At 44.1% G+C, this 144,179-nt stretch overlaps 3 protein-coding genes across 6 annotated transcripts; 2 read left to right on the forward strand and 1 right to left on the reverse strand.

The window, feature by feature from the left end:
* The first annotated feature begins 249 nt into the window (after positions 1-249).
* Positions 250-15,235, forward strand: ASB15 (ankyrin repeat and SOCS box containing 15). 4 transcript variants are annotated; one of them, XM_054988635.1, is made up of 10 exons: positions 250-395; positions 5,479-5,628; positions 5,958-6,010; positions 6,096-6,227; positions 7,997-8,155; positions 9,457-9,702; positions 10,314-10,485; positions 11,359-11,929; positions 13,194-13,347; positions 14,655-15,235. In XM_054988635.1, the coding sequence occupies exons 2-10, from the start codon at positions 5,507-5,509 to the stop codon at positions 14,828-14,830; spliced, it is 1,785 nt and encodes a 594-aa protein (XP_054844610.1). In that variant the 5' UTR covers positions 250-395; positions 5,479-5,506; the 3' UTR covers positions 14,831-15,235. The 4 variants fall into 4 exon arrangements, with proteins under 4 accessions (XP_054844610.1, XP_054844613.1, XP_054844609.1 ...); XM_054988638.1 differs by lacking the exons at positions 250-395; positions 14,655-15,235 and adding exons at positions 411-743; positions 12,047-12,096 and having other exon boundaries at positions 13,194-13,228; XM_054988634.1 differs by lacking the exon at positions 250-395 and adding an exon at positions 414-743.
* Positions 15,236-26,811: 11,576 nt separating this feature from the next.
* LMOD2 (leiomodin 2) lies at positions 26,812-36,599 on the forward strand. The gene is made up of 3 exons (XM_054988793.1): positions 26,812-27,234; positions 32,725-34,089; positions 36,191-36,599. The coding sequence occupies exons 1-3, from the start codon at positions 26,962-26,964 to the stop codon at positions 36,215-36,217; spliced, it is 1,665 nt and encodes a 554-aa protein (XP_054844768.1). The 5' UTR covers positions 26,812-26,961; the 3' UTR covers positions 36,218-36,599.
* Positions 36,600-50,796: 14,197 nt separating this feature from the next.
* WASL (WASP like actin nucleation promoting factor) lies at positions 50,797-94,413 on the reverse strand. The gene is made up of 11 exons (XM_054988035.1): positions 93,679-94,413; positions 75,906-76,040; positions 75,093-75,179; positions 74,046-74,142; positions 70,225-70,248; positions 65,962-66,130; positions 63,214-63,256; positions 62,154-62,307; positions 58,480-59,000; positions 57,364-57,472; positions 50,797-53,789 (listed from the first exon to the last, which is right to left on the reverse strand). The coding sequence occupies exons 1-11, from the start codon at positions 93,799-93,801 to the stop codon at positions 53,728-53,730; spliced, it is 1,524 nt and encodes a 507-aa protein (XP_054844010.1). The 5' UTR covers positions 93,802-94,413; the 3' UTR covers positions 50,797-53,727.
* Between the last annotated feature and the right edge of the window lie 49,766 nt (positions 94,414-144,179).

The following is a 144,179-nucleotide window of genomic DNA, read 5'->3' on the forward strand; positions in this document are numbered from 1 at the left end:
CAGACCCCTGGACTTTGCAAACTGTCTTTGGAATTTGGCTATCTAGGTGCAAGCCTGTCTCTAATACAGTCGGTTGCCTGGCAATCAGCAAGAGACTGGGGGTGGGTTGTATGGGGGGGGTCGCTTCCAGGAAAACTGGAAGTGATGTCACATACTTCTAGGAATCCCATAGAGTTTTCTGCAAGTCCTAGACATGACTGACATCACTTCCAGGGGAAACCTGAAAGTGATGTCAGTCCTCTCTAGGAATCACTGAAACCTCAATGTTTTTACCATTGAATATCGGCCAATTCCCAGAGACGTGTCACTTTCGGGTTTTCCTGGAAGTGATGTCATGTCATCAGCTCACTGCCATTTATCTTTCTACTGCTGCCTGGAGCTGTTGGCTGTCAACTGTAAGTATAGCTAATGGGAATTTTAGTATAGACCTGTTTGGAACTGCAAAATAAAATGACAGCTAATTAATTATCTTAAAGTGGGCTGGCTGAGCCAATCAAGGTGTAGATAATCTTATACCAGTCAGACCTTAGATTACTTTGGATCAGGCTTTTAGAGCAATCATGTGTCATATTTTCCTGTAGGCTGGAGTCTGCTTGTGTTACAGTTGTATAAGGTCAGACCTTAATTTAACTACCAACTGCACACTTAATTTTAGAAATACCACATGACCTAGCGTTTCACAGGCCTGTGTTTGCATGTTTGAAATTCAGGATCCAATGAAACAATGACAAGATTTTGAAAAGGTGAGACTCTTCCCTTATTGTGCAGATTGCCAATTAATCTAATGGTGCGATTGTTTAAAAAAAGAATAATATATTAGGAATGAATAGACTACTGTTATGATAGTGATGTTATTATGAATAATCCTATGAATAATCTTAGTTTGAGTGTTTTTGGACCATTTTGGTTATCAAAAAACTAAGTGTGTTTAGTTTGCTTATAAAGCCTCAAATTACATTAACCCATTTCGTCCATATAATATTACAAATCTATCTACTTCGTTTACAATTCATAATATTAATAGAATTCTAGGGGATGAAAGCAGAAATCCTATGCATACCTACATGGGAATAAATCCCACTGATTAACTATGCACAGGATTGCGCTTTATGGCTGCTATCCTAAGGACATTTTTCTGGGAGTAAGTTCCTTTGAATAACATGGGACTTACTTCTGAGTAAATCTGTTTAGGCTTGATCCCTATGTGTCCTTTTCTATTACTATTTAAAATGTTTGCAGCAGATCTGTACTTCTTTTTTTTAAAGATTTTTATTATTAACAACGAGTCATAACAATATCAACTGCAGGAGAACATAACAGATAACAATACACAAAACAATTTCCATAGTACAACCGGGACATAATTTCCGGTATATATATTCTTTCTAACATACATTACACTGTCTGCGAAAGTAGATCTGTACTTCTGAAGATTTTTGTTTTAAGCTTGTGTGTTGTCTTTTTGAAAAAGCAACAGGCAGTGATCTAGTCGGGTATACAAGCTTTTAAATTGTCTTGGTTATAAGAGGAGATATTTAAGCATGTGTTTATCCACTCACTTTGTGATCTATAGACTTTAATGCAACAATCCTGAAATATAATTCTCTTCTTGTCCAATGTTCTTCTTTTTTGCAATGGCAGTAAAGCAAAGAATTGGAAGGGAGGGTACCATATCCTTTTGCTCTAATGCACCAAGATCCCACCTCCTGCCTAGAGGGAAGGAGCAAAGGTGGGGAAAGAGTGCCTTGTGCTTTAGCCTAAAGGCCTATTTGAAAGGCCATCTGAAAGTCAGACTGCTGACTTGAAAACAAAAATATTAATATTTGGGTGAGTCCTGGGTAGAGATGGGCACGAACCACATTACGAACTTCAAAAACCCACAAAATTGGCGATTGCGTGATTGCGATCCGGTGGTTCGTGATTGTCCACGGCCAACGAACCAGCGTTTGGGAGAGGCCTGGTTCGGTGCGTTCGGCCGCAGTTCAGGAAGCCAGACAGTCAGGCGCCAGCACCCAGGGGAGGGAGGGGGAAGGAGGTGTTCTGTAGCCATGGGCACTCCAATCTCATCCCTGCAAACGCTGATAGGCAGCTCTGACGGCCAAACACAGACCTCCTGCATTACTCAATGGGACCTGTGCTTATAAATAGCCGTGTGCTCCCAGGCTGGGTTTCACTTTCAGCGAGCAGTGGAGTGGGACAGAGCTCTTGCTTGCCACTTGCTAGCCTTTGGGGAGAGAGACTGAGAGTATAATTGAGCTTGGATTTTTGTGGGAGTTTCCTGGGGGCCTTGGATTGGAGAGGGTATGATTCCAAGATCCCTTTTGCAATCTTGTCCAAACTTGGGTGATGGCTGTAGGAGAGCTTGCAAAACACTCCCCGGGAATATGGGCTCTCTAAGTTCCACGGGGGCCATTCCACACCCTGCGAACCGGTTCGGCAACAGAAAACGTTTGTTGTGATTTGCGACCTCGGGATCGTTGTCGGCACCGAACCATGAACCACTGGTTCGTTAAATTTGTTTGGTTCATGCCCATGTCTAGTCCTGGGTCAAAGACTCCAAGTGAATCTTCTTGTAAAAAGTCAGTTTTCAGTAGCCAGGGGGAGGAGATCATCAGGTTTTGGTAGTAGGTTTGCCAGGTCCAAGTTGAGAAATTCCTGGAGATTTGGGGGGTGGAGCTTGGAGAGGGTGGGGTTTGAGGAGGGGAGGGGCTTCAGAATGGTATAATGCCATAAAGTCCACCCTCCAAAGCGGTCATTTTCTCCGGGGGAATTGATCTCTGTCATCTGGAGATCAATTGTAATTCCAGGAGATCTCCAGCCACCACCTAGAGGCTAGCAACTCGTATTTGGTAGTTCTAGGGGCAGAACCCACTGCAAAAAGCAGTCTATTCACCTTAAAAATATACATCTGGAAACAAAAATGGCTGCAAGCAAGGGGAAATAATCTTGATGTCCTCTTACTTGCCTGGCAAAAGCAAAATGTATTTTGCTATCCAGAGGGATGTTTAGCCTTATATTTCGGAACTCATGTGGAAGAACTGGAAAATTCCATTTTCTTGAATAATGTACATACTGTGGACAACAACAACTCTATTGCACTAGATTTCAAACGTTTAGAGTCGCCAGCTCTGGATTGGGAAATTCTTGGACATTTGAGGGCAGCGCTGGGGAAGAGCAGAGTCTGGAGAAGGGAGGGAGCTTAGCCAGATTGCAATGCCATTTTTTCCAGGGAAACTGATCTCTAGTTTGGAGAGCTGTTGTAATTCTGGAGGACTCAGGCCCCACCTGGAGGATGGCCACCTTAATAGTCATCTTGTCTGCCAATTAACTCCTGTATGTTTGTCAGGAAACCCTGCACTTTTAGAGTATTTGCGAAGTTGAGAACATATTATACTAAAAATATAAGAATAGCGGTGTAGCCACTCACTGCTCCCAGGACATTTGTCAGACCTATCAGGCCTCACTGACAAGAACACTCTAGAATGGTTTTGTGCCAGAGGAAGCTTGGCCGTGATTCCTTATTTTGTCATTGTAGGAACCCTTCATAAGCTTCTGAGATATCCCAGCATTGCTTGGAGCACAGTTTGAAGAACACTTCTCTTGCTTTAGCCTTGTTTCTGAGGCAAGGCTTTGCTATCACCATGTCTGCTGCTTCAGCAGAAAGGATTAGGTCGTTACTTAGAAGTAAATGTCATGGAGGTCTGTGGAAGTTATGTTCAAGCACCACATATACAACCTAGCACACAATAAATGCTGAGGTGAAATTTAAGACAGCACGGACCGAATTTATTAGAATTCTACCCTAGAACAGCATGAAATAAAGTCAGGGCAATGCATTTAAGTTGGAGTTATTACCTTTGCCCATAAATTTTATATTGCCAATTCAAGAATGTATAAAGTTCAAGATGGAGTGCTGGATACCAACCAAAGATGAAACAGAAGTGAACCAGGAAAGCCTGTAAATAATTGAGGATCCATACTTTAAATGTTCATTTGTCTTGGCCTGCCAGCTCCAAGTTGAGAAATTCCTGGAGATCTGGGGTGTGGGTGTGTGAAACCTGGAGAAAGTGGGGTTTGGGGAGGGAAAGGACCTTGGCATGGCATAATTCCATAGAGTCCACCCCCTAAAGTAGCCATTTTCTCCAGGTGAACTGATCTCTGTGGCCTGGAGACCAGTTGTAATTCTGGGAGATCTCCAGCCACTACACGCGGAGTCTGGCAACGCTAGAAAACATCCACATCTCAATGGAACATTTGTTATTCTAAAATACCTAAAATACAAATATTGCAATTGGCAGATGAGTCAAAAACAACCTTTGCCAAAACCATGGGCTTTTCTTCATCTTTTTTGGGTTTTTTTGCACAGGGCTTTAGATTTCTGCTGCTGAACAAAAAAGTTATTATCCCCTTCTTAGTTAAGCTTATGACTTGAAAGGTATGATGTACACAGGTTCCGATATTCTTCTGACCATTTCAGTAAATAATAAACCGGTGTGTGAAATCTTTTTTAAACCAGTTATGTTAAAACTTCCCTCTCCTGCAGAAAGGAGGCAGGATAAAGAAGCTGGCTCCCATGTATTATGATTGACACAGAGCCTTATTCTGCAGTGCCAAAAATAAAAAGATTTATGAGTGTTCAAGAGCTATATTTATTTATAAAGGTATTGTGACCAGGAGCTGGTGGTCAAAGCAGAGTCATGTGTCTGTTTCCCTATAAAGGAATGGGATGCAGTGGTGGTGTTGAGAAAAAGTTCCTCACATGTGTGAAGTTCCCATCATTCAGTAATGAGAAAGCTATGGACTCATATTTCAATTGTGACAGATAATTATGTATAAAGCTGGAGTCCGAATGCTAAATAGAGAACTTTTATACCTTAATAGTGAGCAAGTATCGGCCTGTGTTGGTTGCCTAAAGACATTCACACTAGTAGCCTAGGATTCTCTTCCTTCACGTAGTGGTCAGAGGGAAAATCTAATTTACAGGAGAGGGGAAAGGCGAGACCCCTGGAAACAGTTCAGCATATGACCCATCTATCCTTCGGTATAACTCTGTTGTTGTTCTCAGGGATGACATGGTGTTTTCTGATAACCTCCTCTTTGAAAATTAATACCCCTGATTTCTAAACAGCCTCTGACACATTAGAACAGCAGTTGAGCACCAATATGACTGTTAATCAAGGCTTTTTTTCTAGGAAAAGAGGTGGTGGAACTCAGGACCACACGTTGGGTCAGCTGGAACAAGAAGGGAGTTTTTTAAAGTTCAAATTGCCCTCGGCGAAAATGGTCACATGGCTGGTGGCCCCGCCCCTGATCTCCAGACAGAGGGGAGTTTAGATTGCAATCTAAACTCCCCTCTGCCTGGAGATCAGGGGGCGGGGCCACCAGCCATGTGACCATTTTCAAAAGGTGCCATAACTCTGTTCCACTATGTTCCAGCTGAAAAAAAGCCCTGCTGTTAATCCATTTTTGTGTCTTCAGAGCAGCTCATCAGTTCTTATGAAGTAAAATGGAAGGGAACGAGGACTCTGATGAAGACCACCTGACCAGTTATGCAGTTCAGTTTAGCCTTCAGGAATCTCTGGAAAATGAAAGGAGTCAGCAATCTTCTTCCACCAGTAATGATACAAGGTATTTGTGGCGGTCTTCAAGCTCAGTTTTGAATGCTCAGTGCCACAGACATTAATATTGGTTACTGTCCCTGAGTAACTAACCCCATATCTTCCTTAGTTGTTCAGAAAGGTAAGTGACAGAGTCCTCTGAAGCTGTTCTTTATTTAAATGCATAGCCGCCTTCATTTCAATTGACTGAGGATTGCACAGAAGCTCACTTCTACCACTGATGAAACGCTTCAGGCTCAGGTTGTGAAAACAAAATGTATTGTTACGAGATAATAGTAATTGGTCCTGAAGTTTGAGATGTTATTTATACCTCACCTCTCCTGTTTGTCTGTTCGATAGGTTTGTAAAGGTCAGCGAGCAAAACAGGCACCTTGTAACCGCCATAAGAGAAGGTACAAATACTGAAAGAAAACAGTTGCTTCTTCTGGGTGAGCATTGGTCATCGATTTCATTTCACCCTGATTTTTTTTTCTTTAGGTCAAGTATTTAACCTTCAAAACTTAGTGAAATGCAAATACGCCTTGGATGAGGCTGATGAGAGAGGATGGTTTCCTTTACATGAAGCTGCAGCTCAGCCAATCCAGCAAATACTTGAAGTTGTATTGGATGGTAAGCTGACACACAGAATAACAAGTAGTAGTAATAACAACAACAACATCATCATCATCAACAACAACATTTGATTTATATACCACCCTTCAGGACAACTTAATGCCCACTCAGAGCGGTTTACAAAGTGTGTTATTATTATCCCCATAACAATCACCCTGTGGGGCTGAGAGAACTCTGAAAAAGCTGTCACTGACCCAAGGTCACCCAGCTGGCTTCAAGCGGAGGAGTGGGAGAATCAAACCTGGCTCTCCAGATTAGAGTCCTGCTGCTCTTAACCATTACACCAAATTTACTCTTAAGATGGAAAACATGGGGAAATAAAGCATGATGGAGTTAATGCTTGCATTGTTTCTTAGAGGTATTAGCTGTATTACTGATCTGAATTCTTAACTGCTGTGTGTACGTAAGTATGGCTGATGACAGGATTACCAAACAGGCCTTCAGATATCCAGCTGGCTGGTAATTCATCTTTCTAATCAAGCCCTGGGAAAGCAGACCTCAGGAGGGAGAGGGCACCATTTGCTCAAACTTTGGATGTTTGTTTTAGCTGATATCCTCCTAGGACGGATAAATGTATGTTGTTCTAGCCTTTGGGGTGCCACCATAAAACAAGCTCTGTGGCGGACATGCGCCTATGTGCATAAGGGCAGCATAGCCAAACATACATGTGAGTCTGTTCACTTGCCATTCAAGTGTAATTCGTCACTTCTAGCTTGGCCTATAGAGGACTGGTTTTAACTCCTTAAGATGGAGGGAAATTCTCACATACACTCTTAGGAGATGAGAGGGTTTCAAAGGGCTGCTGCCTTTTGTATGTGTGATTCATCAGTGGAGAAGGGAGGGAGCTAGAGGGGGGACTTGCCTCTATCCCCTACCTCTCCAAGAGATGTTCACCCAACCTGGAGGGGTGTCCAGGTAGATTTTGTCATTCAAGGGAGAGTTAGCGATTGTAGACTTTTCCCTTTTCTTCCTTTTATTAGCTGCTATGGCTAGTGCACTGCACTTATACCTTATTATGCTCTCTGTATTGATCTTTCTTTGGTTAAGTCAAGCTGTGTTGATGGTGACCTCACTCTGGGGCCTCCTGCTCAGCCGTTTGGTAGAACTTTGTACATGCACATAGGCTCCCAAACAGCTGGAGAGGGGTTAAGCCTTTTGTTGGGAGGTGGAGGCCTACCGAAGGAGCTAATGAATAGGAGGGAGAGAGAAGCTTCCCCCCTCCAGTCATAATAATGGCTTCATAGTATTCAGTACATTATGGTAATTTTTGCTAAGTGAGTGTAGAAGATATTACAAAGATACGACCCAAGGATTATATGACTCAATCTGTGAAGCAAGAAACTTGGTCTGAATCTAGTCCAAAGCCAGAAGGTCGATGATGGGCTGAAAGGAGATGTCCAAGGGGAAGGGGGAGCAAACCTATGGCTGGAAGATGTGGAACGGCACATAGACAAAGCAGAAAAGGCCAATAATTTTGGAACTTTAAGGACACAGTGGCGAGGTGGTGCTCAAGTGGAAAGGGAACAAACACAGGATCGCCTCTATCCCGGCCTATTCGAAATTAACAGCAGAGGGCAACAAGCAGCAGACTTTAATACATCAAGGTGTCAAAACAGGAAGTATTAATTTTAACTGTCAATAGGTCATCTGTGTCTCTGGAATCAGACAGACAGACATCATGGTATGAATCAGTCTATTGAACGTAATCGATACCCTCACTTTTGACAAAGCTCATCGGTCACATTTTTACTTTTTAAAAAATCTAGCTTCTTATAAAGCGATGTGGGAATATAAAACAGGTGATGGAGAAACTCCGTTAACTTTGGCAGCCAAGTGTGGTCTTGTGGAAAATGTCAGAACACTACTGGAAAAGGGGGTCTGGCCCAACACAACCAACAGGAAAGGAGAAACACCTCTTCTCATAGGTAATTGCTTCCTCACGTGACTTTTGGCGTTTTCACTTGCTACCAGTTCGTACCAAGTTGTGCCAGGAGACTGAAAATTAGTTCACTCATCTTGTTAATTACATGGCAACTGACTAATTGAATCACCCTAAGCAGAGTTACATCCTTCTAAGTTTTGGCTTCAGTGGACTTAGATTTGCCTGTAAATGTTATTTGTGCCATTATAGAAATCGATGAACAATCTCGTAGAAATGCTTACTTAATACAGAGCACTTTGGATTTGCATTCATGGCCTCTGTGCTTTGTTGCATACCCCATTGTTTTATTTTTTAAAATAATGTGAAGAAATTATTATTCTTAGTCTTGAAAGTATATTACAATAATTTATTGCTAACATTTCTTCTTTAAAATTGTTTCCTTTTTTCCATTCTTGTCTCGAACAAACATTGAGCAGAACCACAAGTGACAAAAGGCACAGGTTGGACATTTGTCAGCTTCCCTCAAGTTTTGATGGGAAATGTAGGCATCCTGGTCTTGCAGCTTCGCTCTCCGACTGCTGTCCAATGGACTTTTCAACTGTCACTTGTCCAAAATTCCGCCAAGCTGCCTACATTTCCCATCAAAACTTGAGGGAAGCAGACAAGTGTCCAATCTGTGCCTTTCGTCACTTGTGGTTCTGCTCACAGTTATTTTGGCCGTTAGTGCTAAGATCATCTTCAATATCTATTCTCAAAAGTCAAGAATCCTCTTCTGCTATTCGTAACTTTTCTTTAAGAACTGCACTATTCTAATAAGTTAAAGAAAATGTTCTTGGGTCTATCCCCTCCCTCCCAACTGTATTTTTATTACCAACACGAACCTGAAATTTTTCCAGAAATCTGATTTTTACCAAAAGTATGTATGAAGTTCAGCTTCTTACAGTTTAGTCCTAAGTAGAGTTATACTCTTCTATACTCTTCATTGAATTTATGGACTTAGAAGGGTGTAATTCTGTTTAGGATTGCACTGTAAATATGTCCTTACCCAATTAAAACAAGAGTGTGAGATTTTACTATAAACACAGGCTGTTTTCATACGTCTAACTGGCTGCGCAAAATCGAGCAAAACTCCCAGAACGACAGCATCTTCCTGGCGTGATTTCCCGTCATGACTCCAGTTTGTGGTGTGAATTGCGCCACAAACGAGTCATGATGGGAAATCATGCCAGGAAGACACCACTGTTCCAGACGTTTTGCACGGTTGGTAAGACTTATGAAAACGGCCACTATTTGTTATTTTAAAGAAAGCATCTAAAATGGTTTCCCCCCCATTTCATTTTCCAGCAATAAGACAAGGCTCCTACAAAATAGCCTCCACTCTGATCGAATACAACTGCACCGTCAATCAGCCATGCGTCAAACGCTGGTCTGCAATGCATGAAGCTGCAAAACAGGGTCGCAACGATATTATTGCTCTTCTTTTGAAGAACGGCGGAAACGTCCACCTGAGAGATGGATATGGAGTAACTCCATTAGGTGTGGCTGCTGAATACGGCCACTGTGATGTGCTGGAACATCTGATTCATAAAGGTGTGTTAACAGGATTTGCACTTCAGACTTGCTTGACCACGTCCCCTTCCCAAATCTATTAAGAGAAATCAAATTGGGCACCCTATCGTGATGTGTATGCTGACTGCCTTATCAAGATGCTAAATATTGGTGAGGAAAAGAGAGGGCCCGGTTATTTTCACATCCCCCTGAAACACAGAACGAGGACCTCTCCCTTACGAACAGCCAACTGCGTGCTACATCTTCTGCATCCCTCTGGCGTTCCCTTACATACCTGTGATTTTTGTACAAGCCAGAAGAAAACTGATGAAAATATTTGTATCCAAGTAGGACAGAACAAAAGCTCCCAAGTTTTTAGCCTAACACTGGCAGAAGTTCTGTCATTCCATTCTAGGAGTGTCTTAGAAGCAAATATAAATAAGTCAGCTGTGGAAACGAGTAGGGGGACAAATTCTACAAAAATTTGTTTGCACTCAACCTGGATAAGGAACTATCGCTTCAAGTGCAAGAACTTTAAAATTCATGTCATTTTTATTCTATTCATAGGATCATAATTTAAAAAAAACAGACTGATTTTGTTTTTCTGTGGCCGTACTTCTCTTGTTCTGCTAATGGAGCCCTTCTTCCACTAGGTGGTGATGTTTATGCTACAGCTGATGACGGCTCCTCAATACTCTTTGAAGCGGCAGGCGGTGGAAATCCAGACTGCATTGCTTTGTTGCTGGAGTACGGCGGAAGTGGGAACCTGCCCAGTAAGGCGGGGCACCTCCCTATACACCGAGCAGCATACGAAGGGCACTATCTGTGAGTGCACTTCTATTGTCTTTCTGTATTTGTGTGACTAACCCACGGTTGACTTAAGGATTAAGCTGATACATTTCATTCCTGTACAGCACCATCAACAGACATAGCACAGTACAGAATAATAGTATTAAAAATGGCCTGAAAAGCTTACGGTTGACCTTTCAGTTCATAAGATGTCATTCCATCAACTCCCCATCAGTGCTTGCAACACAATAGCATTTCTATAAAAAAAAAAGCATTTCTATTTGTGGAGGAGGGAAGGGTGATTTTTTGTTGATTATTCCCTTATGTTGTAGACTCTTGCTTTGCCCCCCATGCTATTCTTGGGGGAGCTCACAAACCTTCAAGAGCACAATTTTGGAGGACACAGAAGTCTACAGTGGAATGACGAGATGGCCAAGTTGCCATTCTCAAGCAAGTCTGTAAATGTTGAAAGAATGGGACTCTCAGTGGGCCCAATATACATATTTTCTTTAATGCTAAAAAGCATCTCAGAAGGAAATGGGGGATTCCTTGGGGCTGTGGCACCTAAGGAACTGGGATTTAACCCTTTCCCCATTAGAAATCGTGTCCTTCTCATCTGAAATTCAATTAGGTGTATGGCTGGGGGGAAGGGGAGACAAGTATAATATAGTTAGTTGTTTGGTTCTGATTTTCTGGGCCCAGTACTGCAACAAGCTATTGCAGAATTGAAGTCCAGTGGCAGTGACACCTTAAAGACCAACAAGATTTTCAGGGTATAAACTTTTAAGAATCAAAACTCTCTTCACTAAAGCTATTGCAATGATAGCTATTGTGATGCCAGACAAAGTGTGGCAGTCTATTGTGTCTCCTCAACCATCTACATTCATTTTTTTTCTTTCTTTCTTTTAGGGCCTTGAAATTCCTAATTCCAGTTACGTCCACAACTGCAATCCAGAAAAGTGGGCAAAGTCCCATTCACTCAGCAGCAGAAGGCCAGAATCCACAATGCCTCGAACTCCTAATCGAAAATGATTTTGACGTCAACGCTGTCTTGGCTAAAAACATTTCAGAAAGTTATGACGATGAAAGGAAAACGGCTCTTTATTTTGCCGTTTCCAACAATGACATTCTGTCAGCTGAAGTACTACTCCGAGCTGGGGCAGACCCAAACAAAGATCCCCTGAACTGCCTTCTTGTAGCAGTGCGAGCTGGCAACCACGAAATAGTAAGGTTACTGCTTTCCTATGGAGCCAATGTCAACTGCTATTTTAACCTGGTAAACGACACCCACTTCCCCAGCGCCGTTCAGTATGCCTTGAACGATGAGGTCATGCTCAGGCTGCTGCTGAATCATGGATACGATGTGGGTATGTGTTTTGACTGTATGCACGGGGACATCTTCGGAAACACTTTTGTGTGGGCAGCTGCAGACGAGGAAGTATTACCAGGATGGACATCTTGCATAATTAAAGATACTCCAGTAAGCACCTTCCCCATTTCTTTACTATTCTTAATCAATATAGTCAAGTATACACGTCAGATATAAGATTACAAACAACCAAGGACCATATGAGTATTCGTTCTTCCCTCTTATTAGCCATGATGCAAAGACCAAGTGCAGAACAAGGTTGAAAGTGCTAGCTAAAGGTAAGAAGAAGAAAAATGACACAAAGTTCATATTCTTGCCTCAGCTGAATAAATACTGAGAAGATATAACTAACATTGGCTAAATAGTCCAAAGGTTTACAAGTGTGTTACTCCGTACCATGCATATTCAAGGCTAGTCACTTTAGTACCATTCCGTTCGGAAGAACTGATGTCCCTGATTTAGTACCGTTCACTTCAGAGTAACTAATAGCTAGGTCTTGCGAGTCTTACAAGCAGAGAATACTCCACCAGCACAACAGATGCATTGTCCCAGTGGCTAAAGCATTGGGCAGAACCATTGCTGAAACGGCAGCAACAGTATTCTAAGTGCTATATAGGCAAGAAGCTATCCCTGAAACAGTGCAAAAAGCACTGAAGAATGATTATGCCCCACCACTGGGAGTAGAATGGGATCATCAAGACCGTCCCGCTATATCACATCCCCTTTTGCCACTTGGTAGCTAGAGAGAGTGAAGTATTGTCATTACCTCTGAGCACAGATTCATAGACTCAGAAATAATTTCCTTAGCAGGGGCTAGGCCAATTCAGTTCTGCCCTCCTTGCCAAGCAAACCACTTTAGCTGCACCAGCCTGCTTGGCACTGCGGTAACCTAATATAGTTTATAGGCTCATTCTGTTATTCGGCCTAAAAGGCAGCATAGAGTGCTGCATTTTAAATCAAATAAACGAAGATCCTATAAACTGTATTTGCCTACAGCAATGCTGAGCAGGCTGGTGCAGTTAAAGCAGAATGCTTTGTGGATTGTGTTGCCCCTAGGGCAAGACCAAATTTATACTAGATACTAAATTATGGGTTTATAGAGCTTTGCTATAGATCTTTCCCACTTGTCCCTATCTCCTGCAAACCCCCACCCCCTTTTCTGAGAAATTGTTTTTCTTCTGTTCAGCACAAAGTTTAGCAGCCTAATTTCTGTACAGAACTCAAGGCATTAGTTTTAAATTATCTTAAATTATGTTAAAGCAAAGTCATTATTGCAGTTATTCGGAACGGCTGGCAGTATGTCAATTCTGCAAAAACTTATTTGGAGGTTATTTCTCGGAGGATTTAAACTAACATTGGATGTTTTTCCTTTCAGTTCTGCGACTTTATTACTGTTCCTTGGATGAAACATTTAGTAGGACCGATTGTTCGTATTTTGATAGATTACATGGATTATGTTCCTTTGTGCACAAAACTTAAATTTGTCCTGGAGACACAAAAAGAATGGAGAGCAATCCAGCAAATATTAGGTAAATATAAATCATATTTATATTAGGTCCATAATTTGTATGTCTCAAACAAAGCTGGATTTATGCACAAACTACTGTGCATAACTGTAAAGCAACTGTTAGGGCCTCAGATTATGACCATCTTCTAAATACAATTTTTAAAAACTAATCTTTTTAAATATAATGCTATGGAGCCACTTAAATTTGACATAGTTTAGGGTATCAGCATTTCTTAATCTAGACCTAGACTCAGTTAATCATATTATATTGAATATTATTCTCTGCCAATAACTCTATTTATTTCTGATGGAATACCTACACAGTCATCTTAAGCAATGGCAGTCCATCCCATTGAAATAATGTCTAGGATCAAGAGAACAAGGTATACCAAATATGACTCTAATCAGCAAATGAAAAATGGATCCTAAGTAGAGGGATATAATCAGGGGTCATTTTGTAGAAAAAGAGCTGGAGGAACTCATTAGCATCTTATTAGCATAACTCATTAGTATAACTCATTAGCATATGCCACACCTCTTGCCATCACTGCAAGTGTGTCATTAGTAAAACTTATTTGCATTTGCCACACACCTATTTTGGCTGTTTTGGACCCAATCGTGGCCATTCAGGGCTGAAAAGGGGCCCAAAATGGTCAGGATCAGGCCACTGATGAGTGGGAGAGTGATCCACCACCTGTCACAGGCCCAATCCGAGCTGTTTCGGCCCCAATCCAGGCCGAAACGGGCCCAAAATGGCCGAGAGTAAGGTGGGCGGGGCCACCTGACATGTGACCTCTTTGGGGAACTGCTGGAACTGCATTCCTGCGTGTTCCCCCTCAAAATGAGCCCTGGATATAATGACCAAGTGGAGCTCAAGATGTTGGATGGCTGAGGTCTTTATGGGCCAAGATGAAAATACTGTACCATAGAAACCAAAGCACAGCAAGTGAAGGGAAATGGTTACTACTGGTTATGGTTATTTCAATGGTTATTTCAATCTTCACCAGGTCTTTGTATTTATATAACACTGTAAGTGAACATGTGAGATATTAAAACAGTTGTACTAAGTCAAATACCATACAGCTGCACAGGAAATGAGGTACTCTTGAAAAGAAGAGGTCATGGCAAAGGGTATATCCTCTTCACAAGTCTGGTCTGGGGATTTTGTATTAGCAGTGTCTAGGGCATAGTGGTTGCCTGTTACATTACCATGTTGTAATCTTGTTGGCAGTGCTGTTGGGTCACATAGTGGGGTGAATTTTACCATGAACACAAGTCATTAAATTAATAGAAATGCATGCCGCTTTTTTTTCTTGATTTTTCTTTTAGAGCACCCCCGCCCACTAAAGCACCTGTGCCGCCTGAAAATACGTAAATGTATGGGATTAGAGAGGCTACAGAAGCCACTATCGATGAAGAAACTTCCTCTCCCACCAGTCCTTAAAGGGTACATCCTATACAACGAGTATGATCTTTATGGAAGGGGACTTCATAACTTGCCATGATTTCCAAACCATTGATTTTGCAACTCATCCTTAACACAAATTACTCGTAAATTAACCCCCACTCCTGCTTACAAATATCCATGCTTAGGATCAGGGTGCGAAAATTATACACTGAGGATGGATGCAATGTCTGCTTGTGAAAGGCCTGTTTGTTTTACACATTTCTCTAAAGTCAGTTTCATGAGAGGAAAAATGAAACAAAATCTGAAGTTTTTCTTCACTTTTGATGCATCTTTTATTAGTATTTTATGTATATCTGTAACAATTGAAACTAGCAGTTTATTGACCATAAGATAGATAGAAACTGCCTCTCTCGATATTTATTATAATTAAGATATTTTAACCTTAAAAGTATATCCTACAACGATGCATATATTATTTATTAATTAAAACATTTGTTTCCAGCTTTTGGTCTCATGTACGAAACTTTAGAGTAATTGGAAGGGACCACATATTCTTTCTTTCTTACTTTACTCCTCTGGCCTATAGGTCTTAAGTCGTATTTAATCAAACGTGACTGGGAATATGAGGGGAAAAGGAGGGACCACATGTTATTTCTTTGGATATGTTTACACACACACACCCTTTCTCCCAAGTGGAAACCCTAAAGAGTTTATAGTTTCATTCTCTCTTCCTCCATTTTATCCTCACAATGACCACGCTGTGAGGTACGTGAGACTAAGAGCGTCTCTACATGAGACGAATTACACGAGGATGATCAAGGGAAGGGAGATGCAACGTTAGCTGGGAAGCTGAGTTTTTAAAGACAGATTGGAAAGCTCAGTCAGTTTCACCTTTCTAGAACCAGATTGCTCCTCAGAGGGTTTGTTTATTTCCTCTTCACCTCCCTGTTCAGTTTTTGATAAGCCGTAATGAAGTCCACTTCCTTTTTCAGGCGTGTCAAGTCAGACTCGAAGGATAATCATTGTGCTTAATATAAGAATACATTGATTAGATTAAGTGTATTTAGCTGAATGACTCTTGCTTTACAAATGCAGGAGAAAGAAGAGTTAATGACGTGGTAGGTCCTGAGGTGGTTGATTGGACAGCTGATGGCTGGATTCCAGCTTTGAATAGTCCTTTGCATAAAAAAAGAAAACTCCTCCATGTAAAATAGAAAAATACTCCCTACTCTTTGCTTGCTGGGCTAATTTTCTATTTGCAGGGAGTTTTGAATGTACAACAGCTTTCCAGAATATAATCTTCCAGTATCATCTCCCCTGCTGCCTGAGGACATGCACCACTTCAGCATTCTCCATCCTTATTTCTCTGACTGCGTGAGCCCGGCCTAATACATCTGTCTAAGTAAAACACTTTCTTATCCTTGTAAAAACAGCGAAAACCTCAATTGATGCAATATTGTAGCTGGAGCAGTGCAAAAACACACAAGTGATACACATGGTTCTGGGGTAGTCACACCAAAAACACTCAAACCTGCCAAAGAAGCTACTTTAAGATAACAGCCCACAACTAGTAAACCAGAAAGAAGAAAAGAATAGAAGTTAAAAGAAGAATTAAGATTAAAATTGAGATAAATCACAAAACGATGCCATCGCCCAGCTCAAAGCAGAAATGGAAACCCAGGGTAGTCATATCTTTAACATGGTAGTAAAGCTGAAGTACACATGTGCCTTCATGTAAGCTCTAAAATGCTTCTGAAATCTGAGTGGATACGGAGATAACTGACGAGATTTCTGTAGGAGGTGCGGCTGTGTGTACTTTGTGGGTTGGCATGTACATGAAATTCCCAACAGTTTTCCCTATACCTCTCCTGCATGATGACTGGTTTTGTGAGAGTTTGTGGTGTTTCCCTCTCTTTTGGCTGCAGACAGACAACAGTTGGTGTAAGAGCTGAACTTTCATTTCTGTCAATCTGCTGCCATTTCCTTTTAAACCAATCCTGTCAGTTTTCGAAACACAGCAGACCCTTGAAAAGCGAGCAGAAGATTAGATACATACCCCACATACCCTGACACCCCTATCATACCAGCCTCATCTCTTTGAAAAGGTGACCCACCATCTCTCGCCTTTAACAGGAACCATTTCATATTTCCAGGTCATTTTTCATTAGCTGCGGAAGATGGTTTTAAATGGAATACCAGAAACAATACATTTGTGAATGCATAGCTTTTATTTTTTTCAATATTTAGATTTGATACTGTGCTTTTGAAGTGCTCCAAGTGCTCGATGTAATCAGTAATCCTTATAACAACTCAGGAGGTTGTCCCCACAGAGCAGCTGGGATATATGTGTTGAAGGCTAATTTGCCCTCATGACTTCCTGGATTTCCTGGCTCAGAACCCAAACTCTTTGACACACTGTGAACTGTACAACATCTTGGGTGACTTTTGTTTAGAAAGCCAAGTTGCGATGTAATGATCAGACTTTTGTTTCTGCATCAGAGACAACTGAATTTATATCTCTGTCGGGGTTGTCAAGTTCACTGGGCCTCTCACATGCTGTCAGCCTAACCTCCCTCACAACGTTGTTGTGAGGGGGAAATGGGATAAATTCATCCCTGTATGCAACCCTGAAGTCCTTAGAGAAGGGGTGGCGTAGAAATATGAGGAATTAATCCAATGCATTGTACAAATGAATACTTCAGCACACTCGCTGTTTTATCTGAAGAATATGGCTGGAGAGGAAGAATGTTTAGCTGGCTCGTGGCTCCCTGAGACACTGTGTCAAACTCTGAGAAGCACGAGGTTTCACAGAATGCAGTCTCGAGAGGTGGCTGGACTGAGCAAAATGTTCCACCAGAAAACAGAAAAACATGATACATGTGCCATTATGAGAACAACTCCAGAACTCCTTATGTTATGAAGCTAACTGCAGCAGCAAGTTGAGGCAGTCCTTTGCCACTTTGGGACACATTTTCCTATGATAACTGACAGTTTTTCCAAATGTATTATGTTGGCAAGCTGCTCAGTATGACATCAGGGCAGTAATCAATAAAGCAAAGTACATTTGGCAGCCTTGAGTGTGGAGTCTCTAGTAATGAGCACCATTTTTTCCCTGGGCTCTTTAAGAGAATCTCAGCATGTTCCTACCAGCCTATTACCTTCCCGGAAACAGCAAAGCAGAAAGTGCAGTTACAACTGAAGAGCACCTGCTCCCCAGATATTGCTTTCCTTTGTTAGTGCAGTGGTCAACATTCTTAGCAAATGGATTCAGCCCAACAGAGCTGTGGACGGCATGGAGATTATGCTCCATGATCCCAGTCTTTCTTTGATTTTGACCTGGATATCAAAGCCTAGGAGAATAGGATGAGCAGTCTAAACCCCCAGAAAATACTTGACAAGTGGCCTAAAGCAGCTTCTTAAAAGCACTCAACGGGAAGATAGGGTATGGATTTTTTAAAAGTGAAAATGCAGAGACCCTGGAGGGAGTGCAAGCAGGAACCCTAATGGCAACCAAGCACACCTTCTAGAGGCAGGTATTCTCAATGGCCTCACAAGCATGCTCTACAACATATTCTATAGATAACACAACCCAAGAGATGCCTCTGACAGATGTTTCAGCTCCAGGTATCCAGTTTAGGAAGAAATAAACCATCATTCCTGAGATCTTACTGAATATCTGGAGGTCCACAAGATGGAAAGCATTAACAGCTGGATGTCAGCAGGACAGAAGAATATCATGGAAGCTGAATCAACACTGACTGTCAAAAGGTTCTGCAGTATCAAGTTATACTGTTAAATTATTTTAATGGGCTCAGTTGAGCCATTTCCTCATCTTCAGAAAGGAGGATATACTATTAATAATAATAACAACAACAACATCCGATTTATATACTGCCCTTCAGGACAACTTAATGCCCAATCAGAGCGGTTTACAAAGTATGTCATTATTATCCCCACAACAAAACACCCTGTGAGGTGGGTGGGGCTGAGAGAGCTCCAGAGAACTCTGACTAGCCCAAGGTCTCCCAGCTGGCTTCAAGCGGAGGAGTGGGGAATCAAACCCGGCTCTCCAGATTAGAGTCCCGCGCTCTTAACCACTACACCAAACTGGCTGTAACTGAATAACCCACTAGTGTCCCTAGGGGGCAGTGTGCAAGGAGACTTGTAGACTTGGGGCCAAGCTACACATGACGAATGACACTTGAATGGCAAGTGTATTTCCCCCTGTTCACTTGCCCTCCACTCAATCCACTTGCCGTTCAAGTGTCATTCATCATGTGTAGCTTGGCCCTCAGAAGGAAAACAAGTTTTTAATCATTTATACAGTGCTGCCAATGGCCATTCCCACAAAGAGGGATTTATTTCTCTTTGGGGTCTCAACTGGAGCACTTTTGGGGGGTGGGGTGGGGAGTATCCATACATGCTGCAGTTGTGCTCCAATTATTCCTACTCATCCCTCAGAATGTTCTTTCGCAACCTGCTTTTCTGAGATCTTTTGAGGAACAGCACAGTCTAGGCATGTTACCATACCATCTGGATGCATTTTCAAAGGTCTCGCCTACATTGGCGCCATTTTCCTTCTGTCTGCCCCTTGTGGCCACCATTTCCCTTGCTGAGCCGCTAGAGGCTCAGTAATTGCTATCGCGCTATAATACTATTGTGCTAGGCAATTAAAGTCCTCCAAAGTCCACTGGTGGTGTGATAGAGAAAACTGGCTGATGAAGTGAACGTCAGAAAACCTGTGTGGACACTCCATTGTCAATGCATTTGCAGTGGTGATGAATGCAAATTGGAGAATCCTTGTTGTGCAAATGCAGCTTGTGTTTATTTATTTAAAATGTTTATATCTCACCTCCTGACCAATTCAGAACCCACTGTTATGGCATTTTAGCAAATGGTACCTCAATGTGATGTCCAGGCACTTTGTTAATCTCACAAAGACAGCAGAAAAGGGTCAACAAAGCAAATCTGATGAAGGAAACCTATTACAGGATATTGATCAGGTATTATAGTGGTTCACTGTTTTTTATGACTAATTAACTTTTCCAGTGGGTAGCCATGGTGGACTGCAGTAGAGCAAGATTCAAGCCCAGTAGCACCTTAAAGACCAACAAAATTTCCAGGGCATAAGATTTCGAGAGTCAAAACTCCCTTTGCCAGTTGCTTTAACTTGCAACTGGGCATGAATCTTGCTTAACTTTTCATTATTGAAAAGTGTAAAGGGAATCATTTGCTTTTGACAGCACACTTGTATTGAACTGGGTGTTCCTTGGTGGAAAGATGCCTTGTGTTTCATTTTAACCCCTACATAACAGCCTATGTAGCTCAAGCTACCAGTTTCATCCAGGCTCAGATGCTAAGCTGTGGTTAATACTTGGATGAGAGACCCCTAAGGAAGACTAGAGTTGCTCCACGGAGGAAGGCAATTGCATACCATCTGGGTTCCCCTCACCCCTTTTAAACCCCATGATGAAGTCACCATAAATTGGTAGCGACTTGATGACATGTTCCACCCACTCCCGCATTTATGTATGTTTAAGTTATCCCACTTGGCATCACCTAAAGCAACCCTGCTGGGTGATGCACAGATGAGGTACGTGGTAGTTGCTGATTTGTGCCAACTTTGGGAGATGTCACGGAGAGAACGGCTGTTGAAATGGACTACAGTGCAGGCCTCCAAGGTGGTCAGTGGCAGGCAGATCATGATATTTTTCTGAAGGCTGGTGATTCCGTGGAAAGACGGATGGACAAGCACTTGGCTTTTGAGTCATGGAACAAATGCTGCATCAGTTTGATTAGATTGCATGCAAAGTATCTTTGATAACGGTACAATTCTCATGTTGCTTTTAGCCATTTTTTCTTAGCCTGAATCACTGAAAGGCAGAGTGCCCCCATATACTGCTGGGTTCAGCCTTTGAGTAGGTACCTACTTTTTATGTGACGGTACATGACTGTGTGAGATAATAACAGTGTTATGATACCACTTAGTGCCTAGGTTTAAGGAAGTAATTTAATTACAGGCTCCTGCTGTTCAAAAGCAAAAGAGAAAATGAGAGCAAGGAGTCTTTAATCCTTGCTTAGAATCATGCCTCTCTTTATTTATCCAGTGTGCAAAATAAATACTGCACAGATGCAAATGAAAGACTGTTGTCTCAAGTGGAAAATATTATTTGGGGACCTCTCTTCTTTGCTTTGAATCAAATCCCATTTGAAAAAGATACCATGCCAAGACAATTTTCAGCATTTTACTGGTGCTTGCATAATCTGTGGGCTCAGTGACACAAAATGCACTCAGCATATGCTGGGTATTATTTACCCAGCACAGTGCAACCTCTGTTGTTACATAAGATCCTCTGAAAAGAGTTGAGATTGCCTTGCAGTAGATTCTAATGCGGAACTCCCACTGCCACCTGATTGGGATGCGGGAATTGAAGCATAATCTGAATTCATTCATCAGGGTGGATAGCATCCCCACTGGTTTGTACCCATAACAATTGTTTGGCATCCAGAACCTACAGGTAACGATTTTGCTTCTGGCCTTTCCAGCCATTCCTATGTAGCCCTGTCCACAAGGATACATATTTTTAAAAATGAGAAAAACATATACACCATATTGATAAGCATTGGTGTACACATTAATATCACTGTAAGATTTTTCAAAGCAATCATGAAAGGACCCTATTCTATTTATGTCCGTTTGTTGGATAGGGAACAATATTTTTTTGAAAGAGTTTATAGTTCTTTATAATGAGAGCAAACAGAAAACTGCACATGTTCTTTAACTGGCAGCTCCGGCGGCTGCTCCAGCCAGCACCTCTCCTCTTTGTGCCAGGGCCAGCGGCTAAGTCCCAGGAGGGATCGGCATGGCTATGCTGGCTGCTCAAGTGGCTGCTCTGGCCCGCGCCTCTCCTCTTTTCACTAGGGCCAGAGGCTGAGACCCAGGAGGGACCAGCATGGTTCTGCTGGCGAGGGACTGGCACAACTCCACTGACGACTTCTCCCTGCACCCCGGCTGAGTCCTGGGGCACAGACTCCATCTCTGGGCTCTGACGGCTGGGTAAATCCTTTGCCAACAACTTATTTTTTATCCCCGCAAGTGCGCTTGTACAGGGATAAAAGCAAGACATCGGCAACACAGTTTGCCTTTTGTATCTTAGCCTTTTAGTATTCAGTGTCCAAGAAAAAAGTTTAATTATTTCCTTGAAGAAATAACTACAATAACATTTAAATAATCAGGTTTTCTGTAGAAATTGTTGCAGATGGGTTTGTGTTTCAGTTGTATGCAGAGTTATGATGATATTAGTATCATCATGATATACATAGCAGTGAAATTAGAATTAAGACTTCAAACTGTTTTCTCTTCTGTACTACATTTTTTGAGTTTAGAGACCATGGCTGATACCGCACATGTTGGCTAATGCACTTTCAATGCACTTTAGCAATCGTTTGGATTTTTTGTTTCACACACAAAAAATTCAGTTCCAAATTATCTCTAAATAGGACTGGAAGTGCATTATCCAACGTGTACGGATTCAGCCCATGAGGCTAACAGTATATTTTGTTCAAAGCATGCTTGTGGTATCATTGTGAAGTAGTCAGACCTGCGGACTATTGGAACTATGCACATGGGCCTGATGATGTAATTTGTGTGATGGCTAAATTGTGTTACATGCAGGATTGCAGCTACTGTTGAGACACACAAAAGAAAGTCAAAAACTCTTATTTAGAAAGGGTCTATCTTGACAATAGTTTTTCACTTGTAGGTTTCAAGCAAAGGTACTCAGAATAACGCATTGGAGGAAAATTATTTTACTAGAAGAGTGAAAGTCTGTTCTGGGAATGATAATGAGTAGCTATAGCAAATTCTTCCAGTCCTAGAACAGCCATTCCAAGAACACCATCTGTACAAGAACAAAACAAATGGCATCGTGTTCTTAACATTTTGGACTAGACATGTTCTGTTGCAGTTCTCCAACATAAGCATCAGTCTCCTGAGTGATGTCACAATTGCTCAAAAAAGAAAGATGTGCACAAAATGGACAGCCAGTTTTCAGGCACAATTCAAATTGCTGTGCTAGCCATTAAGGCTCGAAAATCTTGGTAGCTAAAGGAAACCTCCTCCCATACTTTCCAACCCATCAATCACCTTCTGCAGAGGTGAAGTGGATGGCGACCAGAGAAAAGGAAGCTGACGACTTACCGGCAAGCTGGGTTGGCACCGGGTGCAAGACGAAGTGGAGGTGGGACTAGTTGTAGGAGGAGGAGCGTCCATCCTGTGCTGGCCCAGCCACATGGTCAGTGCCATTATACCCAAGCATCCGCAGGAGCAGTTTGTCACCCTCCCACCCTCCGCTGATTAAGGACTATTGGGGGGCACTGTCACAACTTTATGGGTTGGCGGTTTTTGAGGCATTGGGCCGGATCCCAATAGGGTGAGTGGGCCTTCGGGACTTCTCACCTCGACGGATCTGGAAGCAAGGGTCGCCACAGGCAGGGCCGGCGATGGAACAATTTGTACCGAGGTGCCAGCAGGAGGCTGGTGGGTGATGCATTGGTCAGCAACCAGGATCCCCGATGCCAATGGGGATCTGTGCCCAGATGCCAGGTCAATGCTCCATCCAGCTGTAATCAATAAAGTTGTGGCCATTTCTAACCCAAGCAAGTGTCTGGTGTGATTCTTAGCCTCTATGCAGTCTGACATAGCACACAGGTGACAAAAGGCTTTTTTCAGTGGCTCCCCTTGCCTATGGCATGCGCTTCTCCTTGAGGCTTGCCTGTCACGTATGATACTCTCATTTAAGTAGCAGCCTAAAGTGTTTCATTTTAATCATGGGCTGAGATTTAATGCTCTTTTTATAGTCTGCTTTTTAGTCCTGAAAACTGTGTAAAATTAATGTTAAAACTGCTTAAATTCTTGATTTTATGTTTCAGCTGGTTTTTACTGCTAGCTTTTAACAAACTAATGGTATGTTTTTATTATGCTTTATTTTGTAAGCCATCTCAGGCAGGTTCCCTAGAGAGGCAGTCATAGACATGTACATTAAATAGCTAATAAACACTTATTGTCTGTGATCGTTTTATACCTTGTCTTAGATTAATTCAGTCTGTAATGAAGTCTCCACTTCTGTAACTCATCGAACTATAGCTATTTTCCCCAGTTAAATCTAATCAATTAAAGTACATTAAAACCGTGTTTGACCATCTAACAGCTCAAACATGTTACTGTAAATTTCCTTCCAACTAGCCATTATTTTGTTGGCCCTTGTATTTTATGGACTGGTAATTGTTTTCCTTGGAATTTCGCTCCGCTGCTGCAGGTTTCTAAGTAATCAACAAAATGACATACTTGAAAGACTGCCTCTCCCCACCTGCTCCCAAGTATTGGTTTTGTTCTTCCTAGCAAGATCTATCGTCAGAACCTCCTAGTCACATTCTATGACAGTACAACCTTGGGCTCTTCAGTGGCTGCTCCATGTCTCAAACTGCCTTCTGGAAGAGTTCAGGGCTCCTAGTTTTGGGGGCAGTCATATTCTGCTAGTAAGAGCATAAGATTTTTTAAAATTGGTTTTAAAATTATTTTTATGTTACCCTTTTGCATTAAAAGGGCCAGGTTAGTGGTTGCAGAACTGTGGGTGCCCCATTCAAAATCTGAACAGGTTCAGTACTAGGAGTTTTTTTTAAAAAAAACAGTGTGAATAATAAATTATACCGAGAAGTCCCAAAGTCGGAGTGAAAAGAGAAGGGAGTCAGTCTTTGGGCTCTGGCTCACAAACTGCAACCAGGTCACATTGCACACTTGGTGTGGTCTCTCCTTCAGAAGCTCTGAGAAGCCACTTTTCCTCACAGTCACAACAGGAGAAATCCCACAAACACCCACACCAGAATATGAACACTCTTCTTCCAGCTGCCTTTCTCTGTCTCCTCAGGCTTTTCCCCTTTTCAGCTTCTTCAGAGAGTCTCCATTTCCTCAGGAGAGAAATGTCTCATCATCTCTGCTTGTCCCTTAGAGTCTACCCTCGCACCCATCCCTCTGCCTTGTTGCCAGGCTAGGCCTGGCAACCAATAGGCCTCACGCATATAAAGTTGTATTCATTGGCATAATTATGGAATTTTAAAGTGTAAATGTCTACAAGGGAATTGCAAATACACCAACTAATAAAGTGAAAGAGTTGCTAATTGCTGCATCCTATGCTATTTTAGCATGTTTCATTCATGTTTCTTAGGAGTTTTTAGCGCTCCCCAAAATTTCTTATTTTTGAAAAATATATAGATTTTTCATACCATACGTTCTGAGTTAATAAAACTTTATGTTAAAGGCATTTCACTAATTTCAAAGAAAAAGTATTTTATAGCAGTTGTTTTCAATGCTCCACAAGATTTCCCAATTATTCATTGGAAATTTTTTTTAAAGCCCTCAAGAAACGGAATTTGTTTTCCTGAACTGTTCTGACCTCCCCCCCACCCCGCCCCAAGCCTTCATGTCTGTTATAGGTGGGCATTATCAAAAACTGGGCTTAATGATGGAAAAATTACCATGCTGGTGTAGAATTTACATCCAGAAGTAAAGATTAATGTACAGCTTGGTATTTTATGCGTAGACTAGAGGTGGGCATGAACTGAAATACAAACAGAAGTTCTCACGAACTGGGCCATTTTTTGAATGGCAAACTGGCGGTTCATCGGAGGACATTTCTGACGAACCGTGATGCTTTTTAGGCCAGTTCATTTGGTTTGTTTTTCAGTTCATCACTGCAGAGAGCCTGGTACTGATCAATCAGTTTCCTAAGCAATGGGGGAGGATGGGCTTTCTGCAGACCTTCTGCTGCCCCAAAAATGACGTATTCACGAACCAAACAAAATGAACCAGGCAATTTTATGGCGGTTCATGGTTCGGGAAATGTGATGATCCATGAACCACAACGAGTTGCCATTTTCCCAGTTCATGCTCACCTCTAGTGTAGACTTTTTATTTTGCAGTTCATTGCCTGGTTAGTAGTTTTTTGAAAACCACTTTGAACCACTGTGATATGTGAGAATTACATATTGTAAAAGATACATAATAAACGGCATTTTTGTCAGTCCTGCTAAATAATTGCTTTGGGTTGCAGCTCCTTAGATTTCAATGCCACACACCTGCACCTTGACAAATCTCTTTGTATTCAAAGGAATGATATCAAGGCTCATAATAAATATAAAGTTACTATTGCAGCTGAATCAAAAAGAGTCCAGTAGCACCTTTAAGACTAACCAATTTTATTTTATTGTAGCATAAGCTTTCGAGAATCAAGTTCTCTTCATCAGATGCCTGATCCGAACTGGTCAAATACAGAAGAGGAGGGGAGGGGAAAGAAGGGGACATATATCACAAGACGACAGGATGCAATTAGTGTGAAGGCAATCAAAACATTCCTTTGCTTGTAAATGTAAACATCTCCTTTTGGTGTGGAGTCAGTTTGCCGTGTTAGTTTGCCGCAGTGAAGGTATACAATTCCTATGTAGTATAAGCCCTCGATATTGCAGCTGAGCTCACGTTTACTTTTAAAGATAGGGTTCTGTCATTAGCCTCTGAGTACAATTATTTAACACACAGCTGACATCACCTGAGTGGCATATTCCACAGTCTTGGGAAACGGGCTGTCTTCCCAGCCTCATGTTACATTCCTAAACATAACAATGCTTCAGCCAGATGAAGTGATGGTCCCTCCCCCACCCTTCGTCTGGCAATAACCATGAAATTTTGGGGTAGTTCTCTGAACAGCTGGGAAAGCCTCCCCCCCCCTCATCTTTACAATGACACAAAGCCGATTGAAATAACATGCTTTTGGATTGCTTTCTATTGCTTGATGAAAACAAGATCTTGGGGAGCACACTTGCTTTATTTCCTGTCCTCTAAGTGGATAGTGGAGTATACATTTTCCTTGTGTCGGACTACGCTAAATATGGTCATGGCCAGTCAGTCAATAATCCTTGTGTTTAAGAGACGTACAGACACTGGTGTTGGGACATTCTTTCTGTTCAACTGTCTTGCTGACGTCTGATGCTTAAAACAGAGCATGCTTTCATCCTCCTGTACATTGTCGCAACCCCCTAGGAATACTTTTTAAAAGGGTGCCACAGCGACACGGGGAAGCAGTTGCTGACCAAACCTGATACAGACTCCTTGGTTCAGCTTTTCTGAATGCTGCGTTTTAATTTCAGCTCTATATCAGTCCGACGAAATTAGGGACCATGTCTACCTTTGGCTACAGGCGAGAGCTTAGTAAATATGAAGACCTAGATGAAGATGAACTCCTTGCCTCTCTGACGGATGAGGAGCTGAAGGAGCTGGAGCGGGAGCTGGAGGACATTGAGCCTGACCGGAACCTTCCAGTGGGCCAAAGGCAAAAAAGCCTCACAGAGAAAACTCCAACTGGAACTTTCAGTCGGGAAGCTTTGATGGCCTACTGGGAAAGGGAGACTAGGAAACTTCTAGAAAAAGAGAGGATGGGGGCATGTGAAAAGGTAGGAGAGCAAACGTATTAACGAGATTGCATGAATTCATCCTCTCATTTGCAGTCTGCCTGAATGTTTCCCATTGCTCTAAAAAGCAAATTGATCAATGATCGTTTTGTGTTTTTGAAGTGTGAATGTTGTGCAGTTACTGTGAAATCCTCTCATCTTAAGGGGAACTGATACACATGTTCACAGAGCAGAATGCTTCTGGAACTGTACCTCTTTGGAATGTGTATGAGGACGACATTTCTGATCATTCCTCTATTTTTTTTTAAATCCTTCCTGCACAAAATTACCACATATAGCAGAAGGACAAGACCAGAAGCTTTCTCCCAATGTATTACATACAAGGTAGGGTTTTTTTTAATATAAACAAGTTTAATAATGTGATCTTTATTTAATAACAACAACTGCGCTTATATACTGCTCTTCTAGAAAGATTAGTGCCTCACCCAGAGCAGTGAACAAGTTAGTTGTTATTATTATCCCCACAATACAGCTGGGGAGTTGGGGCTGAGAGGGGTGGCTGACCCAAGGCCACCTACTGAGCTCATGGCAGTAGTGGGATTTGAACCTGTAGAGTGCTGATTCATAGCTGAGCCACTTAATCACTGTGCTACAGCAGCTCTCGTTTACAATTTGAAGGAATGGCAGAGTCCCAGGAGGACTACCATGCAATTTTGCCCATAGCAAAAAGTTTAAGCATATTTTAACCTCATATTTTAAACAGAATTTATATTTTAAAAAAAAAATCTGTCAGCCTTTTATGGAGCCTCAATAGGTGATGTGAAAGCCCTCTCCCTGAGACCCTGGAGAGACCCTGCCAATCCGAGTAGACAACTCTGACCTCAAAGGACCGAGGGTCTGATTCAGTATAAGGGAGCTTCAGGTGTGAGCCCATTGCTTTGACTTAAGTGAGGTAAATCATAAATGAATCCATATTAGACCACACAGTTACATGTCACCTTACACTAGTTTGTGTTCTCTTGTGGGTGAATTCTGAAACATGTATAGAGATTGGAAGGAGTTACGTATTCTGTTTCCAAAATTTAAGAGAAGGCATATTATAAAATTACTAAGCATTATAAATCGGAGAGAAATTTAAAAAACGAAGACATTAAGAAGATCAGAGATTAGTAATGAAGACACTAAGGTCATCTTGATCATAAAATGCCTGCAAGAAAGATACTGTGTATTACCCATAGTAAGGGTTGCCAACCTCCAGGTGGGGGGATGAATGTCTCCTGAAATTACAATTGATCTCCAGACTGCAGCGTTCTGTTTTCGAGAGCAGATTCTATGGCATTATGCATTGTTGGGGTCCCTCCCCTCCCTAATACCAAACCCCAAATCTCCAGGAATTTCCCAACCCAGTTGAGCTTGAGAATCATTCCTGTTTTATACAATTATAGATCAGAACCAGGAATTTGCCAGGGCCCACCCAATGAGTCTAGATCTGAGCAAGGATTTAATTTTGTAAAATTTATCTCTCACTTTTCCCACCAGGGCCAAGCCCACCCAAATGACTGCTTAGGATGGCATAATGAGGAGGCTACTGATGCCCTGCAAGGGCTCAGCTCTCTTGCAGCCATCAGTGGCACCCAAGGGGGTAGCATCACTCCTAGAACCCACCCGCATCATCCAGAGGCTTGGCTTGGCCCCGCCAGTGGATATGCAGACCCCAGAAGCATTGGGTACACCTTCATTTGGGCAACAAAATACTTTGAAGTGGCCCTGGCCGTTTTCGTGATCCTGCTTAATGGCACAATGATGTCAGAAATTGCGCCATTAGACAGGATCAAGATGGGAAATCGCGCTATGAAGACACTGTCGTGCTGTGAGTTGTACACGATTTTCTGGGGGCTAACCAGTGTATGAAAACGGCCCCTGTCTCTCATATAGTAAAGTCATTCAACAAATGAATAAAAGATTATTTTCTAAAGATCGTGAAATACCTACAGGTTTACTGCGATCAAATCATCCTAAGCAAACAACATGTTGGTTGTTGGGGGTTTTTCCGGGCTACAACCATCGTTCTCCGGCCGTGAAAGCCTTCGACAATACATCAAACAACATGTTGTTTATCTAGTTGCTTTAATTTGATTTAAAAGCCTATGTCCCAGCTTCATACGCTATCTTCCAAATCACTTTGATTCTTAGGGTATTGCCTAGGGCAAACTGGACTTGGCTGGACAAAGTAATTCACATATGGAAGATCAGACTAAATGAAAAATGGCATGTGAGAGGGTTCCAAAACTTCATTGGATATAGGAAATAGTCATGGTCTCATCATATATACCTTTGCTTCTTTCATAACACAATCACTTGTTTTTGCAGAGCAAACTGAATGCATACACACATACTCAACACCGAGCAGAGAATACTGAATTCCTAGCAGTCTACAGATTATAGGGCTATAAATATACTAGAGCACTGATAGAGCCACGTCCTCTACCCGTGCAAAGCAGCGCCAGGGCATTATCTCACTTCTGGGCTGGCGCTTATCAGAACTCAGCTGAAGGAATTTATCCAAGCACAGCGGCCAGGGTGTTGGTATGCCATCAGTCAAAGTATTAATATAGAGCTTGTCATGCACTAGTCTCTTCAAGAGGGGGGCAAAACAACAACAAAATTTTTCTAACACAACAATGCTAAAAGGGTGTGATGCTGTGCCATGTACCCACAATTAACAGCAACTGATGTCTGGAACGAGGAAGGTCCCTGGGGAGGGCTGTGGCTCAACAGTATAACACATGCTTTGCGTACAGAAGGTCCAAAGTTCAATCTCTGGCATACCCAGTTTAAAAGATCAGACAAAAGATCAGATCAACGTCGAAGACCTCTGACTGGGTGTCCTGGAGAGCTGCTGCCAGTCAGAGGACACAACACTTGTCTTCATAAATCAAGGGTTCGACTCAGGCAGCTTCATGTTTTCATCAGGGGTCATTTCATAGAAAAAGAGCTACAGGAACTCATTAGAACAGCTCATTTGCATATGCCACACCCCCTGACATCACCTATCCTGGCTGTTTTGGACCCAATCCTGGCCATTCAGGGCCAAAATTAGGCCCAAAATGGCAAGAAGGGGCTGAAAATGGCCAAAAAGAGGCCCAAAATGGTCAGGATTGGGCTGCTGCTGAGCGGGAGAGTGATCCATCACCCATCAGAGGCCCAATCCTGGCCATTTTGGGACCAATCCTGGCTGTCTTGGGCCTGCTCCTGGCCATTTTGGACCCAAATTGGGACGTTTCGGCCCCGATCCAGGCCGAAACGGGCCCAAAATGGCCCAAAATCAGGTGGGTGGGGCCACCTGACGTGACCTTTTTGGAGAACTACCAGAACTGTATTCCTGCACATTCCCCCTCAAAATGAGCCCTGGTTTTCATGTATGTGAAAGCTCAAGTACAATTAATTCCCTCCTTCATTTATGTCAAAACTTGAAGTTGCTTGACACTTCTCTGTTTCAAGCACCTTTATTATTTTAATTTTGGTTGCAAACATTTAGGGCCTGGAACAACAGGGGGACATCAGGGGAAATGGGAGGTCACTGCACGCTTCTCAAAGCCTATCTAGCCCTCCCTCTGTCATATATTTTTTGTGTTGATTCATTATGGCCTAGGGAGACCTGAGGTTAGCTACCCCTTTGTAAATATTCCCTATGTATTTATGTGAAGATGCATAATTGCCAAGGTTTCTGCACGTTTTCCATTAAACAACTCACATTAAGGCAGATGCATACAGGATATCTAACAACATGCTCCACAGGTGGGATTGCCAGATCCCTCTCACCTCCCGACGGGAGGGTAGGAACACCTGACACTTACCTTGTGCTGTCCTCAAGGATCCTCTTTGCATGCACACGAAGTGCTCCCGTGCCCCGGGGCTGATGTGGTAACGTCACTTCCAGTAGTGATGTTGCTGCACCTATTGGGGGTGCTGGCCGGTGATGGGCAACCTCCAGGAACTCGCCACCACCCACTGGGTGATCACCGGACGAGGGGGCAAATCCCTGGGAGTTTGCTAGCCACTGGCTGGCACCTGGGAACTCTATCACAGATGCCCATCGGTGACGGGCAAACTGCCAGCGATTCCTGTGTCTGCCAGCCAATCACCAGCTGATTGACATGAGGAGGCAGATTTGGGAAATGGGCCCCCAATGGAGCAAGTACATGGACGCTACAGATGATGTCATTTCCGGTGCATAGCTAGAAGCAACAGTGTGGTGCAAGGGCTGATGCTTTACAAATTGGCCTAAAGCATAATGAAACGCTATGCTTTGGGCAATTTTTAAAGAATCAGACCTGACGCAGCACCAGAAGCAATGGTGTCACACCAGAAATGGCCATTTCTAGGGGCCATGGGCACAAAAGCATGGGTAGAACCAGTGCCTCCACCTGCCAGTTGCCAGCGGGGTCCTGGCAACCCATGCAGGCAAGCCTGTGGGTTGGTATCCATGGATCTGTTCTGTTAATGGAAGTTTCTTCCTCAAGTACGTCTTCCCCTGATGCAAAAGTCTCTTCTATCTGGAGAAGTCGCCATTTGCCAAAGGAAGGCACTACCATTAGTGGAAAAGATCCATGAGAACCAAACTTGTGCCTACAGCTACGGTTCAGCACATGGTGCAATACAGCCACCTTCCCGTCTTTCTTTTCCATGGCAAATCCTCCACCATATGTGGGTTGCAGTTTTTGAACAATGGACTAAGAAGTCCTGATTTCAAGTCACCACTCAACTAGGAAACTCACTGGGTGATCTTAGGCCAGTCTTTATCTTTCAGGGAGGTTGTGAGGATAAAAGGAAGGACAAAATGTGCCCTGAGATCTTTGGAGAAGGGATAGGATAAAAATAAAATATTCCTACAGGAAAACAGCATATACTTTTTTTTGTACGCATCCACCTTTTTCCACTCCAGAAAGGGGCCCAAATGGGCTTGCAGGACAGGGCCTTGAGAAAGTGTTTTCAAATAAATAATGTCCAATGTCTTTGGGGAAAATATGATATCTCCAGGGCTTTTTTTTCTGGGAAAATAAGTGGTAGAACTCCAGACCACACAATGATGTCACTTCGCGTCAGCTGGAACAAGGGGGGGGGGGGTTAAAGTTTAAATCGTCCTTGGTGAAAATGGTCACATGGCCAGTGGCCCTGCCCCCTGATCTCCAGACGGAGGGGAGTTTAGATTGCCCTCCGCGCCATGGCAATCTAAACTATCCTCTGTCTGGAGATTAGGGGGTGGGACCACCAGCCATGTGACCATTTTCAAGAGGTGCCGGAACTCCATTCCACCGCATTCCAGCTGAAAAAAAGCCCTAGATATTTCTAAAATAAAAGTGATTTCTTGTGGAAAAGTGTTTGGATTTCACAACACGAATAAGCAACAGTAGCGCATTTATAGCTTGACAAACTAATAATCCTAGGGAGATTCATTAGACCACGTTTAAGAACCTTTAATGTAGGCTATGTTATTCCCAAGATATTTATTGACCTTCTGTTCCTATTTAGGAGGCTAAAGATGGCGAAGATGAGACATCGGAAGAAATCGATGAAGATGATTTCACAGGAACTAACAGTGAAGTTTCTGAGGAGGCGTACACTGAAGAAGATGAGGAAGAAGAGGTAGAAGAGGAGGAGGAGGAGGAAGAGGAGGAGGAAGAAAATAGTGCAGATGATGAAGAAAAGGAAATTGCCGAAGCGTGTCAAAGGATTACTAATTGTGAAAGCACCAGGAATTCAGACAAACTTAAACAAAGAAAATGTGACAGCAAGAATGACAGAGAAGTTATTACCAATGGTAACACTGAAAAGGACACAGAAGACTTGAGCTGCAGAACAGGTGCCATTCACCCCTGTGGAAATCCCACGGTGATTGAAGATGCTCTGGAGAAAGTTAGGAGCAATGACCCTGATACTACGGAAGTCAACTTAAACAATATCGAGAACATTACCACCCAGATGCTGACTCACTTTGCTCAGGCCCTCAGGGATAACACTGTAGTCAAAACCTTCAGCCTGTCCAACACTCATGCAGATGACAACGTGGCAATGGCTATTGCTGGAATGCTAAAAGTGAATCAACATATCTCAAGTCTGAATCTAGATTCCAATTTTATCACAGGCAAAGGGATACTGGCTATCATGAGGGCTTTACAGTACAACAAGGTTTTAACAGAATTGCGATTCCACAACCAAAGACATATCATGGGCAGCCAGGTGGAAATGGACATTGCTAAACTTATGAAAGACAATACTACTCTGGTAAAGTTAGGCTATCACTTTGAGCTGGCTGGACCAAGAATGAGTATGACAAGCATCCTGACGAGAAACATGGATAAACAAAGGCAGAAACGGATGCAGGAACAAAGACAGCAGGAGTCCAATTGGGATGGAGGAGTCAACCCAAAGACCAAAGCTTTGCAAAAAGGAACTCCTGGCTCTTCACCTTATTCATCTCCCCGGAGTTCACCTTGGTCCTCTCCAAAACTTCCTAAAAAGATTCCACCTGTTAAAATCCAGCCACCATCGCCGCCGCCGCCGCCACCTCCTCCTCCACCGCCGCCGCCTCCACCACCACCTGCTCAAATTGTCCCAGAGAAAAAGGCACCAACCAGGAATATTGCAGAAGTTATCAAACAGCAGGAGAGTGCCAAAAAAGGTGCACAAAATAAACAGAAAAAGAAAAAAGGCAAGAAAAGCAAAAAATATGAGAATGAAATCTTGAAAGAAATAAAAGATTCCTTAAAATCAATCCCAGATAAGAAATCAGAAGAAGGTTCGCGTCCTTCTACCCGACCTCCCACCCCACAGAGATCTGTCCATAGTGACCTCATGGAAGCAATTAGGGGAAGTAACATAAAACAACTAAGGAAGGTAAGTTTCTTAAGCTGTTTTAGGTTTACAGGCAAGAGGTGTTTCAGGTACACAATAATGAATAAACAGGAGTCTTGTAGCATCAGCCTACGGCCTTTTTTGCATGGGCAATTTTTGCCACTTTTGGCCCCATACCTCTTTGAGTTTTCTTCCAAATTAACTCCTCCTTCAGATTTCAGTACGATGTTTCATGGGTTCTCTTCTGAATTTTCTGCCTGCCAAAGGGAGTTGTATGTGTGTGTGGTGCCCTCAAGTCATAGCTGACTTACAGCGACTCCTGGTGGGGTTTTCATGGCAAGAGACTAACAGAGGTGGTTTGCCATTGCCTGCCTCTGCAGCCCTGGTCTTTGTTGGAGGTCTCCCATCCAAGACTGATCCTGCTTAGCTTCTGAGATCTGACAAGATCAGGCTCACCTGGGCTATCCAAGTCAGGGTGCCAAAGGGAGTTAATTGTCTGGAATTCAGAAGAAAAACCAAAGAGGTATGGAGCCAAAAGCGGCAAAAATCACCCATGTAAAAAGACCTAACATGCGTGTTCAAATTTGTTGCAACGATCTTTCATGGCTACACGTCTGGAATTATGATGATGAAGCTAAACTTTTTAAGATATACAAGGTGACCATGTTAAAATAATGTAAGTTAAAATATTTAGAACTCAGACACATTGTTATAGTCAGCTGTAAAACAGGCTTTTCTGATGAAATTTCTCTAAAATTATAAAATGTATGGAATTATCCTTGTTTTTGTTAATGTATTGGTAAAGATATCTGATGACTGCATTCAAAATACATCATTAGCTTACTAAAGAGATAGAAAAGGAATGGGTAGTTGGCCACCCCCTTTTTGTAGATGCTTCACAAGCATGAAGGAGATAGCCAGTGGATAAGGTCTGAGAGGACCTGGGTTCAAATGCACGCTCAGATAAGGAGGTCAGTAGTAACCTCGGGCTGGTCACTCCTTCTGGTCTAACCTACATTATAGTGCTGTTGTGAAAGTAAAAAGGAAGGAGTGCTATGTAGAACTCCTTGGGAAAGGAACTGGATAAAACAGAATGAAGCACATGCCCTCTGTACAAGCAGGGCTTTTTTTCATCAGAAATGTGGTGGAATGGAGTTCCGGAACCTCTTGAAAATGGTCACATGGCTGGTGGCCCCGCCCCCTGATCTCCAGACAGAGGGAGTTGAGATTGCCCTCCGTGCCGCAGCATGGAGGGCAATCTAAACTCCCCTCTGTCTGGAGATCAGGGGGTGGGGCCACCGGCCATGTGACCATTTTCTCCAGTCTTGAACCCACTGAGTTCCACCACCTCTTTTCCCAGAAAAAAAGCCCTATATACAAGGATATAACTTGATAGCCCCCCCCCCCCAAAAAGAAGAAGAAGAAGAAAAGAATATACTGCCAGGAAGCCCTCAAAAGGAAGACTGGTGGTACCAATCTGATTTTTTCAGAATGAACATGCAAAAGAAACACAACAATATTTTGTATGAAATGTGTGTTGTCTCATTATATTTCTGAGAAGTGTAAGAATGAGCAATTTATTTTTTGCATGGGTCTTAACATTTTGTAGGAAAACTGGGAGCCAAATAAAACAGCTTTCCCCTTATGTTTAAGTAGAAGTGTTCAGGTGCAGGGTTGAATTAAGGGTCTAAACTATGTCAAGTTCAAGATGCTCTGAAGCGCTATCCACCCCCCTCCCACGGCAACTTAGTAAGGTTTCGTTTCAGGTGGGTAGCTATGCTGGCCTGTCATAGAAGAGCAAAATTCGCGTCCAGTAGCACCGTAAAGACTTAACAAGATTTCGAAGGTATCTGACAAAGGGAGCTTGACTGTCAAAAGCTTATATCCTGGATATTTTGTTGGTTTTTCAGGTGCTACTGGACCTGAATCTTGCTCTTCCTAATAAGGCTTAGTAATATTTTGTATGTACAGTCCCCACTTAATCTAAGTCCCTAAACTGTAGTTTAATTAGTTTATGCATAAATCTGGCTCTGCTAACACCAGATTACTCATTTTGTCAGCCACATGATTCTCATAATTATATGATCTGTTTTAAAATTCCAAGTAGCACTGATAGCACAGATGAACAACTGTTCTTTTCCAGGTGGAAATCCCAGAAGCTCTGCGATAAAAAAGATGAAGAGAAAAAGGAGAATAAGAAGGACGGTACTGTGATGATTAGGAAAAAGGTACTGAACTGATCTACATTAGTCAATAGACTAATGTAAATGGCTTCAGAAGTGTAAACTTAGACTTGAAGTATATGAAGAAAGACCTACTAAATGTTAAGCAAACCTTTAAGGATGCACCAGCTTTTTAATTTGTAAATATGGATAATTTTTTATTTAATAAGATTTCTAAGAAAAAAAATGTTTATTGAGGTATTCTTGTTGATCTCAGATAGCACCACAGAGACCATATTCTTTAGACAGAGAACAGAGCAGTTGTTCTTTGACCTGTAGCTTTGTCCTCCTCGTGAATTTGCAATAAAGATGGTTTGAGTTTCAGTGACAAAAAAAAATCTTTGTCCTGCATTTCATGCTTTGTAACCTTTACAAAAGACTCCTTTTAAAAGATCAAGGGTTTAAGGGGATGTGACAAGATTCTTCATCTACCTTGGATTTATAGTAGATTTATCTGGCAAGGTGCCCTTATGAAAACATTGTGCAGTGGTAGATGTAGTTGGTGGCTATAATATCCAAAAGCTGCTAGTTACATGGATTGTCCTTATTTTTTATTTACAATATTACCAGGCCACTGTCCCCAGTACTATATAAAATCGTACCATGCCTGTGCAGGATATTGTCTGGAATGTGCGGTGCTGGCACAGACGCACTCCATTTAATCAGGCTGATTAATATGATGAGTGACTCTTGCGTATTACGGCTTTGTAGAAGCAGATGGCACAAGAAGCATCTCCAACAACTTTTGTATGTGGCTATCACATGTGAACATATGAAACTGCCATATACCGTGTCGAACCGAGGTCAGTATTAGAGCAAGAGAACAGTAAAACCTATAAAACGAACAAAATTTATTGTAGGGTATGAGCTTTCATGAGCCGCAGCTCACTTCTTCAGATACAGCTAGAATGTGAGTCCATCTATCCTTATATGAGTGATTTCAGATGGCGATCTGGAGAAGAAGTGAGTGGGCACCAGGAAACACATTGGTAGCTATGATGGCGCCCACAAGTGCCACATTGGAGAATGATGGAGATTCCATAAAAAGTAGTCTCCTCCTCCACCATAGTAATAAAAAACACTGTTGTACTGTTCCCCACTAAAATATTCATTCTGTATCCTTATCAAAGATTCACCCAGCTCATTATATTCTGCCCAAGGACAATTTTCAACTTGTCATCGAGGTGAACACAATTCAAGGAAAGAGGGAACCATTTTCCTTCCCATTGAAAGAAATGCTTGGAGGGATTGTAGTCCCCTTTCATTGAAGCTGTTGAAGATACAGTGCAGATGATAAAGTGACACCTGGGAGCACTATGATGCCTGTCAATGTGTTTCCTGGTGATTGCATGCTTCTTAGCTATCTGACAGTCTTGAATAAAAAAAACCAAACACAGTAGGAAAGAAGTAATGACTAAAGACGGGCATGAACCGAAATACGAACCAAAATTAAGCACGAACCAGGCTGGTTCGTCGTTCGCAAACTGCGGTTCATCAGATCCCATTTCTGACGAACCACCACGAACTTTAGGCTGGTTTGTTTGGTTCATTTTTTGGTTTGTGACTGTAGACAGCCTGGTGCCAACCAATCAGTTTCCTAGGAAACAGGGGATGGACTTCCTGCAGACCTTCTGCTGACCCAGAAGTGACTTTCTTCTGACCCAGAAGTGACCTTCTGCTGACCCAACCGTGATGATTTTCTGACCCGGATGTGACATTTTCACAAACCAAATGAACCGGTTTGTGAACCAGGGGCAGGTTCATGAAAGTTCATGGTTCGTGGTTCGTGAAATTTGATGAACCACGAACCACATGGTTTGGTTTTTTTCAGGTTCGTGCCCATCTCTAGTAATGACACTCCCTAACTAAGGCCATTTCCACACATCCTTAAAGGGATGACCCACTCTCTGAATGTGGGCCGCTTTCTCACTTCACTCCAGATATCTATGTTTTCAAAACAGTTGTCGGCTGTTTGGCTTCCATTTTCTTGGCGCCTTTCTGGAACCATACTTTCCTGTGGTGCCAGAAAAGGTGCTGAAAAAATAGAAGCCAAGCAGCCTGCAAACATTTTGAAAATGTAGATGTCTGGAGTGAAGTGGAAAAGCCTCCTGCGTTTAGTGAGTGGGCCGTCCCTTTAAGGACATGAGGAAATGACCAAACACATCTCAAGAAGGCAGGTCATAGGCACGCTCCACCGCCTTGGCCATACACACAGTCTTTGTTATATTTCTTGCTGGCAACCTCTTCCAGTGGGCATGTACTCCTCCCCTAACTTTGGAATTAGACACCAAACAGCATCTCTTCCACTAAGCAAACAGCTAGTCCTGGTTCCCAGCATTCGTCACCTACTCAGTGTAGGAAGCGTTCAGAAGAGTCCAGAAGGCATCAGCTTTGCACCTGCAGTGAATCATACCCCCTGGCAGCCATTTTGTGGCAGCATCTGCTACCCTTTCTCAACATTCCAGACATGCCCCCAACATATTCACTATGTCAGTGATCTCTGAGGAACCTGGAAGGCATAGTTTTAGTAGAACTGTAGCTCAGTGGTGAATTGTGTGTTTTTCAGGAGGATCCGCCTTCTGTAACTCCAGTTAATGGAAGTCAGGGCTAGAAAAGACTTTTTGCCTTAGACATGAATAGCAGCAGTTCTTGAAGACTGGGTAGGACTGAGGGCCAAGCTACACATGACGAATGACACTTGAACGGCAAGTGGATTGAGTGGAGGGCAAGTGAACAGGGAGAAATACACTTGCCGTTCAAGTGTCATTCGTCATGTGTAGCTTGGCCCTCAGCTAGATGGATTTCAGGCCAGATTCATATCTATCTTTGAAACCGTAGGTGGGAAATACAGCTTCCTTCCCCTCTTCCAGTCCTGTTTACAGGTTTGTTCCATCTGGGGCAAGAGCCAGAGAGTCAACCTTTCTGTTTTTTATGCCATCCCATAACAAATTCATTTTCTTACAAGGATGTATATACTACTTTTGTTGGCTTACATCTCTCTTACACTTGGAATTGGTTGATGTGGATCCTCTAGCAACCTGGGAATTCCTGGTATGATATTTAACAACCCATGCATTTAGTATATATTCCCTATACCATGTTTGTTTCTCCTGAGCTAGAAATGACTGAAGTAACTTTCTCTCTACACAGGAGGACATCTTACATGGGGACTCTCAAGTGATTACTTTCTGTGTGGTCTTATATTCAAGTGTACTTGGGGTTTCCAGGTTCCTTGGCTCCCCCAGCAGGAGATCGGCTCTTATCTTTGCCACATTCTGTGATTTTTTTCTGCATGCGCACACTCCCAGCTTGTGTGATGTGTCACTTCCAGGAAGTGACATCATCACGTGGGGCAAAGGATGGCCCACAGGTTGAACGGTGCTCCTTGCACTCCCTAAAAGGCATGATTCAGCCTGAAATGGACCCGCTGAGGGTGCTACGGGGTGCAATTTCGGCCGCTGTGGATGTGGCAGTGCACCATGCTGCTCAGGGGCATGCCGCACTGCCCAGATGGGGCATCCTGGGGAGCACCCCCCCACTAGCCAAGTAAGTGGGTGCAAGGGAGGGAAGGGTGGGAGCAGGAGATCCCACACCCCAGGGGGGAGGCTCCTTTAAGTGTACTCAGTCTCCCTAGTGGTACACGTATATTCACAATGGGAGAACAAGTATAAAATCTTTCACTTGATCCTACTTGTAAAAGATGTCTTGTGTAGAGAGACTCTAAGAAAGGGAACTTTAAAGGGGACAGAACCTTCATGTCGTTATTAACATTTAGCTACTGCTTGGTGGGGGGGATGCCATTCCTCATGTTCCCAACGACTAGTTTGAAACGACTAGTTTGAAAATGTTTCTTTCTTTAAACACAAGTAGAAAATTCAAAGCTTCCTGTGCTCAGGAAAACACAGTAACTTTAGGCTGACACAGAAGTGTTTTATCCTTCCGCCCTTTTAGGCTCATAGAATTGCCTCTCTTGACTATCCTTTTATTCATGATGTTTGATCAGGAAAAAACGTTCTGTTAAGGATTTTTCTCAGTCTAATATAATTATTAAAATCCTTTGCAAAGCTCTGATATTGATGAACAAGAAAAAGAACTGTTAATCTTCCTTATTTTCTCTCAAATTCTGAGGATGCTTATAATGCTAACTGTGTACAGTTTCCCTCACTCCCACTGGTGCCCGCTGATGCCCGCAACAAATTTTCTTTTGTAGCAACTCAAGTCCTTTGCCCTTTTGTTGCAGTTGCTTAGAAATTTACTTTTAAAATCTTGTTGAAGTAAGTTTCAGTAAGGGGAAAGAGGCCAAAAAAAATCATAATATGCAATTTTACAATACTGATTATCAGGGCTTTTTTTCTGGGAAAAGAGGTGGCAGAACTCAGTGGATTGCCCTTGGAAAAAATGGCCACATGGCTGGTGGCCCTGCCCCCTGATCTCCATACAGAGGGGAGTTTAGATTGCCCTCTGTGCCACTAGTGGCACATAGGGCAATCTAAACTCCCCTCTGTCTGGAGATCAGGGGGCGGGGCCACCGGCCATGTGACCATTTTCAAGAGGTTCCGGAACTCCATTCCACCACATTTCTGATGAAAAAAACCCCTGCTGATTATAATGAAAAATCTGCAGTGCTGTGAAATAGGTTCAGAGCTAACAAAAAAGAGAACCCCATTCAGTGTCACTGCTGCTCTCAACCAACCGAAAATACTATTGGAAGATTAAATTGGCAAGCAGACTTTTTTTTTCCATTGGTGTTCTATTCCATTCTCTTGAGTCATCATCAAGACATGTAAAATAGTTTCCTAGTTCCTACAACTTGTCCTTCACAGAATGCAATTCTCTGATCAACCCATATATCTATAACTAGTGCTTTTGGCTCTCAAAGGTGACAACATCACTTTCGGAGAGGCATTGAGGAACTGTAGCTACAACAATATTTAGCAGCAGTAAGCACTTTGAGGGTTGAAAGCTCTCAACACAGCCTCAATAATCCTTACACTAGCCCCATAAAGCAGATCAATATTATCATTCTGTAGCACAGATGGAGGCATTGGGGAACAGAGGTTGTAGCTGAGCTCTTTGTTAAGGTGAGACTGAAGTCAACAATTTACCAACTGTGGACTCAAATTTAGCCACCAAGCAGCATCCTAGATGCTGTGGGGTTCTCCACACAGCATTATGGCAGGGGTTCTTCCCCTGTACTGCTTTGGTTTATCCTCTGTCTTCCACACATTCTCTGGAGCCGTTAGTTTTCACCTTGTGTTTTCCTGGTTTTTTTACTAGTTTCTTTGGGACCACTTTTACCTCAATCTTTTTCTAGCAATCAAATGTGAGTCATGTTTTTGTTGATGTAATGGTTTTTCCTGCTTCTTGCTAATTTTTTGCTGACTGGACCTCTGGATTCCCATTGGAACAAACAAATAAGAAGAACCATCTCATTTGACCCAAGTCATAGAAAAAATTCAATCTGGCTTCAAAATGTGAAGCAAAAAATAAAAAAGCAACCCCCCCCCCAAAAAAAAACTCTTTCTGAATTTTCTCTAGTCTAACATGAATTTGGGGTGTGCCAAGAATAGGTGGAGGACATATTTCCAGCATTTGCCACCACCAACTCCCAGTATTATTTTATGTAGTGCCATTAACATGCATGGTACTTTACAGAATACAAAATGACATATCAGTTACCTAAGGAATATACATTAAGAACCTATACATTAAGATAGGCCCCCTTCTTTGGGTTCTAGAATATAATTGCCATACTTTCCCCCCAGCAGCGTTTTTTATCAACTGCATGGCATGCATGAATATTTCTGCATGTCAGCACAGTTTTTGCTGTCATATGTTTGTTTAGAGCACAATAATGTTTTCAAAAATAAATGGTGACAACTCTAAGACTGTAGGGTTTGGAACATCAAAAGCACTTCTGTTTGTGGCACCCTTTTATGATTTTCTTTTTTTAAAAAAGTCTAGATATTTTCAGGGGTTCACCTACTCTTTTCCTTCAGGTCTCGTATTAGAATGCTTCTCTTCTTGCTTTCTCAGATATTTCTAATGAATCAAATGACTTCCTGCAGATAACACAACTCTGCTTTTGGGCTGCTTCATTGTGTGGATCCTAGTACATAACAATCTTACAGGTTTGTGAATGGCTTTTTGTCCATGTGTCAGAATAGCCTGGCTAACAGCAGGATCATATTCCCTCAGAGCACATGAATTGTACATGTTTCTGGGATGGGAGGTGTGGGGACAAGTGCTAAGTTAATTCACAACTGCCATAGCAAGGATCAGGAAGGTCACAAGTGCCGTAATAAGGGTTGGGAAGACCTAGATTCAAATCCCCTTTTGGTCATGGAAACTGGGTGACCCTGGGCCAGTCAATCTCTCTGCTTATCTAACAGAATTGCTGTTCTGAGAGTAAAAAGAGATTATATATGTAAAGGTAGCTGCTTTTTGATTATATATATATATAGGTGCCAAGTGTTCTTTGTTCAAAGATGGAGGCTAGGACTGCCAGGTCCCCCAGTGGAGGTGGGGGATCTCCTGCCTCTGCCTCCTCACTCATCCGGCCACCAGGGGAAATGGGCCCAGGAGTAGAGATGGGCACGAACAGCAATACGAACAAAAAAAAAGCCACGAACAGCCCAATCTTCTGTTCGCAAACAGGCTGTTTGTGAGGCCCCATTCTAAACGAATAGGTGGTCATTGCAAGCCTTGTTCATTGCTGTTCGTTGCTGTTTGTCAAGCCAGACAGTCTGGCACCTGCAATCAATTCCCTTGGCAAGTTCGGCAGGGATTGGCTGAACTCTGTCTGAACTCCTGGTGTTGCCCTGGAAACCCCAATCTAAGCCCAATTTAGCTTGATAGGCAGGTCTTCCTTTCAAGTTGGAGCTCCAAATTTGTTGCAAGGGAGGCTCTGGTTTTGCAGACAGTGCAGAGGAAGAGAGACAGTTGGTGTTGGAATTTTGATAGAGTGTATTGGAGCTTGAATTTTCTTAGTGTGTGGTGCGATAGGGATCTACCCCTTCAGGTTCCAGGGCTGCTGCCAGGCTCTGAGGCCAAGCTATTATTTATTATTGGTACCTTTCCTGGTGCCTGCTCAGGTCAGGTTTCTGAGGGTGGTGCAGTAGGGAACTTGACCTGGATGATGGCTGGAGGAGAGCCTGCTGGCCCCCACAAACAACCACGAACATGTTCGTGAACAAGGCCATGTTCGTGGATGGCAACGAACAACAAACATCATGTTCGGTTTTTTTTTCTGTTCAAGCCCATCTCTGCCCAGGAGGCAACCCCCCCCCCTGCCCAGCCAGTGCACAGTGAGCGTGCTCCCACTGAGTGAAATGATGTCACTTCTGGAAGTGACGTCATCACACCATACCAGGAGCACACATGCGAGAAGATCTGAAACGTAAGTGCCAGTCTCCCCCCCACTCCTGCCAGGACGGTAAGGGGACCTGGCAACCCTAATGGAAGCCTTAAGTCAAGCCAATCCAAGGGACTTATAGGGCTAGATTGACATTAAACGTCCAATACAAACAACTGGAATTAGCAGACACACAATTGTCAGGTAGTAGATTTGAGCTAGGTTTTCTTCCAAATAACCAAAACGAACATTTCACACTTATAGGTCAGTAGAAACCTTGATGCATTCCAGAGAAAGATTTCAATTCTTTGGAGGGTAGACCATATACCCATTTCTAGACCATCTCACAAACTTAACACATAAGTGCTCCTCTTATAGGATAGGCCATGGGGCCCACCAACACCTTTCCTGTTTTCAGAAAGTGGGTGTGGCCAGATAGGGGTTTTGCCCAGCAAGGCTTCTGATTGGCTGTATATATCTTTAAAAATGTTGCTATCGTATACCTTTGACTGAAGACTGAAGAACAGTACACTCGTATCTGGGATGGTCGTCCTCTTCCACCAAGCGCGCAGCTTCGGGAGGGATGCACATGGAGCGATGAGGGATGAAGGGGACTCCCGCCTAGCCAGCCAGATCAGCCGAATCAACCCTGGCAATCAATGGGGTGACAGATGTCACAGCCAGATCACCCTCACATCAAAATGTTGCTTTGAGAGCAGCGGCTGCCACAGCACGAGCATCTTCACTGTGTGACTTAAGGTTGTGACTGTCTCTGCCTCCTGTGGCAACGCATAGTAGACATTTTGGGGCTTCATCCATGACACTATGTCAGAATTCCAAAGGTGCCCTCAAGCTCAAAAAGGTTGGAGTTTAGAATTTTCAGAACATGCAATAGGCGCCACAAAAAATGCCTACTATGGGGGAAGGGGAAGAACTGATCACAAAATGGATACCATGTGAGCTAGACCCTATTTCAAAATGTTGGGAGGTTCTGCAAAAAAAAAAAAAAGTGCCACCAAGTTGCAGCTAACTTATGGAGGCCCCATTGGTTTTCAAGGCAAGGGACTAATGGAAGTGGTTTGCCATTGTCTGCCTTTGTGTATCAACCCTACGTCTTCCTTGGTGGTTCCCTCATCCAAACACTGACCTGGGCTGACCCTGCTTCCAAGATCTGACAAGATCAGACTACCTGGACCATCCAGGTCAGGCAACAAAATTTAGGAGGTACCAATCCAAACATCTCTCTATAATGAATGTACAACTATTTCCAATTGGGTGTCCTTCGCAAACAGCACCTCCGGGGTTTCCTGAAGCACCTCCTGCTCCAACAAAGTGAAGTCAGGATTGGATCTTTGCTTTGGAAAAGGAACGTCTTAAGGCAGAAGCATGTGGGCACCATGTTGAGCAGGATTGCTAAAGCCGTAAGTCTTGGCTAACATAGAGGAGACAGTGGTGCCTTGATTTTGGCAAAAGCTTTGTTGTTCTTGAACCTGAAGCACCTAATCATTGTAATTTTCAACCTAGACCAGAAATATTCAGTGCTACTTGTTCTTTGATAAAGGCTGATTATTTATCTATGTAATTCCATCGTCTACTAGTGGAACCCGTCATAGGTGGTAATAATTTCATTTTATATTTCCGTGGCTCATTGTTCTTACAATCCTACCATTAGTGTTACAGCATATGAAAACCTTCAACAGAAATTATGAAATACTTTCTTTAACCTAGGAAGGCATCGTATGTGTAATAGCCCTCCAATCTGATTTTCATTTGTATCCAACACTTTTGGTCATAGTAAGCCTAAGGGAGGTGGTATATGAAAATGTTTGAGCCCCTTATTATTATTATTATTTTTTAAAAGCATACTCCGCTATCCATTTTTGGTGGAAATATTCTTGCATGTTTTTGTTAGATCAGAAAGGCGGTGTTTTCCTTTAAGAGCAGAATGATGATCAGAGGAAAAGCTTGTTTTCCTGTTCCCCTTCCAATGGTGTGAAATAGATACTACAGAATTAGAAGTCCAACCACTGTAGAAAGAATAAAAGCAGAAGGTCATCTTTGAAGAGCTATTTGCCCTTGTGTTTCTTGGAAGAACTCCTAGTCTCTAAAATGACAGCACAGCTGTTCACAGAAAATTATGCAGAAAGATTACCAAATTCTCTATCGAGTACTTACGACTATGTGTCAAGTATGATAGCTAGCAGCAGCGTTGCATTGAACGAATAGCTCCTCTAAGACAGTCTGGCTACATGTGAACAACACAAGTAGAGTTTTCAGCTAGTTCAGCAACATCGTAAAAAACTTTAAGGGTGGGTGTAGAAGAACGAAAGGATCATCTGTCAAATTAAGTTCACTTCTCATTATCCAAAGTGCTGACTACTGTTTGTGTATGACCTGGAAGGTCTAAAGTTCTTCACAGCTTTGATTTCCTTTCGAAATTTCTAGCAATTTGTAAATTGTGGCAGCCCCAGATCCAAAGAAAATTCTGCTGGCAATGGGGTGCACACCAATAGAAGTGAGGTCCACTGCAAAAGATTCCAGTTATATTAAAGTGTATCTACTAAATCCTGCAACTAGGCGGAAAACGATTCAGTCATGATGCATCTGATGAAGAGCGGTAGTTCTTGAAAGCTTATGCTACAATAAAGTTGGTTAGTCTTAAAAGTGCTACTGGACTCTTTACTATTCAGTCATGAATGCTTGTTTGGATGTAAAGCACCAGCAGGAGAAGATCTGGGGGTGGAGACTATAGAGGGGCAAATTTGGGGAGATATTTCACCTGGAATGTATGGTATACCATAGAGTCTGCATGACATCATTTCATGGGAAAATCCAGGTTTCCCTCAGAAATGACATCACGCCATAGGTGTGATGTCATTTATGTGTTTTGTTGCGTAGGATAATAATGGCATAGTTTGTAAACCACTCTGAGTGGGTGTTAAGTCATCCTGAAGGGCGGTATATAAATTGAATGTTGTTGTTATGTCCCTGCCCTCTCAGATTCCTGCCAATTGCCATACCTGGCAACCCTACTCTCTGCTTCCTTCCCTCATTCAATGGAGTGGTGGTGGTGGGGGGATAGCATGTGGAAGTCATTTTCTGTTTCAGAGCAGGAACTAACATCAAAATGCTCTGGGAATTTCAATTTTTGCCCTCCCCACCATTCCTAGAGCATCATATCACTTCCTGTTCTAAAACACAGATTTTGAAATAGATGAGTGTGACATCACTTCTCATTTCAAAACAGGAAGTGACTTCCAAGAAGTCTCCAAGCCCCACCTCCCCCATCCCATGCTCCAGCAGATTGCCAGGTGAGGTTTTATAAGTCAGAGCTCATTTATTCAGAATCTTATGGGAAGGAAATCATTGTGGATATTTTTACAAACAAGAAAAATCACAGCAGGGGTGTGGGGAGAAAGGAGGAGTTGGAGCAGAGAGAAGCTTGTCTGAAATCTTTCAGGTGTGATTCTCTGTGTAAGGCATTGGGAGGGGATTTGGTTGTTACACGTAATAGAAGGTGAGTGAAGTAAGAGATTCTAGCCTCTCATGGTGTGCAGGAAAACAAAGAGTAACAAGGTAGGATAAACACATCTAACCAAGGAGAGCCAGTTTGGTCTAATGAGGAAAACTTCATTAAAAATGTGAGCCTGTAATTGTAGTGCTGGTGTGCTGTTTTTGTCTTTTATTACAAAGATGCAAAAAATATTAAGCCAAAGCCAAACATGTCCTGAACTATGCTCGTTTTGAAGTTAAGCAATCACAAGGTGCAGGTTATCAGTCCTACAGCCAAGTGGGGCTTGTTTTTTAATGGCTTGGTTTTTTACACTGTGTTTTTTAATTGTGAGCCATATTGAAGAGGTGGCACAGAAATTCTAAATAAATGAAATAAAGCCTGTTACTCAGTTTTAAATGGATCTCTCCATTTATTAATGATATACTTGTATTAACTGGAGCTGCATCCACACCACTTAGTCTCCATATTCCTTTTATCACTGAAAGCAGAGGCCTGTGCCTTGGACACAGAGCTGGGATGTGGGAGTTTTCTGCACTCTTTCTACTCATAATGCTTCATGGCCACCATTGTCGCTACATTTTTTGTGTGGCAGCACTGGAGGGCTAGGGTGGGGGGCTTTCTTTTTTAAGGTAGTTGCTATAGCATGACAGGGAAAAGGGGAAACAAGAAGGGTATATGGCAGAGTAGCAACTGTGAGGGTGTGCAGGACATTTGAAAATGTACGTCTTCCCATCTAGGTGGTGTGATAATACGTTTGGACTATCATCTTCTCATAAAGATCACAGCAAAGCAGATTCACGAAAGAGTGCACAAAGACAGGGGTAGGACGATGTCGTGCGGATGATTTAAAGAAGGGCTCCAGCTTAGATGCTGAAGTGGAGAAAAGACTCTGCATGGAAGCCGTCTGGATCTTTGTGGGTAGTTATGGGAGATGATTATGCCAGGCTCTTAGCTGAATTTATTCCAAAATACAGGAGAATTCCAGTGTGCATCAGCAAAGATAAAAACAGGTCTCCTTGTTTAAATCAAAAAAGGTGCTAAACCTAAGTGACAGCAGGGAGAAACCAGCACGAGACAGGTTACAAGTTGCTGTGCTAAACCAAACCCATGAACAAAATGCTTTCCAAATACCAATGCTTCAAAATCATAGTCCTCCTTCCAACTATAGTGAGACAACAACAAGGTATATTTTTGGCTGAGTAGAAGTTCCAGGGTGTTAAAAAGCTTTGAACTGGTTCAGAGTGACAGGAACCTAAGGTTGATCTTTTGGCAACAAAGAACCATAAACAAGCAAAGCAGCATAGCTTTGGCTGGCACAGAAGGTGGCATTGTATCCATTGTATTATGTACACACCAAGTTAGCCGGGAGGTGCGGAGGAATGAGAGAAGGCACATTACAGTAAAAATTAGAAGGGGAGTTGGAAAAGCCCAGCCTGACTGAAATGAGGACATGATGTTCCAGACAAATTTAAACTTCTGACAGAAGTCACTAAAGCAAAGGGACCCGAGGTACAAACCGTTGCAGCAACCAGAAGGGGTTCCAAGCTGTTATGAACAGGAAATGATTCAGAAGCCGACATTCGATTTCTCCACTGGCCCAGTAACCTCTCCTTTTCACAATATCAGTCTCCCCGATTCCAACCAAGAGCTTTACTTGAATTGTTTTAAGTTCTTGTTTATACGGTTGGGTTCATTGAAAGACCTCAGAACAAAAATGTAAGGTAAAGCCAATTTCACACTTTTAGAAGAACATTAAAGTTTGGTTTGGATGTATTCTAGGAGGCCTGTGAAGCATCCAATAAATATCAACTGCTTTACCTTGCCAGACAGGAGATAGTACAACTAAGCATTAATAAAAAGGGTAAGTTTCATGCTTTGGCTCACATTCTCATTTTAACTAGAGTCATTCTGAAAAGCTTATTTTCAGTCTGATACAGCAACAAAATTGCAGTTTAAGGTTCTTTTATATTTCAAGACATACTCTTGTGGTACTAAAGGACATGCCAAAAAGGATCACGTTCAGCTGCAGACCTGTTGATCTTTTGCTTTGTTATTTTTACACTTTCCCACCCTCTCCAATAAGCACGTATTTTCAAATGTTGGTATCAGACAGCCTCTATTGCATGTATAAGGTTAGTAATTCCCAAACTTAGGTGCAGGTAAACTGTTAAGACAGTCTCTGTATCAGGCATCTGACGAAGAGAACTTGATTCTCGAAAGCTTATGCTAAAATAAAATTGGTTAGTCTTAAAGGTGCTACTGGACTCTTTTTGATTTTGCTACCACAGACTAACACGGCTAACTTCTCTGCTGTTTAGACACAGTACATTTAAACCTTTCCCTCCTTTGGCTTCCAGTTCGTTCTTTATTCTCTGTTCAGTAAAGGAGATAAACTTAACTCTGGTTCCTTGGCTGCTAAGTTCCTGAGGTATTAACTTCCACATTAACAGAACCACTTAAATAAGAAGCACCGTAGGGTACTAAGGGGTCTATGAGCTTGGGTATTGACTGCACTGTTCAAGGCTAGCCTTCGCTGAAGGTAGGTAATATCTTCTGCATCTCACATGTATGACTGAACACAATTGGAGGAACCACCATAAACAGTAGAAACAGGAAGTGGGTTCCTTTTCATGACTTCCAAGCACAGAATGAACTCTAATCAAGGTTAAACAACTGAAGTGACAAACACGGATTACTAGATAATTGAAATTTAGCTCAGCAATACACATTGCTTTCATTTTGATCTGTTCAGTATTATGTACAAGTAGTAGGACTATTGTCAGTGTACTGGTTTTGTTTCCTATGTTAACATTAACTTGCTGATGTTGTCTGTAAAGGCTACCACTGCTGTTTGAGAAGAAGTTCGAGAGATCACCTGAACCTGTCTTTTGTTTAATGTGACAGTCTGCACACACACGCATTTGCAAGAACCAGCCAGAATTCCTGCACAATTATAAAACTAGATGAATCAGCAGTAGAAATGCTTCACTCTCTCAAGAAGTAAATCCGTTCTTTTCATATAAGGAAGGCGACTAAAATGTGGTTTGATCTTCATTCATACTAATGGGGGGTTTGGTCTCAAGGGAACTATTCCCCTTGGGACATCTGTGTCAGTGCTGAAATTCCAGCCCCTGCCCTCCATTAATTTTTTTTTCCTTAAGTGTCCTCAAGATGGGCAATATTTGTTTACATTTCTCTTTCTACCAGAATTCAAGATGAAACACCTGTGAACTATATTTAGTTCTGCATTAAGTCAGTTTTGAGAAGTTCATTACAAATATTGGTGTCCAAATTGTAACATGCTTTTATGCAAGGAGAGAACACGCCCCCCCCCCAAACAACTGCAAAAACACCCAGGCATCTGGCTGCACTTTAGAATGCTGATTAGTCTTCTGAGATGGTTTAACCTTGAAATGTTAATGTTGTATGTACTTTGCTTGCCTGTAGCAACGACTTTTTCCAGGGGAGCTACCAGCAGTGGGCCAGGGCATTCTATTCCTCCATTTATTTCAGGGCACAGTCCAATCTGAGCTAGTGAAGCACTGAAGTTATTGCCCACGGAAGTGGTGAACTCTTGTGATACTGGGCCTTAATGGCTGAAATTATTTGTGATAACCAATAAGCATGATCACTGAACAAAGCAACACCCATGTCGCATGTTAATACCGAGTCAAATTAATTTTATTATGCTCCATGATGAATTGCCACCAGTGCAACATCCTATTCACTGTACATTTCAAAAAAAATGCCAAAAAAGAGAAAAAATTCACATACCAATAATTTCAATTTGATGAAATGGAAAAACTGAATGATTGAGACATTTCCAAAGTATAAGCTGCTAGCAGATATTGTCTATGCATAGTGCCAAGATACAAGCCTTGCACTCATTTGCGGATTTGCCAAGGCTACTTGGACAGTCAATTCAACCGGCTTTGTTACAACGGTTAGCAGTAGTAATTCAATACTATGAAAGTTCCCTGCCTACACCAGGAAGCAGGGGATGCAGAAACATGCAGTGGTGACAAAAATTTAGCCTAACTGTAACTGCAGTCATGCCTTGACTTAAAAAAACCATACGATATGCTATCGAAAGCAAAAACATTTGAACTTTTGTGCAATAGCATGGATACACCTTGTACAGGAAGAAGAAGAAAAGAATCAGAAGCCTGTTTGGCAAGTGATTAATGGATTACACAAGCATCCCACGTATCCAGACATACATTAAGCCTTTCCCAAGCTCTCTCTCTTTACACTCTGGAAGCCTGTGCTTAATTCATGCTAATAAGTAACGTCTTTGGAGGCCACCTGAGCAGTGTCCACTTTAAAATGCCCGTTATGGTATCAGGACTACAGAGACATGACACCAAAAAAAGAAAAGCTTTTACTGAAGGCCATTAAACACCCCTTTCCCATGTGCACACATTCTTAACCCTACGAGACAGCATTTATTCAGCCCTCAGCCACACTGCTCACAATCCTCAAACTGTACTAGCAGCACTGCTAGTTAAAGTCTTTCCCAGCAGCAGGCAGTGCTGTGAATGCAACTGCGAGGGGTTGGGGGCAGAGGGAGAAAGAGAGATGCTAGGGAAAAGAAATCTCTTCTCCCAGGTCATGTGCTTAAAAGTTATTTATTCTCTAAATAATTTAGGTTTTGCTTTACTGCACCTCCTTCCCATCCACAACTTTCCCCACCCCCCCTTCTCCATATGAAGTTTTAAAAAGCCACTGCTAGACATTATATAAACTGCACTAGAAATCCAAGCCATGTTATGCAGGACCAGCCTGCCAAGATCAGGCCAACACTGGGTTTCAGTAAATACAATTCTGTCTTATATATCATGACAAGAGTGTGAGGGGACCTAGGAAGTCTGACTTGAAACATTTTGCATCAGTGAGACAAGTGGTCTTTCTAACGTTTCCTACCTATCTTCCCCCTGCTAGTTAAATAAGCGTTGCCAATGCCTATCTTTAAAACTTGTTACCACGTGTCAAGATAGGCAGATACCTCAAAAATATTAAACTGGTTAGTTAAGGATGAAAATTAATATGAGAACTTAATTTATCCGGGGTGGAATGCTTCGTTCCAAGCACAGGGCTCTCTATCTTTGAAGATCGCAACCCTTCGGATTAAATTCTAAAGACCACAAAAGACATTATCGCAAAAAGCAAGTTCAGTAAATAGAACAGAAAGCAGTAACTCCATAACAGTAAGCTTCCACAAGTTTTTTTTTTAAAGAAGATTTCCAGGCCTCCACGAAAGGCAAGCAGCTCAGCTGGCTCTACCCACTCTCTTCTTGAGCTCTAAAAAGGAAGAGAGGACACAGGACAACACTGACCTATTGTGACTGGCAATTCATAGGAAAGCTTCTTGTGAGGAATACAGAACCGGGCCTCAGCATCACCAGCACTGGCCGTCTGATGAGCAGAGCATACACCCAAACTAAATTACCGGGCCCAAACACAGACGGACAGGGTTAAAGGAGGTCAAGGGGCTTGGTGTGCAAACATCAGTAAGGAGCTCCAGCTTCTCCTTCTGCCGCTGCTTCCATGACATTAGGGCATATCGTCACAGTCAGGAGAAGCAGATTATTTTAAGGCATCCGTCCCCATTTCATTGCTTTCCATTCCTAGATGCAGGATCTGGTGCCTAAAGTGTGTTGTTGGTTTGTACCATAAGCCATCAAGTCTGCAGGGTTACAGCACTTAAGTTCATTTATTAGTACACCAACGTTTAAAAAAAATGGATTTAAACCCAAGGTTAACCCAAGCAAATATTAATCCACAGCCCTTCGGTAAAAAAGATTATATAAAAATAAATAAATGACTGCAGCAGTTGCCATAAACGTAGACTCCTCTTCATTGTAAAAGGTAGCAGGCAAAAAAAGAAAGAAAAGAAAGTCAATCGCAAAGGTAGCTTACATCAAAGACGTTGTGCTCCGTGACCTCAACTGGGACTCGGCATTTGGGATTTCAAAAGCTTTCCCAATGGCACTGCTACAGAATCAGGGGAAAAAATTTCACAACCATTTTATCTTCTAGTGATTGTTTGATGTATAGCTTAATGCTAAAAGTGTAGTGTTATGAAGTTCACTGTTTTCATCGGCCTCATTCATGTAGTGTAGCTTCCAAGATGAAAGGGCTAATCAACTAGGAGCTGCAATGCTTAAATAATGTAGTGCTATAACTAAGTTTTAATAAGAAAATTTAGGTACAGAAAAAAGTAGGGTATGAAAATAGTGTTTTTTTCCTTCTTGCATTATAACTAAATACATTTAAAATGTTTGTCAGTCTCGCGCGTTACATTAAAACTCCCTTATTGATGGAATGGAAAGTATTCACATGTACACTGAGCAACCTGATGTAAACTTGCACACATTAAGTTGGGAGTAGCTTTTGGAGAGGATTATGACAAACCTTTACAGATTAAATGAGGTATTGCACAGATTAATAAAAAAAGCAAAAGGCAACAAAAATATACAGCAAATTGGTAGACCATTTACATGATAATTTTACAGAATCCATAGACAGAAAGTAGTTTTAGTAATTCACCTTAAAAATATATATATTTATATGATATATAATATGTTGGATCAGTCATCCCATTCATCATCATCCTCAAAGTCTTCTTCATCTTCTTCATCCTCATCTTCATCTAGCGGTAGAAAATATTTGTTAATTGGTAAGAATTAAACACTCAGCAAAACTCAAGTCGTCCCATTTTCTTTAGTATGGATGGCAATCTAGAAACTGACACCCATGGAAAATGAAGGAATGAGTCAGGATCTGGGCTTGAGAGGAATCACTTTCAGAAATTATTTCACTTTAGGCACCAGCTCAGTCTGGGTTCAATCTATCCATTTGCCACCCAGAGACTGCAGTAGAGATGGGCATGAACCAAAATATGAATAAAAATTTGTGATGAATCAGGCCAGTTCGTAGTTCGTGAACCAGTGGTTTGTCAGATCCCATTTCTAATGAACCACCACGAACTTTAGGCTGGTTCATTTGGTTCTTTTTATGGTTCGTCACTGCAGACAGCCTGGTACTGATCAATCAGTTTCCTAGGCAAAGGGGGATGGACTTCCTGCAGACCTTCTGCTGACCTGGAAGTGACCTTCTGCTAACCCAGAAGTGATGATTTTTTGACCTGGATGTGACATTTCCACGAACTGGAACCAAACAAGCCGGTTCGTGAACTGGGGGGGCAGGTTCGTAAAAGTTCGTGAAATTTGACAAACTACGAACCACATGGTTCTTTTTTTCTGGTTCATGCCCATCTCTAGTCTGCAGTACATTGTAAGGGGTGGGGGTCAGCAACGGTTAGCAAACCATCTGCTGTTGTCCTTGGAAACCCCTCAATGAGCTCTGGAGGAACCCCAGATGATTCTGGTTTGAAAACCACTACATTATGCAAAGAGTCCAGAAGTTATTCTACTCTGGAGTCATCCCAGAATCCAGTCTCTCTTTGCTAGATAGTGTGTAGCAGACCAATGTTTTCATAGAGCTATCCACAGCAACTACTGCTCTGAGCAGTAAACACTATAGTACTTTTCTCCATTCCACATTGCTGCCTGCTCCTCTCATTTTTTTTAAAAAAAGCTTTGATCTCTTTTCAGTTTGCTTTTAATTTAGGCATCTTAATGGTTTTACAGCATTCTGCTATGCTCGTTCACACCCTCTCTCAGACATTAAATAGTCCACAGTCTAAGTATTCTACTGTTCATGCCTCTTTGAAGCAAAGATCAGTAGGTTCCCTGCTTTCCTATCTCTCAACCAGATGTGATTCACCAAGAGATTCTTCTGGATGGGGGCTCAAAAAACTTAATGAGTTAAAAAAAACACAAAAAACATTTGCAACAATTCCTACCCTTCTGCATATGCTTCTTGCAGTTAAGCAAGCTATTCAAGTTCAGAAGCAGTACAGCATAGAACCTTCTAAATAAATGATGCCTATGGAAAGTTCCATAATGGTACCCACTGTGATGGCTGGGGCCAGTGGAGTTTTACAATAATACAGATTAACACATTTTTGTTAACCTAATGTCCAGATTTAGTAGCTATTACAAGCCTATTTCAAAACATAGGGTTGTTTCAGACTGCACACGAAACCACAGCACCTGGAAAAGCAATGCATAAATCTAACACTGTGCTAAGGGTAAATCTAACATTGCCCTGAGCATAAAGCACAAACTCAGAGCTTTAAAAAAAACCCAAACGCTACCTTCCATTTAACCCATATCCAAGCATTCCCTCCCAGCAGTTCACAATGCCACCCAAACCACTAAACATGGTGGAGAGGCTGTATATAAATTAAATAAATAAATAAATAAATAAATACAAGTGGGTCCAAAAGGATCAAAACATTGTTCGCTTAACTGCAACGTTAATGTTGTTGACTATTATGTGCCATTGCAATAAAGAGGGTTTTTTGTGTGTTTCAATGCTCTAATGGTTAAAATATTAAAATGTTCACAGCACAGGAATCACTACCAGCACTACTAAAAAATACCTGCTTGTTTTAACAGGAAATATGCCTGTGTGAATTTTTTCCAGTGGTAAGTTTTGTTTCCTACAACATAGCACAGGAAGTCAGTGGGTGCCTACACTGCCTCAGGTATCAATAATTCAGAACACATTAAACGAGGGCATTATTGCCCAACTTATTTCTTAGGTTTAAGGGCATTTTGCTTGGGGCTGCCCTGAAAGGAAAAACTCTATCAGAGCGGTCAGAAGCATTACGTTTTTCCTCAGCATGCTGTGTTCCACTTAGGCCAAAAGGTGCCAAGAGGACCTACCCTCAGATTGCTACGTACTGGGAGATGGGGTGCCATGTTGGCCAAGGATATCTGCTTCTAACAAATCCCCTCAGCCTCCAAGTATAATTATGCCTTGATAATCTTTTTTTTTTGCTGAATAATCAAGCTTACTGTGAAACTAATATCTGGTTTCCCTGACTGCATGGAGCAGGCCCTAACACCAGATGAGCAATATTCAAGAAAGGTGCTTTGTGAGGCTGATGTTCGCTTCTCCCTTGCTGCCATGGAGGATACTTACAGCTTATTACAATACAAATGCTGAATCTGAGAGGAGGGAGGGTAGAAGGGTGAAACGAAGGCCGCACGCACCCCTTCATAGCCAAAGGGCAAGAAAGCCACTGCTGTGCTAGGCATTAAGTGGTCTGTTCTTTTCCCCTTGCATCTCTCTCTGCCTTCCCCAACCCAAACCCTGGCAAAACAAAGCCACAGTGCCCAGCACCAGCAAATCATAACAACGTGGTGCACTGCCTGCCCCCGGACTCTGCAACCTCACAGCTCTCCCCAGCAGGATTCAAAGAGCACAGACTGCACAAGGAATGAACTCCGGGTATCTTGGACAGCCAAAACACTTGCATTACTAGTTGCAGTTGCTCCTGCTTGCTTTTTCTATTTCATAAAATTCATTTCAAAACCATTTGCATTTGGGGGAGAGTGGAAGCTGGTGGAAGGTGCAGCCTCTTGAAGATCACTCTCTGATTAGTAGGAAGTGTTTCTGGGGAGAGAATGATGGTGTGGGCCATAAGATATATAGCAGTATCTGCTGAAATCTTCTTGTATGGCGCGGGGCAGAGATGGGACACTTAAGATAAGCCGTAATCAGGAATGCAGTGAGGTTCTTTGGTTGACTGTGTGTGGGGTGTGCACTGAAGACAGCAGCAGAAATTTGTTTGGGGTTATAGTGAGAAGAGGGTTAATATGAAAGCCTAGTCTCAGGAAGGAGCATGCAGTTCTCAGGCAGCTCACTGTCATGGGTGCGAATGAAGGTTTCCAAGTGCAGCTTCCCTGTTCCATGTTGCTGATGGCCAGTGCTAAGGACCTGGTGATGTGGTGATGCTTTGACCCAAGTTTAGTGTAAAGAGGCAAGCAGAGATCCAAGCCAGGTCCCTGGTGGAAAGACTGATGGCACTGAAATCAGGATTTGATCAGACATGCCGGGTTTCAATGATCAGCCATGGGACCATTCCCGGTTTCACAAACATGGTTTTGCAGCGCCTCTGAACTTGAATCAGTGTTTCTCCTAAAGAACAGGTATGTTCTCAGGGAAATAATGGCAATCAATTGCACAATAAAGAAAAATAAATGGCTTTTGTTTAGGTTAGAGATCCCATCAGTACATAGAACACATAGGTATTAACTGAGTTTACACTTTGTGGCGACGGACAAAACAAAGAGACTATCTGAACAATGTACCTGAAGAATGAATGGCTTTGCTCCTTTTCTGCATAACTTCCATTAGTGCTCCCACAATACCTGAGGTGGGTGCAGGCGTAGGAGGTGCAGTCTCTTGGCCATCGGATACCTGGGAAGAATGGAAGACAAAACTATTAAAAGAAGAGTACAACTCACAAAGCAACAGTAAAGTGCTGGGTTAGGTGGGGGAGACCAAAGTTCAAAGTGAAGAATCAGACCAGGTGATATGGGAGCAATCTTCCTCCTTCAGTCTAACCTAACTCACAGGGTTGATGAAAAGGGAAAGAAATGGAAGAGCGGAAAACTGTATGTTGTTTAGGCAGATCATGCTAATGTCACTTTCGTATTTCAAACTGATTCTGTGAGAGGGAAGGATACCTTGCGGAGGTGAGAAAAACAACAGCTGGTTCTGGGAAGAACCTAAAGGCTGATGCACAAGTTTATCATTAAACAGGTAAGCCGTAATCAGGAATACAGTAAAGGTTCCAAAAATGTTATCATCTCTTTTGTTTGGACCATTACACCAGCAGCACTGTGAAACCCTCTGTTGCAGCAAAGTACTTGAATGTAACCGAAGGCAACAAAGATGGTCACCTTGACAAACACATTTCCCCCAACAGTCCCCCTCCTGCAAACTGTCTTACACTTTTAAGTTCTGAATTCAAAAGACGGCAGCTCGATCGTTCCAACGACATGGTCTTATTTCAACCACAGCTGATATTACAAGTGTGTCTTTGTAGCCCACATTTCAAACAATCGTGCTAGTAATAACAAACGATCCATGACTCTATATGAGAGTACATGTCTAATGCTGGATACAATCAAAAATCGAGAGCAGCAAATGAAAACTTTGATGTAGGGGGGAAAAATCAGCAAAATCTAGGAAAATTTTATTTCTATATTAAACAGAGGGACGAATATACATTTAACTCAATTTAATGGTAAAAAAATCAGATATAACAGATCTGAGCATAGCTTCATTCAACAGTCTTCTCTTTCTCACTAATTCAGACAACGTTGAGGAGTTATATGCCTTTGGCAGCCAGATCTTATTTCAAACTGTTTTGCTAGAGTTCAGAGTTGGCAAGTGGAAGACATAAAACCAACAATACTCACAGACTTCAGCTGTATACCCTGTCGTATCTGATCGAGTAGTGCATCTCTTCCTGAGCAGGAGACTGGCCAATTATTCTGTTCTACTTTCTTTAATTGTGCACCTTCTCGGATTTGATCTAAGAGAGCTGCTTTGTTTCCTGCAGGAACTGGAAGCTGTTGGTCAACCTCTGTTGGAAGACCAGGTGGTGGGGGTGGCCCAGGAGGGGGCGGGGGTGGCGGCGGGGGTGGAGGCACACATGAACCACCTGATGGTGGTGGAGGAGGTGGAGGTGGGCCTGGGGGGGCAGAGGAAGAATGAACTGGTGGGGGAGGAGGATACATCCTATTTGGTGGTGGAGGAGGCATTGCAGCACCAGGTCTAGATGGTGGTGGGGGTGGGGGTGCTGCTGTTGGAGCTCTTGATGGAGGGGGTGGAGGAGCTCCTCTTCCCCTAGCAGGAGGAGGGGGTGGCCCTGAGCTATGTGGGGGAGGAGGAGGAGGAGGAGGAGGACCTCCCCTAGATGGCGGAGGCGGTGGTGGAGCTAAAGGGAACAAAAAGAAAAAACCCACCCCAAAACCAGAGTTAGTCACTTGTATGTTCAAGTATCCACAATTTAAAGCATCAACCCAGTCTGGCTATTTTATAAGAGTCCTGTGTTCACTTTGCATTCCCTAGAAGAATTTTTAACTCAGTTTGCATGAAGTATGAATGACGGAGAAGTTCATCTAGCACTAGGCAGACTGCAATGACATTTTATCATCTCAAATTCAAGCAACGTTCCTTATGTTCATATTAAATTTCCAACTGAGTACATATTCTATTTTGTTAACATCACAGAGCATTTTTTGCCTGTGGTGCAATGAACTACAACTTTAGTTTGGAGCTATCCTTGAGTTGCTGTACAGGTCAGCACTAACATTTAATACTGATATTCTACCTTTACACTCAAACTACCTTATACTCATAGGTTTGAATCCAACAACTCTGTCCATGGGAGAAAGACTCTATACTTAATGGAAGAGATCATTAGATTCAACTCATCGCCTTCATGAGAAAATATATATCCAGAAAGCAGCTCAAAGCATTTGGCCTTTGGAGTAACTGAAGCTTGAAAATCATATTTTCTTGTGAAAAACTCTGTGTCCCAGGTTGACTGGGCTGCCTAAATGCCACTCAAGATGGTCTAAATACTTAATAGTAGAAGGGTTTCATATATACTGACCAAGATGACAAATTTGTCATCATGAAACTGATCAAACTGGGTTAAACATTAAAACAGGGACCAGAGTACTGGAATGTAGCCCCAAATCAGAAATCTATTCAGAAGGCTAAAATTTTCATTCCTAGCCCAATACTGTTGAGGCAGTTAGCAACCTCCTTAGATCAACGTGCTACTAGGGGACTCTGAAACTCAGTCCAGAGGAGAGAGTGCCGTTCATAATAGGAAGGCATGGGTCTGGCGAAGTGGTCGAAATACCAGTTTTGGGTGGGGGCCACGCTTCTCACAAAACATAAAAGTTTACAGTTCGAGAGAACTTGTGGACACAGGGGATCAGGTTGGATGAAAGATATGACAAAAATAAAAAAAAAATCTCCTTTATCAGATTCACCGACCATGCTCCTCTGCAGTACATGGCCTGGTAACCTCTCGTTTGGCCTAGTATAGAGCATTTCACACGGGGCTGCTCTGGGTGTCATCTTGGAAATGACAACCTGCTCAGAGTCTGGCAGCCAGTTAACAGTGCAATCCTAAGCAGAGTTACTCCAGTCTAAACCCAATGATTTCAATGGGCTTAGACTGCAGTAACTCTGTTTAGGATTACATTGCAAGTGTCTAGTGTTGAGGAACTCATATCATCCATTCTCGATGATCTTTGCGCCTTGTGAATTTGGCCAAGAAGCATTTGGGCAGTGTTATCACTGAAATTTCATCATTACGTTAAAAGCCCATTATAGAACTGATAAGAGAGAAGGTGCTCTCTCATATGTTACTTCTTGCTCACTGAGCAACTGGGGATAATGTGCTTGTTCTATTGCATATCAGCATGGTGGCAACCTCAAAGTAGGCACGCTCTGTCATGGCTACTTTACTGTGCTCAAGAGGGCACTGAAGACCCATTTGCATCCCCCTGGCCTCCAATATTTAGATACATGCTACTACCGATTATGGATCTGTCTTACTTCTTATGCAATTTGTATTTCAACTTGGTTTTATTACGTTGTTTCTGTTTGGGCACTCATGTTGAAATCTAGTAAGTTCTTTAATGCGGGTACATAGGCACACATGGCAAGGCATGCATTTTGGAAGATTAAGCAAACTGAGGCCTCTGATTCAACTCGCCTGTTTGTATATTTCGTATGTTGTCCAAGTTTTCCAAACCAAATTTGTTATGTAAAGTTTGTGCCACAGCTGTTTCAGACTCTCATTAAAAACAGGGGAGAGGGAGTAAAGGGAAGATGCGCTAGACTTTGAAATGAAAGGAAGAGGTTAAGAGGGGGCCTGTTTCACTAAGAGACTGCAACATGTTCTACAATAAGATACCTCCCCGTCCCCTCCAATACACAATTCACCCCACTTCTGTGGTCACCATCACCATGTCCAGAGCAAGTCTTGGACAGTTCACTCACCCCAAAGCCTATAAGCAAGCCATTTATTGGTAAATGCATTCCATTTGGCCAACCATTTGTAAGTATAGAGACTTGCAATTAAAACACACACAGAAAAACAAAAAACAGAGGGAAAAAACTTTTCGAAATATCAAAACCAAGATCCTTAAACACATGCACACTTCAACCAATCATACATTATTATATGGTGCATAGGTAACAAATGTTGAAGTGAGTAAGTTAGTGCCCTACAGACAGACTGACTGCAGCACACTTCATTTGCCAAGAACTCCAACAAATAGAAAACGTGCAACCAAATAAGGTGGTTGTAATCTAAATGCTAATTTGCAAATCTGATGCTCCACATCTGTTTTACTATGATTTTGCCGAAGTGCTTATTGCACCATGTGCCCCACACAGCCACAATGTGAAGAACTTCAGAAATTAGAGTTCATACATACCACTCCAACGTGGTGGACCTAGATCATAAATGTAACATGTATTAATGTTCTCTGAAGCCACCCCGAGTGCCACTTGCTTCCTCAACTCCATCCCCATAAACCTGGTACTCTCCAACCTCTGCTGCCTGATCAGTATGGATCAAGATCTCAGAGCAGGTAACCAGCCAGGTCTACTTTCTGTGATGGTACCATCTAAACACTGATCTAAGACAGCATGTTTATTCGGCCTTCCACCTTGCTCTACTCAGCCATCAGAGATACTTCTCAGAAACACAGAGATCATCATCTTAGAAAGGTAATGGCATACGCAGAACTCTTGCACCCACAGCTGGAGCTGTGTTCCTTGCTTTTGGCTCAGCAGTTCCCACTGCTATAGTGAGAAAAGCTGCTTTCCAAACCAAATAGAGGCATATCATGCTGGAAATAAATATGCTGCTCCCACAAATCAAAGCTGAAATATGCTTAACTTGAATTCAATAGGGTCTGCATCCAAGGGTGTTTAGAAATGCAATACTGGGTGGGGGGGAGTTATCGATTCTAACACTTGCTAGCTAATGGGATGCCATTTTTAAACATGGTCAACTGTTGAAGCAAAAGAACAGCTGCATGAAGGAACAAGGACTCACCTTGTCTACGTAACTCGTTTTTAACAGCTTCTACTCCTCCTGTTTTTTCAATAAAATCATATATAACCTTGGACGTTTCTTTGTCTTTCAGCTGAGCCTCTGAAATTCCACACATATCAAATAATTTTTTCAACTCCGGATCCAAGTTGTTAACCTAAGGGAAACAGAGTTATTTGCAGTGTTAGAGAAAAGCTTATTTCACAGATCAGCATTCGAGGGGAAAGAGTTTCTTTCCAACAGTTATTTTGCCCCCCCTGCCATAGCCTGGATCCTTTCTACCTGCACTAGGAACTTCAAGGAAAGAGATGGGAAGGGCAGTTTATGCCTATTCACCCTCTCCTCTGTAGCCCTCCATTATGGCCTCCTGGGGTACAGTTTTTGGGTCATAGAACACTGCAGCAACAGAGGGGAGATAAGAAGATAAATATGTATGCACAGTTGCTCTGCTGGCGCTGAACAGGATCCAAGCCCATCCAATTCATGATAACGTAACAAATAGCCAGACTTATATCATTTCCAGTGAGAGGTCTATTTTTTCCCTAAAGCAGGGTGATAGGGCAACTTCAAAGCCTACGTGAACCAAAATGGCAGGGGAGGAAATGCAGAAGAACCTGCCAGCTGGCTGTCAGCAGGTAACACCTATCTGACTTTGTTCTCTTCCCGTTTTACAGCTATTTAAGGCCTAGGCACGTCCACAGGTGCTACCCTTGGGAGCCAGCTGACAGACAACAACCAAAAGGCTCTTGTCCCTTGGCTCTTAGCTGGAGGCTGCAACCAGGAGCTGGCAGGAAGATCAGTCAAGAGAGAAAGAGGAAGACCTGCTCTGTATTCAGAAGCCTCCTCTCATTTCCACCCCCCCTTGTTTATTTCTCTTGCAAGCCACTTTGGGTCCCCACTGGGGAGAAAACCAAATATATAAATACATGAATGACCAACGCCCGTTCCACTTGTTCCACAGAAGCAATGGCCACACGGTCACACAACTAGTGAAAAGCAAGAACATATCCACAATTCACATGCTAAAAGAAGTTCAGAAAGGTTCACTTGTCATCACACTTACATCAAAACCGGTATTTGGATCCCAGCCCACATGCCCAATGTGCCTAGAGGGAAACAAAACAAAATTCCAAGATCTGGTATAGATAATCAAGAAGTTAAAACTGTATTAGAATACACAGTCTTCAGATCAATTAAATGGCAAGGTAAAATTCTTCACCGGATAGTAAGAGAATTAGTTAGGTTAAGAGGAGAAAAAGACGGCCTCGGTGCTTAAGTGATTCCATAGGATTTTGCACATGCCATTTGGATAGCATCAATAGATTACTTCTAGTACTGCATCTTAGAAACATCAACAATAACTAAGGGAGTTTAACCTTTTCTCAACGTAGACTCCCTGAAGGCTTAAAGAAGCCATTCTATCCTGGGGAAACCCACATTTCTTTCTCAAAAGTCTAATAACCATGGAAACAGCCTCCGTGAATAAGGAGCTCAGCTTCTGCACAAGCTGCACTTTTGCTATGTGCCGGACACAGCATGAGCCATTTATTTGATTTAATCTGTGTGCTTGGTGATATAGTTCCTACGAAGCCCCTAGCACAAATTAATTCAGAGTTTCATTAGAAATCATAGCTGTCACTGAATGCATTTAAGATTTTAGCAGCAATGTAACAGAGGTTTTTAAGTTTCTCCCACACAGGGAAACCTTTCCACATTGATTTGTCTGGCCAAGGACTCCCATATATCTGCCACAAAAGCCTTGTATGGAGCTAAGGAGTCTGTGGTACTTTCTAGCATGCACACTCAGGACACCAGCTAAATCTTACTGTGATCCTGTATGAGTCAATTATGTGTTCACTACTCCCCTGTGGTGTATAGAAATGGCAGATAAGACGACTTCCAAGGAACCTTCTGCCATAATTGACTGCTCAAGAAATCACTGCTAAGCTTCCAAGGAATGCAAGAGACCTGAGAAAGCCACATTCTAAAGTTACCTACTATGAATCACATATACTACATATAAATGAAAACGCAAGGTTTACTCTCTGACAACAATAAAGTTAAAAAAAAGAAAACCACTAGCTCTACTTAGACATTTATCTATCCACACTACCACTTATGGACTGTAAGATATGTAAGATAGACCACATTAGAAATGGTCCTAGATCCAGAGGAGTTAGCCGAGTTAGTCTGTAGCTGCAAAATAGTAAAGAGTGCAGTAGCACCTTTAAGACTAACCAACTTTACTGTAGCATAAGCTTTTGAGAACCACAGCTGTCTTCGTCAGATGCGTCTGACGAAGAGAGTTGTGGTTCTCAAAAGCTTATGCTACAATAAAGTTGGTTAGGCATAAAGGTGCTACTGAACTCTCTACTATTTCACACTAGAAACAGTTATGCTTTATTTACAACTTCCAATGAAAATGTGGATTTTAGAACTTTACAAAAAGCCCACCACACGTTAAGTATCTCTGGGTTCACATGCCTCTCACACCGACCCCTCTCATTTACAGACCAATAACAGCTGTATAGTTGTCATTTTATTATTTCAAAAAGCTGTCAGCCATGCTTGACAGACTCATTTCTCACAGACATCTGAAAAAAAATCTGTATTAAAACAGAACAAAGGAGCCAAAGCAGGTATTAATTTAGTTGTACCGACCTTCCAATATAAATATGTCGTGCCTAAGTAATCACAGTTTGTTGGTCCCATACATTCATTTCCTCTACTTGAAAGTGGCCTGGCTTTGCCATTCAACTCAACATTGAGTATTTGAAATCATTTGTCACATGAGAAAAGCACTCTGCTCACACAAAGCGCAGCCTTATATACAGATAAAGTCCTATCTTCACATAGCAAACTAGAACAGTAGTTTTGGATAAAACTTGAATATGCTTGCCTGAGTAAAATCTACCTACCAAAATAACCATGCGTGCATTTAACAACATCAAAAGCTACTGCACTCTAGCAAATTCAGAAAGGGTACTGAATCTAATCATACTAAAAGTTCAATGGGCACTGACACTAAATTATTCTGACTTGGACTGGGTTGCACACCTCCTTCGGTGCATCGTCACTAAACAGCTGATCAGGTTTTAGCAGTTTCTTCAGCAGTCTGTTTGGGTGGTGGTGCTGAGCACCCCCCTCCCAAATAATCATTCCTCAACACTATGTAATAAGAGAACATTGCAGAAATCTTAAAGTAGACACTGAAATTTTCCATTGCATAACATCTGCTTAACTGCATCTTAAATATTTTGCATTTTACTTTCCAGCCATTGTGGGGAAGGAGATTTCTTCCGTCCATGAAGTATCCAGCCAATTAAAAGTCTGAGAATGGACAAGGAGACCCTAAGACAAGCAGGGCTTTTTTTCAACTGGAATGCAGTGGAACAGAGTTCCGGAACCTCTTGAAAATGGTCACATGGCTGGTGGCCCCGCCCCCTGATCTCCAGACAGAGGGGAGTTTAGATTGCCCTCCATGCCACTGCGTGGAGGGCAATCTAAACTCCCCTCTGTCTGGAGATCAGGGGGTGGGGCCACCAGCCATGTGACCATTTTCGCCGTGGGCAACCCATTGAGTTCCACCACCTCTTTTCCCAGAAAAAAAGCCCTGAAGACAAGTACGTAGGCCGAAATCCCAAGTTTCATTTTCATCTGCTTGGTGCATAGCAGTGTAGAAGCAAAAGAATACTGGAGACCTGTACTATTCAAAAATGATGCGTCTGTTATTCAATATGATTAACTTATGCCTTTGCTGAACAGCTCGTTCCTACAATGTACGTTTTGCACAAAGAGTAATCATTCTTACTGAAAGTTGCTAGGGGTTCCAATATCGGCCTTTGTCAGCCTCTTCTTCTTTGCTTTTCCTTTTTTCTTCTCTTTGGTATTGTGGATATTATTGACTTGGGAGCCATAAAATCTATTGGTGGTGATTTCTGGGTTTTTGATGTCAACAGTTGCCATTGGTAGACTTGGACCTGCAACAACACAAATGCAGACTGTGTGTGGGAGAGGCATTTATTCGGCTCCATTGTGCTCCTTGGACTCAACTGTTCTCATCTATAGATGTTTAACGTGTTTATTTCTGCAGACTCAGGAGAGAGTTTTAAACGGCAATTAAAATACATATCGTAGAGTGTCACGATATATGCTTTAGTATCTTTTTCTGTTTTTTACACACAATTTTTTTTAAAACAAGCCAAGCCGCGTACAAATTTGGAATATAACATGATCTATGCTAGTTTGGGTTCAAAACCCAACACTGGATGTTCCTCTTTGTGAACTTAACTAAATCTGCTATATTTCTCAGAGGAACTATTCCTCTGGATCTGAAGTAACTGGACCCTATCCTTCAGGGAAAATAAGCAGACAAATTTTAAGTGCTTTTGAGAATAACTGTAAATGTCAGTGCTAGGGAGCCAGTTGACCATTTACTCATCACTGAGACCTACTTCACTTGCTTTACTTTCCGCAGGATTTCTTCACATCTGCAGATGCAAAGAACAAATCCTAGGAACACATACTCAAAACATTAAACTCTTCTTCTATATACACATGACTACTACTAGCAGTCTGCATTGTCAACAGATACAGACAAATAAAAACCTATGAGAGTATACATGAAGCAGCTGCAAGCTAGGACTACAGATTATAGTTTCAGCTGAGGCAAATGTATTAGTTCTAGCAGCACCACGTTTAAGAGAAGACATTGTGAAACTTCATGTTTATTAGAAGTAGGAGAACGGAACTTTTGTTTATAGTGCGTTGCTAAGCAAGTCAGCTGCTAAAGTTTGTCCTGCAATTTACAACATACAGAGCGAAGTCTGAATATCATACACACGTGGATTACTACCAAGACAGCCACGTTAGTGTGAGATATATTCTTCGAGATGACTCCACTGTTTAAAAGAGACAACTCTAAGCTTTCGAGTAGGACTCCAATACCTCGCATTCTAACCCAACACTCTGATATAGCATTACTTTAACGATGTTTTGATGAATACTGTAACAATATTATCCCTTGCACGCAAGACCAGTTTTTATCATTTATTTTTTGGTATTTTGTCAACTAGGTTTTCACACCCAAAGTAAAGTATTTTCTAATGCACGTTAGTCTTTATTAGTTTAGTCTTGTTTTAAGGTAAAATAGCTTGTTGTGCTCCCTTTCTATTTACACACTTCTGGGGGGGTGGGGGGGGGACGACAAGCTTGCAGAACCTCAATTTGGCAAGCAGACTGCCTCTCACTGAATATAGTATTACAACGTCTCCTTATCAAGTAATATTTTCCCATAACTCATGCAGATTGTCAAGTTAAGTTTTTGCATGTTAGAAGTTTGCAACAGAAAACATATTCTGTATTTCTTCAGTGTGTTAGACAGACATATGGTAGCGGAAAGTGCCCTCAAGCCATACCTGACTTATGGTGACCCCTGCTGTGGTTTTCAAAACAAGAGACTAACAGAGGTGGTTTGCCATTGCCTACCTTTGCATAGTGACCATAGTCTTCTTTGGAGGTCTCCCATCCAATTACCAACCAATGCTGACCTTACTTACGCTAATGGTAACCCTCCATAGCTTTATATTCTGGAAGATGTTCTTTAATACGCAACTCACAAACATTTAATATGACAAAATTGAAGCTTTCCTCACAAAAGGCTTTAGATCAGGTATCTTGTTGTCCAAAACTATTTTACCCAAACCCGTATTCCCAGCCCATTTCAATATCCCTAGATCAGCTGTTCCTATGAAAAACCATGCTTACCATTAAACTTGCGGCATATATCATCTGAGAAATTTCCATTTTCTTCCAACACTGCCATATTTATATCCAACAAAATTTTCCCCATCATAACACAGGCACCTTCCCCATCAGCTGTGGACAGCTCAACAAGTGAAGAGGAAAAGGGCCTACTATAAAGGTCATCGTTTGGAAGAACTTGACAATACAGTGGTCCTAAGCATCCTCTAATGTTGATATTGGGCATGTCTTCAGAAGACTTTCCAGAAAACGTAGTACAAAACATTGCAATGTTCGTGCAAATTCCGTATATTCCACGAGTGCTGCCTTGCCAAAGGGCAGCCTGATGCAGATTAAACTAGATTCTAGCTTCTGAATTGCAGTGGAAGTGGTCTACGTCATGCTTGGCAAGGTTTTGTTTTTTTTTAAACTAATTCTCATAAATCCCCATTTTCATCCCAACTGTTATGATGAAAGGTCAAGCAAAGCTGACCTAACTGATTCGCTCTGGACAGATTTTTCCATTACCAACAAGAATAAAAACACAAATCCCTGGAAATTACAGGCGAATGCGTTTTATATAATGATTAATGCCAATTTGTTTAATAGTACCTTTTTTTTAACAATTCAACATTAAAATGACCTTCTAAGAAATGGTGTTTTCATTTCAAAGACATCTACCATCCAACATTGGCAGTATTTAAAAAAAAAAGAGGGTAAAAATGTTTCTAATATAGAAAAAATAGCTGAAAGATTTTAACAAATTCTGCATATAGCTTGATGTCACAGTATGCCAAGTTAAGTGATAGAAAATCAGCTTTGAAAGCCATTCTACCATCATCGGCATAAGATAAGGGCAAACAGTTTGCCTCTTGGACAGAACATCTGATCAGTGTGGTTGATTCTTGTTCATTTATAGCCCTGTTCTTGTGGACTCCTCTGTGCATTTCTTATGATAGCTTTATAGTATAGTTTTAATTGAGTGCAGCCTGACAGCTAAGCATCATAAGCATTCACTTACACATGGAAACACAAGTCAGGTCATAGACGGTGATGCTCTTTAGGAATAAGGAGCTAAAGCTAGGCGTCATGTGAAAAAACGTTTAAAGAGAAAGGCATCCTGCCACCCGTTGGCGTGTGGTGTCCCTCAAGGGGCAATACTCTCCCCCCTGCTATTTAACGTATATATGAGCCCCCTTGCCCAGCTGGTACGGAGTTACGGACTTGGGTGCCATCAATACACAGATGACACCCAACTGTATCTGATGATGGACGGCCAGCCTGGCTCTGCCCCAGATGTCCTGGAACATGCCTTCGGAGCTGTGACTGGATGGTTGAAGCAGAGTCGGCTGAGATTGAATCCCTTGAAGACGGAGGTCCTGCATGTGGGTCTAGGGTCCACGGGTGCGGGACTCCGGCTCCTTGCTCTCAACGGAGCGCCACTTACGCCGGTGTTGAGAGTGAGGAGCCTGGGGGTGGTCCTGGATGCTTCCTTGTCTATGGAGGCACAGGTCGCAGCGGTTGTTAGATCCTCTTTCTTCTATCTAAGACAGGCTCGACAACTTGTCCCCTACCTATCGACCCATGACCTTACAACAGTGATCCAGGCAATGGTCACCTCCAAATTAGACTACTGCAACTCACTCTACACAGGGCTTCCCTTGGGCTTGATCTGGAAACTGAAGCTGGTTCAGAATGCAGCTGCACGGGTGGTGGCCAGAGCACCAATCATGGCTCATATAACACCTATCCTCGTCAGCTGCGCTGGTTACCGGTTGAGTACTGGGTCCGGTTCAAGGTTTTGGTGTTGACCTATAAAGCCCTATGCGGACTGGGCCCAGCATACCTTCGGGACCCGCCTCTCCCTATATGTTCCCCGGAGGTCACTTCGATCAGCCACTAAGAACTTGCTGATGGTCCCTGGCCCCAGGGAGGTCCGCCTGGCCTCTACCAGAGCCAGGGCCTTCTCGGTTCTGGCTCCGACTTGGTGGAACTCTCTGTCTGAGGAAGCTAGGGCCCGGCAGGATTTGTTATCTTTCCGCCGGGCCTGCAAGACGGAGATGTTCCACCGGGCATTTGGTGGGGGCTAGGCTGTCCTCTCGCCGGCCATACCACTGAAGACCCTCCACCACCCATGCAGGACAATGCTGTATTTTAATATTTTGTACCCACCAATTTTAATTGTTTTGATATGATGTTTTAATGTTTGTATAATGTTTTTACTGTTTTAAGCTTTTGTTGAACCGCCCTGAGCCCATCTGACGGGGAGGGCGGTCTAGAAATGTGATTAAATAAATAAATACATAAATAGTTACTACAAGGAAAATCTTACCATTTGGTAGATCTCTCCTTTTCTCTGTTAAAAAGAAAAAATAAGGATACTTTAGTTTGTTCAGGCATAAAGTTGAATGTTAAAACAGGTCTTGGTTTGTCTTCAGAGATTTGTTATTACTAGGCAAATATAGGTCACATTTCAAACTGATGAAATAAAGTTAGGTTAGCTTTCCCCCCTGATTTCAACAACAAATATCCTCTAATGGCCAGTGGATGACCTCAAATCTTTCAAGTAATCTCCCAGCAGGATTGCAATTGCTCAAGTAGAATACCAGCTTAGAGAGCCAGGCTCTCAACACAAAGTGCAATTCAAAGTGCTAAACCGAGAGAGAATTCACTGTTAAGGATGCTTTCCTGAAATCATATTTGGTTTCAAAAAGGTCAGAGATCCAGGACACTTGGCTAATCAAGCTTCCCCCCTGCCATCAACATGTCCTTAGTATTTCAAGAGGCTCTTCTGCACACAGAAGACAGCTGCTATTCTGCAAACGTCTTCTGCTCACGGATCTTGCGCCCAGCAGCTTCCTGGGCACCCTGAAAAACCTCTGCTGAGGACTGAGACCCTCTTCAGTGGTCATGTTAGGGGAGGGGAGAAGAGGCGGCCCGATGAAAAGAAACAAGGCAAAATCACCTCCTTCCCCTCAAAAAAGTATCAGAGCAGCCCTATTCCCACTTCTTCCTGCTGCAGTCACCCCCTATTCCCCCCCCCATGTGCCATTGCTTGCAGAAGACCAAAGTCAGGAAGGGGTTTCTGTGAATGCCTTCCGCTCGCAGATGAAAGGATCAGGATCCAACCCACGGAGCTTATGCTGTTCTAGACCAAAAAAAGAGAGAAAAGCAGCAGACAGGCAGAAATAAATTCTAATTGCTACGGTTTCTTGAGTCACTCACCACCATCCAACATTTGGGATTTTTTTGTAATTAAAACATACGTTTTCTCCAAAGTAAAGAAGGAAAGATAGTGTGTATATTTTTGTGAGGAAAGTACGTTGCTTGTATATGTTTAGCCACGGTTAAATTTCATGTTTAAGACTAACAATATTAACATAAGAAGGTACTGTAAGATAAGAATGTGGAATGCGCATTTAAAAGTACACAAATACTGGTGTTCATGGTTACAGTACAGGATAACTTCGTATAAATGCAGGATAACAAATAAGCACATAATATGTTCTTCCTACAAAAATGAGGTACATAGAAACATTATATGGATATGTATGTTTAAAATATTGTTAGGATATCTGTGAAATTTAACAGGATTTTTAAAAAGAAACTAAAGCCACACTGTATATTTTATAGTTCTCATCCAAACCACCAAAGCTCTCTTTCAAGCTACAGAAAACAAAACTGTCATGTTCATGTATTACACTAGAATACAGCTTGACTCAATACAGCTTTTGTTTAAATTTGGCAACTATATATTTTAATATTAATTTTGCTACCCAAAGACCTCTATGTCAAGATGGTATCAGGTTCCCCCCCCCCCCCCGTTTTGAAGTCTGCAAATTGTGCCATGAACCATTTAATCTACAACTGCAAATTCTACAGCAGGAATTTCTTTCAGGGTTATAGCACAGAATTAGAACTCCACCTGGTGGTTAAACAAAGAACGTTTCGATACAAAAATGTATTCACTGAAAAACAAAAACGCTAACTTGTGAGATAGAACCCTCAAAACATCCAAATATCTAAAAAATACTGGTGTTCAGGTGGCATACTGGGTTGCTATAGCAACTTAAAATGGAAGCTGACATTGAAGCAGCAGCTGCCTCCATCGAGAGGTGGTGGTGAGAAGGGGGAAGAGAAACAGAGCCAGAGGAGTAAGATTCACCTTCCCCGTGAATTCTTACTTGTAACATACTATTAATTAAAAGGAAATTCCCCAGGTTACATACAATATGGAAAGCTTAGAGGAAGAGGGAGAAAGGAAACATCTGTAAGAACAAAAAATTAAAATGTGCAGAATCAGTAGCATTAGATAGAAAGTAGGAAAAAAACCTATTTACAATAGCAAGAAAATGACTGCTGGCCCACCAGTGCCTTTATACATTTCAAGATAGTTGATGGAAATCACTGGAAAGGAAGCTCGTAGGTTGTTTAATTGTTTAATTAATAAAATAGAAGTTAACCGCCCCCCCCCCCCCAGTAACAGCAGAAGCAGCAAAAAACAAAAAACCACATGCAAGAACAGCTTTAAAAAGAAGGTTTCTCAAGCTTAAATGGACCTTGATCAGTGGGACTAAGCAGACAGAATGACAACATTAAAAGCTGGAGCAACAACAAGCTTCATCCACAAGCTTCATGAAACATGGACTCATCCTTACCACTTACTCCCCTTCCCTTCCCACAAATTACTGTCAGACTTTGAGCTGTAAGCTTGTAGGGGAGAAACTTGTGGTTGCTGCTCCTGTTGCAAAACACTATATATACTGTATAACTTACTCCAAACATGAAATAAAAAAAAAATATAATTCACATATATAAATATATGTAAATTCACACATATAAAATCAAGTCCAGTCATTTACTGGAATCTGGGCATGATTTGAACACAGCTATCTTTTGCCAGGGAGAAGTCTGAACTCAAGTATATTACTAAGTACCATTAGCTGTGCATGATGAATAGGGTTGGCAGTCTCCGGATGGTGGCTGGAGATCTCCCGGAATTACAACTGATCTCCAGGCCACAGAGATCAGTTCACCTGGAGAAAATGGCTGCTTTGGAGGATGGACTCTATGGAATTATATCATGCTGAGGTCCTCCCCCCCCGCCCCAAACCCTGCTTTCTCCAGGTTCCACTCCCCAAATCTCCAGGAATTTCCTAACTTGGAGCTGGCAACCCTAATGATGAACCCGAGGTTTTTCTTACATGTTTAAGAACAACCTAGATCCCCTCAGCTTGATTTAGAACAGCCTCCCCCAACCTTTTTCAGCCTATGTGCACCTTTGGCATTTTGATACAGGGCTGTGTGCAGATCTACAAAATGGCCACCACAGGAGGCGGAGCCAGTCACAAAATGTCAGAGAAGGAAGTCATACATAATCCTAACATTAACTCTTCATCATTTCAGGCAGAAATTCTATTTAACGGGATGCCTTTTAAAATCAGAATAGCGTTTAAAATATTTTCTTGCATGCACAAAGCTTACATTCAGTCACACAGTGACGATCCTTGGGCTACAGTTGTGGCTGCTGCCAAGGCAACTTTTTAAAAATCTGCTCAGACAACCAGATGGCCAACGGCTAATCAAAAACTTTTGCAGGCAAAAGTTGCACCTGGTTTTGCCCACATTCTAAAAACACTTGACAAGCACCCAGAAAGGTATTGGTAGGCACCATGTTGAGGACCCCTGATTTAGAATGTGCTTGATACTTACAAGCATTTTCACCAGTTGTATACTGGCTGTACCTTATTTGAATAAAATTCCACTGACCATTGTCTTGTATAAAGGATCCTATTTGTCCAGATTTGCGAATATGAGATTCCCTACCAAGTCAATCTCTGGCTTATTTCCTGAATACATCAAGTATTTTTTCATGAATACATTGAAATGTTCCATGGCAATCCATCTGTACTAGACTAACAGGCCAGTTATTCCAGAAAAACTTAGAGAAATGCCTAACTTGTGTTTCATTTAGACATACATCGGGTTTTGAATATTTAGAAGTTAATCTTCTTTTCTGCCTCCGATTTTAAACCTCAAGTAACTACATTTAAAAAGAAAAGTTTGAATGATCATTAAGCGCCAGATATTTGTTTCTGGACATTGTTTCACATTAGACACAAAGGAAGAACATTACAAAAACTATGCATTTACCAGATTTTCGTTGGCGCCGTCCAAGTAAGTCTGTTATTGTCTTCTGGAATTTTTTAGCTTCTTCTTCATTAGCAAAATTAAGGCCCACCTGACAGGTCTGAAAAACAATTTCCCATGGAGTATTAATTTTCTAGGCAACTGCACATTCTGGGTCATATCAACCAAGCACAAGCCCCTCTACACAACACATTTTGCCTCAAGCTCAGACAAAGCTTTCCTGAGTTAATAATAACATTAACATTCCATTTATATACCGCCCTTCAGGACAACTTAACACCCACTCAGAGTGGTTTACAAAGTGTATTATTATTATCATCCTCAAGACAATCAACCTGTGAAGTGAAGGTAGGGCTGAGAGAGTTCTGGAGAGCTGTGACCAACCCATGGTCACCCAGCTGGCTTCAAGCAGAGGAGTGGGGAATCAAACCTGGTTCTCCAGATTAAAGCCCTGCTGCTCTTAACTACTATACCAAACTGGCTCTCACTTTCCTCACTGTAGCTGAAAGCAGAAAGCTCAGATCAGGACTGCAGAGCCTCTCTGTACTATTTTCCTCCATGGAAATGACCAGGGGGGCGGGGGGGGGGGGGCACTTGCCGCCTGCTGAAGGGTTCCTATGCACTGAATACTGCATGCATAGCCCTGCAATGGAGAAAGAAGTGTCTCCCTGGGCATTTTTGGCTCAGGAAAATGCTTCTCCTCTGCCAGTGCTGAGGTCCTGATCCAAGCCAGGCTCCGCTGCAACATACCATGCAATGTGGTCTGAGGCCATACCTGGATCCCACTGAAAGCAAGTAGTCTTCACAGTTGTGAGTTTTTAATAAGCTTCCAAATATGAACTATCAAGAAAACATCTGAAACTGTTCCACTCTTTATGTGATTTCATATGCGCAACAAGAATGGAAAGTGCACAGTGATTTCAACCTCTGGTAGCATAAATACAAACATCTCAAATGAAATACATTAACAGTTAGCTTGTGACCAGCTTCTAAGGGAAAGCCCATGTTTTGAAAAAGGGATTAAGTAGGCAAGAAATAAAGAACACTTACATCTCCAGCAAAGGTATGAAAATATGCTCTAGGACTATTATATACAAAATTATTATACAATTCTTGTTCCCATAACTGTTTTCCATCCTGAAAGAAAAGGAAATTGACACTGGTTACAGGCCAAAAGGGCAATCACAGACGAGCAAAAACTGAGCTTCCCGTGCACTTCAGAGACTACCAGGAGACTACTCAGCACTCTCTCTCTCTCTCTGGAAATCAAAGCAGCAGTATTATCTTGAGGACATAGACCTGCATTGTTTCTCGGTAACTTGCACCATGCAGCTGTTACATAATGGCTTTGGAACTGTGCTAACATTGGATAACAGTACAAGTTCTGCAGATTACTCCCATCTAGCTATTAATAGCTCACAAAAGTAGTTTTGCCCCCCCAGATAGTTTCATATTCTTAAGAAAAGCACGGCCATCATCCAACAAAGGAATGTCCGTGGGGGGAGAGACGCATGTAATTGTTCACCTAACTGAAGCTTCACTTCCTGTCTTCATTGCAGCAGCTCTTACTGGATAAGAGATAAGACATTCTTTAAATCATACAGCAGCTTGTTTGTTCAGCAGTAATAACTATGGCTACAAAAGTCAGGAAGGGAAGGTCTGCATGCTGTTCGTTTTCTCTGCATCCACAAGTTTTTTTTTTTAAGGGTGATAACATGCACCAAACAAAGGTGCAAAACATATTGTTCCTACAGAGTTTAATAATTTTTTAACACAGAGAAGAGTTCTACCACTTCTGCTTCCCAACACTTGATTTGTGTGTGTTCTTCTATAAACTATCCAGCACAAAGAAGAGATCCTTACCTTGATATCATATATTCTGATAAAATAAGACCTTTGTGGATTGTCTTTCACAAGGCAGGCTACGCCACAGCACTTCTTTGACCATATGGCATTGCGATCTGCTGCATAAATCTGAATAACTGCAGAACACATTGTCTGGAAAAAAGAAAAAGAGACTTAGGATTTATAACCGATTGTTGTGCCGCCATCTTTTGCATGACTGATTCAAAGTCGGACAACTAGTTTCACCATTAGTTATCGATTAACACTTGCATGTTTTTTGTTAGCAGCAGCAGAATTTTTAACAAAGTGTCTCCTCGAACGATTTCAAGGAAGGTGGTCACCACAGTTGTCTGGTTAAGTCTGCACCATATTTAGGCAGATACGGTGCTGGCAATACTAGTCCAGTAACCTTTGTTCAAAGGTGTTTAGGTGTGCATGTGAATCACAGATGTGAAAAGTGCTGGTTATGAGGACATCTGATATCTCATTAGGTGGTAACAGGGATGGTAGCAACACAGCTCATCAAGAAATGATTTCACGACTTCAGAAAAACACGCCTCCCATCAGCCCTTTCTTCAAGACACTGAACAACTGCATGCTGCACTAATCCTATGTGTAATCTACTACTTAACTCTAAAAAAATACAATTCTATGAGGTTCTCTTAAGCTTTACTTTTCAGCCTGCCAGCGACAGCTGTATAATATTAGCCTTCACTATGCCGAACAATTGTTCATTAAACTTTCATTAAGACCACCTGTACTGAGTTAAGAGTTTTGTTTTGTCAGAGTCAGCATTAACACTCACAAATGCCAAGTCAACCAATCAAGATCCATCATTCAACTCATTTCACACAGTGAGATTTTTCAAATTACAATTCTATTTTTGTAGTGCATTCCTTAATACTAAGGGTACAAGAACATTTGCAAAACCTCCAACACCCCAATTTGTGCATTCTTATTTTTCTTCTCCCTGCCCCGCTTTAACCAGGTAATGCTTTAGAGAGTTGCAATGGCCCAAGTCAGCCTAGAGGTCATAGCCTCTGATTTGAACAGCCTTCTTTTACTGGGTAGCTGCTAGGTGCAGTTAGAAATTAAGAGGTGGCGGCTGAGACCAGATACGGCACTTAGCACCATATATGGCATAAACCTGCTTTGAGGTACCACGGACCAACTGTTTTATGTGCTTACAAGTACTGGGCACCTGGATTTTCAACCCCTGCTTATCAGGTTTACTTCTGTTTGTTCAGTATAACTAAGTATTTACTATACTCTGCAATTTATAGATTCTGCTGCAACTCCAGTTCTGCAAGAATGGATTGCATATGCTATCTGCATTCTTTCATTTCAAGGTTCATGGAAGCATGAACACTACCAGCAGAACTGATTTATTCTGAAGAGGCTTACCCTCCAAGACCAGAGCAGGCAACACATCTCTTAGACATCAGTCAGCCCACACTAAAGCCCCTTCTACACTCCAGATTTACTCCTCATTTTTTAAGAAATCAAGCCGAAACCAACACAATTGGTTTGGCCACATTCCCTCCGCACCCCTTCCATATAATAGTGGTGTAGTGTCGCTTTATTTATTCTGGTCTGTACTCAAATAAATTGGAATTGAAGAGTGCTGGTAATGTCATCACCAATGGCATAATTGGTGGAATCACAGTGCCAGCCCTTTAATTTTTTTTTCCTTTTTGCACATACTAAATCGATGCATTGCTGGAATGCTGGAGGGGTTGCTATTCCCGAAATTTCTCCTTCTTGGGCCCCTTTTTGTTTATCCGATTGGCTGATTTGGGCTCTGTTCTTTCCCCAAAACAAGATCTCAGTCCCTACAAACATGGGAAAATGAAAGCAATTACAGCAACGGAAGCTATGGGGAATTCCTGCACCCCCTGCATGCTTGCAAACCATCAGCGTACTGATTCAATGCTGGATTTAGAAAAAGAAATTAAAAGAAAAAAAAGAGGAGGGTGGAGAAGAGAGGAAGAGGGAGGGAAAGGAGTGAAGAGGGAGTGGTGGGATAGATGGGAGTGGTCAATCGCAAAGAAGTGGGCTGGCAGGGGGCGGGGAGGGGCAGAAAAGGGCTGGACACTAAAAGCCTGCATAAAGATTACGCACAGGGGAAAGCACTGACTGGAAAACTGCTTTTGTAAAAAAAGTCATGGAAATAGTGCTCCCAGAAAAATACGGAAAAGCCTCGAAAAACCTAGACCCACTATTAATGGCACAAAATAGGCTGCAGAGGGTTGCAAATAAATCGATGCAGTTTGGGGAACGAACCAGTGAAATTAACTGGTTCAAATCAACTGCAAATTATGACTACTGAAATAGGAGATCTATTACTGCTAAAGTCCTCAAACATGTATTAGCTGCTTTAAACTTGAGATACTTCTTAGAAATGGATTTTGATACTGCTCCGAAAAGCATGTCTAGAACTCCTTTTCAATGTTCGATGCCCCTCCACCTCAGAATGAAGATACAAGACGCCGAAAATGTGAATTGAACTAAGTTTATTTTAAACTTATCTCCATCATAAAATTATCCTCAATGTTTAAGTGCAAGTTACTCCCAACAGACAGCCTGCTCCATCTACCAGTGATTTAGCAACTCCACCCTGGATGTATTCTCATTCAGCAAAGGGAGCAACTCTGTTTATATTAGGCCGCACAGTAAACTGTGCTGAGATGTGTTAAACACCGCTCCGCCCAAGCCATTTAAGGGTAGGCTGATACTGCACAGCAGCACTTACGATATGCACCTCCCAACCGAATAGGTCTGTGAAGGGCTGGTTTGGGAAAGCTCCCTTCATTATTGCATGCCTCATGGTGGTCAGCAAGTATACACTATCAACCTGCACTATTCCATCTCCCCTAGTTAGCCTAATAAATCCTTGGACCAAGTCCAGTAATAATAACCCCAACCTTCTAACTATCCGTTTGCAAGGCCTCTGTCACATGCCAAACCAAAGAAGTCCCAACAATTTTTTGCTTGGCCCTCTTCTATTTCTACATTATTCATTGGGGCAAGTGAGCAGGCCAGCTGCCACAGAAAGGCATACAAGTTGGAAACAAGGCTATATGGAACTTGCCCATCTGTCCTTGGCTACCGTAGGCTGGGCTGCATGAAGCACCAGCCCTTGCCAAGACTTTTGTTTGCATACCATTAACGGAAGCAAAAAATCAGCCCAAAGAAGGTAGTGAATGATTTTTGTATATTTCGTTTTTGTTTCCTTTCTGGCTCAAAGCAGCTTATAAAACCAAAGTTAAAACATAAGAGGTACAGTAGAACCCCCAATCACCCTCTTCAAATGTCTAAACCCATTAAAAACCCTAGCAAATAAAGCAGCCTTGTAGCACCTCCTAAAATTTTCCAGAAATGGTGCCCCCTTTCAGTTCCCCCAGGAATCCACCGCTATAAATGGAGGCTACGACTCAGGCTTTGGAAGATGGTAAGTGAACTCTCTTAGGTGGAGGAGGACCATAGTCAACACACAGGGACATATGGATAGAGATGTCCTTTAAGTGGGCTAGCACCCAAGTATCTATAGGTCAATTCACTGTTATTCTGTAGACCAGTGTAGTGTAATGGTTCGAGTCTTGTCTGAGCTGGAAGGCCCAGGCTTGAGTCCCTACTCTGCCATGGAAGCCTGTTGGATGACTTTGGGCCAGTCAAACACTCAGCATAAACTAACTCACTGGGATGTTGAGAGGAAAAAAATGGAAAAGAATGATGTAAGTCACTTTAAGTCCCCATTGGGGAGAACGGTGCAGCATAAATGAAGTAAATAAAATAAAGTGCTTGTACTTTTTTTTTAAGCAAGCAAAGAATGTGTTTGGATATTAGAAATGTTGAAATGTTAATGATTAGTAGTATAAAAATGTAACAACAAATAGGGGTGGAAAAATCACCAAAAGTCTTAGTGGTAAATTAAGCAAGAGTTTGCACCATTTAATTTAGAAGACCTTTCAAAGGAGCTAAGCCCGTCTCTGGCTCATACTACCCCTAATGGAAGGTGGTCACATATCACGCTCCTCCACACAATAACTTTCATCCACATAATCTAGCTCAGTTTCAGTTCTGAATAATCTAGCAGGTCAGTGAGAAGGGTTCAGGTTCTAGCCTAGCCATGTTGTCCCGTCAGATTTCTACATGGAAGAAGTTAGTGTGTGGAGAAGCATTCAATCATGAAAGTCTGCACCAGCAGTCAAAAGCAGGACAGCTCAAACACGAATTTCTCTCAGTGAAAATTTGGACTTACTGTAGTCAGAGCTCAGCTTTCTTAAGGTCTCCTTTAAGTGATACAATAAAGGACTCAAACTGCATCAGAAATCCAAGCATGGTGTTTTGAAACGAGTGCCTCCTGCTAGTAAAGCTCGTGTTTTGCTTGAACATAAAACCAACATATCCTCGTTGTAGCAACGTAACATTTCCAAAAACTTGAAATAGGCCGAATGCTGATGTCATTCACAGGCCTCCCTCTCCATCCTAGGCAAAGCACTTGTTTGCAAGCAAGAAGCAAAGAGAATTTAAACACTTTATTTTTACTAAATACTAAACTACTGAAGGTTAGAAATGGGTATTTAAAACCTGTTAACCAGCATAAGTTACGTACAAAGATAAAACAATTTCTTTGACAATGTGTTATCACTGTTGCCTCTGCTACATAAATAAAAAAAAAATTCTGCTTCACCAGTGCAATTTTATGCATAGTATTTTATGGTTAACATTAAAAAAACAAACATGCATTTCATTGAAATGAGCGTTGCTTTTGCATAATTAAACATATAGAAGCTATAATCCATGCAGCTTTGATGTAACCAAAGCAGAGGTGGGTTTAAACTTGAAAGACCAAAGAACAGCAAGGTAGCAGCTCGTTATCTACAGAAATAATTTAAATACCAGAATACTGTATTTTATTGTGAAGTGGAAACATTTTATTCTGCTTTTATTATTTAAGGGCAAATAACGAAGAAATGAACTTTTGAATCACCTGTCCTTTACCCATTTGAGCTATCAGCTCAGAAGAAAACCTAATTCTTTTGACTACTTTGGCACAAGAGGAGGTTTTGGATCTATTGCAACATTGGTATTGACCAATGCCAAGCTCATGCACAGGGCTGAGAAGTTTCTAGGTATGCACGCACTGGCTTCGGATTTGCAAAATCCAAAACATCCTTATGATCGCTACAAGGACTTTTTATCATCAGATGTCTGATAGGAGTTCTGGGCCTTTAAGATTCAAGCAGAACAGATTCTGATCTGACCACAATGCACAAGAAATGGCTTCAGTCTCTCTCCTCACGCCCCCACAATTTTTACATCAGGAAACAGGCCAACTAAGATATAAAAACAGCATGGGTAAGATGGTGATGGAGGTGAAGCCTGCTTCTACCTGTATGCCGTGGTTGTTGCAGAACTGGGCCTGCAGGCATCTGAGAGATACATAACTCCCACTGCACGTATGATACAAGTCCTTAAGGTGGCCTTGAGGACTTTGTATTTTGTGGACAAGCCCTAAGATGGTTCATATAAGAAACTGCTGGATTTATGATGTTGACAGTCACTGTATCAGCGGTACAGAGCTGAACAGCATTGTCCAGGCAAATCTGTATGCCTTCAGCCCTAGGGTTTTTTTTTTTTTTACATTTAATAGGTCTTGGAATTAGAAAAGCAATGATGGGTGTGTTTTACCGAGCCAAATGAATAGAGGAAGCACAAGAGCAGCAAGAAACATCTCCAGTCCACACAGTTTCTTCAGGTTCCATCAAAACACGCATTCAGCAAAACCAGAAGAAGGGTAGGGGTATACTGATGACAAGTGACGATGCAATTAGGACCAATGGCATGTGCTATAATCTAGTTAGGTTACATGTCTACCTAAACCAGTAATTTCACACACACTCCCAAAAAACCAGGGGGGAAGTTATAAACCTAATCTGTTTTAAACTAGCAATAAATATGGGATGGAATCTTAAAAGAACAGCCATGTTCTCTACTCTTAAGTTTAACAGCCATGTTAAATTACTAAGCCATGTTTATTTAGGTAACTGCTTTCCAGAATCTATATTCCATTTGTTCATTTACGAATACAATTCTAAGAACAGTTGTATTGATAACATGAACAAATTGAACATTGATCCTGGGCAGCAGTTCTTTCCATAAATATGGTTTAGTAGTATAGGATTATTTTGGGGTAAGAGTGCAGGGAGGGTGGAATAAAAATCAAAAATAATAAATAAAAATAAAATAAATAGTAAGAAATCTAACTTTTCATAGTGGGTAGCTATGTTGGACTCCAGTAGAAGAGTAAGGTTCAAATCCAGTAGCACCTTAAAGACCAAGATTTTCTAGGGTGTAAAGGAACCGGACTCTCAAAAGCTTATACTCTGGAAAATTATGTTGATCTTTAAGGTAGTCACTGGACTCAAACTCTGCTCTTCTAACTTTTCATGTTCTTCATTTATTGTACCTGGGGGGTTGCTAATGAGCTTGTATTTAATTATACATGGCCTACCCATATTTGTTCAGTTTAAAGCAATGCAGAAGGGGATAGTAATGTTAAAGATACGGGAATATACCAAAGGTAACTATTGATACAGAAGGGGTGGTGTAGTAAATGTAAGTTCCTGCCAGAACTTATTATATTAAACTTAGTAGGTTGAATCCAGCTGTCATTTGCTGCTGACGAAAGGGCATGTCTGTCAGTGTGTTGATGAGATCTGAACCTGCTGAAACTGAGAGGGGAAAAGACCTTGGAGTCACAAGGTCCCCAGGCTGGGGATTATTAGGAAAGGAACGGAAAATAAAAAGGACAATGTGGCAATGCCAGACGAGGCTCCACCAGATGAGGTGTAGCCTCATCTGGAATATGCTCTGAGGTTTTGGTCACCGTATCTCAAAAAGGACACTGCAGAGTTGGTAAAAATTACGGAAGAGAGCAAAGAAGATGGTTGGAGTGCCTTACCTAAGAGGAAAGGCTAAAGAGACTAGGAAAAAAGACACCTGCTGAAGGACATGATGGAGGCTTATAAAACTATAAAACAGAGAAAGTGGACAGAGAACTTTTTCATCCCCTCCCCAAACAGCAGAACTTGAGGGCACCCAACAAAGCTGACGGGCAACAGATTCAGGAAGGACAAAAGGAAGTACTTCTTCCTTCAAAGCACAGATGGAATTCAAAGCACAGATGGACTAAAAAGAGTACCTTCACGGAGGATAGGTGTCAGTCCTTGGCAGGTAGATTCCCCAAGTTCTCCACAGCAAACACGCAGGTGTATTGGTTGAAATAACTTTATTAGAGATCCATCAAGTTCAAGGTGCTCAGACAACTGAATTGGCAGAAGTGACGTGGATGGGGTCGGTAGTGTTAGTTATAGGGAAGGTTCCCGCCATCAGGATAGGGACCGTTAGAGTTTGGGTGCAAAGGAGCCAGGGGGGTGGGAAGTGAAGAGGAGAAGCTAGGTTTAGGCTAGACAGAACAATGAATGAAATCATCTCAGTTTCCAAGGATTCATTTCGAGCTGGACACAGCCGGCCTTCAAGCACTTGCTGGATGCAGCAGGGAAAAAGAAAGTAAATACTTGCAAGATAACCTACTGCCTAAGGAACTCCTCATGCCCTCAGAGGACCAGTACATAACACAGAATATATTCATGGCAGATATGCAGACAGACATATATGACAATAGGTCCATCAAAAGCCATAGTGACTAAAGGATGCTGCCACAATCAGAGATAGTGAACCTCTGAATACAAACGTTAGGAGGCAAGATCGGGTGAAGGCCTTGGCATCTACGCCCAGTTGGCCCTCCAGAGTAACTGTGAGAGAGAGGATGCTGCACTAGATGGACCACTAGTCTAATCCAGCAAGACCCTTCTTATTTTCTGTACGTGCTAAGGGGATGGGATTTTAACTGATTTCCTCATTCCAACTGCAGATCCCTACATTATGTCCAAAGCTATCTTCTGGATAGTCCTCTTGAACCCACCGGGGGGGGGGCAGTGTTTTGAGGGGAACAGCAGGCTGTGGGGGGAGATTCTTCCACGTCCTGCAAATTTCTGTCCTTATTTAATTTTTTCTAATAATAACAAGCAATTCAATACAGACAGCGAAATCTAGCAGTCACAGGGCACTCTTTTACAAACTACAATACTGAAATGTACACATCTAATATTTTGCAATCTGGATTTTCATTGTTAGCTACCTTGAATATGAGTGGATAAGGCAGGATGGATGTAAATATTTTAAAGAGTTTTATTTTGAAGTGCTACCTTTCCAAGAATACCTCATAGCAGCTAAAATATGCTTAAAGAGAAGATAACCATCTAGAATAGAATACAACAATGAGCATCAAGTCCAGCACAGATCTTTGCCCAATACATGTAAATCAACATACAGTTTTAAATAGCTAACAGAATCATGAAAATACCCTCCAAAAAGCATCTTTTTACAATCCATTCTGAAGGACCACAGAAGGGAGGCCTGGGCTAGGAACCAGAGATATAAATATAGTACTGCTTGGTGAGCTTCAATCTTTATAACATGCATAGCAATTGCACTCTAACCAACCAAAATCCTTTTCAGAATTGAGAAACGAAGTGCATATGCAAGTTAACAAACATAACCAAGATATCACTAGCAGTAACAAGATATCATTAGTAGCAACTTTCTTTTTAGTCTTGTTTATCCTCTCCTAAATATGTTAAAATGTTTATGACATTTAACTTATAACTTGTAACATATAACATGTCTGTTATAACAAACAAACTTTGGCACCACCATTATTTGGGCTGGGTTCTAAATTATGGTATTCAGTACAGGTAACTATTAAACAATTATATATTGGCCAGCAATTTCTTCAGGAGAGTCAAAGCCTAGCAATTAGCTACTGGTTAACAGACTAATAATTTAATGGAGAACTTTTCTTCCCCCTCCCCAAATACTAGAACTTGACGGCACCCAACAAAGTTCATGAGCTGACTAGTAGTTAACACTAACCCCCATTCTCCTGTCCGTCCGCAAATGATGCAAAACATAAGCAATTCTAGGGCTGACATTAGCCAACATAGAATAACCCAGTAGGGTCACACTTAAAGCAACAGGTAGTACTTAGTGCTTTTTACTCAGACTGGAGGGCTGTATAGGAGAGAGATGACCAAAGACTTCACTATGTTGCCTTACACAATATCTATTGCTTAAGTAAGTGCTCCTAAGTACTACCTGTTGCTTTAAATATGACCATACTAGGTAGTTCTTTGTTGGCTAATGTCAGTCCTAGAATTGCTTATGCTCTGTTTCAGCATTTATTCAACTTTGTATTGGATTTTTGCTAATGTTATGCCTTTGTAACCTTGGTTTATTTACCCTATGTATTGTTTATTGAAATATCCTTGATATTGGCTAATCTAATCCACTTTTAGTCTTAGTGAGAAAGGCAGACTATAAATGACAAGGAGTGCTGAATGAATTACCAATTCATTATTGTCTATACCAACTACAGCAGAGATTTTTCCAGTACTGCTATTTCAAGTCCTCTAACTGGAGATACTGAGAAGGGAGCCTAGATTTAAGTGTGGAACATGTGTTCTATCAGTGAGAGCAAAATAAAACTACAAGGCAAGACTGAATTACAGCATCCGTGGAGGAATCTTTTCATTCAAAAGTACCCTCCCTTTTTAGATGTTTTATTTTAGATGCCCAAAGAGAGCTAAGGGGCAGATCTTCCATCATACTTGAGACAGGATTCACACCAATATCCCAGAGGCCACTTCCTACAGTTAATTTTTTTTCCTCTTAACAACTACCCTCTGAGAGGCCTTTGTAGACACATGCTATAGTGTCTGAAGAAGGAAGCTCTGACTCCTGAAAGCTTACACACTAAAAATCATGTTGGTCTCTAAGGTGCCCTTGGACTCAAATTCTGTTGTTATCCAACGGTCTAATACACTTGCAAAGTACTGAAGTCATAGTGTAACTACAAGCTATTGCTAAGCTACAAAAAGGAAGTTAATTTGCGGTTATCTCATTCAAACCCACAGCACTACAGGATATTACTCTCTTTCACAATCTTAACCACAGAAATCAAGCACTGAAAATTGCTGTAATCTCTTTGGAGTAGGAAGATGAGATATTTTTAATAAGTTTAGCTAAACATGGTGACCAAAGATTAGAACTAAAATGTCTTCAGCAGACAGGTCCAACTTAATGTTATGTTTAAAATGTCCTGCTCTCAATTCTGGACATTAAAAAAAAAAAGAATCTCTCTTACAGACTAACATGAGTGAATCAACATCTAACATTTATCAAAATAAAAAGCATATTGGTCCAAGAATTACTATTTATCCACCAAGTATCTCTGAATAAGCTGTGTAAAGAAGCCTCACAGGTTTCAGGCTCTTAGACAGTCCCAATTCAAATATTTAGGGGTGATTAAGTCAATCCACTAAAGCTTTCATTAATTAATGGGATGCAGCTATGACAAGTTCATGTTTTAAAATCACTGATACTGAGAGTTAAAGAAATACTTTGCTTTTGAAAGTATTTGTTATTTTACTCTAATACGGAAGGAAAAATATTAAAAATACTGTTGTTTTACAAAATTTAGCTGTATCCTGTTCATTAAATTCCAAATTCACACCCCCTCAATATCCCCTTATATTGATTTTTATAATATTCAACTTTAAGCTTAATCAATGAAGTAGAAAATTGTTTATCAGCTATAAATTTACTATTTACAGAAAAAAAAAGTGTATCATTAGAAGTTCTAGAGAACTGCCTTCTGTTTAGTGTGTTCACGATTTGCATCAAGCTGCATCGGGATACTGCAAAATTTAGCATAACTGACCACTGAGAAAATTAAGATTTCTTTACTGAGAAAGATGAGAGAGAATATGAGAGAGAATAGTGTGTAATTAATCAAAAGTCGGCTAAATTTTGTCAGCTATTTTAAGTCATTGGTTCATTTCCACTGTGCCAGAGAGACACACAATCCACTTTAGGTTTCTTTAAAATGCATCAAGCTGTTCAACACTTTAATAGTAGTAATTAAATCTCACTCTTGCCACTGATTCACAGCATGGAAAAGGAGGTGGCAAAGTCATGTGTTGGTTTGCATTGCTTTCAACTCACCCCAAAAATACTGGAAGTGGGAGAGTCGTAATAGTCACCCAGCGCTAACTTGCTAGAACTCTAAGTGGGAGTCTGAATATGTTATCTACTTCAGGTTGCCAACTCCTGGTTGGGAAATTCGTAGAAATTTGGGGGTACAGCCTGAAAAGGTCTCGATTTGGGGGAGGAATAGGATATCATTCAACAGGATATTAAATCACAGGGTCCACAATCTAAAGCAGCCATTTTCTCCAGGGGAACTGATGTCTGTCATCTTGAGATCAGTTGTAATACAGGGAGACCATCAGGCCCCCCACTTGGAGGTTGGCAACTCTGTTTCTACTATCAGAAGACATTTCTGCAGGGGATTCCTACAGATTACTTCTTCTCACTATAGATGCCCAACTTGCCCCTGGCGTATACCGACACTCAGAAACAGGTTCACAATAAGCTGCAGCAGGAAATGGGGAGGCGAGCATTAGTTTCTGCAAACAGCTTTAATCACACTAGATAAGGTTCACCTCTATGAATTAATACGAACTATTGCAACAAGCTGACGTTAAGAATAAGTCTGGCTTCTTAAAAACGCTGAAATCATATGCCGTTCATACTCTCCTTTTCTGAAAATACTGGCCTTAATCTTACAAGAAATAAAAGACTGTTCTCTCTCTTCTGTATTATTTACACAGACAAATGCTCTGAATGTATAAACTGAATTAATCCCATGACTTTAGTACAGAAAGAGCATATGAGCTTGAAAACTGGGGAAGGCAGTTCAATTCTTCTGCGTGACCACCACCCTCATTTCCATCAGTTGTTTAATATTAATGGTTAAGAAACAGCTGCACAGAAGCTATTGTAGGCCCCCCATTATCAGCAAGAGGAAGAGGCTGAGATTATAGAGGCGCACACACCATCTATGCCTTTGTTGTTCTATTGTTAATGATAAGCCACTGATGGAAAAGGATGTGGTGGTCTGACAGAAAAAATAAACTGCCTTTCTTAAAACTCAAGTTTGCGTACTGTTCCAAAATGCTTGAATACATGCTGACTTCAGACACCCAGAACTGCTTAGCTGAACATGCATAGGACAGGAACAACCGAGAGATTGATTATGCGTCTCATATATCCATAAGCCCTGCTGACTTCAGAAAGAGAATCGTTTTGCTAGGTCTGGGTTTGAAGGTCTCAGTCTTAAATGCTAGCTTCCAGCAAGTTTCATCAGGTCCAGGCAGCAGATGCCACGAACAGTTGGTTCCCATCATACAGACCTTTCAGAGGACATGCAATTTGTACAGAATAGATAGCAAAATGCCAGAGTAAGATGGAACAGAAGGCACAGAGCGGAAACATCAGTTGCTAAGAACTTGAAGGATACAGATATAAGGAATACTAAACATGGTGTTACAGGCCATGTATCCCATTACTAGCAGAACCCAGTTGACTGAGGCTACATCACAGGGGCTGGCCAGATGTGATAGAGCTAATCACATTTTTATCCTCTCTGTCCTCTGTAGAGTACAAGTGACCGCACAATGTCGGTTAATACAATATCTATTTCTTTGAAGAGCACTTTGGCATGGCAGCATATCACGTACTTATTCTGCGGACCTATTTTGCGCTGACCTGCAGGATGAAGTAATCAATAATTTCTCTTTCAGATTCAAAAGCTTGCCCATTTAACTTCCAGCTGCTAAAGCAACCATATCCAGCTTTTAAAAAAGTCATAATTGCTTAAGTTATGAAACTTAAAATGGCGTACGATGTAAGAATGCACTTGTCTAATGATCACATTCAGTGGCAGATTCTGTTTAAAACAATGGAAGAATGCAAGCCACCAAGGAGTCTTTACTTTCATAAGAGCAAGACAAGTGTGCAGATGGACAGTTCTCAACACAGATAACCACCTGAAATTTGGGTGTCAATACAAGAGTGGAAACAAAGTTATTCTGCAGGTACCCAATGAAAGCTAAATGAGGAGACTTATTTATATATTTTTTTCATTTATACCCTGCTTTTCTCCCCACGGAGGACATTGTTTACCTCTCCTCTATTCTTTCCTCACAACCCTGTGAGGTAGGTTAAGCTTTGAGTGTGTGACTGGCCCAAGTTCACCCTTACAGAATAGGGACTGTGATGGACAGGAATAACTCCAGCTCTGCCTCTCCTGAGAGACATCCAATGAGAGTGGGTGGAATGCTGAGCCAAACAGAGTTAGAGTCCATTGGAGGGAAAAGAAGGCTTGAGAGAGACTGAAGGGGGAGAAGGGTTCGAGATGCTGCTCAGACAGAAAAATAGCTGTTAATCTGTTCTTTTATTTTGAAACCTTTCCTTTTTAACCCCAGTACGTTGTTAGTTTAAAATGCATTCACTCCTATGTTCCTTCTTATAAATAAAGTTTATTTTTGTTTTGTTTAACCCTGGCTGGCTTTAAATTGTTGGCTGGGGTGGGGTGGGGAATACCACACACACACACAAATGCCCTGGTTAAATTAAATGGGCCTAGTTTAAATGGTGGCAGCGTATATTGAAGGAAAGTGACTTCTGAGTTCCCTTTTCCCCAATAGCCATAGGCTGTAGCTGAGTGAGGGGAGACAAATACAGGGAAGAGCCTCTGGAAGAGGCAAAAGGGGACCCTGTGAGGATTTGGGTCTGGGCTCTCTACCTGCTGTAGTGGAGGCTAGACAGGTGGCGTGTGGCAGGGTAACTCCTAGCCTTTACCTGCCTGGGTGGCTGGAGTGTGAAAAGCCTGTTCTGTGTCTTTGAGATAGGGTCTACCCACTAGCCATCACAGAGACTTGAACCATGATCTCCCAGATTCTAGTCCAGTGCTGTAACCACTACACCACAGCGGCCCGAGAGAGAACAGTATTGGATCGCATTGCATTACTGATCTTAAGAATGATCTTGCCTTTCTGAAGCAATCGAGTAACACCTGTATTTTGTCTACAGCCCTCAGCTGAAATCATAACAAGTCCTAAGCCGTGTCAATTTGTGCTATTTTCTTTACTAAAATTGTATCGATTTGCATAGCATTATTTGGTTTATCTGTTAGATTTGCAGGGCAGGTAGGTTGGGTATTCTATGACATAACAGCAGCTAGGCAATATTGCACCAAACCACCAATACATATTTACACAAATAAGGCATGCCTATTAACTGACAATGACTCAAAAGTACAGCAATGTCATTTGGTGGGAAAGCTGAAGGGATCCAGCTTGCTCTTCCCCTCAAGAGTTTTTAAAAACCTTATTGAGAATTAAAGTTGCGTGATAATTGTGTTAGCAATAAACCTTATGCCACTGTAGATAGCACTCATGTATGCAATGCAGAAATGGGAAGTATCAAGATGCCCAGGCACCCAAGAACTTAGTAATACATTTCAAATTTATGCAGGACTGGCACCTAGCATATGGAATATTTTGAGTCCGATATGTGTTTCTCAATAATATTACTGAGGAATACTGGCAGTTCACTTTGGACATTATCACTTTGCTCTACAATTGCTGCTATTAATACATTTGCCTGAGCATTATTTAAAATAGCCTGAATATTACCTCTTCTGCAGTTCATTGCACAATCTAGCCAGGTTTTCTGAAGCACTATTATCCAATTAAAAAAAACAGTCAGCATATCGTGATCAATGAATCTGCATATATTTGCATATGAATATTTCCAAGGACAGCTCACTTGTTTTTTAGACATGTGCTCATGTCACAGGAAGCTTCGTCCTGAGGCATTTATAGGTAGGTAGAGAAGAGGGAATGATTCTTTGCACATGGTATCTACCACAAAGCTTGAGTTCGTTCTTGTATTAGATTAAATTCTAAAACACTTTTTCAGTCAATCAAAAAGTTTTAATAGACTAACCATTCAAAACTGAGGAGATACTACAGCCCTAGGGTTTTTTTACCACAGCTGCCTAACTCTTTCACTAAAGATTAATGCGGCAGCAACTAAATGAAGTTGGAAAAATAGTGCAATAATGCAGGCAAGTTCAGGTATCTGCGCTCACTCTGCATTACGAAAAGCAAGGACTGCCCCCCAGAGGAGTGGCACTGAACTCATAGCATAGGTGGGACACTCCATCTCCTGCATTGCACCAACCAACGACAGGGGAAGTTGGCTCTCTGCCTCTTGGCCCAGTGAAAATATATATTTCAAGGGACATGAGGAATTTCTGTCTTCCTTGGCAACTATCTGCACTTCCTGGAAAGATTTACTGCTAACATTACTCTGCAGATAGCCTCTTAACATCCTATCATTTAAATCCTCTCCAAAACCATCACAAAAAGGGTTCAGGGATGAATAACAATCAAATGCCGCTCCTTCTGTCTGATTAAAATTAAAAGACTGTTGTGCCTTCTGACATTACTTTCTGAATATATATGGGAGGCCTATTAGGTCAGCATACAACAATCATTAAGGCCACAGAGGTGGAGTAGCTAATTAGGATAGAGACTGCAGGTTCAAATTTCTGTTCATCCCCAAATTTGGGAGCGGGGGTATGTTGAGGTCATACCAGTACGCCTAATCTGACCAAACATTTACATATATAGTGTCTTAATGGGCTAAAAGTTCAAGTTACTGGCCAGTTTTGAATTGGAAGGAAATAAATGAGATCTACAGAAAGCCTCCAGAGATCCCCTCTGGCATTCAGAAGGATCGAGTAAGATCAGCAGTGAGTCTAGCGAAGGCAAAGAGACAAGTCTCCCACTGTGTATTCTTGCCATTGCCAGTGGAACTTGCAACCCTCACTAAGAGTGTCAATTACTAGCTCCCGGTAATCCAATTCTCAGACTTTTAAAAATGGAACCCATTTCTGAACTCATTCTACTGTTTAGGACTAATCTACAAAGCAACTTCATGTTAGTTTCCCCTTCTTTAACATAAATTGCACAAATTTCACATCAGTTAACACCGAACAAAGTTTAATTTTTTTAAAAAATATATAGCACTACTGAGGCTTTTATGTTAGAGATATATTCAAATTTATCAAGCCTCGCCTGTGAGAGGAGCTGCAACCCACAGAACTTCTTCTATAACTCACTAGTGAACAGTAATCCTACGTGGGCATCACCATTCAGATGACCTCACCAACTTCTCTTTCCAATTTATATTTTTTTTCAGAGTTGCCTTTCATCTAAAGGAATCTAAGTCAATCTTCAGATATGCTCTTTCCTTCCTGATTAGACTACCGCTGAAGGGAATCAGAAAAAACGCATTGGACAGTTTATTTATCATTGTAAATAGATTCTTACTACTTAGAATAAATCAAAGATCCAGAAAGGCAAGAGATTTATGGGGATCAGAAGTTAACAGCATTCAGAGAGCTGAGTGGCTTTTCCTAAGACTGATTTCTTCCAAAAAAATCAGAAGAAATTTCATATTTCTTAAAAAAGGAGACAATGTTACACATTAAACACTAAAAATACTGAACACAAGCACTAGAGTTGATTCCCAATCCTGTTTATTCTCACATAGTTTCAGGATCTTAACAATGGGAATTCACAAAATGACGTTTACCATGATTCCCCCTCCCAAGTCTTTTATACAGTTCTTTTTGTTTCCTTCAAAAGTATCTCTATACATGGGGAATTTTGCATCTGCCATGTGAGCCTATTGTTCAGGGAAACAAAATGCAGAAGGCTCCTGTTTTGCCTGTGCTGGTCATACCGCCTCATTTCCTGAAAGTCCTACAGGTGCACGCAGGACAGAATTATTCGGGCCTGTTACAACTAGCTAAACTTTTCCACACATGCACACACAAAAAGTGTTGCAACAGCCCTATTGTTGACAAGCTGCTACCGCAAAGGGTGAAGCATTACTGCACAGGCCCCCCTTCTGAAATATACCTGCCAGAAATCGGGAAGGGGTGGGTGGGAATCCATTCAATTCCCAATGCCCTCTGAATGGCCTCGGTGCAGCTTTCGGCACTGCAAGTGCTACAAAACCAGGCATTACAGATATACACCTGTAAAAGAAGCTGCTTGGAGGCCTCCTGGCCGCATCAGGCCTACTTCCTTCTTTGAGCTGGCAGCAGTTTCAATGCCCCAGTGGGAAGAAGAGGGTGCAAAGGCCAAGGAGTGGAAAGGAGGGTTCACACAGCATGCAAGTGGGCTTTTCTTTCCTCCCCAGCAACTTAGCTAGAGACCTCTCACCTGTGCCCAAGCCTCTCCAGCCCCATGCCAAGGAGAGGTCCTTTAAGCATCCCGACCCTGATGCTCTGGGAAGTGAGAACAGCAGGGACCATCCACACACTGACCCCCCCACACACCCTACCTTTCACACTGCTTTAGCAGAAAGGGGTTTGTTTCCCTCTCCCTGCCAACAATGGGGACCCACGGGGGTGCGAAGAGGGAGGCAAGCAGCGGTGCCCCACGCAGGGCCTGGCAAGGGGGAGTGCAGAAGGGCCTGGAACGGGGTCCCCACGGGGGGGAAGGGGCTGTGGGGGGCCGCACATCCCCTCCTCCGAGGCTTCCCCCGGCCGCAGCAGGGCCGCCCTGAAGAGCTACGCAGCCCACGCAGGGAGCGGCGCTGAGGCCGAGGGAGCTTGAGGGGCTTCCTCAGAAGTCGCCCGCGGACCTCCAGCTCTGGGTCCACCCGCACGGCGGGCCCAGGGCGCCGAGGGGCAGACGCGGCCGCAGAGCCCGGCCCGCCCGAGCCCGGCGCCTCCACTCACCACGCATTTCTTGCCCAGGAAGCCGAAGAGGCTCTCGTTCTCCTGCGGGGTGAGCAGCAGGGAGCCCACGTTGGTGACCCGCCGCGGCAGCGGGGGCTGCTGCTGCTGCTGGCTGTTGCTCATCGCGGCCGCCGAGGGGGCCTGGTCGCCTTCCTCCCTCCCGCTCCCGCCGGCGGGCTGGAACCCGGCGCGGCCCTGCGAGCGCGGCGGAGCGGCCCGACTCACTGCGGCAGCGCCGGCGGCATGGGGGCGGAGGGGGCTGGCGGGCTGACTAGGCCGCTCTCGGTAGGCCCCGGCCGCGGCAGCGCTGCCTCCCCGCCCTTTCTCCTCCCGCCGCCGCCGCCTCCCGACCGGCTCTGAACTTCCAACTTCTCCCCGGCCAGCCAAGACGGCAGGGAGCGGGGAAGCGCGAGGGGCGCGGGCGAGACCAAAAGCCCCGGCGGAGGAGGGGAGGGCGCCGCTGGAAGCTCCGCCGCCGGCCCGGGCGCACGGGTGAGCGCTCAGCCGAGGGGCCCGTCCGCGCCGCCGCCGCCGCCTTCGCCCTCCTTTTCCTGCTCCTCCTCCTCCGCTGGAGGAAGCGGCGAGAAACTCAGTCCCGCGGCCGCGGAGTCAAGGCGGGCAGGAGGCGGCCGCCGAGTCGTGCGGGCTGCGGCCTTCGCCTTTTAAAGACCGGCCGGGCCAGTCCAGCCGGATTCCCTCGGCTGTCATCGGCGGCGGCGCTCGAGGAAAGCCCGGGAAGGAGGCGCTGCTGCTGCGCTCTCGCCGCCGCCTCCAGAGGGGGAAAATATGTCAAAAAGTGTCTGGCGCTTCCGGCCGACTCGGGCGCCGAGGCTCTGAAGGGAGTCGCAGCCGGGGCGAGGGCGTCGGGGCCCAGATTCCCAGAGCAAATTCTCGGGAGCGTTGCGCCCCAAATCACAGCTGGCCACCAGGCCTATGATGAATAGCGTTGCCGGCCTCCAGGGGGTGGTAGGAGATCTCCCGGAATTACAACGGATCTTTTCCCCTGGAGAAAATGGCAGCTTTGGCGGGTGGAGTCTATGGAACTATACCCCACTTTGCTCCCTTCCCACCCCAAACCCCACCACCATCTCTAGGCTCTACCCGCCAAATCTCCAGGAATTTCGCAACATGGCCCTGGCAACTCTACATATGAACGGCGGATGGCTGATGGAGGCGCCTCAGGTGTGGATCCTCATCATTTTAAATGACACCACAGTCAATCTCGTCCCCTTCAAATGACAATTTACGAGAAAATGAGAAGCCCACTGTGTCAGACCACTGCTCTGTCTAATCTGACACCCTGTTTCACACACTGATCTACAAACAGGACATAGGAGTCAAGGCCTTACCCCAGCCTTGTGTAGAGTCTCTCTACACAAGACATCTTAAGCAGGGATGCTCAAGTGAAAGATCTTACACTTATTCTCTCACTGTGGATAACACATGCACCGCTAGGGAGACAGAGTACACTTGAATATAAGACTACACAAAGTAAGTCACTTGAACATCCCCATGTAAGATGTTTTGTGTAGGCATCTAGGTTAGGGTCATCAGTACATTCTAGTAGCAGTCAATCCCACAATTTATTTACTTATTGAGTCTCTACACAAGACATTTTACACGGGGACGCTCAAATGACTTACTTTCTGTGTGGCCTGGTATTCAAGTGTATTCCATCTCCCTAGTAGGGCGCATTTATCCACAAGTGATTTCTCACTCGATCCTACTTGCGTAAGAGTCTCTACACAAGACATCTTACACGAGTAGGCTCAAGTGAAAGATCTTACCCTTGTTTTCCCATTGTGGATATACATGCATTGGTAGGGAGACAGAGTACACTTGAATATAAGACCACACAGAAAGTAAGTCACTTAAGTGTCCCCGTGTAAGATGTCTTGTGTAGAGAGACTCCTTGAGTGAAGTACTTCCTTTTGTCTGTTCTACACTGTGCCCACTAACAGTACTGGTACACACAGAAAAGATTACATAGCCTTTGTGGTGCTACAATCAGACACTGTAAGGGCAACTATGCTCAGACCTGGCAGTGCTGGGCATCTGCTCATCCATTGATTTATTTTTTATTTTATTTATATTTCAATTTATATACAGCCCATCCCCGGGGCTCTGGGCGGTGAACAGTTAAAATCGATAAAAACAAGAACTAAAATCAATATACAACAATAAAACAAATTAACAAAGTGCAGTGGTGGGGAGAACCCTCCCCCACCCCAAAGGTGGGAGGCCGATATGGCACCATCACCGAATGCCTGGCGGAACAGCTCTGTCTTACAGGCCCGGCGGAACGATAATATGTCCCGCTGGGCCCGGGTTTCCATGGACAGAGCGTTCCACCAGGCTGGGGCCAGGACTGAAAAGGCCCTGGCCCTGGTTGAAGCGAGGCGGGCTTCCTTAGGGCCGGGGACCACAAGTAAATATTTATTCGCTGATCGAAGCGATCTCCAGGGAACGTACTCGTGACTCATGCACTGCTGCCAGCTAGCAATTGTTGCCACTGAAGGGTCTAAGCCAGTTGTCTCTATAGTGTTGCCAAGTAGGCCCCCTCCCCTGCTTTGAAGCCTGCTATGAACTGTGCTAAAGTTTCCTGCGTTGCTGTTTTACTGCTACACCCAAAGACTGCTGTGCACGTGTGTGTATTCTGATACACGTGTCAGTTTCCTGCCTGCGTGTCAATTACCCTGCTGCAATAGACTGTGTAGTTTACTGACTCCATGTTTGGATAACTGCACAAAGGACTCTCTTTCTGGGCAGCCCTGCCCTGACCTGTATCTGGACTTCCAAGTGTGTGTTTGGACTCTGTTACAAGTGTGCCCCGTGCCTGCATTGCCATCTGCCACAGACCGTGCCTGTTCCCTGCTTTGGACTGTGTTTTAAAGTGTTGTTCCCCCTGCCTCCATGGAAGCCTGCCTCATATGGGCCCAAGCCGCTGCTAGCAGCCGGGCGCCTGCCGGGGAAACCTCCAGCGAGCCTGGCTAGGCGCTCCCTGGTCAGGTCCCGCCTGGAGCCTCCCGCGAGCCGGCCCCCGAGCTTGCCCTCGCTACTGGGCAGCCTGCTATCCAGCCCCAGCTATGCCCAGCCGGCATCCATGTTCTCAGGCAGCCAGAAGACCCTGGGAAGAAGACTGCTTTGAGAAGCCATTTCGGTGAAGCGGGCACACCACGTCCGCAGCGAGAGCCCCTCGCCCTGCTCTGCATATCTTAGGAGCCGCCCCGGAGAAGAGCTAAGTGCTGACCATCCCAAGCACTTAGAGAATGCATCTCAAAGGAACCTCCGCATTCCAGAAGCTGATGACATCAGGACAAGCCCTGTCCGCTGGAACATCCTTTCAGCCCACTTGGATTTCCCCCTCCCTCTTTTGTCCCCTCTTCCTGAGGTGTCACTTATCACAATCTGATTACCAAAGTGGCCCATCCAAGCCATTCAGTAGCCCATTAGACCCTTTGTTTTAATCTGTGAGAACCACCAAGTACAGCACCAGCCCCAGGGTACGTTTTGGGGTATTTAAGCTGGTCTCCCAGACCACTCGGTGCTCCGGCCATTCCCTATCCAGACCTCCTTGCTGTCCGTCTGTGGTCCCAGTGCTGGCATTGGGCCACCCTCGCTGCTGCGTCTCTGCTTCGCTCCAGGATAAGTGAGTATTCCCCCTATCATCGTTGGGAACCAGCTAATGCGAACGTCTCTGTATTTCATACTCTATGTTTCTTAGACCTTGTATGTTCTTTGTATGATTGTGCAAGCTAGGCTTACGCTACACTCAATACACGTGTTTGGACCTTACTCCTTGTCTGCCTCTTTTTCATTAGAGTGTCTGGGATCGGGACCTCCGTAAACATAGGTTATGATCCTCGCTTAATATTAAAGTTACAGACTGCTATAGCTAATTCCCCATTACAATAAAGAGCAGTTCTGGTAACAGTTTACTGGTGGAGAATGCGGGCATAACCCGGTTCGTGTGAATACACGTGAGTCGACACGCGTGTCTTCAGCGAACTGACTTAGAGGAAAATTTTCCAGACCTCAGTGTAAAGAGTGCAATTTAGCTCAGGGAATTAAAAGTGTGAGTGTGTGTGGCTCTAGTGAGCATTTCTATCTTGTGGGTTGGCTTTTCCCCGTTTCCTCCTTCAGCCAGCTTTGGACTACTTGCCTTTTGTGGTGCACCGCGAGGCCCTCCAGCCGTTATAACCGGTGTACTGTGGGTGAGGACCTCTGAACTGGTGAAGTTCCTGGCCACCTTCCGGGCCGCCTAAACGCGTCTATGTGGGTGGGATCCCAGAAGTAGGCTCTATAGATATATATCCTGAAGCAGCACATATAAAATTCTTTTCCGCCCTCCCCCGTCTCTCCTAAGTCCGTCCAGACCCCGCTCCTGCCAGCACTTAGGCTTCAATCCCCGCTCCGGAGGAAACGTGAAGGGATTGTTAGTCCGTTTAGTCAGTTAGCTTTGGGAATCTAAAGCCAGGTTCCTGAAGCCCCGCGGCAGCCGGCCGCACCGTGCTTAAGAGTTTTAAGTTAGACTCTTGAGCGCTTTTTGCTTGAGAGTTTTAAGGTAGACTCTTGGGCGCCTTTCCGCTTGCGAGTTTTAAGTCAGACTCGTGGGCGCACCTTGCTTGGGAGTTGTTAGAACTCTTGAGCGCTTTTCCGCTTGGGAGTACCGTGGTTTTACTCCTGAGCACTTTTGCTTGGGGACTTGCAGAGGCAGTCCTTGAGCGCTTTCAGTCTTTTGGTCTTGGCTTGGAGGCAGTTTAACCGTTTGTCTCTGAGCACGAGGCCTGGGGACACGTTGAGTACAGTTCTTGGGCAGAGAGCTTGAGAGCATTTGTAGCTTCCGAGCAGAGGCTTGGGAGCATTTCTGGTTGCCTGAGCAGAGGCTTGGGAGACCCCGTAATTGCAGTTTCTGAGCAGAGGCTTGGGGACACTTTTTGGTTTTCTGAGCGCATAGGCTTGGGAGACCCCTGAGCTTTGGTTTTCCGAGTATAGGCTTGGGAGACCCCTGAGCTTTAGCTTCTGAGCAGAGGCTTGGGAGCACTGAGCGTTTTTGGTTCTTGGGCTTAGAGAGCTTGAGAGCACCCTCTGAGCCAGTAAACTTTTCCTGGTCCCGTGGCTTGTAGGCAAGCTTGAAACGGGAATAGGAACTTTCCCTTCTCCCCCGGTGGAGAAGAACCGAGTGTAGAACCCTTAAAAATACCCTTGTGAACCTAAAAGTAGGACCTTAAAACCCCCTGGTAAAAACCCTTGAGGACCTGAGGGAAGGATAAACCTCCCAAAAGGAACATAGAGAGGAAGAAGTTGTTAAAACCCTTGAGCAGCTTTAATCGCCCCACCCCGGGTGTCGCTGGTCCACTCTTTAACCTCCCCCGAGATCAGCCTTAAACGAAAAGGAAAAATGTACCGGGCAGCCCCCACCGTGCCCCGCCTGGAGAAGTGGCTAGTTAAGAAGGGAGATTGCCCCTGGGAAGCCGGTTCCTTCAAGGGACCTGACCCGCTCCAAATAGTTAGAAGCGCCTTCCAGGATTTTTGCGAGAAGGAGAAACCCAGGTCAAGTAAGAAGGATAGGTATGGAGCTTGGGCACTTTTCACCGCCCTACAGGACAGCGTGTCCCTAATTAATAAGCTACAGATAGCTCAGGAAGAACAGGAACAGGAGATAGAAAAGCTAAGGAGAGAAAAGAAGGAACATGAGGAAAAAGCAGCCGAGTGGCGTTCAGAACGCGTTAACTTCATGCTGGAGAAGCAGGGACTAGCCGCTGCCCTCCAGGACGCCCAGCACAAGGCTGAAGTAGCCACCGCTCGTGCCGATATGGCTGAGCACGCAGTAATTGAAGGACAAGAGAAAATTGCCAAATTAACCCATGCTGCCCAGTTCATGGCAGAGCAGAAAGTTGCAAAGATAGCCGCAGCAGACCACTCCGCTTGTAAGAGGGAGCTAGAGGCCCTAAAACAGCACCTGGGAATGCAGCAGGCCGTAATTTCCGCCGTGCATCCCGCAGCCCTCTTGGCCCTCCCCGAAGGTAGTACCGACAGTTGGTCACCCCCTTCGTCCCAGCCCGAGGAAGCTCCACAGCCCCTCCATCCGATAGCTACCAAGGAAATTGTCTCCACAGACGAGGATGGCAGGAAGACAGACCGAATAGTTAAAGAGACCCGCAATTGGAGGCCCGATGAGCTCCAAGCCATAGCGGACCGCATGGGACCCCTGAACCGAGACTCAGCTATACAATGGTTTGCACACGTGACCATGTCACAGCCCTCCGCCAGTGGCTCCGATGTAGCTCAGCTGGCTCGCCATTGTGCCAGCCCCGAAATAGTCACCTCCCTCAACGCATATATTTCTAACCGGAGACTAGCCACTCGCAGTCAGTATGGTGCCATGAAAGAGTTGTGCGCCTTCCTGTGGCCCACCAAGAGTTTAAAAGCCCTGTATATTGCAGAGTCTCAAAAACCCGGAGAGGATCCAGAGGCATATTTAGCCAGGAAACAGCTCCTAGCCGAACTAGCAGACGAGGTAGATTTAGATTTGAGCGACATGCCGGACTTCGACGACTTAGAATTCAGGAGGGCAGTCATAGATGGACTCAACAGCACCACTCGCCTAGCCCTAGCAGGAGTCGAGCCCGGGAGCATTACATGGGGAGAGCTGGAATCCCGCATCAGGAGCATTGCTGGCCTGTTGCGAGAGACCGGCGCCATCCGCCATGTGAAGTCCCCGGCCTCGCGTAGAAAGGAAAGCGAGCCGATTAGTGCAGTTACCTATGCCAATCATGGCCCCCACTCTTAGTACCGACCACAGGGACGCAGCCCGTATCCGGAGGCAAGGGGAGGAATCCTGAGGGGAAGGAGCAGTAGCTTTAACCGGGGAAGAGGACCGAGGGACTACCGTCCGGGAGTTTCCTTTGCGCCTACCCCGAGTTACAGTTCCTCCTCCCAGCCGGGACCCCACGAGCCCCGACTACAGGATGCACCCATAGCCCCTTCTCACTCGCGAGCATCGCACCCGTACCACCATCAGGTCTACCCGCCTCCAGATCAGTCTAATGCTTGGGGAGCATCGCAGGGCGACCACGAGGGCTACCGGGACCGCGGCAGCACGCCCCAGTCCAGGGACTCCCTCCGTTGGGAACTATGGATGCGCCTCAAAAACATTGGAGCGAACATGGAGCTCTTCGACGGAAAGCCCACGTCCGTTCTAATGAAGGCGATCATGGAATGGGAAGACCAGCAGCAGCCCCCAGTACCTCCGTCGGCGCCCCCTTTGCCGCCGGACCCTCCCTTCTCGAATCCCCCGATAGCTGCGGTTCGGGAACGCCCGAGCCCCAACAACCCCTTTAGAGGAAGCGCCGCTTCCACCGATCAGGGTGCAGGATCAGAATAGGGTTGCCCCGAGTCCCAGTCTCCCTCCGTGGGCATAGTTGCCAAACTAAAGCCGGACACATGGGGGAGACCGACAGTGAAGGCAGGGATCGGGACTCCCGGGGAAAAGAAGAAGCCTGCCACCCTCCTCATAGATACCGGAGCTTCACTTAATATACTCCGGCCCACCTTAGTCACAAAGGGCACCCAGACCCCCACTACCATGCAGCTCGCCGGTTTTGGGGGCGGCACGCAGGAATCCCCGGTCTGGCAGGATATCCCCCTCTCCGTTGGGAACCTGGCCACCCGGATTTCGGCGTGCGCAAACCGGGGAGAAGACGATGGACTTTTGGGCATGCCATTCTTCCGTGCCGAGGGACTGACCATTGACTTAGCGAACGGGCTCCTGTGGCGCATCCCGGGAGGCCCAGACTTTGTTAATGCGGTCCATCGATGCGCAGCCCTCAAGGCCCCCCTTCCTCTCGCCCCCATCACAGGAGACCCCTGGGTTCAGGACTTTCCCGAAGTATGGGTGACAGACAAGGCCGAGTGTGGGATAGTGAAGGGCGCCTGCGTCCTGATTGAAGGAAAGGACCCCCCTCCCCAACGACAGTACAAGTACCCAGCGGAAGCTGAGGCAGGGATAGCCAAAACTATAGAAGGACTCCTTGAGTGGGACGTCATACTCCCGATGCAGTCCATCTGCAACGCCCCATTGTGGCCAGTTCTAAAAGCAGATGGAGTGACCTGGAGAATGACGGTCGACTTCCGTGCCCTGAATGCCACCACCCCTCCAGTTGCCCCGGTTGTGGCCAAGTATAATGAGATCCTAACGGCCATTGCCGCTGGGTCCCGGTTCTACTCGGTCATAGACCTGGCCAATGCTTTCCACTCCATCCGGTTGCATGAGTCTTGCTGGTACAAGTTCGCGTTCACTTTCCGCGGCCAGCAATACGCATTCAAGCGGACCCCCCAGGGATTCCACTCCAGCCCCAGCATTTGTCATGCTCATGTAGTTCAGATGTGGGAACGCCTCCAACCCTCCTCGAGGCCCCACGTACTGAGCTACGTGGATGACATTTTGGTCCACGCCCCCACGGAAGAATTAGCCCGCCAAATCACCAGGGAAGTCCTGGAACTCCTCCGCGAGACTGGGTTCAAGGCTAGCAGGGAAAAGGCCCAATTGGTTCAGACCAGCGTCAAGTACCTGGGTCTGACCCTGGGACCCGAGGGTCGCACCCCGGACGCCCAGCGAATGGAGGTCATTTCCAAGCTGCCTGCACCCACCGATGTCCCCTCCCTCAGAGCCCTTCTAGGAACTTTTAACTTCTCCCGAGACTTCATCGAGTCCTTTGCAGACAAAGCTCGCCCCCTTTATGCTCTCCTCAAGAAGAACACTCCCTGGGAGTGGGGACCGGAGCAACAGACAGCCTTAGCCGAGCTAAAGCGCAGTCTGGCCGCAGCCCCGGCCCTAGCCCATCCAGATGTTACCCAGCCCTTCTTTATCCAGTTAGCAGTATCAGACAAGAGCATAGGAGCCACGCTCACCCAGCAGCAAGCAGGAACCGCTAGAGTAGTAGCCTATGCCTCTCGCAACCTAACCGCAGTAGAAACTAAGTTTAGCCCATGCGAGAAGACATGCCTTGCTCTGGTTTGGAGTCTGACCCATTGGGAATTTATCATAGGAGGTTCACGTACAATAGTTCAAACCACTCACACGCCCCTCAAATATATCCTGTCGGGAAAGATACAAGACGGACAAGTTTCAAACGCTCGCATAGCCCAGTGGACCCTGGCCCTGGTCAACCGCGGAGTAGAATTCAAAAAGGAAACCACTGAGCCACCAGCCCCCTATGGCCTATTGGTAACCGGGACCGAGCACGAGTGCCCCCTGGACCCGCCACCACAGGTTGTCTGGCCAGTCACTTGGGGAGTCCCGCTAGAGGAAGCCCGACAGAACGGCTTCACATGCTGGTTCTGTGACGGCTCCTCCTTTCACGTTGGAGGCTCCCCTCGGACAGGCTACGGCGCCGTGCGAGTGAGCGACGCCCATACCCTCAAAGGTCCAGCCCGTCCCCATTCCAGCCAAGCGGCTGAGGTGCAAGCGCTTCTGGCGGTGCTTGAGTTTGAGCCCCCAGAAAGCCCACTTGCCATTTACACAGACTCGGATTGGACGGCCAAAGCCGCCACGGTCTGGCTCCCGGTGTGGCAGAATCAGGGGTGGAGAGCTAGCGATGGGAAACCCGTAGCCCACCTACAGCTATGGCAGCAAGTAGCAGCACTCCTCCAGTCTCGCTCAGGCCCAACGCAGGTGACCCATGTCAAGGGACACCAGAAGACGAACTCAGAGACCGCTTATTGGAATGACCAGGCAGACCTTGCAGCCAAGGCAGCCGCCACTGAAAGTGCTCCCCCACCGGAACTAGCCACCGATTGTCCCCTCCGCCCTGTCACCACTCGGGCACAAGCCCGCAGACAAGCTCAGGGAACCGCAGGAACACTAGACCTAGCACAACTGCAGCTATCTGACCCAGAAATAACTGACCTCCTAACCGCAGGAAGGGATCAGACAGGAAGACTCATGATCAAAGAAGAGGAAGGCATAGTTTGGGCAGTAGATGCAGCCGGCGAACGCCATTGGGTAGTACCATTGGAAGTTAGGGCTGACTTAATTCAGTTTGTCCACGAGCAGGGACACCGAGGCAAGGATCTGACTCTGGAAAGGGTAAAAGAGGTTGGTTGGTGGCCTGGCATGCGCACCGAAGTAGCGCAATGGGTAGACAACTGTCTGTCCTGCGCTATGGTTAATGCAGACCCCACCGGACCTAGAGCTCCCCTCCAGCATCAGAGAATTGATGGACCCTGGGCTCGCATACAGATTGACTTTATCGGCCCCCTTCCCCCCACTGCTCGTGGCAATCGCTACTGCCTCACTGTCATAGACCCCTTTAGCAAATGGGTCGAAGCGTTTCCGTGCAAGCGCAACAATGCAGCCACCACAGCCAAACTACTGTTCAACAATGTCTTTTCAAGATGGGGCATTGTGCGAGTCATGGACTCCGATTTAGGCTCACACTTTATCGGAGAAGTTACACAGGAGCTTTGTAAAGCACTAGGCATCCAGCAACGGTTCCACATAGCCGGCCACCCTCAAGCTTCAGGCGCCATAGAAAGAACCAACCGGACCCTCAAGGAGGCTCTCCGCAAGATGGTTCGCTCCTCCGGGAGAGACTGGGATGAAAAACTCCCCATAATCCTAATGGCCATTAGAGGCACTACCGCAGTTCACGGGCTCACACCCCATATGGTAATGACAGGGCGAAGAATGCAACTCCCGGAAGCCTTCTGGCTAGATACGCAGCTCCCTTCCGACATGCAGCCTGTAGTGATTAATGATGCTTGGGTCCAGGACCTGCTCTCATCCATACACGCCGTCCACATGCAAGTGGCCCAGACGTTGGGCACAGCTCAGAAGGATATGGACCGCAAATTGGGATGGGTCAGGAACCCCAGGCAGTGGGAAGAAGGACAGCTCGTTCTGTACAGGAAGTTTTCGCAAAAGGCGCACTCACTAGCAGCCAAGTGGCAAGGCCCAGTCCCTATCACAAAAAGAGTCTCCCCAGCTGTCTATCAGGTAGCCATCCAGAGAAGGACAGGAGGAACGTGGCTAAAATACTTTCATGCCTCTCAGTTAAAAGAATGGAAAGGGAAGCCGCTGCAAACCGCCCCTCCTGTGTACGACCCTGGGGGAACCTCCACCAGTCCAGCCCCCCTCTGCCCAGTGATTCGCCAGATATCCCTCCACCCTGGGCCAGAGATACCGTGTGTCCCCTTAGACCAGACCTTTGTAGCTTTAGAATAAAAGAAATAGTAGAATATGTAGATATCGGTGTAAATGTTAAAAGTTTTCCAATTCTATTCTTTAACTTCATTAGGCGGGCCCCACAGTTGGGACCCTTGGGGAAGACACGGCAACCAAAGCCAAATAGGACCACCACCGAGAGTGATTCTTAATTGGATTGTAAGCCGCATGTTCGGAAAAAATTGCACAGGCAAAAGAGATTTGCTGTGTGTGAAAGTGGTTGGAGAGGCTTTAGCCCAAAAGTGAATGCGTTTCCAATATTGGAGACACACCAATAAAGGTGATCTCTGTATTTGAAAACATTTCACCCGCCGTGCTGGTGAAGATCCCGCATCTACGTAGATTCGGGGTCTCACCTGCCAGACCCACGCTTTCGCATGATGGTCGGCTTTGGCTTTGAGGGCCGTGCCTCCCCTGGAAGAGGATCCCCAAATAGCCCAACATCCCTCTTTTACTAATGTCCATATTCGTCATGGTGAGTTGCTATACGGCGCCACCACTTAGTACGCTTTAGTGCAAAAGTAAAAGACCCGCCAGTATTTTGTAAATATGTTACCCCTGGAATGTGTTATTGAGGTGCGTTCGCCACGCACAAGGGGCAGCATGCCTCATTTACATAGCCAGGATCCCCCGCGCCAAGATGACCCCCGAATAACCCAGACCCAGTGGCGCCGGCAGATCTCGGCCGCCTCCGCCGCTTTTCGATAAACGCTGCCGAGCACCTTCGGCTCCACTTCGGCCCTTTCCGCCAGCAGCCGCCCGCCCCACGTAATCTTTTCCCTTGCCCGTACCGTATAAGGGAAAAGAAGGGGGGGAGACATATTGAAGTTATAATGAAGCCATGCCAGGCCTTCCAAGTAAGGGCAACCCAAAAGTACCCCACACCCGTATGCCTCTTGCTCCGTGTATTTTTCTTTTGGCTCAGTGCATTTTTCTTTTGCTCAGTGTATTTTTCCTTTTTGCCCGGTGTATCGTTTTTCTCTTAACTAGAAGATGGGGCCTCCCGAGGGAGTCCCCCCCAAAAATTGGTTGTCCTGCAAACATATGACGAAAGCCCATTTTTAGGAAATTAAAGCGAGGGCCCCCGTCTGCAGCAACCCTTATAGTTAATGGAAACCGCTCTTTAGTTTTTTTCTTTTTAAAACGGCAAGGCCAGGCCGAGCCGGACCGATAGCTCTCAGCCCGCAAAATAAAAGCAGCCCGCCGCCAAGCAAGGGGCACCTGAAGGCCACATAGTCTAGGCACCCAGGGACCCCTGGGGCGAGTTTGCATAATCCCGCCTAACGCACAGCCGACCCTTGCTCGACGTAAAGACGTTTCCCCTCTGAAATATACACGCTTTAGAAAGAAACCTTCGCATAGGAGTCCCCCAGAGCAACAAGCTGGAAGGCTCGCTTAGTGCTCCGGGACTTCTCGTTCGAACCCCGCTTAACATACAGTGCTGGCAGAAAAACGCCCTCCCTTTTCTTTTTCCCTACTTCACCTCACTCATTTATTTTGCTGCAACAAACTCAGGGAACCTGTACTTATATCCGCAGGTCTCCCCAGGATATTTTCGCCACAAAAAGGAAAAAGGAAGGCCAGGAGATGAGGCACCTGGCCACTCTGTGTTTGCTCGTGCTGGCAGGCACCCTAATAGAGGGACGCCCGTCCAAATTAATGCCCTACCCCCACTGGAGATGTATCAATACACTAGCAGGAAATGAAATGATGGTCTGCAAAGTTGTGCAGCAGAGCAATATGACCACCCCCATGGATCGCACTAACTTCCGCAGTTGCGAAGAGCAGTGGATCCGACCCCCAGAGCTTGTTATTTTATGTGTGGGAGTCAAAACTCTGTCCCAAGAATTAGTGTGTTACTCGCCTACTGATACAGTTTCACCACTTGCTCCGATTCCATGTATGTTTCTTCCCCGTATCAGGCCAGCCCCCACCGCAGTCCCGGTGGTAGACAAATATACCACCCCTGCCAACTTCGAAACCTCGCCATTTGTCACTGAGGCTTTCGGACCATACTGTGAAGTTATTTTAGTGTCGGCCGCAGTATGGAAGGCAGGAGACCCCTTTAGAATGACCATCCTACTAGGCACTACTACCACTGAATCTGCATCAGTCACTATCACGCCCCCTTCAGGCGCAGTTCTCTCCTTTGCTATAGAACGCTGGGAGAACCTGACCTGGATTGTAAAAGAGGAAGACCTAGCCAAACATGGCCCACCCGATTGGATTCTGGTTCAACAGACGCCCGAATGCCAAACCAAGCCCCTAGTAGAGAAATTTCACCGGCTTGGGCTGCTCTTTGTAAATTTGACTCACGAACCAGGCAATTACTCCCTGCTGATCCGGACCCAGGAGACCCACACCATCCAAATTGACCCTTTGATTGTTAGCAGTGAACAATTAAGCCAAGGCGGCACGCATATAGTGGGCTCCCATGTTTTGAAAACTGACATTCGAGAGAGAGTTCTAGTCCGCCCACAAATGTCTTTAAAAGAGATCCGCATAGACTTAGCTGAGCTAAATGTAACCCAGAGGCTGCCGCAGTGCGCTCCCTATCTGGAGGCCGGTAGCAAGGGTTGGAATGCATGGCTACAACTGTGGATCGATCCTTCCCCCTCTCTCTCGCGTGCCAGACGAAGCATTGCCGACTGGACTGCTCCTGCAGCCGGAGGCTTAGCAATCATGGATTCGGTCAACATAGAGACTCTCGCTAATAAGTTTGCCCATGTCACGACTAGCATCTCCGACTTAGGTAAACCGGTGGTGCAGTCCCTAAATTCCATTTCGAATGGGCAACATGAGATCAGCTCCATTTTAGTTAACTGGGAGAGTCAAATTGAAAGAGATTTTTCTCTGCTGCTCAAAGGAACACAGTCTTTGGAACGCAACATGTCAATAGCCATGGCATGTATGCAAGCCCAACAATTAAACCAGGCTGTGGCCATGGGGCTAATTCGGCAAGCCACAGACGGGCACTTGCCCCTGGAAATTAAAAGATTGATTATGCCCAAATTGTCACCCATAGAACTGGAGCTTGAATCCTGGTGGTCTCTCGTAAATTCCTCATTCTCACCGACTACCCAGGAGCTTAAATTATTTTTATTAACGGCCAGTGCGCACGAGTCATTCCACGTGTATCCAGTTGTGCCTCTGGGACTCCAAGTCAGCGATACCGAAGTCCTCTACGCCCGCCACCCCGACCATTGGGCCCGCTTCACCCCGACCGGATGGCAGCTCGTCAGCCTCCAAGGGTGCCAGCATCGAGACCAGACGGGCTTCATTTGCCAGGACCAAGCCTTTGCACCTCATCACCCCTGTGTAGCCCCGCAAGTCGACGCCCTCAACGAATGCTCTTTCGAGGTCGCCCGGGAGAACAGCTCCGCTGTGGTCTACATTGGGAAAGGATGTGCCTGCGTGCGAACGGCCTGCGATTTTGTGGTCCTGAACTCGTTCCAGCTGAAGCCCGTGATCCCGGGAGTCAATCGCTGCTTTTGCAACCTGTCTTCGGTGGCAGCCTGCGACTTCACCTACACGGTACCGGTCTGGACCCAAGAAGAGATCCTGGTGGCACCCTCCATCTATCGCTATGTGAAGCCTGTCTCCCTTGGCATCGGTCTGGAGCTAATCCACGAGCTCCTGGCCCACCCGCAGCTCCACCGCACCCTCCAGAGCATCCAGAGGGACGGGGACACCACTGCTTTGGTTGTGTCCCACAACGGGAAAGAGATTTTGGATCTTGTCCAGCGGATTAAGACCACCGGCGAGCACTCGTGGTGGGAGACCCTCTTTGGTTGGAGCCCCACTGCCACTGGAATTTACAATTTGGCTCTGCACCCGATCGTTGTGATTTTGGCCTTTCAAGTTTTATTATGTGCCTCATTACTTTATTTGGGCTGTTGGAGCCGCCGACAGCTCCAGCAACTCCAGCTGTCTTACCGCTTGGATCACTATAGCCCCGACCTTCTTCTGCCTTAAGGGTTGTTCCTGGCGCCCCGTTTTAGCCTTTGTTTGTTTTATTGCTTGTGTTGTTATGATCATGTGTACGGATCCTGAACCAGCCCCATGGACGCTTTGCTGCCGGACACCGCTCCGAGGCCCTCTTGTGGACTAGGGGGGGACATATTTCTCTGCCTCCCAGCCCACGGCCCGTCTCCAAACGACCGCCAGCAGCGCCACCTCCATGAGGACTAGAACTGTGTGCCTGAAGCCCTTCTCGCCGCTCACCGACCCTGCTCTGCGGATTGTCGCAGACAGCAAGGGGGGGTGGAAGTGTGTTTTGGAACACATGGACTAAGTTTGCCTGTTTCTGTAAATATGCAACCCAGTCTAGCAGCTGTACTGCGGACTGAGCCGTCTGTGATCTTTGCTGCTCTATTGTTTTATGAATTTTCTTTTTATGAATTTTAACTCCCATGAATTTAGCCCCGAACTAGTCCCTCTCTCTATCTATTGCAAGTGCGCCCATGAACTTTATCCCTATGAATTTGATTTTAACCCTAGGAATTGCCTTTTTAACCCGACTCCCTCCGCCGAGGTAATTCTAGCATATCCATTATTTTATGAATTTGGTTTTAACCGGGACCCCTCCGGAACGGTCTCTTTTAAAGGTTATGTTATTTCTGATTTTAAGCTCGATGAATTTGGTTTTAATCTGACTATATGAGTTGGTCTTTTAATTGCAGAGTTTATTTTTCTGACCCCCTATGAGCCCTTCCGCCGCTCACCCCTCATGAATTGTTTCCACGCACTTGCTTTTACTCTTGCTGCTTTTATTGGTTTTAACCTCCCGAATCATTGCTTTTAATCCTATATATTTATGTATTTATGGTTTTAATTATCTATGAATTGTTCAACCCTTGATGAATTGATCTATGCCTTGCTTGCACACTTCACTTTCATCCTCTATGAATTGCTTTTACTCTTACATTCATGAATTGTACCCATGAATTGTCTTTGCCTTTAATCCTATGCTTACGAATTATGAATTGCCCCTGGTTTTAGTGTATCAATCCACCATGAATTACGGACCTCCAGTTATGAATTGATCTATGTACGCAAAATATGAATTATTTCTGCTTGTATACATGAATTGCTATTACCTATGAATTATTACTATTTATTCTGACGGTTGCACTTAGCACACCCCCTGGTGTGAACCCAGAGACCTGCAGCCCATTGGCTGATCTAAATTGCACTTATTCGGTTAGGTGGTTCTCCAAACTAAATTTTTGAGTGACGCCTCCTCCCCCTTCCCTTCCCACTCCTTCTTCGCTCGAAGCTCGACCACCGGACATTGCCGACCACCTCGCCTTTGAAGTCAAGTTCGGAGACCCGCGCGCCTGACGTCCCGGGGTCTCCGAGGGGGGGAATTGTTGCCAAGTAGGCCCCCTCCCCTACTTTGAAGCCTGCTATGAACTGTGCTAAAGTTTCCTGCGTTGCTGTTTTACTGCTACACCCAAAGACTGCTGTGCACGTGTGTGTATTCTGATACACGTGTCAGTTTCCTGCCTGCGTGTCAATTACCCTGCTGCAATAGACTGTGTAGTTTACTGACTCCATGTTTGGATAACTGCACAAAGGACTCTCTTTCTGGGCAGCCCTGCCCTGACCTGTATCTGGACTTCCAAGTGTGTGTTTGGACTCTGTTACAAGTGTGCCCCGTGCCTGCATTGCCATCTGCCACAGACCGTGCCTGTTCCCTGCTTTGGACTGTGTTTTAAAGTGTTGTTCCCCCTGCCTCCATGGAAGCCTGCCTCATATGGGCCCAAGCCGCTGCTAGCAGCCGGGCGCCTGCCGGGGAAACCTCCAGCGAGCCTGGCTAGGCGCTCCCTGGTCAGGTCCCGCCTGGAGCCTCCCGCGAGCCGGCCCCCGAGCTTGCCCTCGCTACTGGGCAGCCTGCTATCCAGCCCCAGCTATGCCCAGCCGGCATCCATGTTCTCAGGCAGCCAGAAGACCCTGGGAAGAAGACTGCTTTGAGAAGCCATTTCGGTGAAGCGGGCACACCACGTCCGCAGCGAGAGCCCCTCGCCCTGCTCTGCATATCTTAGGAGCCGCCCCGGAGAAGAGCTAAGTGCTGACCATCCCAAGCACTTAGAGAATGCATCTCAAAGGAACCTCCGCATTCCAGAAGCTGATGACATCAGGACAAGCCCTGTCCGCTGGAACATCCTTTCAGCCCACTTGGATTTCCCCCTCCCTCTTTTGTCCCCTCTTCCTGAGGTGTCACTTATCACAATCTGATTACCAAAGTGGCCCATCCAAGCCATTCAGTAGCCCATTAGACCCTTTGTTTTAATCTGTGAGAACCACCAAGTACAGCACCAGCCCCAGGGTACGTTTTGGGGTATTTAAGCTGGTCTCCCAGACCACTCGGTGCTCCGGCCATTCCCTATCCAGACCTCCTTGCTGTCCGTCTGTGGTCCCAGTGCTGGCATTGGGCCACCCTCGCTGCTGCGTCTCTGCTTCGCTCCAGGATAAGTGAGTATTCCCCCTATCATCGTTGGGAACCAGCTAATGCGAACGTCTCTGTATTTCATACTCTATGTTTCTTAGACCTTGTATGTTCTTTGTATGATTGTGCAAGCTAGGCTTACGCTACACTCAATACACGTGTTTGGACCTTACTCCTTGTCTGCCTCTTTTTCATTAGAGTGTCTGGGATCGGGACCTCCGTAAACATAGGTTATGATCCTCGCTTAATATTAAAGTTACAGACTGCTATAGCTAATTCCCCATTACAATAAAGAGCAGTTCTGGTAACAGTAGCTCTGGCAGAACTATTGCGGTTTGGTTTGGCTTGCTCTTGGCTGCCAGTGGCCTGGGTAGCAGGATACATCAGGCGCTCTTCCTGTAAGTTCAGTGGCCAGTCTGCTCCTAGGTCTAGCATTTTGTGTTACCACCATACTGCAAAATCAAAGTTGTGAGGCATCAGTATTTCAAACATCACAGATATTATCTGTGCACTGTGCAAATGGCACGATAATAGGTACAAATCCAGTGTCTTGAGGTATCACTGGACTGCTAAAACATGAGTCCAAGTTACAGATCTTACAAGCAGACCACAGATGTCATCAAATTGCAGTTCATAATGGTAGCCAGTGACTGTACGTTAAAAGTTATTGGGTGGGGGGGAATTCAGATTCAAGGCATGAATCTTCATAATTTTTATCCGGAGTCATCCCAAATCCACTACCTAATCAGAGCGTGCATCATGATGCGTACATCCAATCCACTTCCTACCTCCCCTTTCAATAAGACGGATCTGTGCATGGGATCCATGTTTTCTGCACCAGGCAGTGTCATTAAGTGCAACATACTTGAGTTTTATGGTATAGTTTGTGGTCACATGATGGCCCCCTTTCAATTCCAGATTATGATAGAAATTCAGATTTTTATTAATTTCTTATTCTTTTAAAAAAATTATGACATAACATTAATACATTTTCACCTTTGCTTGCTTTCCATTCTTTCCTCACAGAAGTCATTTCCCCAGCACTAGAATAAAAATCCTAAATGTGGAAGTCTTTGTATAGAGATGCAAGAGAAGCACTACCCCATTTTCATGCTTCGATTTTGGCACACCAGCCATGCATAATGGGAGTTCTCATCTCCCTCCTATACCTATTCACCATTTTGTGTTAACAGGGTAATGTGTATTTTTCCATATGCATACAGCTCTGGAATGTGTGAATGCATATTCTCAAATATCAGGAGTTGTGTTTGCATGTACCAAAACTGGAAAATAAGTGCATTGGCCTATTCACACAAAATGGCAGCCATGTGGGAGGATCATGAGTATCGAAGATCCAGGTAATGTGCCAGAATCGATCATAAGAAAAGAGCTGATACATTGTAGTATTGTAAGATGGTGTGTCATAGTTGTTTCATACATTATGGGACACACACACATAGATCAATAGATCTAACTCTCGACAAAGCCCCATCTGCAGATATTTAAATAATTGGATTGGGGGTATATACAGATTAGGGACATTTTTCTTAAGAATTGTAAGAACCCCCAGATTTGCAGGAAAATGTGAAACCTAGGGGACAATGAAGGGGGGAATGAAATCCCCCCAAATAGAGAATAATAAATATGACTCCATCTGTAGATATTGAAATCTGTGGATCAGGGTCATGGTCAGATTAAAGTCATTTTTCTGCCTTCTTGGGTACCATCCAGGTCTGCAGAAAAATATGAAATTCTGGGGGAAATGGCGGGGGTGAAATCTCCCCAAATATAGAAGATTTGTGCATTCTCAGACAACATGCCTCATCACAGCTGTCGCTTTGGGGAGGCAGCAGTGCTACAGGGAGGGGGATAGGGAAATGTTGAGCACAGTGTTGGGGAGGGGGCCCAGCAGGTGGGCAGGCAGATGGAAGGGTGGAGCAGCCAGGATGGGGGACAGGAATAAAAGTTGCAGCCTATTACCCAACATGTAAGCCAGGTGGGCCAGAGAAGGTACTGCCACTGCCACACTCAATGTGTTAGCTGGATGGGCAAGAGAAGAGCTGCTGCTATACCCCATCTATGAACCAGGTGGGTGGGCAGAGAAGCTACCACCTTCCCCTAATGTGTGAGCAGGGTGGTTGGCGGAGGGGCACCTCTACCCCATCTGCCTGAGATGGGTGGGTGAAAAAGGAGCTTCCCCTCCTAACGGATAGAGGCAGACAGGAGGGAGGAGCTGCCAAGCCAGTAAAGCCCTGGTGGTGCTTCAGCTGGGTGAGCTGCCTGGCTGGTGAGCGGCCATTCTCCTGCTGAACGAAGGGGAGGGAGGATGGAAATGGGAGGAGGAATGCTGGTGAGCACTGCCTGGTGTGTTGCTGGCCTGGCAGGCAAGGGGGAGAATATTTCCTCCCGCCTCTGTGCGATTTTTGCAGGACTTTACTTGGCAATATATCTAATCCTAACATAGCACCATCTGTGGATACTTAAATCCTCTGATTGGGGCCATGTAGAACGAAAGGACATTTTTCTACAAACTTGGGGGACACCCAGATTTACAGAAAAATCCCAAACCTTCCCAAAAGGGGTAGTAGCTACACCACCCAAATAGACAATGGTTGTCCATGCAAGCACAAATAAGTGTGTCCTGACTACCAAAGCAGGAAGTTGGGTGGAGAAGGAGAAGCAGGAGCCTCTGTGCCCCCAGCCCACAGCAGCAAAGCAGCGATGTTGCAAGTGGGTGGGGGAAGTAACAGGGGATGATGCTGCAGGTAGGCAAGGGAGGAGGAGTGGGAACCGCCATCACTACTGAGGTGGGTAGGTGCACCAGTAATGATGGGGGCAGGCAGGCGGCCAGGGAGAGGGGGAGGTGGGGCAGGCAAAGAGGTGAAGGAGGAGGAGAGCGAGGGGTGAGGGAGTGAGGCAGCAGTGAGGCGGCACGGCACTGCCACTGAATTCCCCTTCCCCTGTAAGTTTCTTGTGGGTCTCTGCTTGTTTTTACTCATTTTGCAATATTTGAATATCCATTCATGACAAAAGGCTTGAAAATAGTTCCCAGTCCTTAACAACAATCCAAAAACAGCCATAAAGACACCACACATTGATTATAAAACCAGAAACCAGAACAGCTGCATCGAGGAAAAGTAGCATTCAAGAGTGACTGAGTCAATTTCCTCTTGGGACTTCTGTTAGGCCAAATACATTCCCTCTGAGCTTGCGGCATGCCTTGTAGGCTGGCCATTGTGTCATTACATCTATAATGCACCAGGCTGGGTGTTCCTGCTCCTACATATTCTTCTGCCCATTTGCTTCCTATTATATTGCAAAAAGCCCCCAGACTAGGATTGCTAAGCTCCAAGTCCGGCGGAAGATTGGCTGGTTACACACCCAAGATGGAGAGAGATAGAAAAAGATGCTGTCAAAATGGCAGTTTAGTATCATGGCAAAACTCTCCTGATGAAACAGTGGCTGTACTAAAATGAGCCTGAAAGCCATAAAAATGAGTAAAAATAATTATCCCAAAGCAGCTGGAGCTGCCCTGCCGCTCTCCACTCAAGAACCTTGTGTGTGTGTGTGAACAGCTGTCAAGTTGCAGCCCACTTAGAGTGACCCCATAGGGTTTTCAAGACAAGAGACCGACAGAAGTGGTTCGCCATTGCCTGTTTTTGAATAATGACCGTGGACTTTCTTGCTGGTCACCCTCCCAGGTGCTCACCAGGGCCAACCCTGCTTAGCTTCTGAGATCTGATGAAACTGGGCTAGCCTGGGCTGTCCAGGTCAGGGCCAAGAACCTTGGCCTATAGTCATTTAAATCAGTTGAGTTCAACCATCGTTTCTTCAGTAGAGGCTAACCATTGCCTCTTTAGGACTGCTGAAACATGCCTTCTCTCTGTGTTGCATTTATCACCCAACTAACTAACAGAGCAACTCTCTACAGGGTTATGGCTGTCAAAATGCCAAGACCACGGCCATACAGCCCAGAAAATCTACAACAACTAAAAACTCATTTAAATCAATGGGGATTACACTGGAGTAACTGCATAGGATTGCACTGTAAGTTCATCAAGATGGCATGGTTGGCAACCACCAACTAAAACGACACAGTGTTGAGAGGGCAAGTGGTAATACAAACCTGTTCCAGAACTTTACAGGAATCATGGCAGAGATTCCGGTAACTTATAGGCTCCCTTGTCATAGGGACATGACTTAAATCACCAGCACGTCTTTCAAAATGTACATTTGTATCCCTAGCATGTTACTGTTACAGTACACACTATTTTTAATAATGTAAATGTTACTATTTTATAATAAAGAGGGCAGATCAAAATATAATTCATACTGTTGAGATTCAATGAACAAATTATTCACATCCCTTCATACTCACCTCATGTTTTTTGCATTAAATCAACCTAAGAGTTCTATTAACAACTGAACCCTCTCATCGAATATGCATGTATCCAATTACACGTGACAGTCACTCATAATGATACTACACTAGGAAATGATAAGGGTGGAGTTAATGTGGACCTAATCAACAAAGAAAAACATTCCACTCAGTAGAAAGGAGGCCTAAACATATAATGCAGATAAGAGGGGTGTGCTTGTGTGTTTGTGTTTGGGGGGGGGGGGTCATCTACTTTTAAACAATAGCTGACTGTATTGTAGGAAGCAGGGCTTTTTTTCTGGGAAAAGAGGTGGTGGAACTCAGTGGGTTGCCCTCGGAGAAAATGGTCACATGGCTGGTGGCCACGCCCCCTGATCTCCAGACAGAGGGAAGTTTAGATTGCCCTCCATGCTGCTCAGCGGTGCAGAGGGCAATCTAAACTCCCCTCTGTCTGGAGATCAGGGGGCGGGGCCACCAGCCATGTGACCATTTTCAAGAGGTTCCGGAACTCTGTTCCCCCGCGTTCCCCCTGAAAAAAAGCCCTGGCAGGAAGATTAAACCCTGTAACCTCCTGTACCTTACCACACTGAGTTCCAGTGGTTGAAAGATTTTTCTTTCAGCCAGGCCTTTTACCTGAAGTGAATCATACTGGAGGGGGAAAAAATGCTTCAAACATCAGAATGCGGCAGAATAAAGTGTGGCATGAGGCAGGATTTAGCAGCTCTCCTTGCCCATGTGCTCTGTTCCTGTTTCAAAATAGACCTGCCACCCACTGTTTTAGACATGAATGGAGAGGTTCATAAATAAAAATCCCCCTAGTATCTATTACTTGTACCCACCACTACCAGCTTCCTTGTTGCCAAATGTCTCAGACCTTCCCACCTCTGAACTCACAGATTTAGAACGCTGTTAGATTGCAATCCGAAGGCCACTTTTCCTAGGAGCATGGTTCATTGAATAATTTGGGAGTTAATTCTTAGAAGACCTGCTTGAGATTGCATCATTTATTGCTTATAAAATTGAGGGAAGGGGAGACAGTCTCCTATCTATCTAACATTTCCCACAGATATTTCTTTGGGTAAGGGGAACAATCCTTAATACAGCCGGGAATCTTTATCTACTGACATGAACTCACAAAAGTGTACACTGTGATCTTTAATCTTTGAGGGGAACTACAAGTGACAAAAGGCACAGGTTGGACACTTGTCAGCTTCCCTCAAGTTTTGATGAGAAATGTAGGCAGCTTGGCGGAATGTTGGACAAGTGACAGTTGAAAAGTCCATTGGACAGCAGTCGGAGAGCCAAGCTGCAAGACTAGGATGCCTACATTTCCCATCAAAACTTGAGGGAAGCTGACAAGTGTCCAACCTGTGCCTTTTGTCACTTGTAGTTCCGCTCTTTAAAAGTGTATACTGTGATCTTGAATTTTGTTCTGCTACTACAAACTAACACAACTGCCCACCTGAAACAACCAGAAATCTGTTTTCCATTGAAACCAATCAAAACAAAGATTAAAATAAAGAAAATCTTAACTATGATAAAAAGAATCAACGTATTTTAAATTATAAGGAGCACAGAATCAGCCCCATTCATATGCACATCCCTGTTTGCTAGCACGCAAGCTGAAAGAAACTGAAGATTCCTAATGTTGATAGATGAAAATGGATTTATAAGCCTTACACATATGAGAGAAAGGCAGCATTTCTTTATCCAAGAACAACCTGGCAAAGCGTAAGCCCTCCTGGGGCACTATTAATCTTCAATACAAGGTGATGGATTAAAATTTAAAGCCTTTAGTGTACTAGAAGGGAACTGCAATACTCCAGGGCCCTCTCTGCGACACTTGTTTACTGTATGCCAAGGGATCACCCGTATAAATTACACTGTCGGCTTTGCACACATCAAAGATCTTACCTGGGGAGATTCTTCTGTTGGAACTGAACAGATCTGAGCAGGTCACCAGGATGAGCCTCAGTGAGTCACTGGGACTTTAATGTGCATCTGAGCATGATTCAGGAAGGATGAGTGACTGTTCGAGACTTGCTCTGCCAGTTCTAGAATGCAGCAGACCATTAACTACATGTCCACAAACTTTGATGCTAACATTGCAAGAGCTTTACAGCTAGTTGGCATTGCGGGGCAATATACATTACAGGAATTTTTAGGAAAGGTGTGTTGGCTTTTTAAGGCATTTCTACGTGGCAGTTTCCTATGCTCCTTAGTGCACAGCTGGGAATGTAGGTAAGAATTGAGTTTGTTGGAGTTATAGTCCGCTCTTCCCGTAACTGGGCTCAGGGCAGATCACAACATGAATCTATAGCACAATAAACAAATAAAGCTTAAAAACATATAATACATATAGATAAAATATAAACAGTTGCAAGAACACAGTTTAAAGTCAAGTCAACAGGAAAAGTATTCTGCAGGGGGGGTCTTTGCCATGGGGAAACTGGGGTAATAATTGCCCTCAGCCCCCAGGCTGGGCAGGGATTCAACTGCCCACAGTCCTTTCCCCCATGGAGGGGGAAAGAACAGGGGAGTGGCAAGGAGCCACTTCTGTTACTGTGCATGCACTCCCCCCCTCCAGGGTTTGGGCGGCCTGATCAACAGCAGCAGGCAGCAGCAAATGCTGGCTCCCCAGAAGCTGCCATGGCAGTGCATGGCTTCTCCCAGCAGCTGGCTCGGAGGTGGCAGCACATGCCTGCAACCTGGCAGCCCTCCCAGAGACAGCAGCCAACTTAGAAGTAGCTTGATCATGTGACCCAACCCCCTTGGCAGACCCCCTTAGAGTTGCTTGTGTGCCTCTGTGTGTGTGTGTGTGTTTGTTATAGTAATTCTGAAGCCTCATCTAGGACTAGGGTTGCCATTCCCCCACTGGGGGCGAGGATCCCCCGCTCCACCCTCCACCCCCCGCCTGCGCTTACCTGGCCAGCTGGGGAGGTGCGGGCCTCACAAGTGCCCTCCTGGACAGCATCGTGTGCTCCCACGGGCCCAAAATGGCTCGGATTGGGCCACTGTCAGGCGGGGGAGTGCTCCTCCATGTCCCAGCAGCCTGATCCAGGCCAATTTGGGCCCGATCCGGGCTGAATTCAGTCTGATTTGGGCTGAATCAAGCCCAAATTGGCCCCCTCATGGAGCGGGGGAGCACTCCCAGGACAGTCACGGCCTGTGTGATGACATCACTTCCTGGAAGTGACATCATTGCGCAGGCCTGGGGGTGCATGTATGCTTTGCGCAAAGGAGAGAACATGTAGGTGCCGGGGGCCCCACCTCCTACCGGGAGTACTGGGGGACCTGGCAACCCTATCTGGGACATTTTCCCGTAGAAACAGGAATGTATCTTTTTAGACTTCATCGACTGGTTCTGGGCCTGAGATTTCAGTGCTCAGTATGGACTACCAAAGGGCCAGTGCACAGTCAGCATCCATGCTGAACAGGTTGTAGAAGATGCATCGATTCCATTTATAGACATGTCCTTAGTTATTTGGAAAATAATTGCTTGATTCTGCCTTGGAAGCACTCGTATTTAAAAAACTGATGGTTTTTCAATGTCACTCTTCTGTAACAAACTCCGGTCCACAAAGGGATGCTTTAGAGATATGATGCAAAGGCCCCAAAAATAAAATCTGGAATAATCCATTTCTTCTCCAGTTTTTTTGGTTTGTTTTTTAAATTTCCAATGGAAAAAAATGGACATTTTGAGGCGCTTTTTAAAAAATCTTATAACATAGGTTCTCTTTTGGAATAAGTAAATGCTTTTAAACAACAAAATATCTAATATCCATATTTTAAGACAATCTACAGCATTGGATAGAGATAATTCCTGTAGACAAATATAACATGTTTGCAAATTATGTTCTTGTGTTTACATATGATTCCTCTTGTCTATAATTAGTATGCTATAACGTGTTTAATGATAATACGCTATTGAGGATTTCAGATTTTCAGTGTTTTAAACTTTAACTCAATAGCCAAATAAGTTGCTTGCCATACTCTGATACAACTTCTATCCAAATAATATACTTTCTTTTGTTTAATGCAAAATTCTTTTCTATTTTCAATGTTTATTTTTTCCTATGTCTCAGATGTCAAAAACTAATATACATGTGCTAAGGTAGCATAGGATGCAACAGTTAGCAGCTCCTTCTCTCAAGTATGGGGCACAGCCACAGTTTTGTACAAAAACTAAGGCACTTGTCCTTCTAAATTCCATTAAGATGCCTAAAGAGTACAATTTACATATTAAATTATAAATTATACATTTTTTGCTGATAAAACAGTAACATGAGTCCAGAGTTGATAAGATAGTACTACATATATTTCAATTTTTCTCACTATTTCTGTTTTCTTCTCCATGCAAAGAATAAAAAAACCTCCCAACAATTCCTCTACAATTTCCCTTAAATTTTACATCTGTAGAGTATTCTTACGTTGGAAAGAAGGGTTGGGATAAAATGGCAGCTGAGGCAATACATTTCTGTGAATGAAATGTTCAACAACATGGAGCTTTCCACCATGGTATTTCTATCATGGCTACCACAGCGCAAACAAAGAAATATTTCCCCCGCAGCATAGCCTGTGGAGATGGCAAAGGAAATAATGCAATGGACACACAGAAGAAGGAAGAGGCTTTAGCTACTTTCCCATTACTTCTAAAGCACTTATGTTATTTGCAAAGGAAGAAAAATGGCCAGGCCATGTACCTCTATGAGCAACAAATCTAGCAACATAGTGATTTCTGCCATGCCCACCACAGTGCAAAAAGAGAAGACCCCCTCCCCCAACATTGCATGAATAAGTGTGGTGGTGGATAGAAATGCATAGGGCTACCAACTTCCTGGTGGGGCCTAGTGATCTGGGATTACCTCCAGACTAGATGCAGAGGAGTTAGCCGTGTTAGTCTGTAGTAGCAAAATCAAAAAGAGTCCAGTAGCACCTTTAAGACTAACCAACTTTATTGTAGCATAAGCTTTCGAGAATCACAGCTCTCTTCATCAGAGATTCTTGAAAGCTTATGCTACAATAAAGTTGGTTAGTCTTAAAGGTGCTACTGGACTCTTTTTGATTTTGCTCCAGACTAAAGACATCAGTTCCCCTGGAGCAAAGGGTGGCTTTATGAGGGTGGACTCAATGGAATTATACTAGGGTTACCAGGTCTCCTTAGCCTCCTGGTGGGAGGCGGGGGACCTGGCACTTAACGTATTGCCACCAGCCCCATGATGCTCCTCACACGTGCTCCCGCACCTGCATGATGATGTCACTTCCAGGAAGTGGTGCCACTGTGGAGGCATGGTGGTGCATGCTTTACAGCGGAATGATTTTGATCTCAATTGGGCTAAAACAGGCTAGTTTGGGGCTAAAATCAGTCCGCTCTAAAGTGCAGGAGTGCTCTCGGGATAGCACAATGACATCACTCCTGGGAGTGACGTTGTCGCACCGCCCAGGAGGCCCATGCTCGTGTCTTCCTCCTGCATCGGCCAGGTAAGTGGAGGCAAGGGGCCAAGGGTGAAAGTGTGGGATCCCCCGCCCCCACCGGGGGAATGGGATCTCTCCATTATACACAGCAGAACAACTTTACCTCCCCAAACCACACATCCAAAGGCTACACCTGCATATTTCCAGGTATTTCCCAACCTGGAGTTGGTAACAATAGAGAGGCAGGAGGAAGCAGATGCCAGAGCAACTCCTCCATAAAATGTCTGTTGTGTTTGCCAATGAGGAGATGGTACTGCAAGAAGAAATTTGGGGGGAGAGAAGAGAGGAAAGGCCTGGCATGCCAGTTTTGCATTGGGACTCCAGCTTCACTTCCAGTTTAAACCAGAAGTGACAAGGGATGCTCTTGCATTTCTCAAAGACTCGTTGGTAAAACCATACACTTTTTGAAAAATGCCAGAGTATCCCGGGTGATGTGCTGATGTCACCAGGTACATGCGGAGTGATGTCAACGCATCAGTGGTGACGTCAGCATGTTTATGTTGTAACGGTGTGGGCCCCACTCCCGAAGGTAAATTTCCCAATGGGGACCTGGCAACCGTAAGTCAGCTGGAAATTGAATGAACAACCAAGTATTAGATCTTGCTATATAAAGAACACTGGATGCTGTCTGTTTTCACAGATTTAACAGATCTTTATGCCAAAACAGCCCAAGAATTTTAAAAAGCTTGCAGAAAGCTCTCAACACATTTAAAGCAAACTTTTCTTTAATACCATTTAAGCTCTGTTTTTAGTCATTAAAGCTAGATCTTAAAATATTTCATTTCTCTAAAAAAAGTCAGTGTTTAGAAATTATACACCAGAAGCAGATAGTGCTTTCTGTACGTCTTAGCCATAATTCATTCATGAATTTCGTGGAACCGAGTTCAGAATTGAATATCATGCTAAAACGCACAAGCTTACCCTGTTTTTAGCTGTACCTGTGGTAAAGTGAGATGACTGCCTTGAGGACATCCGAATTTCATTTTACTGGAGAATGTTAAATGTGTATATATTTAAATTTTTAACTGGTTGTTGATCCCTGAGAACAACTGCAACAACTGTAATATAGGCCCTTTTCACACTACTTACGTGCCTCCGGAACATCGCGAAATGTAGTGCAAGAAACACGGAAGATCGTGTCTTCTCGCACGACATTGCGCAAAACTCGCACGAGAAGATGCGATCTTCTGGGTCTCTTGCGCTACATTTCGCGATGTTCCAGAGGCACGTAAGTAGTGTGAAAAGGGCCATAATAACCCCCCAAATTTCAAATTGTGACAGTGTGAAGCAGTGAGTAAACCAGTTCTGTCATACCGCACATATATTTTAAATATTGGTTCATAAAATAGTTTAAAACCAATGAATTTCAGTAAAAAAACCCAAGAAAATTGGAGTGGCCAAAAGTCAAACAATCCTTTCTCTTCTCTGCAGTGCTGCCAGGGTATTCAGGCGGGCAAAATCCCAACTCACCACCAGGACTAAGCCGTCAGACTAGCCTCTTGTTGCCACAGCTGCTGTTTCTTCAGATACTACTGCAAGCCCAGGGAATATAATCTCCCTACAGTAGTTCCTAATCAAGCTTGTCAATAGTTGTCATGAGGTAATGGTGAAAAGAGCTTTTCCTCACCTGAGCTGCAGTTCTTGCAGCAAGCCCACTTACTTACTTACTTGTTTAATTCATTTATACCTTAAAACATCCTATTATATAAAAGGCAAGCTGTATTGGCAATGACTCACTTTTTATTCTCACACAGGTGCATTGCCAACGACTCTGGCCTTGAGGCCACTGCAAAGTGCCCGCTTGCTGCCAGGTGCGGACCCACCAAATTGATGGCCTAGGCAATCCTCTCCGTGCTTCCCCTCAGCACCTTCCCGTCCTGGCCTCCAGGCCGCTGCGAAGTGCCCGCTTGCCACCAGGAGGGGGCCCACTGAATCAGTTTGCTAGAGCCTGTTGTATTTTTTCCACACAACGGGTGTTGTTGCTCGTCGTACGTAATTCTCCTCTCTCCATTTTATCCTCACTGTGAGGTAGGTTAGGCTTAGATTGTGTGACTGGCCAAAGGACACCCATTGCAGAGTGTGGAGTCAAACCCGGGTCTCTTAGATTCTAGTCCAACATACTGCCCATTACACTACAATGGCTTTCTCAGCTCACTCTTCCTGGAATAGCCAAAGGGACCTGACTTTGAAGAGACTGCTCTCAGAGCGCTCTGTGCTTAATTCCTTAGTTTTTCACACCGCTGTAAGGGCAATTACCATCTTAGCCCAGATTGGTTCCTGAGTTGAGTTGAGTTCGGTCTGTTGTTCATCATGGTGCAAGTGTGCAAAAGAGAAGCTAAAAGCTGCATGCTGTTTTGTTGTTCTTAGCATGTCCTTACGCTGAATCGACTAAGTATATGGATGGGCGAGATATGCAACAATGGAAACCACTAAGAGATGCTTAGGTAGCTAGCTCTTAAATTTTAGATAGGCAGTTTTAATATTTAGCAACAGTAAGGATGTCTTGTTTTATGCCTGTTGCCTGAGTAAAAGTGCTTCATGCTTTTGGAGACACTGCTTAATTAGTAAACTTATCTTTTACTAAGCTGAATCTGGAATTCATGTCTTATACGGGGGCACACCCAATAAACAAACCCGAAATTGGAAAGCCTGGCCTTTGGGAAAGGAAGAGTTTTCAGTCTCATAAATAACTGGAACACGTCCTGCCTGCCTGGTTGTTGGGATGGCTGTGATCAGCACCCAGAACTGGGAGGTGAGGTGGCAAGTCCCTGCAGTCTCCTAGACCCAGTCCAGTGCTCTAAATGTGAGTGTCTCTACACAAGATGCATGTTCATCAAGAGTCAGGAAGCATCGTTTTAAATTACAGAGCCAGTGGGGATCGCTCTGGAGGGGACTGATTCTCTCACACCCCTCCACCTAGGGTTGCCAGGTTCCCTCAACCTCCCGGCAGGGGATAAGGGCCTGGCACTTGCCTTCGGGGAGAAGGGGGTGTGCACGTATGAAGCACGCATGCGCACGCCCCCACAAACATGATGATGTCACTTCAGGAGTGACGTCATCGCACGGCCCCTGAGAGTGCGCCCAGGCTCCTCAGGGGTTCAAAACGGGCCCAATCTGTGCCCAAACGGGCCTGTTTTGAGGCACTGTGGCATGCAGGAGCACACCTGCATTCCACAGCACCCGAAAACGGGCCCATTTTGCTGCAGATCGGGCCCATTTTGAGCCCTTGCAGAGCGCAGAAGCGCTCCTGTGTTCCACAGCGCCCAAAAACGGGCCCGTTTTGCCATGGATTGGGCCCGTTTTGCAGCGCTGAGGAGCACTGGAGTGCTTCTGTGCTCCACAGTGCCTCAAAACAGGCCCGATTTGTGGAAAAATGGGCCTGAAACGCAGGGCCAGATCTAGGGTTGCCGGAGCCCAGGGCAACCCAATCTGGCCTCCCCGCCCCCCGTGTGTGTACGCAGCGCTCTCTCTCTCTTGGCAATGTGTGATGACGTCACTTTCATGATGTCATCATGCAGGGGCCGGAGGCGTGCTGTCCGCATGGTAAGCCGCCCGCCCCAGCGCACAGTGCACTGCGGAGCTGGCGGTGGCGGGCGGCTGAGTGGAGGGCTGGGAGGCTGCCTGCACCATTCGCTTGCCCCGCTGACAGGGTGGCTGGTGGATGGTGCATGCCCCCCCTCTGGTTAGGTATGTAGGGGTGGGGTGTGGGGAGCAGGGGTGGGGGATGCTCCGCCCCCACCGGGGGTCTGGCAACCCTACCTCCACCATCTCTGGCGTGCCAGGCTGTCTCGCCTTCCGGACCCTTTGCCCAGCCACCTTTCGCTGCTTAAAACTTCAAATTAACTGAGCCTTGGCAGGGCAAAGGCTCTGGAAGAGGAGACAGTCCAGCACACTGGAGGTGCTGGAGGGCTGTGAGAGAATCCTTCCCCTCTGGAGCAATCTCTGCCAGCTCTGTCATTTAAAACTGCGCTTCCCAGCTAACATTGTGTCTCCTGACAAGAGAGACTCTATTACACTCACTGACATTTCTAAAGACATAGCCTCTGAAACAATACCCAAAGAGACTGTCCAAGATTCGATCCTGTGGCTTCTCCCACCTTTAGGCCAACAAGCTAAATCAGCAAACTCTTCTTTCTGGAGCAGAAAGACTGTCTGGTTAATGAGAACCACTGAGGTTTATCAGGGAACAAGCCTTCCCCGATAAACCTCAGGAACTTCTTTCTCAGCAAGAAGTCCTTGAGCCTTATAAAATGCCTGGAAATTACACTTCTGCAGAATCAAAGTCTAACAATCCCTGTATGTGCACCATTAGCAAGAAATAGCTTTTGAATACTGACCAGTTAACTAGCCCACCTGGGAACATCTGCTGCCTGGAGGAACAGCAAACCAACAGAAAACAACTGGGTTTTTCAGCATGACTACTTTTGCCTGAGGCCAGTTAGAATATCATTGCAGTTACAGCTAGTTTTATCCCAGTTACCTGTCTTTTGTCTTTAAACTTTAGGCCAGTCCTTCCCCCCACCCTCAATGATAATAAAGGAAAGCTCTTCACTTCTGTTGCACTGTCTCAGCAGAAGATGCTCCCCAGTTCCTTCTTGATGTTGAAGCAGGGGGGAAAGTGCTGACTTTCAGCATGATGCAAAAGGACGCTGTCAGACAGAATATTGATTTGACCATGGCATTTCTCAGAGATAGTAGGCTCGTATTTTTCCTTACAGGAATGTACAGATTGCATCCTTAGGAAATGCTGAATTCATTGTTCATCTAATTAATAGCTTCTAACATTTCCTTAATAATAAGGAAGATTCTTACATTTGTACAGATGCGTGATCAAAATTGAGAATCCGCCCCCCCCAGATGAGCTCTGCTTCTCCCTCATCTCTGCAATAGTACTGGAGCATGAGCTTGGCTCCAGACCAAAACCCAATTCCTCCCCCCACCCCACTTCATAAGGTTGTCTGCATTGTTTTTCAGTCCCCCCTCCCAGCACCTGCATTCATACATTTGTTCACCATTGCAAATTCTCTAGCTGTTGCCCCCTCCACTTTACCCATTTAAAACTGCTCTGATGAAAGAGGTGGGGGTAGGGGGGGTGGCTTTGTGTCTGACACAAGGTCTAGCCAATTTGTGCCCTGCACAAGAAGGGTGGATGTGTTTTCATGAATGTCACAAGGCCTGTCCAGTCAGTGTTAATCAAACTCTGCTTCTGCTCCAAACCTGAAAAACATGTACCCCATAATAAGTTGCTAATTGACAATTCCGGCCTGATCCAGGCAAGAGGAACATTCATGTGTCAGAACTGCAATTTGTGCATGTCTGCAGAAAGCTTGCTACTGAAATGTGTATATCTCTGTGCAGTGAAACATAACAGTCCCTTCCCCTGTTACTAATAGAGCTTTTTTTCTGGGAAAAGAGGTGGTGGAACTCAGTGGGTTGCCCTAGGAGAAAATGGTCACAGACAGAGGGGAGTTTAAATTGCCCTCAGTGCCACTTGGTGTGGAGAACAATCTAAACTCCCCTCTGTCTGGAGATTAGGGGGCGGGGCCACCAGCCATGTGACCATTTTCAAGGGGTTCCGGAACTCTGTTCCACCACATTCCCGCTGAAAAAAAGCCCTGCTAATAGATGCTTTCCTCCTCTGCTCCTGTCTTTATAATGGAGAAATGCATTTAGAGAAGAAAATGGAATCCTCCTGCTGTTGTCAGCTTAAATTTTTGTAGTCTGGCTGTTAAACATCGCGTTCACAAGAACTTTGCTGAGGTGCCATTCATTTCATATAGGCATCAGATCAACAGGTGCCAGATGCTGCTAATTTTTGGATTTATCATTTAACCATATAGCATACTTTCTTTGCTACAGCAAAAGTGGGCTAGGATGTCCTGTGTTATCTGCAATCTGATACTGCATGCGGAGGCTGGCTTCCACTGCTGGCTTCCCAAGATGATTGCTCAGTTTGCTTCAGGGGATACTTATAGTGAAGTCCTAAAAGAGCTACACATTTCTACATCCATTGAAGTTGATGGGTTAAGAAGGGTGTTGCTCTGTTTAGGATTGAACTGTTAATGGCCTAGGTTGGCCTGGATTAGAAGGAAATGCAAGGCAGTGAAGTGTGTGCTACATATTTCCTGTGCAGTGAATTTAGTATGTTTAACAATACCACACGCAAAGTACAAATCCTGCAGAATTGGACATTTGCGCTTGGATGGCTAGCAGTGCAATCCTCAGCAGGTGACACCCTCTTAAGTTAATTGAAGTTAATGGCAGGCAAACTCCTGACAATTTATTCCTCTGCCCTCTGATTGCCAGCTGATCAGCAAGATGAGGCTTGAGTTCCTTCAGCAGGGGGCAAGCCAGGGAAATGGGCACATGTGCACCCGGGGCCCTCGTGGATGATGTCACTTCCGGCATGACTCAGAGGCAATGGCATCATGGCAGGACCAATTCCAGGTTGCACAGGAAGTGACATTGTCAGCCATGACAGCTGATGCTCATGATCGAGGAAAACAGAGGTAAGTGCCTGCCACTGCCACATGCCCCAACTCCCGCCAGTTGCCAGGACAGACCTGGCAAACCAAACTGTAGGTCATTTTCACATGAGGCATACATCAGTACATCAAATTCTGAACCTGGCCTCCATGCAGAGTAAAAAAGCCTGAGAAAGAGACCAGGTTCAGACAGGGGCATTCTTCTACCAACCTGGGGGAACCCCAGGAATGAAGAAAAATGAGAACACCCCAAAATGTAGGCGGGAGTTTAAATCCCCCTACAAACAGCAGTAAATTGTCTGTGCATGCACAGAGAATGCCGCTCCATTGCAGCTGTGGCCTGATGGCAGAGGCAGCAACACTATAACTGGATGGCAGAAGGGGGTGTGGCAGATTGAATGATGGGGGCAGAGATAGGATGGTGGGCAGAGTGGTGAGGAAGGGGATGGGAAGAGGAGCTGCCACTGCCCCCCCCCCCAACATGTGGGCTGGGTGGGAAGGAGAGGAGCTGCCCCAGTTATCCTCCAAAGTTAGAGGTGAGCAGCAGAGGGAGAGCTGCTGCGCCAGGCAGGCAGGAGCACTTCAGCTGGGTTGGTGGGCTGGCTGGTGAATGGCTGGCCTGTTGAGCAAGGTCGGAGGAGTACAAGGAGAGGAGGGGGAAAGGAAGGTGGGTGGGTTTGCTGCCCAGCACGTGACTGTCTCAGCCGGCAAGGGGGGGAAGATGGGATCCCCCCCCATGAGCCTCATTGCTCCTCACTTGTATCTTTTAAAACTGTCCTACATCTGCCTGGTACCACCATTCCATTTCATAGAAACCAAAGAGCAGGCCATATCTCAAAAATGCTGCCTGAATTTTCTGCTTCTTGTGTCCAAATTGCCAATCAGCAATGTCTTTGGGTGGATCTAGACTAAATTTTCCACCAATAGGAGTCATAGTTTCCACCAATTCCCCCTTCTTGCTGCAGACCCCTGATTTGCCTCTCCTGTCATTCCTGAGGGTCTCTTCTCTCCCAAGAATAGCATTTGGAGGAGATCAATGGGCTGCATTGGAAGCTGGGGAGGCAGGGAAGTTCTGTTCCACTGATGGAAGCATCTTCTATTAGTGGAAAATTTAGTCTGGATACAACTCATGACGTACATCCTTAACTGTGGCTGTTTCCACACGTCCTTAAAGGGACGGCCCACTCACCGAAAGCTGGCAGCTTCTCTCCTTCACTCCACACATCTCCAATTTCAAAGCAGTAGCAGGCTGCTTGGCTTCTGTTTTTTCTGCGCCTTTTGAGGGGGACGCAGAAAAGTGAGGGAAATTGCGTTCTCATAAAAGATGCCAAAAAAACAGAAGCCAAACAGCCTGCTACCGCTTTGAAATTGGAGACGTGTGGAGTGAAGGAGAAAAGTTGCCAGCATTCGGTGAGTGGGCTATTCCTTTAAGACATGTGGAAACAGCCCTTGTGTTTGTTCAGAGAAACCCTTTAACTGAACATAGCACACTAAACTCAGGGAGCAGGTGGGTCCTTTCATATATCATAGTAAAAATATGTTTGAATGGTTCTTGGACAGCCAGTGCAACATTATGCAAACTCAAGCTCAAAGTAGGTTCCTAAGAGGATTGGCGAGGGGGGGGGGGGAGAACTGCATTTTCTTCATTTACTAGGCACAGGATGTCACAAGAAAGCAATTACCACATCCAGTAGTCATCAAAACCAATGGGCCTTATGAATATATATGACTGAATTATTGCATTTTTATTTTGCCCTTCCTTCAAGGAGTTTGGGGCTGTGTACGTGGCTCCTCTCTCCTCCACTTCATTTTCAGAACAACCTTGTGAGGTGGGCTAGGCTGAGAAAGCGTGACTGGCCCCAGGTTACCCAGTGAGCCCCTTGGCTGAGCACAGATTGGTCCTAGTCCTGTTCTGTACACATTGCATCATGTAGATCGCAGCCACTGTACCGAGACTCAAAAGGAAGCTGTTCCACAGAAATGTTAGCATTCAGCCAGTATTACCAAGTGGCCAAGCTATCTGATTTGGCATTTTCTCAGCTATGCTCCTTATTCATCATAATTAACTAACTAGTTTGTTCATTGTATACACTTGATAGAAAAGGACATGATTGCTTATGCAGCAGGGTGATTTACATCTCATTGGTTCTTGCTGTTTCATAATTCATAGCAACTTGGAGGAGGTGTCATCTGTGTTAGTTAATATCTATTTATTTAGTGTCACCTTATTGTTGCATTTTAAGATGTTTTACAAGCTTACTCCGGTCATTAAAAGAGAAGCAATTATTATTTCAATTACAGAGCACGGCTCAGGTTCCCAAGGACTGAAATACATCAGAAGGCAAAGGTAGCTGAAAAGGTTGGGACTGAAAAAGGTTTTTTTTTTTTTAATCAACAAGCTGTTCCTCCATTCACACTGATGGAAGATACTATCTACCCTCCAGACCTGCCCTTCCCAACATGGTGTGATTTGATGCTTCCTGGGCACAGCCTACAAAGCCTCAGTTTGTACAAGGCAGCAGATAAGGAGGCAGAGCAAGCAGTGGAAACATCATCCAGCTTCAGCCATCTCCCAAACCCAACCCATACGATCTCCTCTTTAAGACTGGGTTAGAGGGACTGAATTGGAATTGCAGCCAGGCCACCAACTCCGATAGTTGTCAGAAATAGTCACACTATTGATGATACTTCTTGTTCACTTCCCCAACTCAGGGCCAAGCTAGAAGTGACGAATGACGCTTGAACGGCAAGTGAACAGATTCACATGTATTCCTCCCTGTTCACTTGCGCTCCATTTGTGCTCCACTCGATCACGTAGGGCCAAGCTACAAGTGACGAATGACACAGGTTGGACACTGTCAGTTTCCCTTAAGTTTTGATGGGAAATGTAGGCATCCTGGCCTTGCAGCTTGGCTCTCCGACTGCTGTCCGACTTTTCAACTGTCACTTGTCCAACATTCCACCAAGCTGCCTACATTTCCCATCAAAACTTGAGGGAAGCTGACAAGTGTCCAACCTGTGTCATTCGTCATTTCTAGTCTGGCCTTCATTGTTTGCTCATCCTCTAGTGCTTAACAGCAGCAGCGGCATGTGGCATCTCTTGCGATGTCTACCTTACTCTCCACCCTAGATCTGTTTGACCGTATATGATCCTTACTTGTTCCAGGTAGTAGTCTGGCTGGAAGTCCATTTGTCCATGAGGTAACTCCCAGACGTAGGCCACTGTTGAATGAGATAACATCAAAGTGGTTAGACCTTTTGGAGTGAGAGAAGGTAAAAAATTCTGCCTTACTGATCATTCCTGGTTCAGAGCCAAATAACATATTACAATGGCAAGGAATTAGGGTGGCAACAAGGTCCCCTTACCCTCCTGGTGAGGAACCTGGCACTCACTTTTGGAAGGTCTTTGCGTGTGAGGGAAGTGTGTGTGAGCTCCCAGAACTGTGTGAGCTCATCTCTTCCAGGTGCAACATTAATGTGCAGGCTGCGGGAGTGCTCCCGTGCTTTGTGACTGGACAATTCTTAAAGAATTAGCCGATTTGAGGCCCTAATCGACCCAGTGTGAAGCGTGGGAGGATTCCCACAGCCTGCACAGTGACATCAGTCCTGGAAATGTTGCGCCTCGCTGGGAACACTCTCCAGGAGTCCTGTTCCACTGCTTTCCCCCTGCCAGCCAGGCAAGTGGTGGTGGTGGGGGGGTGGAGGGTGGGAGTGAGGGATCCCCCACCCCCACTGGGGGACCTGCAACCCTACCATGGATTCAACCTGTGGCCACCAACACCATTTTAGACGAAAATTTAGCCATTTAAAAATTGCCTGAAGGACTCGAACCTTATTGTGCCAACGGTGCGGCAGCACCGTGCTATCTTGTCCCCCCTACACCTTTTCAATGCCAAAACAGACTGTTTCAGCACTTGCAATCATGCCTTGTGGCCATTATTAAATGGCTACGTTTTCCACTAAATGGAATTGGCAGCTACGGGTCAAACCCATAGGCTCCGTAATGTGTAATTTGGCTTTTGGATTCATCAACGAGCACTGGAGAGAGGGGTAGGGAGTGGACTAGGCCAAAAATTGTAGCATGACTGATCCATTTGATCCTTGTGAGGTTCCTGTAGTACCAAATTGAAATAATAACAGAAAGATAAGAGTATGTTTGGATCCAGCTATTTCCAATCAGCATAGGGCTAAGGTACAGGATGGTGGGATTTTTGTAGCGTATTTTAAAGTCAAAGTTGCAGAGCAATATAAACTACTTAGTAGTAAAACATTTAAGTCATCATGACAATGGATCTAGCCAGCTTTTTCATTCAATCCCACTCAATTTTCTTTGTTATAGTCCATGTGCCCTTTGATCTTTGTCCGTGCAGGTCCCATAATTTCTAGCAAAGCCTTTTTGGTGGTTGAAGTGGATCCCTGCTTCTCTTGTTTTTTTAACCAGTGGAAAAACTGGCTGCATCCAACCCATGGATAGTGTTATTTATTTATTTAGAACATTTATGCATCCCCCTTTTCTTTTAGGAATTGGGACTCAGAGTGGGTAACAGCAACAAAAACAAATGTAAAAAAATAACCATAATGCTATCCAGCAGTAACAATTTTTTAAGGACCACTCATGCTAGAAGCCAAAAGCCCTTCTAAAAAGTTCAGTCTTGCACCCCTTCCAAAACCACAGAATGGTTGTAGATCTTCTAACATCTCCTTGAAAACTGTTCCACAGCATAGGAGCTGCTGCGCCCATAAAGCAGTTACCAAATGGGCAGTTACTATTTGTACTTCCGTACAGACTGGAACTTTTAGATCAATATAACTAATTTAAAGCTTGAGTCAATGAAAAACTTTCTGAGAATTGGCAGAAATTGGTTGAGATGGATCTTGTTAAGAAATTAGTTCTACAGTTCTAAAGGAGGCTTTTCATTGTTCCTTAGCACTGTAATCTCTTGAAGTTAAGGGAGTGATCCCAATCTGGACAGCTGATTCTCTGATTTATAGCAGGAAGTGTAGGGTGGCTGTGGGCAGAGCCCATGGAAATACTCCATTTGAAGCCAGTCTGGGGGGAGGGGGAAGTGCTGAGCTCCACCCTCAAAATGAAAGAACTCAGCTCTGCACCCCCCCCCTTCTGCTCTTTAATGGGCTTCCCTTCCTTGAACAGCTTAGCTGCTAGGACAGGATAAAGGGGGCATTCCTCTTGTTGTTTGATACCACGAGAGGCCTGGAGAGATGACTGGTGCTGCTGTGCTGACATGTCAGAGTGGCAAGAGGTGTGGGGGCACTTGCGCCCTCCACTGATCTGCTCACTGTAGCTTCCGTAGTGGGGGTGACTTCCCCGCCCTCATGGGGAAGCAGCCCATAAAAGACTATAGAAGTTATGCATCTCATTGGCATCTGACTGGCGGTCTTTATTTACACGGCCAAAGATTTTAAATGCAAACAGAATACAAATCATTGTCTCCAGCTGTGTTGATCGTTTGACTAATGCAGATAATGCAACTATACCTTTTTGTTTACTTTTAGTTATTTTTCCATGCCTTTATAACCTAACACCACATGGAAATGATGTGATCACCATGATAATTTGTAAGATGTTATATCTGATCGTGGAATCCACTTGGAACACGTACTTCTTTAGTATGTCTTTCTATGAAAGAATGCGCAGTACCTCTGCTAGGAACAAGAGGTTGTAGGCAAGTGGGAATGGCTTCAGAACTGTTTTATAACTATCTTCATTATCTAGGAGACAACTAAAAGAAAATCCCACTGTTTAGTTGGACCTGTATCAGGGTATTCACACGTAAGGGTTCCCATACATCAAAGCACCAGACTCTGGTCCCAGGGCAATCTTTTAGCCCTTGTTTACACAAATACAACAAGACAGTATACTTCTAGGAAACGAAGGAGAGGGAGACAGGTACTCAACAAGAAAGTCACTTTATTATCCTGACCAAGGAACTTTGAAATCAAGATTAAATCTAAGCCGTAAAACTTGAGTGGCAGCTCAAAGCAGACAATCATAGCAATTTAGGTATGATACTCAAAACATCTAACAAATAACATTCATTTGCAAGTCCTAGTATCTAATTTGTATTAGAGTTCATCCAAAACAGATATATTCCTCCCTCATGGCTAGTTCAAGGAAAAACTACCCCGGGTTGGGAGAAAATGGGTGGGTGTCCCTAAAGAGACATGGAAGATTGGGAAGTAGATGGGAGAAGGACAGAAAAAGGGAAGGAGACCCTAGTTGGGTGAGGGAGGCTATTGGGTGCTGAGGGACAGGAATCCAGCCAGCTGGGAGTCAGGAAGGTCAGAACTAAGAACTGAGGGGGGAAGGATGGGTATAGAGGTAAGCTTTTGGTAAGGAAAGTAGAACAGGAGAAATTAGGTCATACTTTGCCTGTCCTGAAGAGAGAGTGTTGTCTTCTGTCAGGGGTGGAAGAAGGTCCTGGGATGAAAACCAACTCAAAATGTTGTGGCCAGTGAAGATACTTTTATCTCTTTCTCCCTGACTATTGCCAGGAGATTGCAATGGGGAGTTGTCAGGATCTCTTGTGAGGTGGCCTGGATGGCTGATGTCATAGAAATTGGGAGGTGCAAAGGACCCTTGTGGGATGGCCTGGCTGACTAATCTCCTCCCTGAGGGCATGCTAATAAGTCAGGAGGTGAGGCCCTACCGTCTGCCTGACTATTTGATTAGGTTTCCTCATAAGTCTTCATTGTGAGGGATATGTGTGGCATGGAACATCGAGGTATTGTCTTGCAAACATCATGGGTATGAGTGTGAGGGGCCTAAGAGAGTCACAGAAGGAGATCTTGACTGAGGTGTGATAGCATTCCCATGGGAACATGTCCAATACAAATTCTATCCATTCTATCCAATACGAATTCTATCCATTTTCTCAAATTTGCTTTACATGGGCTGCCTTGAAGGCCAGTTGGAACCTTCAACTTGTTTGTATCTCATCTCTTATTTGGAGGTAAGCCATTATATACATATTATGCCTGACTTAAGATGATCACACTGTCTCTCTGTATGTTTCTGATTTTGTTTTGCAGTGCTGCTACTTATCTCTAAAGCCCTTCATAGCCTGGGATTCTCCTCCCGGCAGGACTGCCACTGGGGAGAAAAGTGGGGTATAAATGAGGTAATTTTTTTTTTTTAAGTCTCAGAATGTGCCTGTGTTAAGGTTGCCAGTCTCCAGGTGGTGGCTGGAGATCTCCTGGAATTACAACTGATCTCTGGGTGACAGAGATCAGTTTCCCTGGAGAAAATGGCTGCCTTAAAAGGGGGACTCTGTGGTATTATAGCCAGCTGAAGTCCCTCCCCTTTCCAAACCCTGCCTTTTCCAGGCTCCATCTCCAAATCTCCAGGAATTTCCCATCTGGGAGCTGGCAACCATAGCCAGTGTATTAGTTTTATTTTTTTGGATCAGGATCTATTTGTAATTCCCTCTCACCTGCAGGTTAGGTGGACCATTGTTGTCAGTTCTTGGGGATTCTTTGTGGTAGTCCCCACCTGATGGAATGATTTCCTGGAGAACATTACCTATGCTTGTTCTTTATTGAGCTTTTAGAAACAATGTAAGGCGGAATAGTTTTTAAGGGTTTTTTGAACCTAAGGGCTATTTTTTTTCCTGAACAGGCTGCTGGACTGTTGATTTTTTTGGCGTGTTTTGATATTGCGTTGTTTGAATGATATTATGAGGTGGCTTTAATTATATTATGGGAAACCACATTGAGACTGTCACAGGAGAAAGGAGGGTTATTAATGCTGTAAATGAATAAATCATTTTTGTGCCACAAACATCCCGTTGTCATGTTGAACATAGCCTGTAACACAATGCCATGTTCTACTTAGAGAGCCAGTTTGGTGTAGGGAGTAAGAGCGTGGGACTCTAATCTGGAGAACCTGGTTTGATTCCCCAACTTTGATTCCCCTCCACTTGAAGCCAGCTGGGTGACCTTGAGTTAGTCAAAGATTCTATGAGCTCTCTCAGCCCCACCTACCTCACAGGGTGTTTTGTTGTGGGGATAATAATAACATACTTTGTAAACTGCTCTGAGTGGGCATTAAGTTGTCCCAAAGGGCGGTATATAAACCAAATATTATTATATTATCAAGATGGGTAGCCATGTTAGTCTGTCTGTAGCAGTGGAAAAGAGCAAGAGTCCAGTAGCACCTATAAGATTAACACAATTTGTGGTAAGGTGTGAGCTTTTGTGAGCCACAGCTCACTTGTTCTAGTTAGTTCATGTCATCTGGAAAACTTCCTTGTGTTAGAATAAGCTTGGGTGAAGTTGAACAATGGTACTCTTAACTGGGGATACCACTTGGCTGCTTTTAACTGGTGAACATGCCAGTTACTATTATTTATTTATTTAAAAAAATTGCACGCTGCCCCTCCAAACCCACTTGAGGCTGCTCACAACAATAAAGCAAAACCAAGCCATTAAAAAAACCCCATACCAATAAAACATATATGTAAAAGAATCCAAGCCAATCACATCAATATCTCACACCAACTACCTCCCAAGAATGTTTTAGCTCTGTTCCAGGGCTTGGCAATGAACCTTGCCAGGGCTTGGCAACAGCCAGTAATACATATAATTTACGTATAATTACATGCAATAAAATATGCACCTTTATTTTGAATGGTCATGGCCAACACAACAGCCAATAATATATTTTAAAAAGCTGACAAATTAACTCCAAGTTTTCTTTAAATGATACTGCTTAAGCATTCCAAAATGTTTACTTAGCTAATGTATTTCAGTTCCCGCATGACGGTGGAGTGGTTTTAATGAGAATGTGAGGTCATCTTAGCATGTCAGTTGTCGAATATTGCAATGTGAGATAAGGCCTGGTTTTAGGCACTGTGTCACTGCTGAAATTTCCTTTTAGGATATTCTGTTCTTTGGCAGACGGAGTAATAAAAATAGAATGTGTGAGCCATATGGAAGTGACCCAGGGTCAATTAGAATTAGATTTGATTCTACTGGGGGAGTGGGGGAGGGGATCTGTTTTTTCATAATACATGACAAAAATGTAGTAAGAATTAATTCAGCATGTCTTCTAGATGTTAAAATGTGGCATGCATTACGGGGACACACGTGCCCATTTTGCCACATGCTTGCTGCAGCAGGGGCCCTCTCTCCCATTGGCCGGTGATCTTGTTAAGTTACAGCTTTTTAGATCTTTCTGTGTAAGCTTTCCTCAGTCTCTCTTACCCGATGAACTTGAAATTCTGAAACAATAATTCATTTACCACCAACCATTGTCTAATCTGTCCTCATGTTCTTTTTGATTTTAGAAATTTTGGATAACAGTCCTGATGCATCCGACTTAGCCCGAAGGAGTTTTATATACCAGAAATTCTCATATGTTGCTGTTTGCAGATAAATATCATTGCAATCCCATACTTTTTGAATAAAAGTTGCCGTTTTGTCCTGCTTTATATATTTCACTCTATAATAACAAAACAATAAAAGTACCTTGAACTAAGATTTGTGCTTAGATGCTTTTTGAAGGCTATACAATAGCTGGCAAACTGTTGTTCATCTACTGACAGGACCTTAGATGAGCATTATCTAGTCCAGCTCTGGACTACATACACAGCATTTCTAATTATTTAGTAATCTGACCTGTGTAGTGCAAGAATACAACCTATGACCCACCCGTATAAGCAGAGACTGAGAGGGACCACAGTACAGTAAGCTAGCCAAACTAAGAAAGGCACCCTCTCTATATAGAACTCAATGAGTACAGTGCTTTCCATGGTCATAGATCCGGAGGAGTTAGCCATGTTAGTGTGTAGTAGCAAAATAGTAAAGAGTCCAGTAGCAACTTTAAGACTAACCAACTTTATAGTAGCATAAGCTTTCAAGAGCCACAGCTCTCTTTGTCAGATGCATCTGTTAGCCGTTCAAAATGAGAGACAGTTCAATATTTGTTGAATAGATAATTTAAGAAAACTGAACCAAATGTAAGAGATGCTTATGCTCTTGTTCTCTTTTGTTTGTTCTTTCGTTCTTTCTGAGAGCAGCAGTAAATAATTCCTCACTGACTCATTTTTACCAGTTAATAATGATGATTGCTATTATCTTCATAACACTGCACATTAACTTTTACAGCCACTTAGAAAGTGTATGTACTGGAGGACAGAAGCATCAGATAATGCCTTGGAACATAAAGAAACATGGGTGGTCCCCGTACAAAATCCTTATTAAATCAGTTCACTGTGTGCATGACCACAACTCAGCACAATGAGATTACCCGTTGAAATCAGCATGTTTCGATGTGGCTTGTGTGTTTTACAGGGAGGTTCCTTATTCCAAAGCAGTGTGATCCAAAGCGATCACTCGCCATCAGCAGGCAACCCGGGGAAGTGCGCAATGAGCACTCTCCCAGCGGGGCACAACGATGTCACTTCCAAAAGTGACGTCATCACACCGGCCATAGGCATGCTCCCTCGCTTTGCTAGGGCCAGTTTTGGCCCCAAACAGGCTGAATTTGCCCTGTGCAAAGCATGGGAGCAAGCCTGAGAGTGATAGCATTAGTTCCTGGAAGTGACATCATCACGCAAACACGGTAGGCATGCACATGAAAAGAAGAATACTGGAAGGTGCATAGTAAGTGCTGGGTCCCTTCTCCTGCTGGGAGGGTGTAGGCAACACTCTTCTCACCCATAGTGGCAACATAGTGGCAACACTATTCTCACCCATACTCTTTTAAGGTACACAAATGAGCAGTGTTAGGCTCACCTGGAGCACAGGTAAGTATCCGCTTCCCCACCCCACCTGCTGGTTCCCTGGGAGACCTGGCATCCCTAAGCAGAGTCCGGGAGGAATGGAATCAGTTTGCTAGTTTTCCAGTATTCAGATGGAAAAGAATGGAAAGGTTCCGTCAGTGGCCCCATCACCTTCTCAAGCTCCTTGTGAACTGCTGCAACAGCACACAGAGACTACTACAAGGGCATACCGAGTGTGGTTATTGTAACCTCTGCACACGGTAGAATGTGCATATTCTCCAGCTTTTGGTATGCACAATTGGTGGTGGAAAGTGTCAGCAAGTTGCCGCTAATTTATGGCAACCCCAGAGAGTTTGCAAGACAAGAGATTGCCTGCCTCTGCATACCGTCCCTGGGCTTCTTTGGTGGTCTCCCACCCAAGTTCTAAGCAGGGCCAAACCTGCTTGGCTTCTGAGATCTGATGACATCAGGCTAGCCTATTCACAATTAGAAACCTCGATTTTTAAGGGTACATATTTGCATGCACCAAAGTTGGAAAGTGAATTACCCTATCCGAAAAAATGGCAACTGCACATATTGTAAGACTCACTGGTACCACGCTCTCCCATTATGTGAAACTGGATTGCTAAAGTTGTGTGTAACTGGACGGGCCTCTTAAGTAGTCCATGAATGGTTTTTCCATATAAAGAGGATGTTTTTATTATCAACCACCAGATGGTGCCACTTTCTCACTTTTCCTCAGTTCAATGGGTAACTTGAATTTGCCTTTTTAGTTAATTTAGCCTCCTGGTGGAAGGTTCATTTCAACTAACTATAAACTACTTTAATTCCAGATAAACCATCAAAAGCAGGATAATAGTAGGAGAGTCTGCTGATTTTACCTACATTTTTTTCTTATGTGCGTACCAGGCTAATTCCACCATATACAAGGTTTTTCATGTTTTCTTAATATAAATAAATCTAAATATATCTGATTGGTTCCTCTGGATAAGATTTGTTTGGCTTTCATAAACATATAGGTAGGTAGGGGGTTGAGGCCTATAAATAGCCATGGACTAATTCCGAGGACAGGCGAATCTGTCTGTGGCAGATGACATGTATTTGAATTAATGCCATTGTGGATAGTGGATAGTACTGCATATGGACTGTGAAGAAATAAAATGAAATCCTGTCCTCAAGACACAGGCCATTTCCACATGCTGTTAAAGAGATGGGCCACTTACTGAATGCTGGCAGTTTTTTTCCACAAATTCTGGATGACTCTGATTTCAAAGCGGAAGCAGGCAGTTTTGCTTCCATTTGTTCAGTTTCTTTTAGCAGGCACAGGAAAGAGTGGGAAATCCCGTTCTCAGCGGAAGCCAAACTGCCTGCTTCCGCTTTGAAATCAGAGTGTCTGGAATTTGTGAAAAAAACCCGCCAGCGTTCAGTAAGTGGCCCGTCTCTTTAACGGTGTGTGGAAACGGCGATTGTTGACTTATGCCGACCCCTGGTGGGGTTTTCATGGCAAGAGACTAACAGAAGTGGTTTGCCATTGCCTGCCTCAACAATCCTGGTCTTTGTTGGAGATCTCCCATCCAATTAGTAACCAAGGCTGACCCTGCTTAGCTTCTGAGATCAGACTCTCCTGGGCTATCCTGGTCAGGACTGTGAAGACCTGGGCTGAAATCCCCGTTCAACTCTGCAGTTTTTAGGAAGTGACTGTCGCTCATCCTAATCTACACAGGAACTATAACGTGAGATAATCCCATGAATGCCTCCATGAAGTCACTGTTGATGAATCAGATGGAATGGACTTTGACAGCAACCATAGTACTGCATGTGAGGTATGAACCTTACTGACCAAAATAAACAAGAAGAGCTCAGCCACAAGTGGTTTTATCTTTGCGATTGCAAAATAAAATAAAAAGAAATGAAAGAAAAGTTCTTTTCCATATGTTGGTCACACACACTATAGGACTACAGCTTGGTTCAATTACAACATGTGTGCAACCTAAGGAAAACATCTTTTCCAAGGATGTATGTTAACATTTTGCTTATAAAACCATTCTTTGAATTAATTCCTATTTTAAGGCTGGGAAATCCACCAGTGTTTTTCAGTAGATGGAAAAATTTCTGCCCGCGGAGCATGATGGAGGACCCCCCCCCCCAAACAGCATTTGGGGGACATCTGGAGTTGCAGAGGCAAAGGGGAGGCAAGAAAGTCATATTCTGAAGAGGGAAATCCTTTTACCCACATTAAACCCCCAGTGGAACCAAACCTAACCAAGCCTCATTGTTAATTACCAATGAAAGCTCACCCTCTCTAATACTATTATAAATCACAACAACATTCCCTATCATTGAGTAAGGAGAAGTGTTTTAATTAACAATGAGAATTCTGTCTGTGTAAGTTGGAGTGTTATGTATCATTCAAAAATAATGTTTGTTTTTTTTAAAAAAAATTGTCTGTATTCAGTTACACTACATCACAATGAAGAAGGGCACTGTTGATATTGTTACACAGTATGCCAAGGGAAGATGACAAGTATCCAGGGCTCATTTCGAGGGGGAACGCACAGGAACGCAGTTCCAGCAGTTTTCCAAAGAGGTCACATGTCAGGTGGCTCCTGACTCTTGGCCATTTTAGGCCCATTTTGGTCTGAATTGGGGCTGAAACAGCCTGGATTGGCCCTCTGATGGGTGGTGGATCACTCTCCTGCTCAGCAGCAGCCTGATCCTGACCATTTTGGGCCCCTTTTGGCCATTTTCAGCCCCTTTTTGACATTTTGGGCCCAATTTCGGCCCCGAATGGCCAGGGTTGGGTCCAAAACAGCCAAGATAGGTAATATCAGGGGGTGTGGCATATACAAATCAGTTATGCTAAGGACATACTTCTGCTGGTGGCAAGGGGTGTGGCATATGCTAATGAGTTATGCTAATGAGTTATGCTAATGAGTTCCTCCAGCTCTTTTTCTACGAAATTACCCTTGCAAGTATCTCTTGGAGTATCATCTCTGAAGCAACTCGTTCTCAGTTAATCCACCCGAATGCTTCATGCTCTGAGCATTGCAACATGGGCTGTGTATCTTTTACCCTCTGTATTTTTAACTCTGCAGTCAACACATTTAGACAAGGATCATACTGGGCAGCGTTCCTGTCTACGTGGAAAGGAAAGCATTCCTCCCTACCATGGAAAACATAATTGCAACTGCTATGATAGTTTAAATGACACGTTGGTATATAATAGCTGCCTGTGGACTTCATTTAGCATAGTGACAATTATAAGTACAATTCAACATTAAAAGAATTTAAGCTGTCATCATTGCCTCATTGTATTCCTGAAATGCCAAGTTCTTAAACAGTCTCAGAATTTTTTTTTTAAATGTTAAAATGGCATACAGCAAACTCCTGTGTTTAAGTCTATGGGTCAAATTCTATTGTATATTTAGGTGCTCAAGATGAATTCTGAGACTGGTTTTAAAGCCGGGGAGTGTCGTTTGTGGTACACAACGTTTCCATTGAAAGGAAAAGAAATATGCAATATGCGTAGCAGACACAATGGCAGTAGGTTTTTTGAGACATGATAAGGGCCAAACTAGACATCATATTTGTTAAAGAAATAGGATGTGGTGGGGTTATTTCCCCCTTTTTGTCTGCTGCATGTGCAATAGTCAAATGTGTGTGTGTGTGTGTGTGTGAATAAATTGCACCTCCCAGTGGCATTCTTGGTTGAGAAAATGTGCAAAGGGGAAGGCAAGAGACCCTCCTTCTCACACCTTGCAGTTCTCAGCTCAATTGGGCTATCTTTTATTTTTAAACAGATAGTTCCTATAGTTTCTATGTGTCTTTGGGGAGAGAGAGTCAAGTCTGGGGTATGTTAAAAAAACATAACATCTAGTTTGGCCCTCAGCCACAGGTCCCTCATCAATCCTGTCGGCAGTCTTGGAATCTTGACAACAGTCAATGGGCACCACAACAAAATGTTTGCTGAAGAGTGATGGTGAGACCAATCACAAAATGGCTGCCGCAAAAGCTGGGTCCAATCAAAGTATGCTAGGATGTTCAACAAAAGTTAACATGTTTCAAGCCAACTATCCTTCTGTAATGGAGGGTCCAAATGGGTGCTCCCTACAGATTCAAAGATGATACCTCCTGAGCTTTTCTGAGGCACCTTCTGAAGTGGAGTCTCTCTTTTCTTTGGGAAAGAGATGCTGTGAGGAAGAGGTGCTAGGAAACACATCAGTAGGTGTCATGGAACACATTGGGGATTACTGTTCTGAACATATAACAACAACAATAACAACAACAACAACAACAACAACATTCGATTTATATGCCACTTTCCAGACAACTTAATGCCACACTCAGAGCGGTTTACAAAGTGTGTTATTATTCACAACAATTATTATTGTTATTATTCACAACAATCACCCTGTGAGGTGGGTGGGGCTGAGAGAGCTCAGAGAGAGCTGTGACTGGCCCAAGGTCACTCGGCTGGCTTCAAGCAGAGGAGTGGGGGATCAAACCCAATTCTCCAGATTAGAGTCCTGCTGCGATCAATCACTACACCAAATCTGTGCACATTAAGGCAGAGGAGCAGAGCAATAAGTTCTGCACCCAACCTATGCAAGTTTGGAATGTCTGTGTAGAGCTTATCTGTATACATAGAATGTGCAGAGAAATGTGCAAACAGAGGGCTGTCTCCATGTGGTCAAGTTTCCTCATGGGAGGGAGTGGAGAAATAAGCCTGAGAGGGGCAGCAAAGAGTTTGGTAGGTGTAAGAAAGCTGAGGTGGAATCTGAGGAAGTGCTGACTTCAAACTGAAATATCTCTGTCTTAAGAAGAAGATGACTTGTATGAAACTTGTCAGTGGAAGAGCTGCCACATTCTGGCATGGGATCTTATGGAAACTCACATTGCTTAGAAACCAGATTGGTCCCCAGAATCATAGACACGTAGAGCTGGAAAGGATCCCAAGGGATATCTAGTCCAACCCCCTGCACAATGCAGGAAATTCACAGCAATCTCTCCCTCTCATCTCCCGCAGTGATACCTGCTCTATGCCCAGAGGAAGGTGAAAAACCTCCAGGATCCCTGGCCAGTCTGGCCCAGAGGAAAATTTCTTCCTGACCCCAAAATAGCTATCAGCATTACCCTGGTCATATAAAAAAGGGCCACGAGAGCTTAGCACCAGATCATAACTTCATCCTCTCCTGATCTGTGTACATCCATATTAAGTCCGAGAATCATCATAGCTGTCAGGTGACCATCTAGCCTCTTCTTAAATACCTCCAAGGAAGGAGACGCTCCTGTCCCCAGAAGCCTGTTCCATTAAGGAACCACTCTCTCAGGAAATATTTCCTAATGATTAGTCAAAACTCCTTTGCTTTAATTTTAACCCATTGTTTCTGGCTCAACCCTCTGGGGCACCATAAAACAACCCTGCTCCATCCTCTATGTGACAGCCCTTCAAATACCTGAAGAAGGTTATCATATCACCTCTCAGTTGTCTCCTCTCCAGGCTAAACATACCCAAGCTCCTTCAAGCTTTCTTCATAAGACTTGGGCTGTTTCCTCATGGTCTATAAATAATGTGAAAAGGCTGCTAGCTTCCTCATGCGATTTTTGACGACATCCGTTTACAAAAAGCCACAAACGTGATTTGTGGTGTTTTGTAAACGGATGGTGTTAAAAACGCCGGCAGCCTTCCATGAGTCTCGTGCTATTTTTAGACCATGAGGGAACGGCCTTGGTCTCCAGATCC

This window comes from Eublepharis macularius, chromosome 9, assembly GCF_028583425.1.
Source record: "Eublepharis macularius isolate TG4126 chromosome 9, MPM_Emac_v1.0, whole genome shotgun sequence".
In the NCBI taxonomy this organism is placed as follows: Eukaryota; Metazoa; Chordata; class Lepidosauria; order Squamata; family Eublepharidae; genus Eublepharis; species Eublepharis macularius.

What these genes read in the sequence shown, in the direction of transcription:
- ASB15 (XM_054988635.1), top strand. Translation starts at nt 5,507, where the DNA reads ATGGAAGGGAACGAGGACTCTGATGAAGACCACCTGACCAGTTATGCA. An exon ending in TCCACCAGTAATGATACAAG is followed by an intron (nt 5,629 to 5,957) that starts GTATTTGTGGCG and finishes TCTGTTCGATAG; the next exon opens with GTTTGTAAAGGTCAGCGAGC. An exon ending in AGAAACACCTCTTCTCATAG is followed by an intron (nt 8,156 to 9,456) that starts GTAATTGCTTCC and finishes TTCATTTTCCAG; the next exon opens with CAATAAGACAAGGCTCCTAC.
- LMOD2 (XM_054988793.1), top strand. Translation starts at nt 26,962, where the DNA reads ATGTCTACCTTTGGCTACAGGCGAGAGCTTAGTAAATATGAAGACCTA. An exon ending in GGATGGGGGCATGTGAAAAG is followed by an intron (nt 27,235 to 32,724) that starts GTAGGAGAGCAA and finishes GTTCCTATTTAG; the next exon opens with GAGGCTAAAGATGGCGAAGA. An exon ending in ACATAAAACAACTAAGGAAG is followed by an intron (nt 34,090 to 36,190) that starts GTAAGTTTCTTA and finishes GTTCTTTTCCAG; the next exon opens with GTGGAAATCCCAGAAGCTCT.
- WASL (XM_054988035.1), bottom strand. Translation starts at nt 93,801, where the DNA reads ATGAGCAACAGCCAGCAGCAGCAGCAGCCCCCGCTGCCGCGGCGGGTC. An exon ending in TCAGAATATATGATATCAAG is followed by an intron (nt 75,180 to 75,905) that starts GTAAGGATCTCT and finishes CTTTTCTTTCAG; the next exon opens with GATGGAAAACAGTTATGGGA. An exon ending in AAGGAGAGATCTACCAAATG is followed by an intron (nt 66,131 to 70,224) that starts GTAAGATTTTCC and finishes GTGTTGTTGCAG; the next exon opens with GTCCAAGTCTACCAATGGCA.